Raw genomic sequence first — 141,900 nt, forward strand, 5'->3', positions numbered from 1 at the left:
CAGCGCCCAGCAGGGGCTTTAAGGGCTTGAGAGGGGATTGGCTATTCAACAACGCAAGTTCTCCCCACCCACCCCCTACCCTGCCACCCCAGGTTCCAGGTGATGATAGGTGAGCATCATTTGACTCACAGGTGGGCACAAAGGACTACATTGGTGGAGGAGATGTGGCTGACCCTGAACTGACTCCATATCAGGAATAGGAGCTGAGACCAGGACAGTTCAGTTGCTTTGCCCAAGTCCCTCCGCCAGATGCACTAACTCCAGGTTCCCTGCCAGACTGCCCGTCTCAGCTCTTCGTAGTGTGTCCTCGGACCAACAGAGGTGGCGGCGGCGTCAGCGTCATCCAGCGTCATTCAGGAGTCTATAACGTAATGTTCTTGGGCCGCCCCCAAGTCAGACTCTCATCTTCATCACCCTTAAATGGGTGCTTCAAGCTCCAGGCCTGGACGTGAGCACCTCCTTCTTTGGTAAGGATGTAAATCCCCCAAGCCAAGATCCCAAGATCCTCCCTGGGGACGGGATGTGGAGAAGCCAAAGGGAGTCACTAGGTTGGAGAGGGACACAGGGACTGCCGAGGTGGAGGGGGTGGGGAGAAAGGTGTGTGCATTTGGCATTGTGGAGCAAGGAATCCAGGACAAACTGCCCTGCATTCTGCCACATTGACCCTCCAACTCGGGGCCCCCGGGGGCCAGCGATGCCAAGTCTTTGTAGTGAGCTACCCATGCACAAGGATTGCCTCATGGAATCTGCTCCAGAACTTTATACCGTAGAGATAAAAATGATGCTTTGCTACTGAACAGAGCAGTGGAGTCCCTTGCCTAAGATCAGCAGCTGATAGGCGACGTTGGAACCCAAACCCAGCGTGAACTCTGTGTGTTGGGTACAGAGCTGCTGTACAGAGCTGGCACTCCTCTGACGGGGACAGCATTCAGCTGCAGGTGGATCAGCTCTTCCCTCCTCATCCCTGCCTCTCCCACTTCTCCATACCCCAGCCAGCCTCAAGGTAGGGGAGAGCCAGAAGGGGCTTACCACGTGGCGTCACAGCCGGGAGGGGCTTCAGAGGAGGGAGCTGGGGCTTCAGGTACTCCCAGGCCAAACCCACCCCTCCGGAATTTTCCATTTTTAGTGGATTCCATAGCAGTGGGGGGCAAAGCAGAGCCATCATAACCCATTGAGCGTGCACACAGCGACTTCATCAATCTGCAAATAATAACAGCCCGATTCAATTACCAAGCCCAGCAGATGTATCCTGTTAGCCTCGTCAAGACTTCAATCTCGCCTGCCGCCATCCCTGGGGGTCGGGGTGGGGATGGAGGCAAAAAGCAAATTGACAGGGAGAAGTGGGAAGGGGGTGATGGTACGGGGAGATGGCGGGTAAGGGGCATGACCGGGAGGGGGGGGCTGGGGAATCCAAGGCTTAGAATCGAGTCCTAAAAATTGGGTGACTTTGGACAAGTTGCTGGGCAGTGCATGCCCCTTCAAAAAGGAGGGGAGTTTTTAGTTTCTGAAGCTAAAATGGGAAGCCAAGTTCACACTCCCCAACCCGGTAGAGTCTGGTTTCCATTCTCCCCATCTCCCAGGGCCTCTGAGCAAGTTCCTTGTTCTGCTCTCCTGCACCAGGCTAACTACTTCCACCTGCCTCAGTATGGGACCAGGAAAGCCCTTGAGGCGGGGCCTGTCTCAAATATATTGGGGTAACTTGAGCCCTGGCTGTGTCAGCACCCTGCACCCCCTCCTAGTTCTCACCTACCCTGGGGGAACGGATACACTCAGAAGCGCCTGTTTGCATTCCAGCAGCTGCGATTTTTTTACTCTGCTTCTTGGAGAAGCACGTGGCAGAGTGGGGGTCCCAGAGAGTCTTGGATTCCTTCCCGCCTGTTCCCCAGCACGATCAAGGAGTTGGCCACTCCAACTGCTCAGAGACCCAGAGGGAGGCTTGGGTTTTCTTAGCATTGCACAGCAACTGGTGGCAGGGCTGGGGCTTCAGTCCTCTGCTCTGATTCCCAATCCAACAGTTGGAATGTGGGAATCCTAAGATTATGAGCTGAGAACTCAAACCAGTCAAGATTTAAACCTCACATGGGGTTCATTGTACCATGGCATAGTAGACTAAGCTTCTGGCTGCAAGGCCGACACCCCTATGAATCTTACATGCTCCGTTTCCAATCCAGTCCCCTGCTCATGTGCCTGGGAAAGCTACAGACGGTGGCCCAAGTGTTTGGGCCCGTGTCACCCATGCCACTCCTGGCTCCTGTCTGGCCCAGTCCTGGCTGTTGCAGCCATGTGGAGCAGTGAGCTGTGCATAGAAGATCGCTCTTGACCTCCTTCCTTCTCTTTCTCTGTTAACTCTGCACTTCAAAGAAATAAATCTCCAAGAATAAATATGTAACATTAAACTGTCGCAGAAGAGAACAAAAGGATTGAAGCTGTGTTCTCTCTCTGGCTCCCTCCGTGGTCTAGCTATTGAACACATGGAACACGCGGGGTACGGGACATACATGGGTCCACAGCAGGTGCTGATGCAATCAGGGTTGTCCGTATTTCCATTTCCTTACATTAGGTCTGTGAGCACCAGACACACTCCCCCGCACCCCTCCCCACCCTTAGCCTTGTTTATTCCCCAGATGCCCGCACCCGGTTGGAGCCAGGAGCCTGGCATCTAATCCAGCTTTCCCACCCGGGGATCAGCCATCGCCACGGTCCCCAAGGGTCTGGAACTAAGAGCACAGCCAGGTCTTGAGCCCAGGTGCTCTAAGTGGGGCGCAGGCCTCCTAATTTTAGCGGAGTGCTCACCCCGGGGGCCACGTTCTGAATGTGTGCTGGAGACTTGCCGACATCCAGGGATCTCTCATGAAAAGATCCTTCGGAGTTTCAGCCCCCACCTTTGTGAATCTACCCCCATCCAGCCCCCTGGAAACCCGGTCCTCCGGGACTGTGCTCTCGCCCACGTAGTCCTTGGCGTCAGCCAGAAAACCGGCTGGCCTCAGCAGACAGCCCCGGCCTCAGTGGGGAGGCTGGCCTCAGCCACGTGCGCCGGGGCCAGCTCCGCAGGCAGCGCCACATGGAGAAGCAGCACTCCTCGCTCCGGCTGGACTGGCCTTTCGCTGCCCTTTGGCGTCCTCCCGCCCCTTGTCCCTGGGTCACACCAGCCGGAATGCCTTCCTCCTCCCACTGGGCCAGCTCTTCCCAGCTGGACAGTAAATTCTCTGTCCCCCTCCTCAAGGTCCAAGATACTGACTCAAAGGAGGAAACCAAGAAGCACCGTGACTAAACCCATCCTGTTGCCAGAGCAGCTCATTTGATTTGTACTCAACTCTTTGATGTTCAAACAGAAGGACCGTGGAGGGTGAAACCGCCTTTTTTTTTTTTTCTGGTTCATTTTGACTCTTCTTAATGGGGGCGTGTCCAAGCAATCAGTAAGTGAATTGGGCTTTTGAAATCATTAACAAAGCTTTTAAGGAGCCCATGAACTTGCAAATAACAGCTACAGAAGGTTTTAATTAACACGAGCTGGGGTGAGGGGAGTCACTTGACCTCCATATGCCCTTCCTTAAAATGTGGGATTATGAGAGCGGCCACCTGCCTCGCATCCCTGCTGAGGGCCTGTGTGCCTTAATGAGACAGGGGGTGGCAAGGTGCTGGGGGCTCTGTGGATGGGAGCTGGTGAGGGGGGAGCTCTCCAGATACAAACTGCTTTTAGGAAACTTCCTGCTAAAGATCCCGAGTGAGCCGGCCACACTCCTGTATTTCCAGCGCTGTACCAGCTCGGTGTTACGGATTGGCATCAGGCACTGCAGATCCTAGAACGTTCTTCTCGTGGTAGGAGTGCTCCTGTCGCCTCGTTTTTCATCCCAGGCGTCCTTCTCACCTGGACATGGGCACTTGACTCTCATCCAGTTTTGCATCTGGGAGCCAAGGCTGGGGAATCTCCTCACGGGCACCCAGATCGTACATTGCCACTGTATGGAAACTGACAGTTCTGGCCTGGCTCAGAGAGACCTCTTTCCCAACCCCGCTGCTGTCCCAGCTGGACTCGGCCCAGATTCCCACTTTCTCTTCAGGTATTCAAGAATATAACCAGTGGGGCCCGATGTGGTGGCCTAAGGGCTAAAGTCCTTGCCTTGCACACACCGGGATCCCATATGGACATGTGTCCCGGCAGCCCAGCTTCCCATCCAGCGCCTGCCTGGCTTGTGGCCTGAGAAAGCAATAGAGCATGGTCCAAAGCTTTGGGACCCTGCATCCATGTGGGAGACCCAGAAGAAGCTCCTGGCTCCTGGCTTCGGATTGGCTCAGCTCTGGCTGTTGTGGCCACTTGGGGAGTGAGCCAGTGGATGGAAGATCTTCCTCTCTCTCTCTCTCTCTCTCTCTCTTCTCTATATATCTGACTTCACAATAAGAAAAGTAATAAATCTTAAAAAAAAAAAGTATACAACCAGTAGGCAGAGGTGAACAGAAGAGCAGGAATTACTGAAAGACAAAATGACCCCCCGCTCCTCGACCCTGTCTTCCAGCCTGGTCACTCCTGTGTATAGGGCAGGGCTGGTGCTCAAGGTAGAGCCTGCTGGGGGTTGAGGTGGGGGCTGCAGTGTGCCTGATGGGCTCCAGGAGATGACATGTGACAGACAGTGGGGCCTGAGTGGGTGTGCGGAGTTCTCAGCCACATGGAGTTGGCCTGGATGGGTTTGGGACAATGCACTTGGCTAGGGCACTGGCCACCCACAGCTCCTCATTCCTTCCTCCCCGACTCCGTGTCTCAACCACGTCGGAATATCGCCCAAGAGAGGACCCCCCTCCCAATACACACACACACACACTCACACACACACACACACACACACTCCCCGTGTCAGTCAGCATTCCTGGTTTGTAGAGGTCTGACGTATCTAATACCTTCCCAGCCTTTTGGCTGAGATCAAGTTTTGGGAAAGCAACTTCCCTCCGTGGGTGGTTCACTCTGCAGAAGAGGCTGGGAAGCGAAACTCACTCATTTCTCAAGAGTTCGTCTTTTTTTTTTTTAAGATTGATTTTTATTGGAAAGTCAGATATACAGAGAGGAGAAGAGACAGTGAGAAAGATCCTCCGTCCGATGATTCACTCCCCAAGTGAGTGCAATAGCTGATGCTATACCGATCTGAAGCCAGGAGACAGGAACTTCTTCCAGGTCTCCCATGCTGGTGCAGAGTCCCAGGGCATTTGGGCCGTCCTCCACTGCTTTCCCAGGCCACAAGCAGGGAGCTGGATGGGAAGTGGAGCTGCCGGGATTAGAACCAGCGTTCATATGGGATCCCGGTGCGTTCAAGGCGAGGACTTTAGCCGCTAGGCCATGCCGTCGGGCCCATCTCAAGACTTCTTGTAGCCAGCTTCTCTGGGTGCTTTTAGAGGTAGCTGATTGGAGAAGGGGAGAGCACGTGAGAGGTGAAGGTGAGGCAGAGGCCATGCTTCTACTGGGCCTCCCAAACTTCAAGAGTCTGTGTAGGGGCCCGGTTTGATAGCCTAGTGGCTAAAGTCCTCACCTTGTACACAGCTGGGATCCCAGATGGGTGCCGTTTCATGTTCTAACAGCTCCACTTTCCATCCAGCTCCCTGCTTGTGGCCTGAAAAAGCAGTGGAGGACGGCCCAAAGCCTTGGGACCCTGCACCTGCGTGGGAGACCCAGAAGAAGCTTCTGGCTCCTGGCTTCAGATCGGCTCAGCTCTGGCCATTGCAGCCACCTGGGGAGTGAATCATCAGATTGAAGATCTTCCTCTCTGTCTCTCCTCCTCTCTGTATTTCTTACTTTCCAATAAAAATAAATAAATAAAATCTAAAAAAATAAGTCTGTGCAGGCTTCGAGTGTCCACTGCGGATATTGGAGGAGCAGAAGGAGAGATGTTAAATGGCAATGGCAGTAGTCCTGCACAGGGCATGGGGCACGGGCGTACAGCCATGGTGGCAGAGTGCTGCTTGCCACGAGGTACTTACCAAGGGACTTGGTGACAAAGCAGCTAGCCCATCATGGCCTCCAGGAGTCACTCTTGCCACCTCCACGTGGAGCTAGCAGGGTTCCAGTGCTAGCCACTCCGCAGGTCCTTTCATGCCTGGCTTGTTGATCATTTTCCTGATTCAGTGAATTGGAACAGGTCTTCTCATTGCCCAAGCTCCCTGGCTAGTTAGGGAGATGCAAATGGCTGTGAGGGCCCCAGGGAGACAGTGTCCAGCGGAGCTGGCGGGAAGAGCTCCCAAAAGCACACAGAAAATCATCAAGGAAACTGCTGTGGATGTGATGGCCAGGAGGCCGTCCACCTGCTCCCTGCGATCCACCAGCTTTCTGGGCTCGCCAGAGATGCTTGTGCCAGGCCTCTTAATCCATCTTGAATGGAGACCACAGCACCTTTGCCCTGGCAGAATAAGGATCCCAATACAGAGGCAGGTTGGCTCTTAGAGAGCAGCATAGTTCTGTCTTTAAGAAGGGGGACGTGGAGTCTCCAGGTTAGAGCCCACACCCAGTGCCTCCCAGCCCCCAGCCCTTCCCCTTCTTCCCTCTCTGGACCTTGAGGGAGAGACCCCTGCATCCCTAGGGATGCCTGAACTACAGACACTCAGGGTCTTGGAATCTGCTGTTTTTCAACAGAGCTTGGGAAAACTGCCTCTGGTTGGGCTGACCTTGCCCAACCTGACCAGGCGTCACCTGCCTCCCTTGAGCAATGCTCTACAGCCTCTGGGAACTTTGCTGGTCTCTGGGGCAAAGTGGGTAGCCCTGGTGCCAGTGTCCACAGGATTCGACAAAGAAGGAACTGTGGCCAGTCCCTGAGGCTCACTAAGCTTCAGTGCATTCATTGATTTGAAAGACAGAATTAGAGAGAGAGAGAGTACGCACACATTCAGGGAGCTTCCATCCTCTGGTTCACTCCCCAAAAGGCCACAATCGCCAGGGCTGGACCAGGCTTGAGCCAGGAGCTTCTTCTGGGTCTCCCACACAGGTGCAGGGTCCTAAAGCTTTGGGCCATCTTATACTTCTAGGCACATTAGCAGGAAGCTGGATCAGAAGTGGAGCAGCTGGGCCATGAACCAGCACCCATCTGGGATGCCGGCACTCCAGGTGGCAGTTTAATTCATTGGTCTAGCCCTGGTCCAGCCCTGGCCTTTGCAGCCCTGGCCTTTGCAGCCATATGGGAAGATGAACCAGTAGATGGAAGATCTCTTGTTTTCTCTCTCTCTGACTGTCACTCTGCCTTTCAAACAAATAATTGAAACAAAGTAAAAAACTTGAGTGCTCCATCACTGAAGTCACAGAAGCCGTTGTGACCAGAATCCCGCTCACTGTGGGAGCTGCCCAGCAGGGTGCAGCAGCTGCTTGCTCTTCAGGCTTGCCTGCAGGGCGACTTGATTGATGTGGCTATTCTTTTTATTTATTTATTTTTATTTTTAAAGATTGACTTATTTTAATTGGAAAGTTAGATATACAGAGAGGAGGAGAGACAGAGAGGAAGATCTTCCGTCCGATGATTCACTCCCCAAGTGACTGCAATTGCCGTTGCTGTGCTGATCCGAAGCCAGAAGCCAGGAGCTCTTCCGGGTCTCCCATGTGGATAGAGTCCCAAAGCTTTGGGCCATCCTCGACTGCTTTCTCAGGCCACAAGCAAGGAGCTGGATGGGAAGTGGGGAGCTGCTGGGATTAGAACCGGCCCTCATATGGGATCCCAGCACGTTCAAGGTGAGGTCTTTAGCCACTAGGCCACTACACCAGGCCCTTATGTGGTTATTCACAGATATTTACTCGACAGACAATGGCTGCCCTAGGAGTTCCATGTGCAGATGCAGCAGCGAATGGAACCAGCGAGTCCTGGCCCCTGGGAGCCTAGCAGGAGCTGGGCAGCAGGCAGAGGAGCTGTAGGCACAGCATGCTACCAGGCACGAGCTTGGCTTGAAGTCAAGATGCAGATTTGCATACGTATGACCCACATGGGAGGACCCAGGCTTGATTCCAGGCCCTGGTACCCAGTTCCAGCTTCCTGCCAAGGTGGACCCTGGGAAGCAGCAGTGGGGCTTGAGGACTTAGGTCTCTCTCACCATGTGGGAGACCTGAATCAAGTTGCTGGCTCCTGGTCCCCGGTCACAACTTCTATTGTGGGAGGAGTGAGTCCGTATAATAGAAATTGATCCATTTGTGCCCTATCCCTCTAAGAAAACCAACCAAAGCGGTCCAGAGTGATGGCACAATTGGCTAATCTTCTCATTGCAAGTGCTGGGATCTCATATGGATGCTGATTCCTGTCCCAGCTGCTCCACTTCCCATCCAGCTCCTTGTTTGTGGCCTATCTGGAGGAAGAGCTGAAAATGGCCCAAGTCCTTGGGACCCTGAACCTGCGTGGGAGACCCAGAAGAAGTTCCTGGCTCCTGGCTTCGGATCATCTCAGCTCTGGCTGTTGCAGCCATTTGGGGAGTAAACGAGTGATGGAAGATCTTTCCTTCTCTCTGTAAAATCTGTCTTTCCAATTAAAATGAATAAACATTGAAAAAGAGAACCCTGCCCCTCTCAAACAAAACCGAAGAAAGATGCATGGCATGGGAAAAGCTGGGAAGTGCTGTGAAATAATACTGGTAATAATAGTAATACAAGTGTATTGATGGAGCTGAGCACACCCTGGCTACCAGGCCGTCAGGACAGGCCTCAGCAAACCTGTTATGGCAGACAGTGAAGAACGGGAAGGGGCAAGGTGTGGGTGGGGGTGTGGGTGGGGTCGTGTCCCAGGCAGAGAGACCTGTGAGCGCAGACTAGGGGGAAGTGCGAGGGGCGGTGGTTGCAGAAGGGATTTTAGCTTTGTCGTGGAGAGGGGAGCAGAGGTTGAGAGAATCCTTTGAGGGTGGGCAACCACGTGAGCTAGCCTAGGGGAATGGCTGCGTCGTAAAGGCCGTTTGCACATCTCCACTGTCGTGTTAAAAAATTCATCATTATTGCAGTGCTGCAGGAAGCGGCTGGAGTCCTCACGGGTTCCCCGCCCCGCGACGTTCCATTAACCGCTTTCTTTCATTGTCTGGTTAACACTCGCCGAGTGCAGAGCTTCCCGCTGCTGCCCCCCGGCGGCCACTCTGCCCAACAGCACCCTGCCCTAGTCTGACTTGGAAGATGCAAAGGAGCCTCGTCCAGGAGCTGGGACAGCTGAGAAAATGTTCTTTCCCCCCGCGGCGTCCCAGGCAGATGTTCAGTGCCCTGGCCTCCCTGGTTTTAGTTCACGGAGCCCTATCTCGGTGTTCTGATCTCCAGACTGGGATAGGACAATACATGGGGTGTGGTTTTTAAACTGCCAGGTTTGTGGTCAATTGCTGCAGCCCGGGTTGGGAATTAATATCACCACCTCCTGTGCACTTAGTTGGCGCTAAAGCACAAGTAGTCGGTGTTATTGTCCTCATGTTACAGTTGAAGTGATTGCAGCTTGGAGAAGCTAAATCACTAAAATTGCACAGCTGTTAAATGGCTGTCTCAAAAAAAAATCTTTTTAAAATCAGTATAAGCTGGTTGGGGTGACGGATGGTGTAGGACCCTGTACTGGCAAGCACACACAAGAATCAGGCCTGGGGCCAGGCGGCGTGGCCTAGCGGCTAAAGTCCTAGCCCTGAGCATGCCAGGATCCCATATGGGTGCTGGTTCTAATCCTGGCAACCCTGCTTCCCATCCAGCTTCCTGCTTGTGGCCTGGGAAAGCAGCGGAGGATGGCCCAAAGCCTTAAGTTCCTGCACCAGCATAGGAAACCTGGAAGAGGCTCCTGGCTCCTGGCTCCTGGCTTTGATCGGCACAGCATCGGCAGTTGCGCTCACTTGGGGAGTGAATCATCAGACTGAAGATCTTCCTCTCTGTCTCTTCTCCTCTCTGTGTATCTGACTTTGCGATAAAAATAAAATAAATCTTTAAGGAAAAAATAAGTAGGTCTGGGATCACCTCAGATGAAGTTTCTTTGGGGATCCCTCCAATTGAACTGCTGATCTCAGAACCCCAAACATGAAGAGACTATGTCAGCCAGTGGATTCTGAATAGATTTCATTGTGCTTGGAACAGTGAGATTGGCAGCAATTCAGAACAGTTTGAACTATCAAAACTGCTTGAGCAGGACCCTTGGAGCATGCCCCACATCGGGGACCTGAGATGGGTGGGAGGCTGGGTGAGGCTTCTCCTTTTGTTTCTCCCCTGACCCCAGACCTGGGGGTGGGGGGAAAATATTAGTGTGGAAACAGTGGTCTTACCCACTTTCCTGTATCCCTTGACCATTTTTACCCTATCAACTGTGTAAGATTATCCAATAAATAAATTAATTAATTATTTTTAAAAAAGATTTATTCATGGGCCTGGTGTAGTAGCCTAATGGCTTAAGTTCTCGCCTTGAACGTGCCGGGATCCTGTATAAGTGCCAGTTCTAATCCTAGCGGCCCCATTTCCATCCAGCTCCCTGCTTGTGGCCTGGGAAAGCAGTGGAGGACGGCCCAAGGCCTTGGGACCCTGCACCCATGTGGGAGACCTGGAAGAGGCTCCTGGCTCCTGGCTTCGGATTGGCTCAGCTCTAGCCGTTGCGGTCACTTGGGGGTAAATCATCAGATGGAAGATCTTCCTCTCTGTCTCTCCTCCTCTCTGTATATCTGACTTTGCAATAAAAATAAATCAACCTTAAACAAGAGATATATTTATCATTTGAAAGGCAGAGTTACAGAGAGAAAGAGAGAAAGGCATTTACCTGCTCGTTCTGTTGTGGAGTGTAAGAGAGATCATGCCAGGCAAGTCTAGGATGTGTTAAGGAGCCTTTATTAATCAAGCTTGGTGATGGCACGTCCCATTAAAAATTAGTAAATGAAGTCCACATGCAGTAAACCGGCGGAATCAAAATCCTGAGAACAAATGGTCATTACCATGAAATCCACTCGTTAAACTGGAGACCTATGCCCAGCTTCCCCAGTAATAGAAGTTATCCTAACAGTCACGCAGCAAGCAACCTGGACGCACTTGCAAAGCTGCAGGCATTCCCCTTTCCCCCACTTTTCTGTCCCTATTCCATTACTGCTAGGCCTCACCTCTCCGGAACTCTTGAAGGTACATGAACCAGAAACACAAAGTTCTTAGCATTAACATCTTCACTGACTTGCCCAAGCAGTGAACATAGGATGAAGAATACAGACATACAGGGACCATGATCAGAGCTACCTGTCCTCAGAGTCTGTCCGTGGGAAGCCAGAGAGCAAGCAGGTACTGGGGAGCCAGGAGTCGGAGTGCAAGAGCTATGGAAGCACACAACCAAGAGAGAGACAGCCCTTTGCTACCATGGACCTCTATGGGGTGTGTGGGGGGAGCGTTACCCAACACTGCAAAACCTTTCAGGTTCCAGGTGATGATAGGTGAGCATCACAGGTGGGCAGAAGGGACCATAGGTGGTGGTGGGGGGAGTGGCTTCCACGCTCGTGACCCTGAACTAGATGGCTAGGACCTCAACAACGTCCACAATACACAGAGATGAGATAAGAGCTTCTTTCTGGTCTCCCATGTGGTCCACTTGGGCCATCCACCACTGCTTTCCCGGGTGCACAGAGCTGGACTGGAAGTGCAACAGCTGGTAGATGAACTGGAGCCCTTACAAAATGCCAGCATCACAGGTGGAAACTTGAGCCACTGTGCCACAATGCCAGTTTCCATTACATTGTTTTGATGTAGATTACAAAAAAAAATTAAAAATTTTAAATGAAACCACGGATTGACTTGCGGTATTGCCAAAGACAAAATTACACCACATTTAGTGTATAGATGCAATTGATTCTTATTTGTGATTCTAGAATTTTGAGGCACCTCCTTCTTTAGAATAGAATGAGCTAGGTTGGGTATTTCCAGCTTGCTTTCCTTGGGAAGCTAAAGTGGAGAAGATTCTTTATCATGCTTGCTGAAACACGCCTGTTGGGAGATTTGCCTTGCTTTCTGCCCCCAATCCATGTTTTTATTTTATTTTTGAATGCCAGATAAACTCTTCCAGTTTTGGCTTCACGGAACAGGACTTTAGCATGAGTCACTGCATCTTGGTTTGGTCTGAGCAGAAGCTAAAGGGATGACAATCAGGCTGTGATCTCTCTAGCTTTCGTCCCTGTCTGTCACCAGGTTGGTTTGTTTCAGGTGTGATGTGCTGGATCGCACAGATTCCCCCACTGTGGTGGTAAAATGACTTCTGCACTCCTAGCTGTCACACCATCTTCCATAACTTTGGAAGACAGAAAAACTTCCTGCCCTCAGAAGTCCCAGCAACGCTTGCAATCTGTTGCTTCTATTTAAGGCATTGCCCCTGTTCCTGAGGTAACAGTGAGTCCCTTGGCGGACCCGTGAACGGAGGAGACTCAGGGCAGCTGAGGCAGGAGGACCAGGGACTGGACATCAGACGTCCGTGAAGGCTGCGAGGTCAAACCCTACCCCCTCCCAGGAGCATCCTTCTGCAGCTCCTCACAGACATGGCCATCTGCTTGTCCCTCTCTAGACACAAGGGTCGGCCCAGACCCTGCCCCTCAAGTTGCTTCTGCGGCCCCAGGTCCTGGCCCACATCAGCATGTCCAGCAGCAGGCGAATACTCACACCATTGCTCACGTCCACCTGTCTCCAAGGCTGGCAGGAAGCCACGCCGATGCCCACGCACTTGGCTCCCCGGCTGCTCCCGTGATGACCCGAGCGCTTCCGTTGGTGCAAGGGGTGGCTAACATTCATGCTGGTCTAAGCTGGTGATGATGGTTTCTTTACTGGGAACTGAAATCATGCCTTCCAGGGGGTATTTGCAGATTGCAATAAACTCATCCACATGAAGGACTTAACTAAGTGGAAGAGGTTCAGCCATCATTATTTCTATGACTACTTCTTTGGGTATTTTTTATGACCACATTATCTGTTTATGGGCAGACACCGCTCACCTCAGCAGTCAGGATTCTAATCCCAGAGAATGTTTCTGGGGTGATTGAAACAAAGCATTTGGGTCATGGCTTCACAGGAGTGAAGTTTCCATCAATTGTTTATTTATTTATTTATATTTATTTATTTATATTTGAAAGGTAGGTTTACATAGAGGAGAGATGAGAGAGAGAGACAAAGAGAGAGAGAGAATCTTTTATCCACTGGTTCATTTCCCAAATGGCTGCAGCGGCTGGAGCTGAGTTGATTCAAAGCCAGGAGCCAGGAGCTGCTTCCAGGTCTCCCATGCGGGTGCAGAGTCCCAAGGCTTTGGGCCATCCTCCACTGCCTTCCCAGGCCACAAGCAGGGAGCTGGATGGGAAGTAGAGAAGCCAGGATATGAACCGGTGTCCATATGGAATGCCAGCAGAGCAAAGTAGAGGATTAGCCCATGAGTTTTTTTTTTTTTTAATTTATTATTTTTATTGCAAAGTCAGATATACAGAGAGGAGGAGAGACAGAGAGGAAGATCTTCTACCCGATGATTCACCCCGCAAGTGACCGAAACAGCCGGAGCTGAACAGTTCTGAAGCCAGGAGCCCAGAGCCTCTTCTGGGTCTCCCACATGGGTGTAGGGTCCCAAGGCCTTGGGCCATCCTTGACTGCTTTCCCAGGCCACAGGCAGGGAGCTGGATGGGAAGTGGAGCAGCCGGGACTTTAAGCTGCACCCATATGTGATGCTCCTGCCACAAGTGGAGGCTTAGCCTAAACAATGGTGATGTACCCCCTTTGCTTTTATTTTTATTTATTTATTCTTGCTGATTTTATAAATGTATTGGCTATGTACAGTAAGTTCAACACAATTCTATTCATTCAGATACAATAAAGATATTGATGAACCAAACAAGCAAACAAACCCTAGCCTCATCTGACTTATATTTAACTAAGATATAACTACATGCTTGACAATCTAAAAAAACAACGAAATGCAATGTATAAGTATGTTACATGGGGATGGAACCTAATTTTACAAAGTGAAGGGGAGCAGAGCAAGAGAGCTCAGGCGTGCAGGGTTGGGGAGGGGCCAGTTATAATTTTATATTTGCTTTAATTTTTAAAATTTGATACCTCAAAAAAGAACAAAGAATAAGCTGTACATCCATTTTACACTATAAATACTTGTACTAAAAAAAGAATTAATTGATACCTAACATTTGCACATATCTGTAGGGTACAGCATGATAGAAACTTTGAAATCTTTGTTCCTATGTCATTTTACTGATGACAGTTCTGTCTTTTCCCTTAAGAGGGGGACAACTGCCTGCAGAACAAGGGTCTTTCTATAAATATAAAATTTTTGCATGGTCCAAGGACGGGGTTCTGTGGGGCAGGGCTGCATCAGGACACTTCACCACCTGCTGGCCACCGGTGGCAGTGTCCGACTTACCTGTATTCCTACGGACTTCATGGGCACAACACCTTGGGGTACCTGCCTTGGGTGAACAAAGGCTCCTTTGATTTCCTATTCTGAGTGCTGGCGGCTCTCTAGCCTTATCTTAGGTCCAGCAGGGACTTGTTTGTGAAGGTTTAAGATAGGCTGTTTATTTGGGAACTCTCCCTAACCCGACAAAGGGTTTTCTCTGCTGTGGAAGGACACAGCAGCGCCCAGGGCCAGGGCTACCGGGAAGCCACGTGACCTCACCCCTGGAAGGAACGGAGCCTACCTCTACCTGCCCAGCGGTAGACATGGCTGAAGACACGGCTCTGGAGTCCCATAGACCCCATAGACCTGAACTTCCATTTTTGCTGATTTGGGGTTAAGACAGGGCTCAGTTTACCAAAACAGGACCTAAGTGATCTCTGGTGACTCCTGATGACGCATGCTCACGAGGATGCCGCTTCTATTACCGAGCATTCCTGCCCCAAGTGCAGGAATTGAGTCACGAGCAAGCAACTAAGCAAACCTAAGGTAAAGTACATTTGGATGGGACAAGCAAACCAGACTCCTCAAAACTGTCCATGCTGGACACATGAGAGGCTAAGGAGTGGTTCCAGATGACTGGAGGAAAAACAGATGTGGAAACGTAATGCTTGTCCCAACTCAATTGGTTCGAAGGTTGGAAAGAAAATTTCTAGAAAGGACAATCTTGGGACAAGGGGCAAAGTTTAAGTATGGATTAATTTTAATTAAATTAATTTTAATTTATAAGAAAGAGAGAGCGAGAAGGGGCTGGTGCAATGGCTCAACTGGATCCCATATGTGCATTGGTTTATGTCCTGGTTGCTCTTCTTCCAATCCAGCTCCCTGCTGATGTGCATGGAAAGCAACAGAAGATATCCCAAGTGCATTGGAGACCACAAGGATCCCAGCTTTGGACTGGTCCAGCTCTGGCTGTTGCAGCCACTTGGGCAGTGAACCAACAAATGGAATCTCCCTGTCTCTCTCCTCTCTGTAAATTTACCTTTCAAATAAAAATAAATAAATCTAAAAAAAAATAAAGGGGGAGGGGGGAAGGTGATGTGGTGCAATGGGTTGAGCCACTGCCTAAAACACTCACATCCCATGTTGGAGTGTCTAGCTTTGGGTCTTTCCACCCCCGCATCCAGCTTTCTGCAGATCCAGCTTTCCGCATCCAGCTTTCTGCACCCTGGGACACAGCAGATGATGGCTGAAGTATCTGGGTCCCTGCCACCTACCTGGGTCTGGGGGGGTCCCTCTAATGTGGACCAGGATTTGAAGTGTGATGTGCACGCCGAGAAGAAATTTGGGACACAGGGGATGCACAGGTGAGACGAGCCAACGCACACTTTATTGAATTTTTCTGGGGGCCATTGATGCCAATTTTTTGCAAAGCAAGCAGGCTGGTAAAAGTTACAAGTTAACTAAACGGTAGCACAGAAGCTGCTTCTAATGACAGATCACAAGGGATTGGGGGGAACAGTCACCAGGCTCCAGAGGCTGTGTTGAGCAAACATGAGTTACAGGAATCAACACCAGCAAGCAAACAGATCTAACTAGAAAGGGAATCTTACAGAACTATGTACTCGGATAGTTCAGGCTACAATAGAGAGGTGCTAGTGACAACATCTCACACCTCCCAGGCACAAGAAGTGTCAACAAGGTGGCCTACTCTCTCAGCAGGAAGTCTGCCTCCTGTCACATTCTTAGTCTGCAGAACCTTGAGCTTGGGGTCCCTGGGACATTCAGTGGGCTGGTTCAGGGGACAAATTTCCGCAATTAATAAACCTCCACACATTTCTGGCTCCTGGCTTCAGCCTGGTCCAGCCTTAGCTGTGTGGGCATTTGGGGAGCAAACCAGCTGATGAAAGATCTCTATCTCTCCTTTCTCTCTCTCTCTCTCTCTCTCACTGCAGTGCTGCCTTTTAAATAAAAATACACATTAAGCAATCCTATCAATCTTGGCAATATTTCTAATAGTTGAGTCAACACGACAGATTTTTATAATCTCCATCTAAGCTGTCCATTCATGATATATATGTTATATATATGCACATCTATTACATATTTGCATAGATAAGATGTATTTATCCATGTGGTCTATCCATGTAGCCTGCATTTTTTTTTAAGATTTATTTATTTTTATTGCAAAGTTAGATATACAGAGAGGAGGAGAGACAGAGAGGAAGATCTTCTGTCTGATGATTCACTCCCAAGTGACTGCAACAGCTGATGCTGAGCCAATCCGAAGCCAGGAGCCAGGAACTTCTTTTGGGTCTCCCACATGGGTGTAGGGTCCCAAGGCTTTGGGCTGTCCTGGACTGCTTTCCCAGGCCATAAGCAAGGAGCTGGATCAGGGAAGTGGAGCAGCCGGGATTAGAACCGGCTCCCATATGGGATCCTGGCGTGTGCAAGGTGAGGACTTTAGCCACTAGGCCACCATGCTGGGCCCATAGCCTGCATTTTGAAGGAACAAATATAAGCACAGCATGGAGCATGGTCAGTTGAATATTTTCCTATTCTGTAAAGCCCAACTTAGTCTATGTGGATGCAGGCATCTGATTGCCCCATATCACTCACTGCGCTTGTGCCAGTACATATTGTAAGATGCCATTTTTTAGTACTTTCTTCTTTTCTTTATATTCTAGCTCAGAGTTTAATGGATGGTTGTATGGTGGAGTGTAGATAATATTTCTTGTGCATATCAGAAAAATAAAGGAGAGATATTACATGATACCTGTCTTAAAAAGTAATATTGGAAGCTGGCATTATTGTGCAGTGGGTCAAGCGGCTACTTGTGATGCTGGCATCCCTTAAGAGTCCTGGTTCAAGTCCCAGCTGTTCCACTTCCAATCCAGCTCCCTGCTAAAGGCCTGGGGAGACAGCGCAATGACCTGATTGCATTAACTGCTGACGCTCATGTTGGAGAGACCTGAATGGTGTTCTAGGCTCCTGGCTTTGAGTTGACCCAGCCCTGGTCCTTCAGGGGTCTCTCTCTGCTCTGTCTTTTTAAATAAACACCTTTGAACTTGTAGGATGACATCATGGCACAAGCATCTTGTAACCACGTGCCAGCAAGTCATCGGAGCAAACCCAGTGCTGCTGAGATAAAGCAGCAGCCTGGGGCTTTGTTGGTTTGGTTGCTTTGTTGTGGCCACTGGGGGGACAGTCTACAGTGGACTCTGTGACTTGAGCTAATTACAGGTCTGCGATGTGCATGCTGCTGCCGTTAGCTGTGAGGCTCAAGGCATGTCACCAAGTCACATGAGCTACGGTCAACGGACATTCACACTCAGGGGTCAAACCACTGAAACACAGCACGTGAGGGAAGCATTTCATCAGGTTCCCAACCCAGATGGGGAAACAGTGAAGTCTTCCTGTAGAAAATGCCCATCTACGCACTAGAGACCCCAAGCATGACCTCACTGATGGTCTTCCCCATCTGGGTTGGGAATTGGGAGTTAGGTTAGAGCTTGGACCAATGAAGAGGGTGAAGAAGCTTAGGGGATACACGTGTGGGGTTTCTAGCTCGGACAAACGCAGCCGCGGTGGCCCTATTCACCCACGGAGTCTTAAAAAATTCATTTACTCCCTCTGCAATCAGCTGAGAGCCTACAACGTGGCTCTCGCGTGGGCTGCCCACGTCACACGAGTTGGAGAAAGCGGTTCCTAAGCTGTTTATGCCCAGGAGTTCCGCTTCCCACTCCAGTTTCCCAGAGTCGCCCAGCCAGAACCTTCCCCGTGACCCCTTCAGACACCTGCAGCCACTGTGAGGGCCACGCTGCGGGCGCCGACCTCGGAGCTCGCTCTGCGGCTGCGCCGCGTAGCCCCGCCCCCTTCCCAGTCTTTGTTCCCCTCCCCGCCCCCACCCCCGGAGGTTTCTGGAGATCTCGCGGGAGTTCGGCGCCAGCTGGGGCGACTCTCGCGGTGTTTGCGCGAGACCGCTTCCTTCCTTCCTCCCAGGCCGGTCCTGTCTTCCTCACCGCTCCTCCCTCCTCGCCCGGCCTCCCCTCACCTCACCTCGCCGGCCCCCCGTACTCCCCGCCGGGGGAGAATATGGTCTCCGGCGATGGAGGCCCCCAGCGCAGGTCAGTTCCGGGCCGCGGGACTCGGGGGTGCGGGGTGGTCTGGCTGCTGCTGTTGTCCCTCGCTCCTGGCCGCCTGTGCGGTGGCCCGGCCGGCGCCCGAGGAGCTTCGGGGGTTCGGGGGTTCGGCTTCTGCTGTCGCCACCCCCACACACCCCACCCCACACCCCGGGGCCTTGCGCTGCTTGCTGCCCGCGGCCTGCGTCCGGGCCCTGGCCGGGCACTCCACCGGGGCTCGATCCCGTGCTGTCGGGGGGTTCTGTGTTCTCTGCGCCTGGGCAGCTGGGAGGAGACGGAGGGTGGGGGAGCGCTCAGGGTTGAGTTATTCCTCCCCCCCCACAACCTCCTTTATAATAAGAGGAGAGACACTGTCCCTTCTGCAAGTGGGTTGTGCTCAGCGCATTGGGGAGGGTCGTGCCCAGCCAGCCAGCCGCCGTCCGTGAATAGGCACAATAGAGCCGTGCTTTCCGACCTCGAGGCCACAACCCCCACCTCCCGGCACCCCCGGAATGTTAGGAACTGCACCCCCAGGTTATTAGGGACTACACCCTCAGAATGTTAGGAACCGCACACTTGGAATGTTAGGAACCTCACTCCTGGACTGTTAGGGACCGCACCCCCAGAATCTTAGCCACCGCAACCCCAGAATGTTAGGGACCTCACCCCTCGACTGTTAGGAACTGCACCCCTGGATTGTTGGGAACCGCATTCCCAGAATGTTAGGGACCGCAACCCCAGAATGTTAGGAACTGCACCCCCAGAATGTTAGAAACAGCACCCCTGGAATGTTATGGACTGCACCCCAAAATGTTAGGGACTGCACCTCAGAATGTTAGGAGCTGCACCCCCAGGTTGTTAGGTACCGTACTCCCAGGTTGTTAGGGGCTGCACCCCTGGAATGTTAGAAACCGCACCCCTGGAATGTTACGGACTACACTCCAGAATGTTAGGAGCCACACCCCCAAATTGTTAGAAACCGTACCCCCAGGTTGTTAGGGACTACGCCCCCTCAATGTTAGGAACCTCAAGGGACCCTGGCGGTGGAGGTGAGCGTCAGCAAGGACTGGCCTTGTAAGGGGGAGAGCAGGACAGCGCACGTGGGGAGTTTGTTCCTCCAATGTAATGAAGTCTTACCTGAGAAGAATTTTGTATGTTGTGTTTTTGTTTTTGTTTTTGTTTGGCTTTTTGGTTTTTGAATCCTGGGGAACTGGCTTCTGGATTTTTCTAATAGAATTGTAGAGTTGTCAGATTTCTCTGCCTTGCTGTCCTGAGGAAATTCTCAGGACATGTCCATCCCCAAACTCACCCCTAACTGCAGTCCTTTGAACGGTCCTTTTGCAGATACTTGAGGCATTTGAGATGAGTGATCTTGACAGATTTTTTTTTTTTTTTTTTGCTGGACAAGTGTCCCAACTTATACTGTCCAGCTGTGGTGAGCAGTAGTGAGCTGTCTGCTTAATTAAAAGAAAATAAAGCTAATTCACTACATTTCCAGTGCTAAATATTCCTGTGTGGCTAATGGCCCCCTTCCTGGACAGATACAAATGCCAGCATATCTAATTCTCTTGGTCAAAGGTGTTTTTTTTAATTTTTTTCCTTGTTTTTATTTTTGATGCTACTTTTACTTTAAATAAAATACTTGGTAGCTGTGTTACATGAGAAATTGTTGAAAATGAAAATTATTATTTTTTGTAGGATCTGCCTTTGAGTACCTTATTGAAACTTTAAGTGATGGTTCACAGAAGTTCTTCAACATCCCTAAACTCGGAGGCACCAAGTATGGTAATGTTGCTTTAGATGTTCTGGGGTTGATTTGTTTTCTGATCATTAGGATACCATTTGTGAAGGCAAGCTGAAGAAATTTTAAATTTATTTGCATCCTGTTGTAAGAGGTACACCCACGTTTATCTTTGTTGGGAAAGTTCTTCTTGGGGCAGTTTTTGTAGGAGGAAGAAGTTGGTAACTTATGGCCCAGATAGCTCATTAAGGAGTAGTTGCAGTTCTGTTCTGTTTTGTTTTCCTTTTTAAAGTTTTATTTGTTTGAAAGGCAGAGAGGCAAACACAAGGAGAGGTGGAGCTCTCATTCCCCCGATGCCTGTGGCAGCTGGGGCTGGGCGGCCAGGAGCCAAGACTTCAGTCAAGTTCTCAGTGTGTCTCCCACACGGGTGACAGGTTCCCAGCTGCTTAGGCCATCCCCTGCCGCCTGCCGGGGTGTGCGTCGGCAGGAAGGCAGAATCAGAGCAGAGCTGGGACTCCTCCGGTCAGTCTTGAACTGCTACACCCACCAGTCCTCCACAGCAGCTCACAGGGCCTGCCCTGCCACCTGACCAGTGCCCACCTGACCCCACCTGCCGTTCTCTGCATTGCAGTCAGGCACCCGCTCCCCTCTTCCAGCGCACCTGGTGGCTGTGGTCTCAGAACAGGCGGACCTCAGCTGACCTTGCCCCCTCTTCCCACCCTGGAGTCTTGATTGTACTGGAAGCAGAGTGCCTGTCTCCAGAAGGGGTTATTTTTCTGCAGAGAGAGATGCCTGCAAGCTATTGCAGCCTGTTTTAGAGGGAGCTTGTTTTTAGTCTGGCCTTTTATTCTCCTTGCATTTGTCAGTGGAATTGTTGCAGTGTTGCTGTGGTTTGTGAGTTTGACCCAACCCCTTGACCGTCTCTGCTGGATTGGGAGCAGAGTAGCCAGCACTCACCCAGCACTCCAGTACAGGATGCGGCCGTCACAAGTGGCAGCTTACTGTGCCATACCAAAATACCCCTTCATAACTTTTCCCCTCTTTTAAATATTTATTTATTTGGGGCCCATCCTGGTAGACTTGTGGCTAAATCCTTGCCTTGCATGTGTCAGGGTCCCATATGGCTGCTGGCTTGTATCCCAGCTACTCCACTTCCCTTCTAGCTCACTGCTTGTAAATCTGACTTTACGGAGAAGTAAATATTTTCTTTTCTTTTTTTAACATTTTATTTTCATTATAAAGTCAGATATACAGAGAGGAGAAGAGACAGAGAGGAAGATCTTCCGTCCGATGATTCACTCCCCAAGTGAGCGCAAAAGCTGATGCTGAGCCAATCCAAAGCCAGGAGCCAGGAACTTCTTCCAGGTCTCCCACATGGGTGCAGGATCCCAAGGCTTTGGGCCGTCCTCCACTGCTTTCCCAGGCCACAGACAGGGAGCTGGATGGGAAGTGGAGCTGCCGGGATTAGAACTGGCACACATATGGGATCCCGGCGTGTTCAAGGCGAGGACTTTAGCTGCTAGGCCACGCTGCCAGGCCCTCTTTTTTTTTTTTTAGATGTTTTTTTTTTTTTTTTTAATTGGAATGTCAGATGTACAGAGAGGAGGAGAGAGAGAGGAAGATCTTCCATCCACTGATTCACTTCCCAGGCAGCCACAGTGGCTGGAGCTGAGCTGATCCAAAGCCAGGAGCCAGGAACTTCCTCTGGGTCTCCCACGTGGGTGCAGGGTCCCAAGGCTTTGGGCCGTCCTCTGCTGCTTTCCCAGGCCACAAGCAGGGAGTTGGATGGGAAGCGGGGCTGGGGTTAGAACCAATGTAGCTGTATGGAATCCTGGCACGTACAAGGCAAGGACGTTAGCCTCTAGGCTATCATGCTGGGTCCAGGAAAGTAAGCTCTTAAAAAGACAAACAAACAAAAAAACCCAAAAACGATTTATTTATTTGAAGCCAGAGTGACAAAATTGTTAACTACTGGCTCATCCCCTAAGTGTGTTCAATAGCCAGGACTGGCTAGACCAAAGCCAGGAGTCGGGAACTCCATCTGGGGTGTTGCACATGGGTGGCAGGACCCAAGGACCTGGGCTATCACCTGTTCCTCCCAGGTACATTGGCTGGAGTACATTGGCTGGAAACTGTCGGAAGCACCTGGAGACCAGCGTGTGAACCAGGCATCGCAGTATGAGATGTGGACATCCCGTAAGGCGCTGTGACACTGCTGACCTGTGTGACTTCACAGCGTACGACTGTAGGAAACCTCAATTCTGGAGTTACTAGAGTTTTTGCAAGCCTGCAGGATAGAATGATAGGCTTGTAAGTTTAAATGCCTTGAAGACAGAAATGTGGTTTTTATTTCTGTGAGATCAGTGTTTTTTAATAGAATGTTTATTATGAGAGGCTTTTGGGGGAAATTGCCTTAGTAATTTGGTAAAAGGGGGAAAAAGTTCAGAGAGCAGACTTTATTAGAAAGGAGCAGCTTGGGTTCAGAGTGCTTTGTTGAGCTTGTTGCCTTTTTGGAGAGACCAGGGCGAGTGGCCTCTTGGGCTTTTGCACAGGAGGAGAAGTGGCTTTGGCAGTCAACAGGGTTCAGGGCCACCGTCTTTTCCACCTCTTGCGGAGGCATGCCCACTGGAGAATCATGAGTAATAATTACTCATCACTTTATTGGTTGAGTAATTAATGAAGGAAGGTTTATATTGGGGGGACGGAAAGACCGTTAAGGAGCACGGATGTTAACTGTAACAGGAGTGCCTCCAGCTGCAAGGAATTAGAAGCATCCTGCATGGTGGCTTTAACATGCTCACAGGAAGTTGTTTTTCTGATAAAGCAAGAAGTCTGGAAGTGGTCAGACTGGGTCTGTGGAGTGCTGTCATGCCCGGAATCCAGCTTCCCCTTTCCATTTGGCTTGTCTGTCTGTCTCTCTCACTTTTTTAAAAAAAGTTTATTTACTTATTTGAAAGGCAGAGTTAATAGAGGAAGATCTTCCATCTCCTGGTTGACACCTCAAATGGCTGCAACAGCGGGAGCTGAAGAGTCAGTCTGAAGCCGTGAACCTGGGACTGTATCCAGGTCTCGCATGTGGATGCACTTGGGCCGCCTTCTGCTGCTTTCCCACGTGCATTAGCAGGGAGCTGGATTGGAAGTGGAGCAGCCAAGATTTGAACCCATGTGCTATGCTGGCATTACAGCAGAGGTGTAATGTGCTACACAACACCTCCAGGCATTGTCCTTGTTCTGAGGAGCTGCAAGGCGGAACAAAAAGAAAAGTCCTCCCAGAGGTATTTCTGTATGTGGCCAAAATGTGAGGAGCCACTCTTAGCTTAAGGAAACCCCAATTAAGAAGAGGCAAGGGCAAAGAGAAGTGTCTGTGCCCTGCTGGTGAGCGAGCCAGCCGGGGCAGCTTGCCTGGTTAAGCCCCTGCACTTTGTTGCTGCCCTTATCTACAGAGTGCAAGGCAAGGGTTTTGGTTGCTGCTTCTCACTACCGCTTCTCTCTCTGCTTCCCAGGATCTGCACTCGGCTACCTTGGTAGACGCAGGCACACAGTCACTTGTTGGTGTTTTGCTCTTTGGCAATCCCGCTGCCAGGGTGGTTCTGGATACCCAGGCTACTGATTAGAAACTGAGAACCTGGGAGTGACTCGCTGAAGCAGGTCTGCATGTGGAAGTACACCTGCTTGCAGGAAGGGGAGACCTCACCATGGGCTGGTGTAGACAGAGACTGCGGAGACTTGAAATGTGTCGGATAGGGGCATGATGGCAGCCAGGCGGCACTGGGGACTTGAGTGCACCTGTGAGTGAAGAGGTCGAATGTGGAGGCCTGGCCTGGTGGGAAGGAAGTGTTGGTTTCAGACTGGGCCCTTCATCGTGGGTCCTCTCACGCACACTTTCTTGTTCACTTCTCGACTGCTCGCTTTTGTAGTCGCTGAACCACTCAGTGTTAAAATAGAGCCAGGGCTTGGTGTGCAGATTCTACCTGGTAGTCGGAAAGACAATCTGGATGTAAGTTACTAAGGAGCTTGTCTTGTTTGTAAGAATCACAAAAGGTCAGTAGCATCACAGACGCCAGAATGCCTCATTTTTATTTGTATATACAAATGCACATAGATGCACTTGCAGCAGAAATGTAGCGCATGTTGTTTGTAGCCTTTCTTCCCATGTACTGTATCATGCGCATCTTTCCATGTCACTAAATACGGGTATCCCTTGCTATCAGCCTCTGCTTGGTTTCTGAGCAAGGGCGGGCGTGTGCTCCGGTGGAAAGGGACACCGTGCTGCTGGGCAGTGGCTCATGGCTGCATGGCGTTGTTGGCAGGAATGCGTCATGGCTTAGTTACCAGACCTGTGAACAGTGAGGTGATCTTATTTGTAAATAAAGCAACTATATATGTGAGGATATTTTTGGTTTAAGTTCATGATTATAAAATTGTGGGATTGAAAGTGTGCTGTCCCTACTACCTCCATCACACTTTCTTTCTCTCTTTAATTTTATTTTTATTTTTTCTGTATTATTACTTAGAGACATAGCAAGCTTGCTTCCCCGGGGTTTACTCCCCAGATGTTCCTAGTGGCTGGGGATGTGCCAGGAGCCAGGAGCTCTGTGCTGGGGATCCAGTTACCTGAGCCATCGCTGCCATCTCCCTGGGCCTGTGTAGATGGGCATTGAGCTGAACCCTGGGAGCTGAGCTTCAGATTTTGGTGAGAAAAAATTTTTAAATCAATACCTATGAGAAGTCTTCAAACACTTTGTGAAAATGCATAGTATGAGAAAATGTGCATAGTTTTGAAAAGTTTTTGAGCCAAAATCAGCTTAGCTTTTTTCTGTGAAGAGATCTTTTCACCTTTAATTTTTGCTTATTTATTTTCTTCTTACTTGAAAGAGAACTACAGACAGGGAGCTCTTCCATGTGCTGATTCACGTGACAGCTGTCATGATGGCCAGAACTGGACCAGGGTTTGAAACGATGTGTCCAGAATTCAGTCGTGGACCTGGCATGATAAGCTAGTGGCTGAATCCTCACCTTGCAACTTCCAGGATCCCATTTGGGCACCGTTTTGTGTCCTGGCTGCCATACTTCCCATCCAGCTCCCTGCTTGTGGCCTAGGAAAGCAGCGGAGGATGGCCTAAAGACCTGGGACCTGTACCCATGTGGGAGACCTAGAAAAGCTCCTGGCTCCTGGCTTTGGAGCGGCTTAACTCCGGCCGTTGTGTCCACTTGGGGAGTGAAACAATGAATGGTTCCAATAAAAATAAATAAATCTTAAAAAAAATTTGGTTGTCATCTTTCGCATGCGTTGCATGGACCCATGTATTAAATTATCTGCTGCCTTTCAGGGTGCATATTAGCAGGAAGTTGGGAGCTGGTGCCGTGGCCTGTGGTGCTGACATCCCATAGGGGTTCCAGTTCCACTTCCGGTCCGGCTCCCTGCCAGTGTGCCTGAGAAAGGAGTGGAGGATGGATGGTCTAAGTTCTCGGACTTTTGCACCCACATAGGAGCCTGGGAAGAAGCTCCTGGCCTTGCACCTGTCCAGCTACAGCTGTTGTGGTCATTTGAGAAGTGAACCAGCAGATGGCAGTCCTGTGTCTGTGTCGCTCCTTCTCTCTCTAACTCTGCTTTTCAAATAAAAATGAATAAATTTTAAAAGCAGACAGGAGCCAGTGCAATAGCTCAGTTGGCTCATGTTCAGCCTGCAAGCATTGACATCTCATGTGGGCACCAGTTCATGTCCTGACTGCTCCACTTCCCATCCATCTCCCTGCTTGTATCCTGGGAAAGCAGCAGAGGATGCCTCAAGTGTTTGGGACCCTGCACCTGTGAGGGAGACCCGGAAGAAGCAGTCATTTGAGGAGTGAATCAGTGGGTGGAAGATCTTTCTCTTTCTCTCCTTCTCTTTAAGTCTGTGTTTCCAGTAAAAATAAATAAATCTTTAAAAAACAAATAGGAAGCTGTATTGGAAATAAAGCAGCAGGGACATCAACCAGGCATTCTGTATAGGATGTGGGCATCTTTTCTTCTTCTTCTTCTTCTTTTTTTTTAAGTTTATTTTTTTTGGAAAGTCAGATAGGTAGGTAGGAGAGATAAAGATCTTCAGTCCACTGATTCATTCCCCAAGTGGCTGCAATGGCCAGAGCTGAGCTGTGATGTGAAGCCAGGATCTTCTGGGTCTCCTAGGCAGGTCCCAAGGCTTTGGGCCGTCCTCGACTGCTTTCCCAGGCTACAACCAGGGAGCTGGGTGGGAAGTGGGGCAGCCAGGACACGAACCAGCGCCTATATGGGAACTGAAAGTACAGCATCTGGGAGTTGAACTAGGGCTCACACAGAATGCCGCTATGCCACAATGCCAGCCCCAGCAGTCTTCCTAGGACAGGTAGCTCGTCTCTCTCTGGGTCTCTGGTCTTGAGCAGGGCTTTCAGGTTTGCCCTGCAGCCACTGTCTGTTGCTCACGTTGGCTCTAGCCCCCTCTTCCCAGGATGGACTCCTAGGAGCGCCGACTCTGGATGGGCAGGCCTCGTGCTCCAGGCCGCCAGTCAGGCTGTGGTTCTTCTGTCTTAGTGTTATCTGGAGCTTGCTAGCTGATTGTTCCTGTTGATACTCCTCATGGAGTGATTTTATGTGTTTAAACTTGGAATTTTCCCTTTTGATAAAAATACAGAACTTTTTTTTTTGAAAGATTTATTTATTTTTATTTCAAAGTCAGATGTACAGAGAGGAGGAGAGACAGAGAGGAAGATCTTCCGTCCAATGATTCACTCCCCAAGTGAGCACAACAGCTGGTACTGCGCCGATCCAAAGCCGGGAGCCAGGAACCTCTTCTGGGTCTCCCATGTGGGTGCAGGGTTCCACGGTTTTGGGCCGTCCTCGACTGCTTTCCCAGGCCACAAGCAGGGAGCTAGATGGGAAGTGGAGCTGCTGGGATTAGAACTGGCACTCATATGGGATCCCGGTGCGTTCAAGGTGAGGACTTTAGCTGCTAGGCCACGCTGCCGGGCCCAGAACTTTTTTTTTACTAAAGTACATTGCTTTTTTGGTAAGCAGGGAAGATTTTTTTTTTTTTTACTGTTTTTGTTTTAAAAATAATTATTTGTATTTGAAAGAGTTATAGAGGGAGAAGGAGAGACGGAGAAAGAAATTATTCATTCACTGGTTCATTCCCCAAGTGATTGCAGTGGCTGGAACTGGGCTGGTCCAGAGCTAGGATCTGGGTCCTGGCAAATTCTTTGGGATTTCCCATGTGGGTTTGGGGCCTAAGGACTTGGACCCTCCTCCACTGCTTTCCCAAGCCTTAAGCAGGAAGCTGGATTGGATATGGAGCTGTTGGGACTCAAACCATTATCCATATGAGATACTGGAACCACAGGCCCTGGCCCCAGTCCTGGAAGATATGTATGTATGTATGTATATAGAGAAAAATGAGAATATAAGCTTAAGTAATATGCCCAAGGTTAAGACATTAAAAATTATTTTTATTGGAAAGGCAGATTTACAGAGAGATGGAGAAACAGAAGGATCTTCCATCCACTGGTTCCCTCTTCAGATGACCTCAGTGAGTGGAGCTGAGCTAATCTGAAGCCAGGAGCCTGGAGCTTCTTCCAGGTCTCCCATGTGAGTGCAGGGTCCCAAGGTTTTGGACCGTCCTCAACTGCTTTCCCAGGCCACAAGCAGGGAGCTGGATGGGAAATGGAGCAGCCAAGACACAAACCAGTACCCATATGAGATGCTAACACCTGCAGGTGGAGGATTAGCTAATTGAGTCAATGCGCCACCCCTAAGACATACCTTTGAAGTGAAGAAATAGTCTTAAATCTGTCTTCTGTTTTTAACCCCACTGCCCTGCCATACTCTTCTATTTCCCAGCTTATTGACAATAATAAAGCCCTTGGTATTTATTTAGTATTTATTATATCCAGTTCTAAGTACTGGTATTGTCTACCTGACCTAGATCCTACTGCTGAGTACTAGTAACTAGTGGAAGAGAAATGGGAACAGAGATTGATTTCACAGCCCCTGCTTGTTAAAGCCTGTCCGTGCAGTGGTTGCAAGCTGGTGCCTGCAGAGCCAGAGGAAGCACGAGCGAGTGGAGGGCCTGGTGGGGGTTGTGGGATGGTGGCGGTGAGGACACATGCTCTCTCCAAAAGAGGAGTGCTGCATTCCTTTCTCAAGTTGCACAGAGCACCCACCATTAGGCACCCGGTGCTTCTGGACAGGCAGTGGGCACGTCTGTCTGGGCCCCAGAGGGAGGCATTGTCTTCCCCAAAGGCTGGGACGAAGGAATGCGTTGCGTCTGTTCTCAGGTCACACAGAAATGGGAGATGGGAGACAGGGGATATTGCTTTCCAAATGCTGTGGAAGCCAGGAGAGCCTGTTTCAGGAAGGCCACTGTTGGAGGGGATAGCTAGCCTCTGTTGGTTGGAGAATAGGGGGTTGCTTAGGGGCTGACCCCAGGGTGATTGCTGAGGGCAAGTTGAGGTAGGAATGTTGTAGGGTGTCGGGGAAGTACACAGTTAAGAGAAACCAAGGGACGGTGTTGGGCGAACAGTGAAGACCCCACATACATTCTGTGGGTGTGTTGGTACCAGCTGCCCTGTTTCAGAGTTTGTGTCTTTCTCTTCCTTTACACACTACCAACACTAAAGCCACAGAGAACTACACGAGGACTAGAGTGGATGTGCGAGGAAAGACAGATCGCAAATGTTAGGCAGCAGTGGAGAGATGGGAACCTCACACATTGGTGGTAGGAGTGTAGAATGGGCTGAGGAAATGGTTTGAGTCCTGTCTGCTCTACTTCTGATGTAGCTCTCAGCAATGGCCTGGAAGAAGCAGTGGAGGACAGTTCAGGTTTTGGGCCTCTGCACCCTGTGAGAGATGGAAGAAGCTCCTGACTTTGGGTCAGCTCATCTCTGGCTGTTGCGGACATTTGGGGAATGAACCAGCGGAAAGAAGACCTCATTGTCTCTCATCCTGTTTTGTAAAATAGCTCTTTAATATAAGAAAAAAATATATATATGTATATGTAAAATGGTGCCAATTTGAAAAACAGGCAGTTTCCTTTTTTCCAAAAGATTTATTTGAAATCTTCTATCTGCTGGTACACTCCCCAAATGACCACAGTGGTCATGTGAAGTTGGGAGCCAGAAGCTTCTTCTGGGTTCCCATGTGGGTGCAGGGGCCCAAGAATTTATTCTCTCCTCCACTACTTTGCCAGGCCATAAACGGAGAACTGGATCAGAAATGGAGCAACCAGGGTATGAATTGATACCCGTGTGGAATACCACGTCACTGCACTGGCCACAATAGGCAGTTTCTTACTGAACATAGATTTACCATATTACTCAAACAAATGAAAACATGTGGAAATCACCACAAAGAGCTGCACACAGGTACCTTCGCAGCATCATTCAAAATAGCTGAAATTGGAAGCAACCTGAATGTACTCCAGAGGGTAACTGGAGAGGCAGAATGTGGCACACCATGGCAGACTGCTGAGCGATAAAGAGAAGCTAGCTGTGGAGAGGCTGCGGAGCGTGCTCAGTGGGAAGAGCCCCTCGCACGGAGACTTCATCATGTGACACCGTCAGATGTCCAGGAGGGGCAGGAGTCAGCAGAAAGGGGCACGAGCGTTGTCTGTGGGTGACAAGAATGTTCTCAAACTGGTTGCGTAACTCAGCTAACTAAACTACCGTTCACTAAATTATACACTTGGAAGGGGTGAGTTATAAGATAAGCAAAATGTTATACAGTTTTTTTTTTTTTTAAGGAAGAACTGTTTTTTGTTTTTGTTTTTTAATGAACAGCAGGATCAGGGTTTTCTCAGGCAATTAGGGTGAAAAACTAGATGGGGGAGAGATTAAACCGTGTGGAGACTGCGTTAAGTAGGGAATGTGTGGAAGGCGGGTGAGGGAGAAAGTAAGTGGCTGTGGTAAGAAGGACCTGGACGGTAAGGTGGGCATCAGAGAGCTCTGGAAGGGGGGCGGAGCCTGATACATGCCAGTGGAGTGGGAGCATGACGCTGCTGAGGCCGAGCTGTGAGCCAGAGGGAGAAAGGAGCTGCTGTGCCGAAATAGCGGAACAAACCGAGTGCCCTGGCCCGCTTTCCACACTGGCCAGCCTGCCGTCTAACCTGTCAGTCCTCCAGTATTTGTGGGTCTGCTTTAGGGACTAAATGAGATAATGTATGTAAAACACCTCCAAGTCAGGAACCCAGTGCTCTGTCTGGATTGCCCATCTGGGTGACAAGAATCCAGGTGCCTAGGCCATCTTCACTGCCTTCCCAGGTGTGTCCACAGGGAGTTAGAGTGGCAGGGAAGATGGCAGTCCAACGTGGGCTGCTGGCCTGTGTTCTCAATTTCTAATGCTCCTGAAAAATCCTAGAACATTTCAGTTCTTCCTTTTTGTGTCAGGCACTTAAGTTTCAGTTCCTGCTACCCTGCTGTGCTCACTCCATTAGCATTTGTCTATGTACTTTCTATTTCTCCCAAAGTTTTCCTGGTTTTGCATCTGCTTGTGGGTTTATAATGTCATCACAGTGGGATTCAGGAGGTAGTAGAGATAAGTGCTGATATTTATCATGTTTAACTAGAAATCTAATGAAATTCTTAAAAAAAAAAATCTGTTTTTTTTCCAGAATAATTAACCAGATTAAAAGATTAACCTTGTGCATTACCATCTCTGTTAATTCTTTCTGTCTTATTATTTCCATGTATTAATTAGATATTTTTTCTCCTGGGGGGGCAACCTGGGCATGTGACTCGGGCATCCTGTATGAACTCTGGTTCAAGTCCTTGCTGCTCCATTTCTACTCCAGCTCGCTGCCGGTAGGCTTGGGACAGCAGTGGAGGATGACGTGAGGGCTTGGGCCCTCTACACCCACCTGGGAGACCCTATTGAAGTTCCTGGCTCCTGACTTTGACCTGATCCAACCTTAGCTGTTTGGCACATTTTGGGGGGTAAACCAGTTAATAGAAGACTGTTGTTCTCTGTCTCAGTCTCTCAGTGAGTATGCATCCAAATGCCTTTCAGATAAATAAATCTTCAAAACAGAACAGGTCATCCCTTGTGCTTCCCCTTGATGTGCGCACTTTAATAATGTTTGAGATTGAGTTGAGGATGGTGCCTGTTGTGGATCGTAATTTGTCTCATTGTATGTGTCCTAGATAGATCACATCTCAGGTAGGTGGCTGGCATTCATTCCCATTTTTGAATGAGAAAGGGCATCAACTTACTTTGCAAAGACCATACCTGCTGTGTACAGCCACAGGCTTTTGGTCTAGTGTTTCTGATTCTGTAGTCTAGTGGACCCCCTGCTGGAGAGCATTGGTGGTCTTCCGTGGGGCCAGAGAGCAGGTGGGCGCTGCAAACTTTACAGTTTTGCTGGGCACCAGCTGAACCCAACACTGTTGTTGAAGGTTTCTGTTTTAATTTACATATACATACATATATATATGATGATTACATGGTTGATCAAGGTGTAAGAAATTGAGGCTCAAGGAAAAGTAGGTGTGGTCATTGTTTCCAAGCTTTCCTTTTCTTTTTCCTGTCTCTGGGGGGAGAGAGGAGACCAGGGGAGAAGCCACACCCAGCCTTCCAATTGCCCCAATACCCAGGGATGGGGAACAGCCACCCAGCATCAACCCAGGGTCCTGATGTGTCATAAGCTCCAAGGGTTCTACCCAGATGGTTTTGATAGTACTAGAATGTTGTCGATCTCGCTCATCCAAGGATGAGGGAACACTTTCAATGCCCATTGACTGACATAGTTCACCTTAGAGTCTCCATTCACCCAGATGTTTGCTGTCATATTTGGGCTGGGGCAGTTGTTCAATCTGTTCTGTTCTCCTTTGTTTGCTGTGGTAACAGATGTCTTCTGGAGGCCTGAGTGGGCTGCCATATCCTCTGTGTGGATCTGGGCCAGCCATCCACTACACCGTCTTTTCCACAGAGGAGGAGCAGTTCTCATAGGTGGGCCGAAGTACTGGGCCAGGTGACCCAGGCCCCACTGGACAAACCTCCCTACCCCTGGCCCCCAGGGCTCACGGACCTGGTACCCACCACACAGGTGGGCTCACAGACCCAGGGCAGGCAAACTGGGGTTCCTGCACTTACTGCCCCCAGGGCTCAGGGTCCCAGCACCTACCGCTCCCAGACAGCCATGGCTTGCCTCACCTCAGCATTGACTTTTCCTTTTTGAAAAAGGCCATCACGCTTTCTCATACATTCCTTCTCTGCTGACCACATCCAAGGAAGTCCATGTTACCTTTTGCTGAATCCTGCTCCCTTCCCTTGTGGTGCCTGCTAATGTTTGTAAACTTTAGCTTATGTCTTTCCTGCTCATTCTTGTAAATATTGTTATATGTATGTCTATATGAATGAAAGGACTGAAAAAAAGGCAGTGTTGTTATTGTATTTAACCAAAGAATTTCTTAATATAAAACCTATTCCAATTATTAATTTCTCTGTCTCAAAAATACAATTATTGGGTGTGTTCAGCCACGTATAGCATTTGTTTTATGTCTGAGGTCTCTTAATCTCTTCCCCCACTCCTTTCCATGATGTTTCATGTTGAAGAGGCAGGATGCTGTGTCCTGCAGCACCTTTTGCATCCTGCAGGGTGCTTCTCTGGTTTCACTTTACTGTTCCACTGTCTCCTTTGTCCTGGTCATTGAAAGGTAAAGCTCGAGGTTTGATTAGATTCTGGTCACTTATACAACTTGTGTACAGAATTTATTTACTTTTGCAAGAATGTGGTTTGATTCAAGGGTGAGGAATGTATGTGGCCCTCCCAAGGCAACTGCAGGTGGGATTCAGAAGTCAATGAATCTACAGCAGGTTAGAAGTGAGTTGGCTAATTTGTAGGGCCTGTGAATGATGTCATCTGTGTCCCGACTTCTGCTGTGGTTTTATCAGGAGACAGATGGAACAAATGGAGTATATGAAGTCTCACTGTAGGATGGTGAGTGAGTGCTTGTTCTCAGCCTGATAGCCACCTCACGTATCCCCATGATGATCATTGTCTAGAGCCATCGTTGCGCACTGGTGATTTTTCTAATGGTATCATCTAAGTTTGTTAGCTGTGGCTCTTCTATAACAAAGAGCTTTGAGGTACTTGGTGACCCTGAAGCAGGAGAATAATGATTGATGTTTTTTCTCTGTCACTTTTCAGAGTAATGAGTTGATGCACTAGCAACTTCATTGGTGATCATTGAAGGGGTTAAGAGTCATTATGAACCAAGGGCTATTTATGCATTTCATTGGTTTCAGTGAATTACAGTCATTATTCACTTTGATGCTTGGATTGATCCATTAGTGTTCCCATTAGTCTTTGGTTTCTGACACAGGATGTTCTGGGCTCATTTTGTGTATCACCTTAGCATGACATAGACAGGTCATTTCTCCCTCAAGAGAGGGAGTTTTTTGACCTTTTTAGATGAGAAATACTATTTGCAAACAGTAATCAGATTTGTCGAGTTTGTTATTGTTCTGAGTATCTTCAGCAGATGGAGCTAGGAAATACTTGTGTTTTTAGAAAGAGAAAAACAGATCATGAGTTCATACCCATATTTTCAATTGAATGTTAGGGTTTTTAGCTTAGCTACTCTGGTTTGTACATATATGTCATTACTGAAGAAAACCATAGTAACAAAAATAACAAAAGTGTTTATTTGCTTTCTTATGATACATATCACATGAATAGTGCTAGAGTCCAAATATAATTGTTTTCACTGTGATTTTTTTTTTAGTTTATATATCACTAAGGAGATATATAAGACACATGCTGAGTTCCTCAGGCCAGCCTTGCATTGTTCTTGGGAAAAAATACTATATACTATTTTTATAATTGTTAATATGTATTTTAAGTTTATTTTGCTGACTCTATGCCAACAGCTTCTTCTGGATCTCCCACGTGGGTGCAGGGTCCCAAGGCTCTGAATCTCCCTCTGCTGCTTTCCTAGGCCACAAGCTGTGAGCTGGATGGGAAGTGGAGAAGCCAGGACACAAACCAGTGCCCATATGGGATCCCATCACTTGCAGACAGAGGATTAGTGTGCTGTGGCTCTGTGTTGCCCCTTTACCTTTATTAAGGAATGGTAGTCTGCTGTAAACATGGCTTAGACTGCTTTTGTGCTTTAGGACATATACTGGTTATTGTAACTGATCCTTGTCAGTCTATGAAACCTTTTTATTCCTTCAAGGGCTGCAGAGTAATCCATTGTGTGAACTACTGCAATTTATTCACTCGGGCGTGTGTGTGTGTGTGTGTTTTAATCAGGGAAGGAAGGAAACACTGACAAAATCTGATGTGAGAATTTAACTTAAAATTTGTAAAACTTTTTCTCCTTGACAGCCACTCCCATTGGAAAGAGTGAGTTGGGATGGGGGCAGACCAGACCAGTCAGGACTGCAACACTTGTGGGCCTCATGTGAGCTAGATCAGGGAAAAGCCAGGCCTGGCTAACTGTTCCTACTGGTGCATGCATAAATCAGAGTGGGTGAGAGTTGGTTGGGTTTTGCTGCAGCATCAGCTGGCAGATGGTGGCACTGGAGGCTAATTCTGTCAAGTTAAACTGCAGAACCACCTGGAGAGTGCAAGATCCGGGAGTGGGAGTGGCCTAGGAGAGAAATTGTGGGCACCTCCCTCTTGGATTACCTCTGTCACTGGAGAGCATGGAAACCAGGACAGGGGCATGGGTGGCTAGACAGAAAGGCACCTGCCAGTATGTGTGTGGACTACATAGTAGGGCAGGTTGGGTTGAACTAGGCTTCAGTGCCCATTGACATGTATGAGAGCTAAATGGGATGTGGGACAGACTGAAGAAGTCTGCGGTACATACTGGCATGCATGGGAACCAGGAAAGGGGCAGGTCTGGTGGGGGTTATGGGGAGTCACCCCGACTAGGCTGCAGTTCCCACTGGTTTGCGTGAGGGCTGAATATGAAGTAGGCAGGATCAGGCTGAACTACAACACCCATTGGTTCGCGTGAAAGACAGGGCTGGAAACAGAACAGACCCAGCAAATGTGCATAAGCTGATTGGGGTGATGGACTGTGCCAGACCCCGTACTGGCAAGCACACACAAGAATCAGGTCTGGGATCACCTCAGATGAAGTATCTTTGGGAATCCCTCCAACTGAACTGCTGATCTCAGAATCCCCAGTCATGAAGAAACTATGTCAGCCAGTGGATTCTGAATAGATTGCATCATGCATGCAGTGGTAAGATTGGCAGCAATTCAGAACAGTTTGAACTATCAAAACTGCTTGAGCAGGACCCTCGGAGCGAGCCCCACATCGGGGACCTGAGATGGGTGGGAGGCTGGGTGAGGCTTCTTCCTTTGTTTCTCCCCTGACCCCAGATACAGGGGGAAAAATGATGATATTAGTGTGGAAACAATGGTCTTACCTAGTTTCCTGTATCCCCTGACCCTTTGTACCATAATCAGTTATGTAAGATTATCAAAATAAAAAATTATTAGAATTAAAAAAGGAAAAAAATCTCTTTCTCCTTTATACTCTTCAACTTGTAATTGAGAGTGAATAATTTTTTCTGAAATGAATTCTAATCACCGAAACAACCTGATTTGAGTTTACACCATATAACCTTTTTTCCTCCCACGCTCGGAGGTTTGTTACTGTACTTTTTCGTCTTCTGTGTCTGATGTCAGGTGTGTATTTGTCTTGATCATAGGCTGATAGGCTCTCATCAGGGCATCCCTTATGTGGAGATTTTCTTCTCTGCTTTTTGTGTGACCTTGGGCTTATGTGTAATACAGTTGAAGTTACATGATGTTAACATTGAGTGGTGTCATACTTCGGATTTACTCGTCTGAGCAGTAAATTTTTAAAATTGAAACTGCACTTTTTTTTCTTTTTACTCTTGTGATTTGGGGGATCTGTAGATCTGACTATTCCATTGTTAATGATCGTTTTTTCTCTTGAATTAGATGTTCTGCCTTACTCAATACGGGTCCTTTTGGAAGCTGCTGTACGAAATTGTGATGGCTTCTTAATGAAGAAAGAAGATGTTATGAACATTTTAGACTGGAAAACCAAACAAAGCAATGTTGAAGTGCCCTTCTTCCCTGCTCGTGTTCTCCTTCAAGATTTTACGTAAGTTGTAGTTTTATTTTGCCTAGTAAGTTTTCAGTGTTCCCTTCTTAAAAATTGGACTCCCTTGATGGGTGTTTGTTTTTCAATTGTGAAGGTTGGTTTATGCATTTTAAAGATTTCCCTTTCTAAGATGAAACAATTTCAACAAAAGCTAGAGATCTCTGAAACCATTTATTCATATGCTCTGTTTGCTTGATTACCTGCTTGTTATCTCTACATTACTGGAAGGTTTCTCACGTTACATGTCCCCAGTAATTGACTTCTTGTTTGCCTACCTGATGTCACCTGTTCAGTCTTTGTCCTGGTAAATGGCACCATAACCTCCCATTGGTTTGTGCCAAAAATCTAGGAGTTAGGCTTGTTTCTTTTTTTGCTTAATGGCCTATATTTTGTCAGCACTACCTAGTGAAATACATATGTGTCCCAATGTTTGCTTGTTTGTTTCTTTCTTTCTTTTCTTCTTTTTATTTACTTTTATTGGAAAGATATACAGAGAGCAGGAGAGACAGAGAGGAAGATCTTCTGTCCATTGATTCACTCCCCCAAGCAACCTCAGTGGCCAGAGCTCAGCAGATCTGGAGTGTTCTCTGGGTCTCTCACGGGGGTGCAGGATCCCAAGGAATTGGGCCGTCCTCAACTGCTTTCCCAGGCCACAAGCAGAGAGCTGGATGGAAGTGGGGCTGCCAGGATTAGAACCGGCACCCATATGGGGTCCCAGCATGTTTAAGGTGAAGGCTTTAGTTGCTATGCTACTGTGCTGGGCCCCCAGTGTTTCTTATCTCTACCATTGTCACCCCAGTTCTAACCACCTCTCTCTTACCTGGGTTATAGCTGTAGTGGCCTCTTAACTTGTATTCTTGCTTGCATGCTTGCAGTTCATGATCTGCTCATATCTATGCAGTAGCTGGAGAGACTTGGTTATTTAATCAGATTATATCATTCTTCCATGCACCAGTTGACTTCTGCCAGACTTAGAATAAAACCGCAAGTGTTTGCAGTAGCCTGCAGGACTGCCTGGTCTGGATGTCCTGGGATTACTGATCAGAAGAGTTCACGCTGGGCTCAGTTTGAAGGGGTCCCAGAAGTTAGCTAAGCATAGCCTTGCCCTGCCCGCCCGAATCTGACTCTGTGTGCCTGCTCTGTGTCCCACCATCATAGCCCTGAGAGGCTGTTCTGTGAGCCTGGCATCGCTGTGCCTTTCCTTCCAATGCCGTTAGAGCCTGAGCCCTGTGTTACTGGGCCTTATACCACTGGTGCATAGCTCAGTGAAGACATTTGGTAAATACTTGTTACAAAACAAACGTGTATGCTGTTTGTTTTTTGTCAACGTAATATGATAGGGAATTGAAGCCATAATTAGGATTTGATTTTTTTTTTTTTTTTGTCTTCTGTAGTGGAATACCAGCTCTGGTGGACCTTGCTGCTATGAGGGAGGCGGTGAAGGCGCTCGGAGGCGACCCTAACAAAGTCCATCCTGCCTGTCCAACTGATCTCACAGTTGACCATTCGTTACAGATCGACTTCAGTAAATGGTACGGCCTGACTGTCCTCCACGTTAACTGCAAGTGTACAGTGTAGAGGGCATTTGTGTCAGAGAAGAATATGCTGCATTTAGTGTTGGCCATCATATAAACGAAAAAAAAAATCAATGAATTAACCAGGGTGTTTTTGTTTTGTTTTGTTTTGTTTTGTTTTGCAGATTTTGAGTTTAAAGTTGTTTTCCTTTTGGATATTTTTGCTGCCATTTATAAACTTTTTGGAGTGATTATCTGAATTCAGTTTTGTTTCCTTTTTGTTTTTTTGATCTACTTACCTTTCAGAGGATTAATATTAGAATTCTAGAATTAGAATGTTTTTAATTCATTGTTGATTAAAAACACTGAGCTCGGGCCCGGCGCGGTGGCGCAGTGGTTAAGGTCCTCACTTTGCACGCCCGGGATCCCATATGGGCGCCGGTTCTATCCCAGCGAGTCCCGCTTCCCTTCCAGCTCCCTGCCTGTGGCCCAGGAAAGCAGTCAAGGACGGCCCAAAGCTTTGGGACCCTGCACCCGCGTGGGAGACCCAGAAGAGGCTCCTGGCTTTGGATCGGCATAGCATCAGCCGTTGCGCTCACTTGGGGAGTGAATCATCGGACGGAAGATCTTCCTCATCTTCCTCTCTGTCTCTCCTCTCTGTATATCCGCCTTTCCAATAAAAAAATAATAAAAATAAATCTTAAAAAAAAAAAACACTGAGCTCACTGAAACTTTATTTTCCTTTCACCAAGAAAAGTCTCTAAGCCTCTTTGGCAAACAGCAAACTAGAGAAGATGCGTTTCTGTGGCCAGTTATCAGTATGTTGCACTCCCTGGAGTGGCTACTTAGGAACTCCAGTCTGTTAACACACAACATGTGGAGGTTCTGCCCTGTGTTTCAAACTGTGTACCTGTGAGCTCTCTGAAGTTGTTGGAAGGGAAAAAAAAAATTTTTTTTTTTAATTTGAAAGGCAGATTTATAGAGTGAAAGAGAGAAAGATCATGTGTCCACTTGCCCCCTTGCCAAGTGGCCGCAATGGCCAGAACTGAGCCAATCTGAAGCCAGGAGCCTCCTCCAGGTCTCCCACACGGGTGTAGGGTTCCAAGACTTTGGGCCATCCTCAGCTACCTTGCCAGGCCACAAGCAGGATTCTGGAAGGGAAGTAGAACAGCCGGTGCATGGACTGGTACTCATATGGGATCCCGGCATTTGCAAGGCGAAGACTTGAGCCACTAGGCTTCCATGCCGAGCCTGAAAATAACTTGTATTTCAAAGATCTTGCTAAAAGTCATTTAAATTGGTATAAAGTACATGAGAATAATTTTATTGCATGCCTAGATTTATGCTTTTATCTGCTGTTTTAACCTGCTGTTTGCCTTGGTTAAGTGAGGGATTAGCCCTCAAACATAGCCAGTTACTCCAGGTAACATTGCATGTGTGTTATTTGAAGAGCTAACTGTGTCACTTGAAATGCTTCAGTTTTGTTTCCTTTTGGCCTGCAGTGCAATACAGAACGCTCCGAATCCTGGAGGTGGTGACCTGCAGAAAGTAGGCAAGCTCTCCCCACTTCGAGTGCAACCCAAGAAGTCTGCCTGCCGAGGCCAGCCTGCCTGCCGAGGGGCGTGTGACTCCGGGGACCCTGGCCGGCAGCCGGGCACGTTTGCCTCGCAGATTGAGAACACGCCCATCCTGTGTCCTTTCCACTTGCAGCCAGTGCCTGAGTATGTCACTTACTATGTTTGTGCACGGTCTTACCAGGGGGCTTTTCACTCAAGGAGTCCACATTGCTTCTTCTTCCTGCATCCTCTTCCATTGCCCTTGAAACTGATCCTGGTCATTGTATTTCCTATTTTAAAAGCAAAATTAAATCCAGGGTTGGTGTCTGTCATTCTCTATTTCTACTCCTTATGAAGCAGACCTTCCTTGAGATTTGTCTGTAAATGTATTTCATTTCCATGACTAATGTTGGCAGAAAATGGGATCCCATATTGGATTTTTTATTTTAGTGCTTGTCCTCCAGCTGGATGTCCCTTGTGAGTGTCAGATCAACAAGTGTTTGAGCCATCATTTGCTGCTTCCCAGGGTGCATGTCAACAGGAAGCCAGGGTAGGAAACAGAACTGTACCCTGAACCCAGGCACCCCAGTGCTGGGTGTAGGTGCCTCAAGTGGTGTCGTCCTTACCGTGCCACATGCCCTTCCCTCGCTGCTGTATGAAGCCTCTTGTTACAAGGAGCTAGCTCATGCACACTTCCTTTCTTGGAGTTCAGTATAATCTGGCTGTCAGATTGTGACAGGTTTATGGTGGTCACTGCTGCTTCCTGCTTCCACTATTGGCAGCACCTTGACTTTTGAGGTTAACGTCTTGTCTTTGGGGATTTATTCTAGGAAAGAAAGCTATATTGATCTTAAATCATTGGGTTTTTTAGTTGCCTTTTTGTAACTTGACAGTGTAACTTATTGTATATCTTCGTTTCTAAAAGTTCTATGAAGTTTCCCCTCAATTTTTACTCTAAATGATGCGGTATTATAGTCCTTGGCTGTGTGGCAGTCATAGCTCTGTTCTTTAATGCATCCATGAAATATTAGTTATAGGCTTAAACAGGAAATTGAGGGCTCACACAGGAAGAACACGGCATCTGACACTTGAAGTCAGCCTGACTTGGAGGCGAGTTGGGTGGCTGCCTAGCACTGGCATGGCACTTCCCAGCTGTTGTGCAGCGGAAAGGTGAGCCACTGTGGTGAATCCAGAAAGCAGTGTCCCCTGAATCCTAAGAAAGCTGCCCTATGAGCATGCTGCGGCTTCAGCTACTCACACCACCCTGAATTATCCAAATTGGCTTTGTTCTTTTAAAAACAAATTGACAACGGAACAGCTCTCTGGACCTTGGAAGACCTGTATAATTCAAATTATATTGATGTTCTAGTTGGTGCCTAATCTGCAGCTGGCAGGTGAAGTAAGTAACTAAATGCTGTTTGAAATGATTTTTTGGAAGTATCTATTAGGTGAAATTAGTTTCCTCCAAATGGGACCGTGTTTACTGCCTTGCCGTAAAGTATTACCTCTTAGTTTAAACAATTCACAGTGAAATGTAGTTATGATCCATGTAAAAAAAAAACTACTTAGCATTAAAAAGAACCCTCCATTTTGGGTATGATGAATAAAAGAATTTTACCAAAAACTCTTCCTAAGCCTTAAAATTTGTTCAGATAAGGCTGCTGCGTGTTGGTAGTCTGCACCCAGCTCTGAGAGCCGCTGCACAGGCGCTTACTGTTGAATGAGTGTGGCCCTCCTTTTTTATTTCAGTGGAAACCTGATCATAGCAGGTCTCCTGATAAGGCATTGTGAGTGTAGATGTGGACACTGGTGTAGGCAGTCTCCTTTCTGTGCCCATTTAGGGTGTTATTAAAAGTACAAACTTCCTTGCTGGAAACAAAATCTGAGAAATCTAGTAAATTGTTCTAAGGATTTAAAAAATATATGTATAGGTAATGTGGAGAAGAAAGAAAACTTAGAAACAAGGCTTTAAGATATATGTTTAACAACCACTCTTTTTTTTTTTTTTTTTTTTTCCAGACCTGAAACAGTGTTGAAAAATCAAGAAGTAGAATTTGGTAGAAATCGGGAGAGGCTTCAGTTTTTCAAGGTATACATGATTTAGGGAAGTTTTTGGTATTGATTTGTAAAGCATTGATAGGTACACTTCTTTGGGGCCTTTAGTGGTTTTTAGGTCTGTAAAGCTGTGTGGCAATAGAACGCTTCTTCAGATAAAGGCAGCACTGGAAACCCCAGTGGGAGAAGTGACTCGCGAGAGCTCAGAGGGCTTTGCATTTGAGGAGGCCTTCCTGCCTCCTCACCTCTGAGAATCCTTGAAACCCAGAAGGATCCATTTACCAGAACTATTTGGACATCTCTTTGATCCAATCTGGCTTTATTTTAATTACTTGGATAACAAATATGTTATGTTCAATATCTGCATATTTGTTTCTAAGGATGTACTGTAAACTGGGAACTGACTATATTGGGCACTTTGTTTTTGGTAAGATTTATTTATTTTAATTGGAAACTCAAATATACAGAGGGAGAAGGACAGAAAGATCTTCCATCTGCTGGTTCGCTCCCCAAGTAGCTGCAATGGCCGGAGCTGATCTGATCTGATCCAGTTAGATCCAAAGCCAGGAGCTTTTTCTGGTTCACACAGGTGCAGGGTCCCAAGGACTTGGGCCATCCTTAACTACTTTCCCAGGCCATAAGCAGGGAGCTGGAAGGGAGGTGGACCAGCTGGGATGTGAACCAGTGCCTATGTGGGATCCTGGTGCGTGTAAGCTGGGCTGGGCCCAGCACTTGTTGTTTCTAGGTGTCAGTGTTTATGTTTCAGTTGTGAATACAATCATATTGTAATACTAACACTTGTTTTTCTTTAAACAAAATATAGTGGAGTTCACGAGTTTTCAAAAATGTGGCCGTAATCCCTCCTGGAACTGGAATGGCTCATCAAGTAAACTTGGAGTATTTGTCAAGAGTAGTTTCTGAAGAAAAGAACCTCCTCTTCCCGGACAGTGTGGTGGGCACGGACTCTCACATAACCATGGGGAATGGTTTGGGGATTCTAGGCTGGGGTAAGTCTGTCAGAAACATAGCTTGTGGGACCAGAGCTTCTTGGGGACTCAGGTTTTCATCCATCATCGTGGCAACACCAAAAATAGAATCTTTTATTTATTTATTTTTTTTTTTAAGATTTACTTATATTTTTGCTTTGAAAGGCAGATTTACAAAGAGAAGGAGAGGCAGGGAAAGATCTTCATCCACTGGTTCACTCCTCAAATAGCTGCAGTGGCAAGAGCTGAGTTGGTCCAAAGCCAGGAGCTTCTTCTGGGTCTCCCAAGTGGGTACAGAGACCCAAGCACTTGGTCCATCCTCTGCTGCTTTTCCAGGCACATAAGCAGCTAGCTGCATTTGAAGTGGACCAGCCAGGACTCAAACTGGTGTCCTATGAGATATCAGTGCCACAAGTGGAGGCTTAATCTACTATGTCCTGGTACCAGCCCCATTCCCTTTTCTTTATTGAACTTTTCTCTCCTTTTTTGGATTTATTTATTTTTAATTTAAAAGTCAGATTTACGGAGAGAAGCAGAGACATAGAAAAGGATATTCTATCCTCTGGTTCACTCTGTGTGACCACAACGGCTGGAGTTAAGCCGATCTGAAGCCAGAAGCAGGAGCTTCTTCTGGGTCTCCCACATGGGTGTATAGTTGTTCTCAGCTGCTTTCCCAGGGCACGAGCAGGGAGATAGAAGGGAAGTGAAACAGCTGGGATACAAACCGCTGCCTATATGGGATCCTGGCGGTTGCAAGGGGAGAACTTAAGCTACTAGACTATAACACTGGGCCCTGTTGAACTTCTTGAGGTTGTTAGAGGCTAAGCTGTATTCATACTTGTGTTTTAGTACCATTTCGTGCCCAACATAATGCTCAATTAATGCTGATTAAATGTACCATGTAAATGAGGTAGTTCTTTGAGAAGGGCTAGTTTTGGTGTCTACAGCAATAACAAGTAGCAGATCTATGTATAGGATGAGCTTATGAAACACCTTGAGACAAATTGCCTGTGTGCTTTGCTGGCCTACCTGTCCTTGTTCCTTTAGGGGTTGGCGGCATTGAGACGGAAGCTGTGATGCTCGGCCTGCCCGTTTCTCTTACTTTACCAGAGGTGGTTGGATGTGAGCTGACTGGGTCGTCCAACCCCTTTGTTACATCCATTGATGTTGTTCTTGGCATTACAAAGGTAAGTTTAAGTTGTTGTATCTGTGTGACTTAGTGCACAGCAATTTCATATTTGGGATTAGAGATTTTGATTCATTCATCCCTCCTTGGGACTGTCACATTAGTGATATAATTATCATCACAGCAATAATAGCAAAGATGTGTAATAATTTGTCATTGTTCACTTAACTTGTTAATTTATTTGCTCATTAAAAGCCTGTGAGAATAGATACTGATAGAGTCAGCATTTAATCCTGAGAAAGCTGAAGTTTAAAGACTTAGCAAGGGGTCATAGGGCTGAATCGTAAGTGGTTAAACAAGATTTGTAAGCCCTGCAGGTCAGGTGCTTGAGTCTGGAGGGTTACCATCACGTCATTGCCTGTTACCTTCTGACTGCATGGAATTTAGAAATACCATATGTGATAAAAGTTTGATTGTATCTCCATTTACTGTAACATTATTGGGTAATATTTTCAAAAATGCAGATAGTAGATGTAATGGTATAAATGTTTCTATTGGCTGCTTTCATAGCTTTCATATAGATTTGAAAAATCCTGGCTGTGCTTTTAACATTTACCCGTAAATTACTTAGTGATCAATTCGTGGTCACCACTCTCAACTTCTGATTCCCACTGATTTTATTTAGTGCTTGGGTTGGGTAGGCACCTGGTTGGTAGGTTCAGTGGTTAAGGTAGTGCTTGGGGTGTCTGCATCCCTGGTGAGTCCTGGTCCTGCTTCCCATCCAGGCTGCTGCTGATGTTGAGGGTATTGGAGGAGTAAAAGAGCGATGGGCATGGTCTCTCTGCCTTTTCAGTGAAATGTAAAGAACTAATCTTTGAAGACCCTTTTAAAAAACACTAAAAATGTGCCCTGTGTAATTCCCGCGTGGAGCCTAGTGCCTCAGCATTTTTAGTAGGTTCCATCTAGAGGCTCTCGGGGTTGTCCACGGAGTGAGAGACCACTAATGCCTCCTCCTCAGCCCCTGGTGCTGCTGCTGCTTGCCTGTCTGGGGTGTGTGGCCTAGGGAAATGATTGAGTGGTCCTTCGCACCTCTGCAATGCTGGGGTGGGCCTTAGGCAGGGGTTGGCGGTTCCTTTGGGCCGGGCTCTTCCTGTACCAATCAGACAGTTTTACAGTTTAGGAAAGAAGTGTAGCTGTTCTTGGTAGTAATTAAGAAAAATTATTTTAGGGGCAGGTGTTTGAGCTACTCATTAAGATGCTGCCTGAAACACCCAGAGCTTTTATCAGAGTGCCTGGGTTTAAGGCTAACCTCCATTTTCAGTTGTAGCAGGAGGAAGCTGGTGATAGCTTATGTACGTGGGGCCGTGCTGCCCACCTGTGAGTCCTGAGTGTTTTGTTTTTGTTTATTTGAAAGAAACAGGGTCAGAGAGAGATCCTCCATCTGCTGATTGATTCCCTACCTGCCTACTGCAGCTGGGTGTAGGCTAAGCCTAGGGCAGGAGCCCAGCATTTCATCCAGATCACCCAGGAAGGGAGCAGGGACCTAAGAACTTGAACTCCAGCACCTAGGACATGGAATGTGGTTGTCCAAAGCATAAATTTAACCTGTGACAGAACCCACACCTCTCTGTCTCAGCCTTTTAAGCAAAATAAATAGAAATTTTTTAAAATTTTTGAGGGTCCGACACAGTGGCCCAGTTGGCTAATCCTTCCGTTTCAAGAGTCAGAATCCCATATTGGCACCAGTTCGTAATCTGGCTGCTATACTTCTTATCCAGCTGCCTGCTTATGACCTGGGAAAGCGGCAGAGGAGGATGGCCCAGGTACTTGGGACCCTGCACCTGCATGGGAGACCAGGAAAAACCTCCTGGTGCTCCTGGCTTCAGATCGGCGCAGCTTTGGCCATTGTGGACATTTAGGGAGTGAACCAGCAATGGAAGATCTTTCTTTCTCTCTTCTCTCTGTAAATATGCCTTCCCAGTGAAAATAATTTGTTTTTTTTTTTTTTAAAGTGCTAAGTTGAAGAAAAAATCTTTTAGAGGAGAAATTAAGTTTGAAGCCATATATTGCATTAAATCCTATCACAGTTGAACTTATCTGTGATTAATAACATTGCAAGCATTTGAGCTGGTAGCTGTAATTTGGAGCATTTTTGTGGCTGGTATATCGTTTTTATTTAACTATACAACTCATTGCCATGTTAGCATTCTGTTAAATCTGAGATGTTTTCAGTGGTGAAAGCCCTGTTTTCATTTATGTAGGGAGGAAAAGGACTGCCTGCTAAAAAAAAGCCAGAGGTATCTAAGGCGTGCCAAGTTCATAGGGGTACTGCAGTATAAACTTCGTTGGCTACTGTGTAGGGACTTATAAGAATTGCAAAACCAGTGTGAGTTGATATTTCCTATGATCAGTGGAAGACCTCACTCCTTCATTGTTGCAGATATTGATGTAAAAATTTGATTTCATACTTTCCAGGGAATCCGTGCTAATCTTTCATTGCAGTTTTGTGCATATATCTGTGTATTCCTCCTTTATTTAGCACCTCAGGCAAGCAGGAGTCTCTGGGAAGTTTGTTGAGTTTTTTGGAAGTGGAGTTTCACAGTTGTCTATTGCTGATCGAACTACAATAGCGAACATGTGTCCAGAATATGGTGCTATCCTCAGCTTCTTTCCCGTTGACAATGTGACATTAGAACATTTAGAACACACAGGTAAGAAGATATGTGACCATTGGACTAAAATGTGTCTGGCAATATTTTACAGATCACTGCCTTGGCTGTGTTGTTTAATATTCATGACCTTGTCCTATTTTGACATAGTGGCTCAGACTGCATAGGGGTTCTCTGAAGAGTGTGTCCTCAAAATCTGGTCTGCTGTGACTGCTGACAGCGATGTGAAGGGCTGACTCGCCCTACTGGCCCTCACCTCCCCGTCTCCCGTCGCTGTGCCCAGGGCGCACAGGTTGCATCTTGCTCAATCAGCCTCTTGCACATTCACAGCTGTCCTCTCTGTACCAGGGGCAAAGCAGCCCTGAAGCCTGCAGTGAGTGCCCTTTCTAGATAGCAAGTTTGAAAAGTAGTCAGGGTTGCAAGTATTTTTTAAAATATTTATTTATTTATTATTGGAAAGTCAGACATACCAAGAAAAGGAAAGACAGGAATATCTTTTGTCTGTTGGTTCACTTCTCAAGTAACCAGAACGGCTAGAACTGAGCTGATCTAAAGCCAGGAGCTTAGAGCCTCTTCCGGGTCTCCCACATGGGTGCAGGGTCCCAAGGCTTTGGGCCATCCTCTGCAGCTTTCCCAGGCCACAAGCAGGGAGCTGGATGGGAAGTGAAGCAGCTGCGATGAGAACCCGTGCCCATATGGGATCCTGACAAGTACAAGGCTTTAGCTGCTAGGCTATCGCACCAGTATTTTTATAATCTAATTAGGATCTTTGCTGTTAATACTGACTCTTTAAGCTTTATTTATCTTTTTAAAGATATATTTTTTTATTTCTTTGTAGGGGTGACAGAGGCAGAGATAGAAAGATCTTGCATTTTTTCTCTCCAAAGTGACTGCAACACTTATGACTGGGATAGGCAGAAGCTGGGATCCCTCTAGGTTCCCAGAGGGGGCAGGGATCCAAAGTTTGCACCATCTCTGCTGCATCCTAGGGACATCAGCAAGGAACAGGATCTGAAGCCTAGCAACGAGGCCTGGAGCCACACTCCAGTATGTGATCCCATGTCACAGGTAGCTGCCCTATCCACAAAGCTGGCCCTGTTTTAGTTATTGGAAGGGCAGAGAAAACACCCATCTACTGATTCACTCCCTAGTGACTGCAATGACCGGGGCTGGGTCAGGCCAAGGCCGGGGCGTGGAGCTGCATCTGGATTTCCCACGTCGGTGACAGGGGTCCTAGTATTTGGACCATTCTCTGCTGCATTCCCAGATGTGTTATCAGAAAACTATGGGATGGGCGCCGGTTCTATCCTGGCAGCCCTGCTTCCCATCCAGCTCCCTGCCTGTGGCCCGGGAAAGCAGTTGAGGACGGCCCAAAGCTTTGGGACCCTGCACCCGCGTGGGAGACCCAGAAGAGGCTCCTGGCTTCGGATCGGCATAGTATCGACCATTGCGCTCACTTGGGGAGTGAATTATCGGACGGAAGATCTTCCTCTCTGTCTCTCCTCTCTGTATATCTGCCTTTCCAATAAAAATAAAAAAAATAAATCTTTTTAAAAAAAAGAAAACTGTATGGGAAATGGAGTAGCTGCATCTCAAAACTGCCATCCCCATGGGACGTCAGTATCACTGCAGCAGCTTAGCCTGTCTTGGCCCCTGTTGATTGTTTCATTTAAAATTGACAGTAACTGTGAAGCCGGAAGGTATTGGTATCGTATAAGGCCACTGTTCTTTAATCTCTTTTTTCCTCTACCCATCATTATGTGAGGAGGTTAGTGCTAGGCTATTCATCTTAGATATAATTGGGGAATGTATTCCATACTCTTCAGCTTGGGTGCAGATTAAGATAAATTAGTGAGACACAAAATGGATGACAGTATGGAAACTGGGTGGGGTGTTCTCATCAAATTGGAAACTTCATTGTGTCTGGACTTTGGTTGCCAAGGGATTCAGGGGAGAAATGGTTAGAGGCACTTTATTATTTAGGCATCAGTTTGATTATTAGTGATCTGCTACTATGTTAGAAAGTTTCCTAAAGCTTAGTGGCTTAAAACAGCAGTGATCCCACACAGCCTCCTGGTTTCAGTGGTCAGTCAGTCAGACAGAGCAGTGGGGACATCTTCTACTTCATGGCCTCTTGAGTCTCAGCTTTGAAGATCTGATAGTGAGGGCCTGGAATCTTGTTCACTTGTTCATTTCACAGGTCACTGTGAGCTGGGACTCAGAGCCAACAACCACACACTTGCACATGGTGTCACTCCGAGGTCTGGCCTTCTCACCTGAGGGGTGTGAAACAGATGAGCTACGCCCATTGCTGCATTTCAGAATTCCTTAACAGATGCTGTTGCTCTTGTTCATCCTTTAGGTTTTGACAAAGCCAAACTCAAGTCAATGGAATCATACCTTAAAGCTGTGAAATTGTTTAGAACTGACCAGGATGCTGGAGGACCTGACTACTCCCAGGTATGGACAGATCATCCACCTACTGCTAAGTAAGGAAACCCATTCTGCTTTGAGTCCCAGCTTTCTGACTTGCTAGCTGTCTTAACCTGGGGTAATTTATTTACTCTTTCCGCTTCAGTTTCCTCATCTCTAAAATATGATCATCCCTGCAACTTAGGGTTCTTAGACTGAATACAAATTCACAGAATTGTCACAGGCATAAAATAAGTTAATAAGTGGTAATTGTTTTTTAAAAGCTTTTGTGACTCAGTACTTTGATTTTGTTCATTGATTTTACCTAGGTTTCTGTTACAATGAATTTGGTAACACATATTCTGGTCTCTCTTGGTATTTTTGAAAAGGTTGGTTATATTTGAAAGGCAAAATTACAGAGAGGAGGTAATTCTTTTGTTGTTTTGTGTTTGAGATTTATTCATTAGTTTGAAAGGCTGAGTTACAGTGACTGGCTGTTCCTCCTGGCTTTCCATGTGGGTATAGAGGCCCAAGCACTTTGGCCACCCTCACTGCTTTCCCAAGCACATTTGCAGGTTTGAGCAACTGGTACTCGGAATGCCAGTGCTGCAGCTGGAATCTTAAGCTACTTTGCTACGCACTGACCCCAAGAATATGATTTCTTCTCTTTAAAAAAATATATATTTATTATATTACTATTTATTGGAAAGGCAGATACACAGAGAAAAGGAGAGAGAAAAATCTTGCACCTGCTGGTTCACTTCACAACAGCTGGAATCTGAAGCCAGGAGCTTCTTCTGGGTCTCCTATGTGAATGCAGGGTCCCAAGGCTTTGGGCTGTCCTCCACTGCTTTCCCAGGCCACAAACAGCTGGAAGGGAAGTGGAGCAGCTGGAATATGAACCAGCACTCATATGGAATCCCAGTGCCTGCAAGACAAGGATTTAATCACTAAGCTATCATGCCAGGCCCAGTATATGATTTCTTAACAAAGAATAAAAGCCTAGGCAGCGAGACCATCTGGGACCTTCCTCTGCTGTGAGGCTGTAGCACCCTCTGTTGATCAGGCTTCTCGGGAGAAAAACTTGATATTAATTTCCTCAGTCAGCAGAGCCAGCCAAGGGGGCGTTTGGAGCTCAGACAGTGACTTGGTTGTTGGTGCTGGCATCTGTGCTGTCAGCAGGCAGTGTTACAACAAGTTTATATGGAGAGGACATGGGATCCATATGTTTTTTACAGCTAAATCAGTTAGTGTTGTGGTAGTTTGATTGCCTACTGTTTGGCTAACCTTGCCGCCAGGAAATGTTTATAAATTTCACAAATTTAAATGGATTGCTTTTTAGATTTTTATCTCTGTGGGTTGTGTTTTACTATTAAATCAATTCAGTGTTAAGAAATGTGCATGCACTGATTCTCTAGAAAGTAATACTAGAATTGGAATCTGTGCTTTAGGAATTGTAATTCTTTCTCTTCATTGTTTCCCAGGTCATCCAGATCAACCTGAATTCAATAGTTGCGTCTGTCAGTGGTCCAAAAAGGCCTCAGGATAGAGTTGCTGTGGCAGACATGAAAAGTGACTTCCAGGCTTGCTTAAATGAAAAGGTCAGTTACTTTTGCTGTCACCTGCCTGTGTGCTCAATAGTAAAGAACCGGCAAAGTTTCATGTTCACCCAGTGCCCAGCTATATGTTTATATAGAATTGCGCACATCAGCAGCCTCCCATTTACTCCTTCCATCTAACATGCAAGTCAGTTTTGATCCCACTATTGGGAGCAGAGTTGATTATGCCCATTTAAATTCAAACTTAAGTTAATTAAATACAGCTTAAAGTTGAATTTGTCACAATAGCCTCCTTTGGATAAGCTGGATAAGCTATATACATATTCAGTATTTGTGGGAAAATACAGTTAAAAGTTTAGGTGTATTTAAGACTTTGTGTGGTTTTTTCATAATGCACATTTCACAAGCATCTTGTGAAAGAAGAATTTTTGCACCAAAACAAGCTTGTACTTTGAATTCTGCTTTTTTGCGCATTTGTTTAGCACAGATAGAGCATGCTTATGTCATCACTGAGCTTTGCTCTGCACTTCGCGACCTCTCAGGCCTGGAGAAATCCACCACTCTGTAACTGTTCTAACAAAATCTGGGAAAATGGAGTAAAGACAAGTGGCTTGAGTTTGTGGGCTTGTATATTCTGAGAATCACGGCTTCCATCTGATAGCTAGTAATAGGCTTTCTTTGTAGAGCTTTTTAATGATTTCCTGACTTTTTGTTTGGAAAATGTGTGCCCGTGACCTCATGTCAGCAGTTCACCAATTTACAGTCAAGCCTGTTGGTTCTTGACTCACATACTTTGGAACATTTTGGAAAGTAGCTTCTGGACATTTTTTAACTAAGTGAAGGCTGGCACCATTTCTTGCGCTCAGGTGTAAACATGGTACAACAGCCAAATAAATTCTGGATGTTGGTTAGCTGGCTGGATTCCCTCCCTAGATGACGTCTTGCTTGTGAGCACACCGGACCTCCTATTGTGACAGTTGCCAGCGCAACTAAAGTGAAGCCCCATCAGCCTCCCTCACACATCGTCAGAACTCTTGTCAAATCACCTGGCATTGAGTCTGCCAAGTTTGCTGCTAGTGTCCTTTTTCTACATACCCATAATCGTTAGTTTTTATTTATGTGCAAATTTGCATAGGTTGGATTTAAAGGCTTCCAAATAGCAGCTGAAAGACAGAAGGATACTGTCTCTCTCCATTATGAAGGAAGTGAATATGAATTATCTCACGGGTCCGTGGTCATTGCCGCAGTGATTAGCTGCACCAATAATTGCAACCCTTCTGTCATGCTCACTGCAGGTAGGTGGTACTTGGCTGATTTTATCTCTCCTTTTTTTTTTATTGAGGATGTATATTTCATTTATTTGTTTGGCAGTGTAACAGAAAGGGAGAGACAGATAATTCATTGACCACAGTAACTGGAGAACCAGGAGCCCAGGCCTCCATCCAGGTCTCCCACATGGGTGGAGGGGACCCATGAGTACTTGATGCATCTTCCTCTGCTTTCTCAGCATGCTAGTAGAGACATGGATTGGAAGCAGAGCAGCTGGGACTTGAGCCCATGCCACAGTATGGGATGCGAGCATTGAAGGAGGTTGCTTAACTTCCTAAGCCACAGTACTGGCCCCTCCTGTTTTTATTATGTTTGCTTTGCTTTTTATATTGTACCTGAATCATTGTCTGTGTTTGATTTTGAGAGACTTTCTAAGGAATCTTACCAGATTATAAAGATTGTTGATAAGGGTTGTAAATGAAATCAAATTATATAAACATTGGAGAAATTTGTTAATGATATAAACCATTAGTAAATGTTAAATTGTCCCGCGTTATGATTGTAGCATATAAAAATGGTTCAGATAATGACATCAGTTACAGAGATCTTCAGAAAGTTTGCGGAAAACGCGAGAAAGTTTCTCTTTGTGCCAGAGAAAACCTCTTCCATCTTCCATGATTTTTCTGTGTTCCCTTTCTCCATGCACATTTTTCTGTTTTCTTGATGCCATGGTTTTGTCCTGTACCTTAATAACTTACAACATGGGGGCTTCTGTATCTGCTGCAGTTTTGAAATTTGTTTTGAAGGATGCAGACTGATAGAATAAAACATGAACAAAATGATGGTAGTAAATGTATGATGTGGAGTCTCACTCTACTCTGAGCTAATCTGTTAAAGACTCCCTTGCTTGCTTCCTGCTGTAATGTGAATGAAAGAGGGAGCGGTGTGCCGGCCTCACGTGTCATTGCTTGTTGACTGTACAGGTCTTTTGGCTAAAAAGGCTGTTGAAGCTGGTCTTCGAGTTAAACCTTACATAAGAACAAGCTTGTCTCCGGGCAGTGGGATGGTTACACATTACCTCAGTTCAAGTGGCGTGTTACCATATCTCAGTAGGCTTGGGTAAGTAGCAGTCACCACTGTGGGTACTGGTGTTGGAACTCAGCAGGTGCTGGAGCAGCCACCTCTTACTTACAGCCTTTCATGTAAAAGGAGAAGGCAGAACATGCGTGCTGTAGTTGTTGCTCAGCCAGCACTGATCAGACGTATCTGTTGAACGAGAGATTGTGTGTTGGGTGCTGCAAGGTGGGAGGCCTAATATCTCCCTTCAGGAGCTTAACAAGTGAACACACACTACTGCAACTGCTGTAGTAGTGATGTAGTACTTTTTTTTTTTTTAATTTAAGGTTTATTTGAAAGGTGGAGTTACACAGAAAGGGTGAGACAGGGAGAGAAAGAGATGTTCTATTTGCTGGTTCACTCCCTAGATGGCAGAAATGGCTGGGCTGGACACAGTGAAACAGGTGAAGGGTGGGTTATGTGTGCTGGGAGATTTCTTTGCAGGTGTAGAAGTGAGAGCTTAAGCTTGTACTTTTCTTTACAAACTGATATGCTATCCAATCACGTTTGTTTTCTGAAATACAGGTTTGAAATAGTTGGCTATGGATGTTCAACATGTGTGGGGAACACAGCACCCTTATCAGAAGCTGTTCTAAGTGCAGTAAGACAGGTAAGATGTATTGATTGGTGAGATTTAGCAGTGGGTTTTCTTCACTACATTCTCTTATTGAAGCCTAGAAAATACATGCTGTTACATTTAATTCTGTAGTCTTTGTACCTCGGAGGAAGAACCAGTGAGAATGACAGTGATTCAGCACATCATTTCTAGAGCTTAGAAATGCTTTTTTAATAATGGCATGGTTACTTACCCTGAAGGATTGATAATTGTGTGCCTGAACTTCATTGCTGGGTTGTTTCATTGTCTTGCCTTCAATGCTGTGATGTTTGAGATTGCGTTTGTGTGATGATGCAGATTTGTTCCATTATTTGAATATATTTATATGTATATGTTTGTTTTGTCTTTTTTTTTTCAGGGTGATTTGGTTACTTGTGGAATTTTATCTGGAAACAAAAATTTTGAAGGTCGTCTTTGTGATTGTGTTCGTGCCAATTATCTTGCCTCTCCGCCCTTAGTGGTGGCTTACGCCATAGCGGGCACAGTGAATATAGATTTCCTGACGGAGCCTTTAGGTATCTTTCCTATTATATGTATATATCTGTACATACCTTTTTTCATAAAAATTATAGCATTTTTGAAATGCTTCTTGGACCACCATCCACTTTATAATTTATTTTAGAAAAAAAAATTTTGTGGTAGGTATTACATAGTAATTTCTGTATTTATAAGAATAATTTTTTAATGTAATAATTCTTTCAACTGCTTAAACGGCCTGTTGAATGATTTACTTGATTTCTTTTTTGTTTTTGTTTTTATTGTTACTATATTTTAACAGTCTTTACATAGCTAATTAGGGTAAAAAAGTTCAAGGGCTGCAGGAGAGTGAATAAGATTTACTTGATTTCTATGCTGTGTCTTTAAAAAGGTATGAACAGTGTGAGGGGTTGTTTTTCACAGTGACTATGTTAAACTCTTTCCATCAGGGACTGACCCCACTGGCAAGAATGTTTACCTGTGTGATATTTGGCCTACTCGAGAAGAAGTGCATCAGATTGAGGAAGGACATGTTATTTCAACCATGTTCAAAACACTAAAGGAAAAGATGGAGGTAAGGGACACGTTTGTTTCATGAATAGTGTTCTTTTCTGCAACTTGCTTTCTGAATATAGTAAAAATGATACTGCTTATAGTCCCTGGTTTTTGCAGTAGTCATTTTACATCTGGAATCACTGATTATAAAGAAAAAAATCAGCTTGGAGTTTTAGAATTTGTTTGTTTACTGAAACTGTATGGCATCTATGTAATACTTAGTACTGCGTAAGTTCAGTCCAGCGTCTGGCAGCCTGAATGCAGGTGCGCTTCACAGAAATGGTCCTTGCTTCTCCGTGCATTCAGCTGCTTCAGAAAGATGCCCGGGAGCCTCCTGGGAAACATTGGGAGTCCCTGTGTGATGGCTCAGGTCAGTGGGCTCCAGGCTACAGCCCCAGACTCACGAGTCCTGCTGTTAGGGACATTTGGAGAGTGCTCCAGTAGATGCCAGATCTCTCGATCCTTCTGCCTTTCAAGTAACTTTTTTTTTAAATTGCACTCTAACCGGTTCCCTAGCCATTTAAACTTATTTTCAGAGACTTTTACAAGTATCGATTGATTGATTTGAAATGCGGAGAGAAACAACCCCCCTCTGTTGGTTCTCTCCACATGCCTTAGAGCAGCTAGAGCTGCGGCTTCGTCCAGTCCTGCCGTGTGGGTGACAGGGCTCCAGCTACCAAACGGCCATCTGTTGCCTCCCAGAGTGCTCCTTAGTAGGAGCCAGGCCCGCACCCAGGCACTTCAGGTGGGCCTCCGGTCTGCCAGATGACCTCTTCACCATCATGCTAAATGCCTCCTCTCCAGAAATGGTTTCATTTCTTTGTTTGCTTTGGTTTTTTAAGAGTGATTGATTGACTGCTTTGAAAGAGTTTCACAAAGTGAGGAGGAAAGAGAGATCATCATCTGGTTCATTCCCCAAGTGGTTAAATAGCCAGGGCTCAGTCAGGCCTAAGCCAGAAGCCTCATCCTCATCTCCCACATAGGTGGCAAGGGCCCATGCACTTGGCCCATCTTCAGCTGCTTTTGCTAGGCCATTAGTAGAGAGCTGGATTGAAGATGGAGCAACTGAGACACAAGCCAATGCCCGTAAAGGAAGCTGGAGTCACAAGCAGTAACTTTACTTCCTATGCCATAGTGCTGATACCCAGGAATGTTTTTGTATATGTACATAAATGCAGTTTTTGGTTTTGATATAGACATCTTAAATACCTTCTGATTGCTTTTGTCTTTCTTTTACCTATCATCACAGATTGGAAATAAACGATGGAATTCCCTAGAAGCGCCTGAGTCAGTTTTGTTTCCATGGGACTTAAAGTCCACTTATATCAGATGCCCTACATTTTTTGATAAGCTTGTGAGTACTGTTTTGCTCTTTAAAGAATGTTGTTATAAGCCCAAAGTCCTTGTGAAGAGCTCAGTGCCTTGGACTTGTACCTTTTAGACCAAAGAGCCAGTTGCACTGCAGCCCATTGAGAACGCCCACGTCTTGCTGCACCTGGGGGATGCGGTCACCACCGATCACATCTCGCCTGCGGGGAGCATCGCTCGGAGTAGTGCTGCCGCCAAGTACTTGACACATAGAGGGTAGGTCCCGCAGCTCTGGTGGGTTGCTGTCTTGCTGGTAAAGAAGCTTCTCCTGGTCCTGTCCCCTGTCTGGTGGTCATGTGCTTGTAGCAGGAACACGGAGGAGCATCTCCTGCAATGGGCTCTGCCTGTCACTGTAGGAATCAGAAATGCTGCTTTAGATGGAGACCTGAGAGTGTTAACAGCCCATTGGAAAACAGCCAGCTTCCTTTTATAGGAATGCAGTGAGGGGGATTATATAGGTTATAACATGTGCTTAATACGAGGCTAGTGAATTACTGCTTAACAGTCTGCATTTAACAATAAACACAAATGTAAGGGGCTTTTTGTGTAGGAGATTAGAAACCCAACGTGCTGGAGACTTAAATTTCCCCATGATTAATCAATGTAGAGTTGCTCTGTTATTGAAGAATTGTTTTGACACCAGAAACAAAGTTTTGTTAAAAAGCAGAAATCTCAGCGCTAATACCTGACTAACTATTAAATGCTTATTGATTAATGCTTTTTAAGCCTGAGCAATTCAGATGGCAAATTTGTCATTGAAATATCTTGTCAGGGCTATGTGACTTGAATTGACAAGAAATAATATTGCATAACTTTTATCAGAGTGGTAAGAAATAAAATAAATGTTCTCATTTTTTGGTTTTGATTTCAATATTGGTGATAATTATGTTTCCATTAAAAAAAGCTAGTCACCATTTCTCTCCTTAGGATTTTCAAATATATATATTATTTTATAGTTTTTGATTTGAATTTCTTGGTACATTTAATCCAGTCATTCTTGTTGGTTTGAATTTTCTAAAAATAAAGATGCTTAAACTCCTGACCATTATGGTCTTGAAGTAAGAAATTTACATATATACCTTTCGAGTATTGTTGCCTGTGCATGAAAGACCAAATTAGAAGCTGGTGAGAGTTGGTTGTTGAGATTAGCATGTGGCCCGAAGGGTTTAGCTCCCTCCTGTGCCACTGGCACCAACTCAAGTCCAAGCTACTTGCTGCTGATGCACCCAGGAAATCTGCAGAAGTCAGCCTGAATGCGTGGGCCAGATAGGGAACCCCAGTGGGATTCCAGGCTCCTGGCTTGAGCCTGACACACTGTCAACTGATGCATCCCTTTGCAGAGTAAAGCAGCAAATTGAAAAATCTATGTCTTCTGCCTCTTTCACTCTTTTTTTATTTAAGATTTATTTATTTTTATTGCAAAGTCAGATTATATAGAGAGGAGGAGAGACAGAGAGGAAGGACGATCTTCCATCTGATGATTCACTCCCCAAGTGACCACAATGGCCAGAGCTTAGCTGACCTGAGGTCAGGAGCCTCTTCTGGGTCTCCCACACGGGTGCAGGGTCCCAAGGCTTTGGGCCACCCTCGACTGCTTTCCCAGGCCACAAGCAGGGAGCTGGATGGGAAGCAGGGCTGCCAGGATTAGAACCAGTGCCGACATGGGATCCCAATGTGTACAAGGCAAGGACTTTAGCCACTAGGCCACTGTGCCGGGCCCATCCACCTCTTCAACTCTTAACTTTTCTTATCAATTAACTAATTAAAATGAAATTGGTTGTTGATTGCTGAGATTAATTTAATTATTTATTGTTCCTAAAAAGTCATATTTTTTTAATAATCTTTACATAGTTAATTAGGGCACAAAGGTTCAAGGGCTGCAGGAAAGTGGACTATTATTTCCATATTTTTTTTCCTGTGTCTAGGGTAAAGGGGGAGATAAAGGGAGAAGCCCCACTCAGTTTCCCACCCATCTCGGGTCCCTGATGTGGGGCATGCCTGCTCAAGAGGTTTTGGTAGTTCAACAGTTATGAATTACTGCCAGTCTCGCCATTCCAAGCATGATTAGGTCGCTGCAGAATCCACTGATTGACAGTCCACCTTAGAATCTCCGTTTGCCCAGGTGTTCACTGCCAACACATGGCTGGGGTAGATGATTGATTTGTTCTGGCCTCTGTTGTGGTGCCAGGTGTCCTCTGCAGGTTCCAATGGACTGCCATATTCTCCCATGTGCACCTGTTTATGCTCTCCACTGCTCTGTCTGAGCCTTTGAGGAGGCTCGGCTCTAGCACTTGCACTCCATGGCAGACCATGGAACCTGCACTTCTCTTCATGGTTAGGGTTCTGAGTCCGGCAATACGACTGGGGAGATCCCCAAAGAAACTTTGTCTGAGGTGATCCCAGATCAGATTCTTGTGTGTACTTGCAAGCACAGAAGCACAGTGCCTGGCACAGTCCATCGCCCCAGTTAGCTGGTGGTTGCAATTGCTGGGTTGGTTCTGTTTTCAGCCCTGTCTTTCACTGTAAAAAGTCATTTCTATACTTATGACTCATTAGCAATGAGTACCCCAGTACCCATGTTGTGGTGGTCAGTGATTGCTCTCTCTCTGTCTTTAAGCTTTGCTTATTTTTGAAAGACACAGATCTTCTTGTCTACTGGGTCTCTCTACAGCTGTGCAGGTCACTGACATGGGTGGGTCGCAGAGGCCCAAGTACTTGACCCATCTTCTGCTTTCCCAGGTGTGTTAGCAGGGAGCTGGACCAGAAGCAGAGCAGCCAGGACTCTAACCCATTCTCTGATGTTGCTTAACTCTCTGTGCTGTACACCCTACCGTCAGCAACCTCCACCCTAGCCAGAAGTGTGGGAGTTGTCTCAGGTTGCGAGGCTTCTGGGAGAAGATTTTCAGGGCTGATGTCCAAGCATAGTGGGCTAAACCTCTGCCTGGAGCATCAGTATGCCATATGGGTGCTGGGTTGTGCCCCAGACGCTCCGCCTCCCATTCCTCTTCATGTCCTGGAGCAGCAGAGCATGGCTCAAGTCCTTGGGCTCCTGTACCCCTGTGGGAGACCTGAGAGAAGCTCCTGGCTCCTGACTTTGGATTGGCTCAAGTCTGGACATTGAGGGAGGCCATTTGAGAAGTGAACCAAGAGATGAAAGAGCTTTCTGTTTTTCTTTCTCTAACTCTGTTTTCAAATAAAAAATAAATAATTTGCTAAGAGCAGCTCTTCTCCCAGAGCAGTGGCCCATGCACTGGATGGAGTGTAACTTCTACAGATGAAATAATCATCAACTGTGATTTCTAAAAATAAAACTTTTCCCGTCTTTTTTTTTTTTTTTTAAAGATTTGTGTATTTTTATTGCAAAGTTAGATACACAGAGAGGAGGAGAGGTAGAGAGGAAGATCTTCTGTCCGATGATTCACTCCCCAAGTGACCGCAACAGCCGGTGCTGTGCCGATCCAAAGCCAGGAGCCAGGAACTTCCTCCAAGTCTCCCACACGGGTGCAGGGTCCCAAAGCATTGGGCCATTCTCGACTGCTTTCCCAGGCCACAGTCAGGGAGCTGGATGGGAATAGGAGCTGCCCGGATCAGAACCGGTGCCCATATGGGATCCTGGCATGTTCAAGGTGAGGACTTTAGCTGCTAGGCTATGCCACCAGGCCCTTTCTCATTTTTTTTTTTTTAAAGTTACCTTTCTTTTTTAAAGGTAGCCATTTCGGTTACCTTTAATTCATCACTGCTCAAAAATAGGACATAATGAGTATAGATGAGAGTAATAACTAAAATGGCTTAAAATATAGGAATATGGTTTTTTTTAATTTTTTTTTAAAGATTTATTTTTATTATTTTTTCATTGGAAAGGCGGATATACAGAGAGGAGAGACAGAGAGGAAGATCTTCCGTCCGATGATTCACTCCCCAAGTGAGCGCAACGGCCAATACTATGCCGATCCGAAGCCAGGAGCCTCTTCCGGGTCTCCCACGCGGGTGCAGGGTCCCAAAGCTTTGGGCCGTCCTCGACTGCTTTCCCAGGCCACAGGCAGGGAGCTGGATGGGAAGCAGGGCTGCCGAGATTAGAACCGGCGCCCATATGGGATCCCGGGCGTGCTAGGCGAGGACCTTTAACCACTTGCGCCACCGCGCCGGGCCCAGGAATATGTTTTAATCCATGAGTTCATAATCATTCTAAAAGACAAAAGTTAGTTACCTTTAAAACATATTGAGAAGCAACTCAAATTTCATTTATTTATTTATATGTTTTTACAGATTGGAAGAAGCAGAATTCATGAATTGATAGTCATATTTTGGGGTATATATATGTGCATTTTAAACATAGATAGATCTAATTATTTTTATTGGAAAGGCAGATTTACAGAGAAGGAGAAACAGAGAAAGATCTTCATCTGCTAGTTCTCTCCCCACATGCTGCAATAGCCAGAGCTGAAGCAATCCAAAGCCTCTTTTGGGTCCCAAGGCTTTGGGCCATCCTCTGCTGCCTTCCCAGGCCACAAGCAGGGAGCTGGATGGAAAGTGGAGAAGCTAGAACACGAACCAGCACCTATATGGGATCCCAGCACTTGCAGGTGGCAGGTGGAGTATAATGCAGTTGAGCCTTCATATTGGCCCCATTTTTTCTTCTGTTCTTGAAATTTTCCACAGTTTAAAAAAAAAAAAAGAAAAAGGTATATGCATAAGTTTTAGCAGTTCACCAGTATATATATATGTATATATATATATATTACATATATATATATGTAAATATTTGGAGTGAAAAATGACTTTGAGCATTTTCTTGTAGCCTTACCCCTCGTGAATTCAACTCGTATGGAGCTCGCAGAGGCAATGATGCTGTGATGACAAGAGGCACGTTTGCAAATATCAAACTTTTTAACAAGTTTATTGGGAAGCCAGCTCCCAAGACCATCCATTTCCCTTCAGGACAGACGGTAAGGCAGCACCGCAAGCACGGAACCTGGGGGCCTGGGTCAGAGTGCGTGCTCATGGTGTTTGTGCTTGTCTGACCCACAGCTGGATGTCTTCGAAGCTGCAGAGCTGTACCAGAAGGAAGGCATCCCACTGATCATATTAGCCGGAAAGAAATACGGCTCTGGAAACTCGAGGGACTGGGCTGCCAAAGGACCCTACTTACTGGTATTGGTTCTTAACACTTAGCTTTTCAGCTTCAAAGAGTGTTTGTCAGAAACATCCTGTCAGAATCCAGTTGGCCTACTTGAGTTTTAGTGTTTTGTTTTTAATGGTTTTTTGGACCTGATTGTAAAGTAAGTCATTAAGTTTGAGGAAAATAGAATTAAAAAATTTTATTTTTGGCACAAATAGTTTGAAATCCAAGCACAGCTTCTGAACACACATACTCTGTGAACTTTATTTTAAGACCCCTTATATTGGTATGGGTTTTTCTGATTGGTTTTAGAGAATATTTTATATTGATCTAGCTGCATTTTAAAATCTGCATTTGATTAAACATTTTCTTAGGTGGCAAAGTCAATATGGTAGAGGGAAAACAGATTCTATTCTAAACTATGGCTTTATAATAACCACTGTAGCCATTGATTGTTTATTGGCTGATCATCTTACTATCTCCAGTTTGCTCCATGTGGGCCTAAGAGGCTCAGGGGTAGTAGGCCAACTTTCACTTTTTCCCCTCTACTACCCAGAGATGATGAGGTGATGCCTGGCTGTGTGCCAGGAAAGCAGTTGCCCCAAGACTGTTTCTTCATTGCAGAACAAATAGGCAGTCTGCTGAGAGGGCAGTCACATGACCTGCTTCTCTTGGAAGCTGGAGTTGTAGGAAGGCTGCCCAGACACACCCTACAGCTCGTTCTTAATTTCCCTATTCTGTTGCTTCCTCCAGATGTGGATACTGTGAGGAGTTGTAGAAGTAAACCAGATTTACCAATATTTCTCAGACACTAATTATAAGTGTTACAAATACTGATAGATACTGATTCCTTGTACTCTAAACATTTTTTCATTATTTGAAAGGCAAGATTACAGAGAGAAAGGGAGACATATCCTTCATCCACTGGTTTATTCCCCCAAATGGTTGCAGACGCTTGGAAACTGCGTGGAAGCCAGGACCCAGCGCCCTTCATCTGGGTCTCCCACACAGATGCAGAAGTCACTTGGGTCGTCTTCTGCTGCTTTCTCAGGCACATTTATAGAGAGCTGGATCGGAAATGACGCAGCTGGGGCTTAATCCTGTGCCCATGTGAGATCCCAGTATCTTAACCTACTGTACCACAACAGCATCCCCCCATTTTTGTTTGTTAGAGTGGGGAGCTTTGGCTAGTCTCCTCGTTAGCCATGAAAAGCTGATTACAAGCCCAGCTGAGGGCTGCCTTTTGTTGGGTCTGAGCCTTCCTGTTAGGTGTTGGGGGCTAAGCCCCATTTGTCATGCCTGTGAGGAGCTCCTGTGATGCAGAGAAGTAACCTGTAAGGTCTTTGTAAATACTGAATACAACACTGAGCTTGGTGTGGGGCATGAAAGATCATAGCAAGTCTAACCTCTGTGAATGCTCAAGAAATCATCTTCCAATAAAATGATTAGAGGTAATATTCACTTTTTACAGGGTGTGAAAGCTGTTTTAGCTGAAAGTTATGAAAAGATACACAAAGATCATTTGATTGGAATTGGCATCATTCCACTTCAGTTTCTCCCAGGAGAAAACGCAGAGTCCTTAGGCATCTCCGGCAGAGAAACATTTTCTTTAACTTTTCCTGAAGAACTGTCTCCTGGGATTACATTAAGTATAAAGGTATTGTGCAAATTCTCAAGTCTCTGATCACTTGCCTGCGTGGTCATAAAGTGAATAAGACAGATTGCAGCAAGTCATGTGCAGATGTCTGTCAGGGCCAGCGGTCAGGTCTAGGCCGAGTGAGACAGCGCTGGTTCCTGTTCATGTTCTTGCGGGGAAGTAGAGAGCCTACAGACATGGAGAATACTCTGACTTCATGTGTGCACTCTGGTTTGTACTTTGCAGCTCTTCTTGTGTTGATGTGATTTGAACTCGGCATGCGCTTCACTTCAAACAGAAGACCAAGTTGAGCATTTAGGATTAGAGGTGACTTAAGCAAGGGAAAAAGAAGCAGACACTGTGCACTGAATAGTTAGAGTAAACTGAATAAGTTTCACGAACGTAATATCCCCAGACCATTAGTCAAAATCTAAGTCTCTTGAAGGCCTGTTCTGTTTCATCTAATACTTGTTCTTTAGGATCAGGAATGAAACACCCATTTTCTTACTTAGCTGTGAAGGTCTTAAGTTCAATATCTCAATTTTTTTGAGTAGCAGAACTGTTCCCAGGAATCGGAGTGTCTGAAGTTAGAACCAGGTAAGACAGATAAGTTAGGTGGCAGGTGTTAGTCATTGGCTGTGAAAACACAAGGAACACTGAGGGTTTTACCACTCATGTTTATTTTCTTTTTTCAAGACAAGTTCTGGTAAAGTATTCAGCGTGATTGCTTCATTTGAGAATGATGTGGAAGTCACCTTGTACAGACATGGAGGATTATTGAACTTCGTGGCACGAAAATTCTCCTAGTATCTGCTTGCCAGGGAGACCACTCCTGACCAGTGACCGTCGCGCCCTTGTGCTGGATGGAGCCAGGGACCCCGCCTGCAACTGCAGATCGTCCCTGGACCCTCAGTGTTCTGGTCCATGGATGTAACGATCACGAATCAATGTGGTAACTGAGATGAAATCTTCTTGATTTTAAATCATATACGAATGGTGCTATTAACATTGCTAAAATCAACGTGTGGCGTGTGGCGTGTGTTGTGGAAGCCTGTAAGTATGGGGGGAGGTATTTGATCAAACCATTTGTAAATAAAGGCAGAATTTGAACTTGTTGAAGATCCCTGTATGAGTAAACTCTGGAGCTGTCTGTGCAGCTTTGCACCTGAAACTGTACTACTGTTTGTTGGTTTAAGACCAGCAGATGGGAAGAGCAAGAGGCTAGACTCTCAGACTATGGAAGTTGGAAAATGATTTGTAAGTGGACTTTGAAGTATAATAATTCTTTTTTCACCGTTGTGCTGGACTGTAGACTCAGTCTGTAAGGATGAACTTGTCCCACATCACAATCCTCTGTCCCCACCAAGCTGAGCGGAGCGTGTGGTGCTGGGCGGCAGCAGCCAGCGCATGCCTCCTGGGACACAGCCCTTAGATTCCAGGAGTGTGCTGGGCTGAGCCTCAGGCAAGCCTCATGGGGCACGCTGGTCATTTGAATCCATGACTTTGCTCTCCTCATCTGATGTTGTAAGTTCCTATAACCTTATTCAGTACCAAAATTCCACACTTTTAAGTTGCTGAAGAGAAATTTAGTCATTAAGCTCTACACTGGCTTCCTCTAGACTTTTAAATTATTCACCCTAAATTACATGGGGCCCAGCCCTAGGCATCTTTAAGTATTCTTTCTTTTTTTTTTTTTTAATGTTATTTCTTAATTATTTAAGTTCATTTTGTATCTGTTAAAATGAAAGCTGACCGTAAGGATAAAACACTTCAGTTAAAGCCGAGTACCATGTATTCCCAGTACACGTTCTGTCCACTCTGTCACGGGCCCTGCCAAGCAGCTGTCTGCTAAAATGTTGGGGTGATTAATTTTTGGTGGCTGTATGCCTTTTTAAATTAAGAAATTAAGCCTAGCATGTAAAAGATTGTAGTAGGTTTTTTACATGAAGATTTGCATATAACCTAGTTAAGTTGCTACAGTTCAGAATTAACTCATACAGCTCAGAGTAACGGATTACTGTAAGCCGAAATGCTGAAATTACCAGATCAGTGGACAAAGACCACTGAGAACTTTGCACATAAATCAATCATGGTATCTTGAAAATATTTTGCAAATATATATTTAAACAGGAAGATGGGTAAGAATTTACCAAGACAATTTCCCTTCTTTATTTAAAATGTTCATAAGTATTTTCTTTGGTACTTTGAAATCATACTTTGTTCTTCATATATACTGTGTTATCTGTCAGTGCATGTATGTTTCATTTCCATGATAACATGAGTTAGGGGTGGAGAATGTACAAGCTATACGTTAAAATGCCTGTTACATGCTTCGACGAACTGGTCATTCCAAAGTGGATGTGTGGGAGGAAGGGTTGTCTATATTTGGAAGGTGTACTTGATCCATAGTCTGTAGGCACAGGCGTAGCATCGCCAGCAGGAAGGTGGTGCCAGCTAGCTGTGAAGGTGATGTCCAGGGCCGAGGCAAGCACATCTTAGATTTCAGGAACAGAAGCAAAATTCCCTTAATCACTTGCTTGTATATGTCGAAGCCAAAAGTTTAGTAAGTGTGGTCTACAATTGGGAGAGCCATTGCTGTAGGCCCCAGTGTGTATACCTGATAATTCTTTCTCTAGCCAAATGCTTTGTTTACCAAAAAAAAAAAAAAAAAGAAGAAGAAGAAGAAAAAGGCATCTGCTGGTTTTTATTGCTTTACTTAACCTCTTTTGTTGATTGTACCTGGCTAATTTAATGTTACAAAAATTAAGGGGAAAAAACCCATAATTGTTAAAGGAAATATAAGGACAGCACACACACACAAATCAGTGTTGTGAACTTAAAGTACAATTTCAAAGGTCATTACCAACTGCAGCATTTTTGGTCTTGGGAAGAACACATACATACCAGTGCCCTTTTTTACATTTGAGTTGTGCTACTCCTATGAAACAAAATCAGTGAAAATGTCATCCTGCCCCTGGAATTGCCATTTTTTTTAAGATTTATTAATTTTTATTGAAAGATATGCAGAGAGAAGGAGAGACAGAGAGGAAGATATTTCATCCGAAGATTCACTGCCCAAGTGGCCGCGACGGCTGGAACTACACCCGATCCGAAGCCAGGAGCCAGGAGCTTCTTCTGGGTCTCCCACGCAGGTGCAGGGTCCCAAGGCTTTGGGCCGTCCTTGACTGCTTTCCCAGACCACAAGCAGGAGCTGGATGGGAAACAGGGCTGCCAGAACACAAACCAGAGCCCATATGGGTTCCTGGCATGTGCAAGGTGAGGACTTTACCACTCAGTTACCACACCCAGACCTGGAATTGCCATTATTAACCCCTAGAAATGCCATCTTGGAAACTCTGTCTCCAAGATAACAGTTACATCCAGCTGTCTGTCACCACTGGCACTTGAATGAGAGCTGTCAGAAACCCATCAGGCTGCGTCATTGTTTCATTGGCGTCAAACTACAGCTGGACTGAAAGTAAACCGGTAAAGCTAGACCCTCAGCCGAGTGACCTAGCTGTTCGCACAGGTGGGTGGAAAGGTGGAGTGTGTCCCCTTCTCCATGCTGTGTTGCCAGAGGACGTGTGACTTAACTGACATTTGTCTAGGATTGAGTTAAGGCACCTCCATTTTGCCTTGAGACTTGGAAGACTAGAATACTGGCTGTTGACCCAATCTTAGTCTGACTTGGTGTGATGAAAGTGAGGGGAAGGGGACAGACATTAGCATTGCAGTGGGTTTTTTTACCCTGGTGGGTAACAGTGCCGCCATGTCTATCAGTTTTGCACATACTGTGTGGCGATAAGACCATGTATCTCACCGAAGTAATTTAAAGCCAACAAAACAGTGTAACAGTCTTGAGTTTAATAATGTTAAGTATTGTATAGAAATACATTGGCAGCGGAGTCCAGTTGATGACATTTGTGTATATGTTACTGATGCTGTAAATTATTTTTAATAAAGAAAATTGTATTACACTTGACTCTTGTTATAAACTATTTTGTGGCAATTGAAAATAAAACACTATGGCTTATCAGGTTACCATCGATATATTTTTCTTCAAACTGTTGAATTGTGTGATTGCCAAAATGTCGACCATAGTCATTTTCTTCCTCATATTCCATTTCCTTTCTATTTTTACTCGAAAGGCAGAGATTCCATCCGCTGGTTCGCTCCCCAAATGGCTACACAGCTGGAGCTGGACCTGTTTGAAGCCAGGAGCTTCATCTGGATCTCCCAGGGGGTTGCAGGGGCTCAGGCACTTGGGCTATCTGCTGCTGCTTTAGCTAGAGTTGCATTCACAGGAAGCTGGGTAGGAAATGGAGCAGCCAGGACCCAAAAAGGCATCCATATGGGATGTCAGCGCTGCTGGTGATGCCTTTTTGTCTGCAGGCCACAGCACTGTCCCTGTTTCTTTTCTGCCTTTGGCTGATGAGAATGAAATTAGGCTGAATGTGATTCCAGGATTCAATGAGTATTCATGGGATTATATTTTGGAGTTAAAAACCTGTTCTCCAAAGCAGACTTGAGGGGCTGTATATTTTTCAATTGTTTTAAAATTTACTGAGACCAATAGCTTTCATCTGCTGATTGACTCCAAATGCCAGAAACAGCCAGGAACCCAGTTACTGCAATCCAGGTCTTTCCTGTGAGTGACAGGGACTCAGCTGTTTGAGCCATCTGCTCCCCGGGGTCAGTGTTGGCAGGAAGCTGGAATCAGGAGCTGGACAGGGAATTGACCCAAGTGCCTAACTCCTAACTCTAGGAGCAGGGACGTCCTTCTCAGCGTCTCCACCACCAGGCCGAGCCACAGATCTGCCTTGGTTCACTCCCCCAAGGAGCTGCAGCATCCAGGACTGGGCTGAGAACTCCCCTTGGAGTGTCTGTAGGTGGCAGTGCAGCACTTGGACCGCCTTCCATTTCCCAGATGTGTTGGCAGGGAGCTAGAGCTGCGGGGAGTCTGCTGCAAGCACAGGCTTCTGGCTTGTCAACACCAATCTCTGCTTTTTTTTTTTTTTTTTTAAGCCCTGGTGCTGGAGCATTACCTCATGTTACCTCCTGTCCTTCAGGAACCAAGACCACTACATGATGTAATAGTCAGCACCTCACTTATTTAAAAAGGTGGTTCTCCCACTCAGTAGCAAACTGTGTGGTTATGGTTTAGTTATTAAAAACTGGTGTTTAGGGCCTGATGCAATGGCTCAATTGGCTAATCCTCTCCTACCAGCACCTGTAGCCCATATTGGGTGTTGGTTCATGTCCTGGCTGCTCCACCTCCTTCCGCTCCCTGTTTGTGGCCTGGGAAAGCAGTCCAGGACAGCCCAAAGTCCTGGGACCCTGCACTCATGTGGAAACCCAGAAGAGGCTCCTGGCTCCTTGTCAGCTCAGCTCTGGCCACTGTGGCCACTTAGGGAGTGAACCAGTGGATGGAAGATTTGTTTCTCCACTATCTGCCTTTCTGAGTCTGTATTAACAGGAAACTGATGATGGGAACTGAACCTAAGCGCTCCAAGGGTGCGATACAAGCAATAACTTAGAGTTCCGGAATATAACCGGTGTTGGTGCGACTGAGCCCAGGCGCGCTTGTGCAGGGTGTATTAAAAGCCTTAATAGGAGACTGTAAGCAATTTGTCTTACAAGATTTAAAATGCACAACACATATATGAAGATAGTCCTTAAAAAAATTTTTTTTTAAAAAGGCAAATCCACTCAAGGGGAAAGAGGAAGACACCGCGAGATGTTGCATTCACTGATTTCACTCCCCAGGTGGTCACAACAGCCCGGGCTGGGCCAGCAGGGAACCGAGGACCTACAACCTGGCCCCTCAGGTGGGTGGCAGGGTCCCAAGAACTTGGGTGTCCTCTCCCTTCTTAGGCGCGTGCTGGCCAGCGCATGCAATGCCCGGACGGGGTGGAGAGGGTCGCCGCCGCCTAGGGCAGGGCACGGCGCTGCCAGCGTGGCCAGTCCTCAGCTACCAGCTGTTAATGATGAACCACCGGCCGCCATCTGAGTCACGAGGATCCTGACCGGTGACCGCGCTGCCCCCTCCCCTCGGGCTCCAACGCCACACGCAGCAGGAGGGGACGGGGACGGAAGAAAAGCGGCACGTGCGACCCGGGCGCTTCCCACCCCGGGAGCCGGCGGCCACCGCCTGACAGGACGCGGATCGGCTGCGAGTCGTGCCGCTCGAGGTTCGAGAACCCGCTGAGGTAGACCGCTTCGGAGCGGCGTGCCCGTCAGCAGAAGGCGGGAGCAGGACTGAAGACAGCCAATCAGAAGCCGGAGCTCTAGGCGTGGCCGAGAAGGGGGACGGGCCGAGCCGAGCCGAGCTTCCAATAGACTGTGCTGACTGGGCAGCGGGCGTTTGGAGTAGCCAATCAGAAGGTATGACTCACAGGGCGCGGTGGAGGGGCGGAGCCCGCGGCTGCGACGCGCGATTGCGGGGACAGAGTGCCCGAGTGCGGGTGGGCAGCGGACTCCGGATGCCCGGTCGCAGCGAGGGAACCGAGGTGGGGACCGCAGAGGCGAGCACGGGTGCTCCTGAGGGGGGAGACGCGGCGGGCAGTCCAGCCTGGGCCTCGGGGCTCGCTGCGTGTGCGTATGGGGGCAGATCTCGCCCGGCGTGCGGGGGCTCCCCACGCCGGGACCCCAGAGGGCAGGCCCGGAGGCCGAGAAGCCGGCGGGTCCGTGCATCTCTGCGTGGAGCTGGCAGAGGCCACTTCACCGACACAGTCCCATGCGTGACCCCGCGTCGTGCACACCGACCCCCTGGCCTGCTGCAGCCCGGGGTTCTGGGGCCTGGTGCATGCATTCTTGTCGTTCTGGCATACATCCCACCCCCTGCCCCCTGGGATGGAGTTTATAGTCGAGTTGGCGATGGTTTGGGGAATGAGGCAGACATCTGCTGTTTGTCTGGTCAACTTGGCACAAAGTTCAGTTCAAGGCTCTTCCTCTTTCCTCCCTCTGCCGCGGCGCAGAAGCCTTCCAGGGGTAAGAAGTGGAGGAACAAAGGTCAGGAGAGGCTGGTGAAGACCCTTGTCCTGAGAACTTTAGCAAGAGCTGAGTGGAGTACTTTCTAGCTGGCAGAAATACACCTGCTGGGTTAGGGCTTGTGTGAGCCCAGGAAGGGAGCCTGTCATGTCAGAGCTGGGCGGGACTTCTAGGATCTCTCTCTTTCTCTCTCTGTCAGATTTTACAGATTCTAACTCAGTTTTATTGATAGTCTCCTGCAAATCTTGCCCAGTTTGACATAGCTGCCTGCAGTCCAAGCCCCAGTTCATCCTGAGTCTGGCACCATGCAGGCAACATGGAAGTCATAAAGAGTTTGTTGTGAGGCAGGGCAGCCAGGGAGCGGGGCAGCCAGAGAGCACGGCAGCCGGGGAGCACGGCAGCCGGGGACCGGGGCAGCCAGGGAGCACGGCATCGGGGGAGCATGGCAGCCAGGGAGCGGGGCAGCCGGGGATCAGGGCCTACCTACCCGTTTGTACATATGAGTGAAGGAGGCATGAGAATCCTGCAGTTAAACACAACGGGATCGACTCAGCTGCCCCGAGTCGGGTGTTTTTTCTCAGTTATTTGAAAGGCAGAGTGACAGAGAGAAGCGAGAAAGAAGAGATCTTTCATTTGCTGGTTTGTTCCCCAAATGGCTGCAATGGCAGATATGGGCTTGTCTGAAGCCGGGAGCTTCTTCCAGATTTCCCATGCAGGTGCAGGGTCCCAAGGATTGAGCCATCCTCTGCTGCTTTCCCAGGCCACAAGCAGGGAGCTGGTTGGGAAGTAGAACAGCCGGAACATGAACCAGTGCTCATATGGGATCCCAGCACGTGCAATGCGAGGACCTTAGCCACTAGGCTACCATGCCAGACCCAGTTTTCCTAACTTGAAGAATGGCTAACTCGGCAGCAGACTAGCCGCGGCTCAGAATGCTTCCCAGCTCTGCTCCTGATTGCAGCTTCATGCTGATGCGCACCCTGGGAGGCAGTGGGTGATGACAGGCATTTGGGTCCCAGCTCCCACAGGGTAGACCTGGATGGAGTTCCTGGCTACTGGCTTCAGCCCCGACTTTGCAGGCCTTTGGGGAGGTGAACCAAATGGATCTCTGTCTATCTTGCTCTCTCTATCTTGCACATTTTAAAAAAAGGAAAACATGTCTTTCCAGTCAAAATAATTTGCAGTTCATTTGAAGTTCAGAATTGTGGTGACATCATTAAACTTGTTAGTGTTTTTAAAAAAACTTTTCATGTTTTTCATGTTTCAGTGTGATTGCATTCTGAGTGCTGACCTTGAAGCCGTATTAACATCCCTGGTAGCATCCACAGCACACACCCCACAACAGAAGGCAGGACAACTTCCGGTTCTCCCAAGTGTCTGGTGTGAAACCTGTTGGGAAGCTGTGTTGGGGCCTTGTTGTGGCGCCATTAGAGCGGCTTACCTTGCTTCTGAGCGTGGAGGCTGTGGCAGCAGTGTGACAGCAGCTCTTGGGGGTGGAGACATGCCAGTGGCACCGAGGGTTGCAAGGGAAGGGGCGGGGATTGCAGGCGAAGGGTTGGCATCTGAAGTGTAGCCCCTCGTGGCCGCAGGAATGGGCCTTCCAGCAGAGCCTGTGTCCTGCCCCCTCGGCTGCTGCGGGGATGAACCCTAACAACTTAGAGAGAGGGAACCAGGTTCCTCCTTCCACTCTTGTCTCAGCCTGTTTCTCACAAAGCCTGTTCTAACCTACAAGCTGAACCTTGCATTCAGTGACAATCACACATCTCCATTTACTTAGGGTTTTTAAAAGTATTTATTTTGTAAAGATGTATTTATTTTTATTGGAAAGGTAGATCTACAGGAGATACAGAGAAAAAGATCTTGTATTCATTGGTTTGGCCAGAGTTGAGCTGATCTGAAACCAGGAGCCAGGAGCTTCTTCTGGGTTTCCCACATGAGTGCAGGGTCCCAAGGTTTTGGGCTGTCCTTAACTGCTTTCCCAGGCCACAAGCAGGGAGCTGGAGGGGAAGTAGAGCAGCCGGGATAAAACTGGCACCCATATGGGATCCTGGGTATGCAGGGCAAGGATTTAGCCACTAGGTTATGGCACTGGTCCCTTAAATTATTTTTAATGTTACATAGTTAGAGGGATGCATGTGTAAGTGAGTCTTCGATTAGGGTGGAGGAAGGTGGGTGGGTAGAACAAATGTTTCAGATTTTGTTTTTTTGGTTTTTTTTTTTCCTTTTTTTTCTCCTGTAGAAAGGGAAGAGGAGGGCCCACTCTTCACCATTAAATTACATCAGTACCTGGGAATAGGGGTGATCATTTTGTTTAAGATTTACTTTTATTGTAAAGGCAGATCTACAAAGAGACGAAGAAAAAGAAAGATCTTCCTTCCAGCTTCTGGTTTACTCCCCAAGTAACCACAACAGCCAGAACTGAACCAATCAAGTGCCAGGAGCTTCTTCCTGGTCTTCCACATGCGTGCGGGGTCCCAAGGCTTTGGGCCATCCTCTTCTGCTGCTTTCCCAGGCCATGAGCAGGGAACTGAATGGGAAGTGGAGCAGCCAGGACATGAACCAGCGCCTATATGGGATCCTGATGGTTGAAGAGGGACAATTACCCAATTGAGCCATTGCACCGGGCCCAGGATGGTCAGTCATTTGGTGACAACTTAGAGACACCAATGTAGGGAAGAGTATTCCAAGGGTATTGCTTGAGTGATTTGATAGTTCTGAGATGTCATCAACTTTGTTACAGCAGGGTTGAGAAAAGCTTTCCAAGGTCTGTTGGTTGACAAAGTCCACCTTAGTGCATCCATAGACCCAGGGAAGTGGTTGAACCTGTACTGCTTTTCATCCTTTGATGAGGCACTTAGCATCCTCTACTGGTTATGATGTCCACTGTGTACATCTGGGTACACCGTACACTGCACAGGCTGCAGCAAATAAAGAGGCCCAGTCCTGACACATGTACCTCCAAGGTCATCCCACACATCCTGTGACCGGTGTCTGAGTCCAGTGGTCCACTGGGGGAGTCCTCCCGGAAGCCTTGTCTGGGGTGATCTCACACTAGACTCTAGTGTGCACCAGCCAGTGCGGGGTCAGGTTTAGTTCACCAACTGTAGCAGCCAGCCCACATACTGGTGGATGCAGCTGTCTGGTTATTTCTGTCTCCAGCCCCTTCTCTCATGCAAACTGATGGGTGCTGCAGCCTAGCCCCACCCAACCCACCACAGCCCCAATCTTCATTCACACCAGCAGCCTAGGTGAGGTGACCCCCAATAATCCCTACCAGGCCCAACCCAAGCTTTGGTTTTTGCAAGTACTGGCATGTACCACAGCCTAGCCCTGTGTATCCCAAATCCCGTGTGGTTCATGTGCATATCCATGGGTGCTACAACTCAACTCAGCCCAGTCCACCCCCAGACCCAGCCCACATGTATGCTGATGGCCTAGCCCGCCCTCAGCCTTGATTTGTGCTCAGCAGTGGGAGCTGCAGCCTCAGCAGGAGAGTGCCTACAATGCCCCTACCAGGCCCCTTCTTAGCTACGGATCCTGTGCCTGCTGGGGGGTATTGCAGTCCAGGCCTGACATGATTCACATGTAGTCTCAAATTTTGCCAGTGGGTGCAACAGCTTAGCCTGGCTGGCCCATACCCATTCTTGTGCACACCAGGAGGTACCGCAGTCTATGCCAGACATGGGCCCACTCCCATGCCCAGCTCCCACACTTACCAGTGGAAGCAGCAGCCCAGCAAGGGAGTGCCTGAAGTTTCCCCCTACCAGGCTAACTCCAGCCTTGCGTCCTGCACACACTGGCAGGCACTGTGGTCCAATCTGAGATGGCCCACTCCCAGTCTCAACATTCGCCAGTTATTGTTAGAGCCTGGTTCAGCCCGACGTGCTGCCAGTCTTAGCTCTTGCCACTGGGTGCAGCAGCCTAACTGAGCCAGGCCCATTTCTTGCCCTCATGTGAACTGGTGGGTATTGCAGTCCAGCCTGGCCTGGCTTGTACCCGATTCTGGCTCTCACTCATGCTAACATGTGCTGAAGCTTGACCAGCCCAGCCAACCCCCATTCTCTGTTCACACATATGGCAAAGGGTGCTGCAGTCCTGCCTGGTCTAGCCTGTTCGCAACCCCAGCTCTCGCACCCACCAGCAGGAGCTTCGGCTTAGCTGCAGCCGAGCAGTCCCCAAGTTACCATGCCTGCTCCCAGGGATGGAGCTCATGTATGCCTAGCTCAGCCCAACCCAGCCCCAGTGCCAGCTTTTAGGTTAGCAGCTCAGCCCACTCTGGTTCACCCCCAGCCTTCATGTGAACTGGCTGGCGTTGCAGTCCTGCTTGGCTAGGTCTGCACCCTGTCCTGGCTCGTTTGTGTCAGTGTGTGCTGTGGATTGGCCCAGCCTGGAATGCCCCCAGAAAACAATTTTTTAAAAATATTTAGTTATTTTTTATTGGAAAGTCAGATAGAGGAGGAGAGGCAGAGAGGAAGATCTTCTGTCCAAGTGGCTGCAATGGTTGGAGCTAAGACCATCTAAAGTCAAGAGACAGGAACTTTTTTCAGGTCTCCCAAGCAGGTGCAGGATCTCAAGGTTTTGGACCATTCTCTGCTGCTTTCCCAGGCCACAGGCAAGGAGCTGCATGGGAAGTAGGGTCACTGTGATTAGAACCAGCATCCATATGGGATCCCGGTGGTTGCAAGGCAAGGACTTTAGCTACTAGGCTACAGTGTCAGGCCCTCTGGTTGGTTTTTGTTTTGTTTTGTTTTTTGTTTTTTAAGACTTATTTACTAGGCTTGGCTCAATTGCTGAATTGGTTCATCCTCCCACTTCAAGCACCAGGATCCCATATGGGTACTGGTTTGTGTCCTGGCTTCTCTACTTCCCATCCAGCTCCCTGCTTGTGGCCTGGGAAAGCAGTAGAGGATGGACCAAAACCTTGGGACCCTGCACCTGTGTGGGAGACCTGGAGGAAGCTCCTGACTCCTGGCTTTGGATTTGCTCAACTTTGTTGGGGCCACTTAGGAACTGGACTAATGGACAGAAGATCTTTCTTTCTCTCTCTTCTCTTTGTAGATCTGCCTCTACCATAAAATAATTTTTTTTAAGGAAAGTTTTTTTTAAGATTTGTTTTTTATTTTTTTTTCATTGGAAAGGCGAATATACAGAGAGGAGAGACAGAGAGGAAGATCTTCCATCCGATGATTCACTCCCCAAGTGAGCGCAACGGCCGATGCTATGCCAATCCGAAGCCAGGATCCAGGAACTTCTTCTGGGTCTCCCACACAGGTGCAGGGTCCCAAAGCTTTGGGCCGTCCTCCACTGCTTTCCCGGGCCCCAAGCAGGGAGCTGGATGGGAAGCGGGGCTGCCAGGATTAGAACCGGTGCCCATATGGGATCCTGGGGCGTGCAAGGTGAGGACCTTAACCACTGCGCCACCACGCCAGGCCCTAAAATAAATATTTTAAAAAATGTATGTATATGTTTATTTATTTGAAAGATAGAGACAGAAAGAATCTTCCATGCACCTGTTTGTTCTTCAAATGGACATAACAGCTAGGACTAGGCAGCAGCCAGGAGCTTTATCCTGGTCTCTTCCATGAGTGGGTGCAGAGGCCGGCCTCTGCTGCTTTCCCAGGTAGCTGGATCAGAAGTAGAATAGCCAAGATCCAAAGTAGCACCCACATTAGTGCTAACACTGAACCTGCTGTGCTACGGTTCTGGTCCATATTGTTTTTAAGATTTATTTATCTTTTTAATTGGAAATGCAGATTTACAGAAAGAAAGATTTTGCATCCACTCATTCACTCCGCAAGTGGCCGCAATGGTGAGAACTGAGCTGACCCGAAGCCAGGAGCCAGGAGCTTCTTCCAGTCTCCCACACAGGTGCAGCGTCCCAAGGTTTTGGTCCATCCTTTACTGTTTTCCCAGGCCACAAGCAGGGAGCTGGATGGGGAGTGAAACAACTGGGACACTAACTGGCACCCATTTGGGACCCTGGTGTGTGCAAGGCGGGAATATGGCCACTCAGCTATTGTGCCAGGTCCCCCATACGACAACTTAAAAAATGATTTATTCATTTGAGAGTGTGACAAAGAGGGAAAGACAGGCAGAAATCTTCCACCCACTGCTTCAGTCCCAGTGTGGCACTCCCTTGTGGATGACAGCATCTCAAGCTGTGACTTAATCCCTGTATCATACCGCCAGCCTTTAAGCTCAGTGTGCACAGCTGTGTAACCTGAGCCCAATCAGGATGCAGAACATTTCCTCTTATTCCCTCCTGCTCCTTCCTACCAGAAGGCACAGCTGCTCTGATTCCTTGTTCAGGTGCAAGACAAAACTGTGATGGACATTGCTCAGTCCGTTGTGTCTAATCCAAAGGCTAAAGGCCACAATGGACCGTGGTAGAAATATAAAACAAAGTAGATCCCGAAATAAACCAAAATAAATGTTTCATCTTCTAGTTTTTATTTTTATATTTTTTTCTTTGCTTCTCTTATATCTCCTGGGACAATTTCATGGCTTCCTTTAATTATTTCACCAGCTCAGTCAAGCCCTGGCTCAAAAAGGTTTATCCAGGCCTGGCGCGATAGCTTAGTGACTAAATCCTCACCTTACATATGCCAGAATCACCTATGGGCGCCATTTCATATCCTGGTTTCTCCACTTCCCATCCAGCTCCCTGCCTGTGGCCTGGAAAAGCAGTCGAGCACAGACCAAAGCCTTGGGACCGTGCACCCACATGGGAGACGTGGAGGAAGATCCTGGCTCCTGGCTTCAGATTGGCACAGCTCTGGTTGTTGTGGTCACTAAGGGAGTGAACCAGCAGACAGAAGATATTCTTTCTATCTCTGTTTCTATCTGTAATTCTGCCTTTCTAATAAAAATAAATCTTTTTAAAAGATTTATTTGTTTGAAATGGCAGAGTTACAAAGAAATAAGGCAAGACAGAAGGATCTTCTATCTGCTTCCCTAAATGGCTGCAATGACCCGGGCTGGACTTATCTGAAGCCAGGAGTCAAGTGCTTCTTCCAGGTCTCCCACAAGGGTGCAGGAGCCCTAACACTTGGGCCATCCTCTGGGAGCTGGATGAGAAGTGGAGCAGCCAGGGCTTGAACTGGTGCCCATATGGAGGGTGGAGCTGAAGGCAGCATCTTAGCCCTGTCTCATAAAACCTTCATGCTTCTGTCCTTGCAGCCTGCCTGGCTTTGTAGCCGACAGAGCCCCAGTATCCATGTGAAACCCCTGGTGAATCAGTCCTACAGGATTCTGCACCATCACATCCCCTGTAAGCCCATAGCAGGGAACTGCAGCCCAAGTATGACAGCACTTTGGAGCCAGTGGGTCTGCAGGACACTGGAGTAGAACTTGATAGCCAGGGTCACATCTGACATCAGAAGCTTCTTTTCTTGCAATGCCCACTGAAGAACAGACACCTGCTACTGCTATGCCAGTGTGCAGATCAACCTGAAAGAGTTGTGTGTTAGACCCTTCTTTATCAAGCTTAGAAAGGGCTAACTTGTCTACCCCAATGCCATCTTTCTATCTGACTCCTAGAACTGGGCTGCCACTGTCCCCGGCCTATATAACATCTTCCTCTGGGAAAACCTCCAATCCTTATGGAGCAAATGTGGGGGCTGATGGGTCCTACTCAGAGCTGATCAAGCTCATCATGTTAAAACCATGGGGACACCGAGGGCTCCCAGGCCCAAAGCATGCCCAGTGTGGTGGCATGAATCTAATATGGAATGCAGCTGTCACGAGTGATGGCTTACCCCCACCACACACACACACACACATAGTGCTGGTACCCTCCTCCATTTCAGTTTGGCAGGTGTTAGTTTCATAACTTACACACTCAGGTGTAACTTTGCTTTCAGTAGCTGACTTAAATTTTTCACTCCATGGCTCTATACCTCTTAGTATTAGAAAGCATATTCTTTTCATATTTTTTAAGGTAAATTGAGCATCCAGCACCATGTTATACCGGGTTAAGCTTCTACTCATGGTGCCAGCATCCCATATGGGAGCTGGTTAGAGTTCAAGCTTCCCGATTTCCAACCTAACTCCCTGCTAATGTGCCTGGGAAAGTATCTGAAAGCAGCCCAAGTTCTTGGGCCCCTCCACCCATGTGGGAGACCTGAAAGAAGCTTCTGGCTTCAGCTTGGCTCAGCCCCAGCCATTGCGGGCATTTGGGGAGTGAACCAGTGGATGGGAGATCTCTCTCTGTCTCTCCTTCTCTCTCTGTAAATCTGCCTTTCAAATAAAAATACATAAAAATTTTAAAAGATTGTATTTTATTATTGGAAAGGCAGATATACAGAGAGGAGGAGAGACAAAGAAGAAGATCTTCTGTCTGATGGTTCACTCCCCAAGTGACCACAATGACTAGAGCTGAGCCAATCTGAAGCCAGGAGCCAGGAGCTTCCTCCAGGTCTCCCACACAGGTGCAAGATCCCAAGGCTTTGGGCCGTCCTCGACTGCTTTTCCAGGCCACAAGCAGGGAGCTGGATGGGAAGTGAAACTGCCAGGATTAGAACTGGCGCCCATACAGGATCCCAGTGCGATCAAGGCAAAAACTTTAACTACTGTGTTATCACGTCAGACCTAACATATAAATCTGAAAAAAGTCCATGGCAGGTTCGTCTTTAGTAAATTCAGGATTTCCTCTGGTATTTTTTTAGTCTGCTGCTTTGCTGTCCTCTAAGTTGTTTTGAACTATTTATGAAGTTTTGTTATTTCGGGGTGTGGGCCTGGGTAGAACTTTCCAGATGTTACAGAGCGCTCCAACCTCAGTTCCCATGATGCTTTCTGTAAGTCCTTGTGTTTTCCTGCCTGGGGTCATATTTCAGAGACTTGTGTCAGGAGGAGGCAGTGTTAGAGTACAGGGGATTCTGCCACCTGTGATACGGGCACCCCATATCACAGTGCCCGCCTGAGTCTCCCACTGCCCAGCTTCTAGCCCTGCTCCCTGCTAATGTGCCTGGCAAGGCAGCAGAGGATGGCTCAAGTGCTTCAGCCCCTGCTGCCCACGTGAGAGACCCCAATGAGACTCCTGACTCTGACCTGGCCCACATCCCACATTTGTCTGTTGCAGCTATTTGGGCATTGACCCAAAGAATGGAGGATTTCTCTGTCTGTCTCTCTGCCTCTCTGTCTCTCTCTGTGTGTCTTTCAGATAAATACATACTTTTTAAAATAAAGATGCATTTATTTTTATTGGAAAGGCAGATCAGATTCACAGAGAGAAGGAAAGATACAGACAGATCTTCCACCTACTGGTTCACTCCCCAAGTGGTTGCAATGACCAGAGCTGACCTGATCTGAAGCCAGGAGCCTCTTCTGGGTCTCCCATGCAGGTGCAGGGTCCCAAGGTTTTGGGCTGTCCTCAACTACTTTCCCAGGCCACAAGCAGTGAGCTGGATGGGAAGTGGAGCAGCTGGGACACAAACCAACACCAATATGGGATCCCAGTGCTTGAAAGTGGAGGATTAGCCAATTGAGCCATTGTGCTGGTCCCAACAAAAAAGTGTGGGGTAAGCTGGACGACATGCTGATAATTGAACAGAACTGTGGCTAGAAAAGATCCCCATGTGAATCTATCTTCTGATCCAAACCTGACAATAAGAAATCAAAAGGGCACAACTTTTCTGTATTTTAAAGATTTACTTGTTGTTACTTGAAAAGCAGAGCTGCAGAGAGAGAGAGAGGGAGAGACAAAGAGAGAGAGATGTTCCATCCACTGTTCATTCTCTTCATGGTCACAGTGGCTGGAGCTGGGCTGGTCCAAAGTCAGGAGCTTTTTCTGGGTCCTCTACATGGGTGCAGAGGCCCAAGTACTTGGGCCACTCTCTGCGTCCTCCAGAAGCTAAGTCAGAAGCTGAGCAGTGGAAACTTAGACTAACACCCATTTGTATTGCTGGCACCACAGGCAAAGGTAACAGGCTATGCCACAGCACCAGCCCCGGCTGGGTTGTTAGTGTCGCTTGAAACATGACATCACCTTTGAGGACACAAACTTCCCTTGTGGATGAGGGGACCCTGGAGCGCTCTCCTGGCCTGTGTTCTGTCCCTGGGAGTAACCCTCATTATTTATGTATGTATTTATTTATTAATGGAAAGTCAGATATACAGAGAGAAGGAGCGACAGAGTATAATATCTTCTGAATGTTGATTCACTCCTCAAGTGGCCAGAACGGCTAGAGCTGAGCTGATCCAAAGCCAGGAGCTAGGAGCCTCTTTCAGGTCTCCCACATGGTGCAGGGTCCCCAGGCTTTGGGCCGTCCTTGACTGTTTTCCCAGGCCACAAGCAGGGAGCTGGATGGGAAGCGGGGCCACTAGGATTAGAACCAGCACCCATATGGGATCCCGGGCATGTGCAAGGCGAGGACTCTAGCCGCTAGGCTACCATACTGGGTGTACAGCCTTCATTTTGACAAAGAATGTTGAAAATCATTTACGGTACAAGGACTTTTATTCACCTGTCATTCACGGATTTGATGGGTTTTTTTTTAATCATAGACATAAAAATACATAATGAAGCATAGAAGTGTTTGCCTTCCCTTTCTGGTTTCTATCCCTTTCTCTTCCCTCCCCGACAGTCCCCTGACATGATGTCCAGCGGAGAGCAGTCACGGTCCTGGGCGCTGGCCAAGCCTGCTTTCACTGAGGCACAAGCATCTGCTTTGCTGGAATCCGTCTTTGGGCTCAGAGTGACTAAGATCCGGCCTCTGCCCAGCTACGACGACCAGAACTTCTATGTGGATGCTTCGGGGGCAGAGGAGACATCCGATGGCCCTGCCCAGTACGTCCTGAAGATCAGCAACGCAGAGGCCAGCAAAAACCCGGACCTGATCGAGGTGCAAACTCAGATCATCACGTTCCTGAAGGCCGCAGGCTTTCCCACTGCCTCCGTGTGCCGCAGCAAGACAGGGAGCACCACCTCCACAGTGGACGTGGGTAAGAGGCAGCCAGCCCACCCCTACATCCTGACCACGCCTGAGGTCGTGATTCCCGAAGGCTGGAAGCCACAGCATCACCCAAGTGTGAGATTGGGGTGTGTTTAACCAAGAAAATAATGCATTTCATAAACTGGTGGTACATTCTGGTGCTAAGGTCAGAAAGAACACAAGGCCAGAAGGAAGGGCCTGGTGGTAGCCTAGTGGCTAAAATCCTCACCTTGCATCCACTAGGATCCCATCTGGATGCTGGTTGGTGTTCTGGCTGCTCCACTTCCCTTCCAGCTCCCTGCCTGTGACCTAGGAAAACAGCAGAGGGTGGCCCAAAACCTTGGAATCCTGTACCCACGTGGGAGACCCAGAAGAAGCTCCTGGCTCCTGACTTTGGATCGGCTCAGCATTGGCCATTGCAGCCACTTGGGGAGTGAACCAACAGATGCAAAATTTTTCTCTCTATCTCCTTCTCCCTATAAATCTAACTTTCCAATAAAAATAGATAAATCTTAAAAAAAAAAAAAAAACAGAAGGGAGAAAATGTGGTTCCCAGCCCCACCCTTGTGCTGTCTGGGTGACCTGGGACGTACTCTGCATCCCCAAAGACCCAAGTTGTCCCTGATGCAGGGTCCCTGTCACTGCTAAGTCACCTCATTCAGTGCTCCAGGCAGCAGCTCGAGATCAGGTCCTTCCCCCTCTATTCACGTTCATTCTGTCTTAAAAAATATTTACTTTGAAAGGTGTCGCGCCCACGTGTCTTACCGCCCAGCAGTAAGAGGCAGACGCGAGTGAAGCCTTCTGCGGTAAAGTTTATTGCGCGCACAAAGATGAGGAAGAGGAAAGGGGCGGACCCCGGCAGTCTTTCTGCTCTTATGTGCTGACTGGCCCCGCCTCCGCCGATGATAGGTCGGCGTCATGATCACGCAGGGTCCTGGGCGACTGGATTCGTCAGTCCCCAGTGTTCACGTGCCGGCCACGCCGCAGCTCACTGCGCATGCGCTAGGCTACGTGACACGCACGAAGGTGTGGCTTCTCCGGCCGGCGCCATTTTAGGCACAGCATGTGGCCAGTGCATACAGATGCGGCTTGCAACATCTCTCCCCTTCTTACACAATAGAAAAAATAAGCTGGTATGGGCCTGTCTTAGGTTGTAGACTCAAGGCGCACGATCCGTCATAGGGAGGCTGCGTAGCTTGACGTAGTCCCTGTCTTAGACCGATAATTGTCTGGGTCTATCTTACCCGTCATGGGCTACAACCGCGGTGGTTGTAAAGAGCAATGTCTCGACAAGGCAGTTATAAGAGTGACTACCCTCTCGCGTGCAATGGATAAGTCCTGCGAGGTGCAAGGGCTAGTCAGGTGTGCATCATGCTCGAACTCAGTGCAATGCCATAATGGCCTGAGGTGCAGGAGCCATGATGTCCATGCTCTTAACTAAACCCGTTGAAGCATGCTCAACCATACCATGGGGGAGTCACCATACTGCATGGCTAGTAGGGCTTGATGTATTACCACACGATCTCGCTGAGCGCGGTGTCTCAGATGACACAGGCAAAAAAGGCATAAGGCACAGCCTGCACACAAGAGCAGAATCAGCACAACCACTCCCACCCATTCCTTAATATGGGAAGTGATGTTCCAAATCCAAGTGGCCAGGGTTTCAGCAACAACAGGATCCACCCATGTAGAATTAATCTGGACAATGGCAATTCTCAACTCCGACTGTAAAATATCAAATTCTCTCGTCCAATTTCCTAAAAGATAAGAAGAAAGCTGGCAAGAAAGATTAGCAGCCGTTGAAACATTTTGAAAAGGAATAACACATAAACCTTGACACTAAAATTCTCAGGAAATGCTTGAAAACAAAGCGTGTCCTGTAGGGGGAATAAAAAATTACTCACATTCTCCTTAATATCATCATAAGGGAGAAAAGGCAAATCCAAAGAAGAAAAAATCAAGGAAACACTCGGGCTGAGTGGGCGACCGGTAAGGGTCGTGGAAAAACACTCAAAACTCCTCATCGTGGCTCAGCAATCACGGTCCTCACAAGCGCCATACAGACCATTAGTTGCACCATCAGCTGTGTTTGCACTGGGCGGGGCACCATTGTCCTGTGGGATTGTAGGAGGAGTTTCTGATTGCGGGGTTGCATGAATCTTCCCCAAGTCAGATCCTCGTGCAAGCGCTCCAGCGGTTGCAGAAACGTCAGAAGGCGGTGATGGACAGGAACGAGTCAATCGAGCTGGAACCCAAACCGGAACTGGGGCGTCCTGTGGAAACACACAAATGGCTCCTCGAGCCTGCCTAATAACTGGGTCTGGGCCCTTCCATTTGGACTCCAGAACATCCTTCCACTTGACCCAAGATTGCTCTTGCGCCGTGTTAAGGGAATGACGATCTGCAGCACTAAGGCCTTGCTCATCCAGCTGTAAAAAATTGATGGTGAAGAGAGCCAGGGCTAGAGTGGCCCGAGGGCTCTGACTGGCGAGGCCAAGTGATTCCCAGGTGGTTTTTTGTTTTTGTAACAATTCCTTAATAGAGCGATGAGCACGTTCGATTATCCCCTGACCTTGTGGATTATAAGGGATGCCAGTCACTAATTTGACGCCCATCTTCATGCAAAAATCACGAAATTTGGCTGAAGTATAGGCGGGACCATTATCAGTCTTAATACATTCAGGTTTACCCCATGCGGCCCATGCTTCTAAGCAATGCTGGATTACATGGATGGCCTTCTCCCCAGTTAGAACTGATGCAAAGAGCACACCAGAAAAGGAGTCCACGGATACATGAACAAATTGGTTCCTCCCAAAGGATGGGACGTGTGTCACATCCATCTGCCACAATTGATTGGGTCTCAATCCCCTAGGATTGACCCCCTCATGTGAAGCAGGTCTAAATTCGCAGCAGGCAGGGCAATCAAGAACTATCTGGCGCGCTTCCTTTCTAGTGATCCCAAATCGGAGTCTGAGGGTCTGGGCTGAAACATGAAATTGTGAATGAAACTGGCGGGCTCTCTCCCCTGAGGATGGTGGAGACACCATCATAATCATGATTTGGGTTCTGGTGGCGGCATCGGCAAGAGCATTCCCTCGAGCTAATGGCCCTGGTAAACCTGAATGAGCTCGGATATGGGTTATATAAAAGGGGTGGCTTCTATGCCATATGGCCTGTTGAATTTGTTTAAAGAGATCCGCCACCGGGCCGGACCCTGAAATAGAGCCAGCGGCCTCCAAAACATTCACTGCATTAACAACATATTGAGAATCAGAAACAATATTTAAAGGTTCTAGAAAGGTTTGTAAGGCAAAAAGCACCATATGGCATTCTACCCTCTGAGGAGAAACCGTCGCAAAGGTCTTTTTTATTACAGTATCTCCGGCAACTAAGGCTCCGGCTCCTGTCGAGGAACCGTCAGTAAAAATTGTAAGAGCACCAGGGAGAGGACAGGCACTGGTTCTTATCGGAAAAACCACAGGATGTCGCTGTAAAAATTGTAGTAATGGATGCCTTGGAAAATGATTATCAAAAGTTCCCTGATAGACAAACATTAAGATGGACCACTCATTGCTACACCCACTCAGCACTTGTAATTGCTGGACAGTATAGGGGACTATTATGCGGTCTGGATGACGCCCAAAATGAATTAAGGCTAATTTTAATCCTTTAAACACTATTGATGCGACTGCAGATGGATACCACTGAATAGACTTAATCTGAGAAACCTGAGAATGAATCCAAAGTAACGGGCCCTGTTGCCATAATACAGCAGTGGGGAAAACTTCTGTAGGCAATACACATAGCTCAAAAGGCTGATTTTGATCTAGGCGTACTAATTGAGCCTTTTCAATAGCTTCCTGGACTTTTATTATGACCTGTTGTGCCTCAGGGGTGAGGGTTCGCCTGGAAGTGAGATCAGAATCGCCTTCAAGCAGAGCAAACAAAGGCCGTAACTCTTGAGAAGAGATCTTAAGGAAAGGTCGCAACCAATTAATATCCCCCACTAATTTCTGAAAATCATTCAAAGTTCGCAAATGAGAAATCTTGAGGCTTATCTTTTGAGGCTTAATATATGTTTCTGTAATTAAAGACCCTAAGAAGGCTTTCACCTGCTGTATTTGAACCTTCTCGGATGAAATCATAAGGCCATAATCCTGTAGAGCCCGCTTCAGATCAACGTAAATCTGCAACAACTGATCTTGCTCTTGAGTACAAATTAAAATATCGTCCATATAATGGACGATGCGGGCCGCTGGAAAACGATCTCGCAGTGGTTGTAACACTTGGGCAACATAAAGTTGACACATGGTAGGACTGTTAGCCATCCCCTGGGGCAAAACTTTCCATTGATATCGTTTATCCGGCTCTTCATGATTAATGGAGGGAATAGTAAAAGCAAACCTCTCCCTATCCTTCAATGCTAATGGTATAGAAAAAAAGCAATCCTTCAAATCAATCACTAATAACGGCCATTGCTTAGGGAGGGATGACAAAACTGGAAGGCCACGTTGAACGGGGCCAAAGTACTGCATCTGTGCATTTACAGCTCTTAAATCATGTAGGAGGCGCCACTTTCCTGATTTCTTTCTGATAACAAAGATAGGAGTATTCCAAGGAGAAACAGAGGGCTCCAGATGTCCCAAATGTAGCTGTTCCTGAACTAATTGTTGAGCAGCTTGGCATTTTTCAAGAGAAAGCGGCCATTGGGGAACCCAAACCGGCTCCGCTGTTTTCCAGGGTATGGGCAGCTGCACGCCAATGGCCGCTACTAAAAACCCAGACCTTTACGGCCTGGATTTCCCCGGGGTTCAATTGGCTGGACAATACCTTGACTCTGTTTACCTAAACCTTTTCCTTGAATATAGCCCATTTTATCCATCAACTTTTGAGAGACTTCAGAATAACCAGAGGCATTGGAGACTAGTCGTATCCCCATCTGTTGAAGAATATCTCTTCCCCAAAGGCAAACCGGTAGGTTCAGGACATATGGTGTGACTGTCCCGCAATTGCCTTCCTTATCCTTCCATTGTAGGGCTCTGGCACTTTGGGATGGAGCTTGTTCAAACCCCAGACCGCGTAGGCTATGAGAAGTTTGAATCAAAGGCCAATCACGCGGCCAATACTTGGAGGTTATGATGCTCTTATCAGCTCCTGTGTCTAAAAGTCCCATAAACGGTCTATTCTCTATTTGCAACTCAAGTATGGGTCTATCGACCATATCCATCATTAAATTTATATAAGGAACCTCTACTCGGGTCTGAACAGTCTTATCTGCACTAATTAAAGCTGGTAAAAATATGAGTTGGGCTATAGGATCACCTGGCGCAACAGCAAAAGCACCTCGTGCAACTGAGCACAGCACTGAAAAGGAGCTAGCTTCCGGATGTAAAATTCCAGGTGTTACAATAAAACCTTGAGAGCTCAAGGCTGCTCGGCCTATCACAAGCCCGACCGCACCAGGTGGTACCGTGTCTGTTAAGATGACCGGTACCGGCGTAATGCCGTCCTCTGGTTTTAAGAGGACTCCGGTGGTGGCACAGAGGTCCAGGCTTGCAGGGTGTCGCTCCTGGCAGGGTCCCCTCGTGCATGACGGAAGAGTGCCCGGTCGGTCAAGGGGACCTGGGCCTTCGGTCCCCATCTCCCGTTTTTTGACTCCTGGCTCGAGAGAGGGCGTCCTTCTATGTCCTTCACTGACTTGCACTCATTGGCCCAATGTCTACCTTTGCGGCACCGTGGGCACATCCCAGGAGGCTTATTGCTAGGCCCTGCACGGCATTCCCTTTTCATATGTCCTGGTTTTCCACACTGAAAGCACACAGGTGATATTCTCTCCCTATGATTAGACCTCAAAATGGCGGCTGCTAGTCCATGAGCTGTTAAGGGGCCTCCTGTATCCCTACAAACCTTTAGCCAATCTGAAATTCCCTTGGACTTACGATCCTTGAGTAGGGCTCTACATTCTGCATTACACTGCTCCCAAACTATCTGCTCTACCATTCTAGTGTTCTGATCTCCCTCTCCAAAGGTCCTTTCCACGGCCTGCATTACGCGTGCCACAAAATCAGCAAAGGGCTCATCCGGCTCCTGCTTAACCTGTGTAATGCCCAGTTTCTCTTGCCCTTTAAGTGAAAGGGCCTTCCAAGCCTTTATAGCTGCAGTAGAAATTTGAGTATAAACTGGCCATGGATATCTCTTTTGATCATCAGAGTATTGGCCTTGTCCAGAAAGCATATTATAAGTCCAGGTCAAAGCATCACCGCCGCGCTGTTGGTTTGCCCGGGCGGTCTCAGCCAAAAGCTCTTGCCATAGGCTCTTCCAATTTAGATATGATCCGATATTAGGGAGAACAGCCTTCACCACAAATTGCCAATCAGAGGGAGTCATATTCATTCCCCCCATACGTTCTAACAGGGACAAAGTGTAATTGGCATGAAGACCATATTGCTTTACAGACATGGCCAATTCTCGCACTAATGCTGCATCTACCTGTCTGTAAACTCTTTCCCTTTCTTCTTCTAAGACGGGGAACATATCTTGAAGTTCCCGGCGCGCGGCTGCATCGATGAAGGAGGAGCCGGCGCCACAACTCATGGGCGGGGCAGATGGCTTCACAGCAGGAGGAGCCATTAGTGTAATGGCTCCAGAGCCCTGAGGCCATGGGCCGCTCCTGGCCGGCGCAGTAGCACCGCCATTCTCTTTCTTCTCCTTTTCTGATCCTCCTCTGATTCCTGCGGGTTGTTTGCGTCCTAAGCGCCTATGCCGCTTGTACCCTTCCTCCGCGTCGGACGTCTCCGAACTTGATGAGGAAGATACTGCTTTCAATTTCACCTCTATTTTTTGCTTCAAACCGGTTCTCCTCTCCCGCTCTGTTTCTGAGAGACTATCCTGGGCAGACTGAAGGGCTTTGTCACTCTCTCTGACCGCTCCCTTACGGAGGGCATAAACCCTCTGCAAAAATTTCACCAGAGAGAACCGTGCGCCCATGTCTATAACCAGAAGCGGTGGTTCCTATACCTCCGATTTATGCTCCTAGTCACCCGAAAGTTCTCCCTCTCAGAGCTCCTTACCTGTCTTTTGGCCGCAGTTCTGACTTCCACCCGTTCGAAACGGGAGGCCCCCTCCAGGTCCCGGGTTCCCGGCACCAGTTGTCGCGCCCACGTGTCTTACCGCCCAGCAGTAAGAGGCAGACGCGAGTGAAGCCTTCTGCGGTAAAGTTTATTGCGCGCACAAAGATGAGGAAGAGGAAAGGGGCGGACCCCGGCAGTCTTTCTGCTCTTATGTGCTGACTGGCCCCGCCTCCGCCGATGATAGGTCGGCGTCATGATCACGCAGGGTCCTGGGCGACTGGATTCGTCAGTCCCCAGTGTTCACGTGCCGGCCACGCCGCAGCTCACTGCGCATGCGCTAGGCTACGTGACACGCACGAAGGTGTGGCTTCTCCGGCCGGCGCCATTTTAGGCACAGCATGTGGCCAGTGCATACAGATGCGGCTTGCAACAGAAAGGCAAAAATTACAGACAAAGCACAAGACAGAGATAGAGATAAAAAGAGAGATCTCCTCTCTGCTGGTTCACTCCCCAAATGGCTGCAAATAGCCAGCTCTGGCCCAGGGGGAAGCCAGGAGCTTCTTCCAGGTCTCCTACGTGGGTGTGGGGATCCAAGCTCTTGGATCATCCTCTATTGCTTTCCCAGGCATGTTAGCAGGGAGCTGGATTGGAGGTGGAGCAGCTGGAACTTGAACTGGTGTCCATATGGGATGCAAGTGCTGCAGGCAGTGTCTTATGCCTGATGCCACAACACTGGCCTAAATGCTAAAGTTTTTTTTTTAAAAGAGGCTGTCTTTTTCTCTCTCCACTGTTTATCCATTCTTTTTCATTTGTATTGCTTCAAACAACCAAGGCCCAGATGTGGCCCCAGAGGAAGAGGTGGTATCCTGGTTAAAAAAACAGTCTGTGCCTCAGTTTACTCTAGAGAAGTTAGTGATGGCACAGCAGTCATTTCTTCATACCTCATTTTTCTCAAATGCAGACTGCCAGAGAGGGTGGATTTTAAAAAATATTTTAAAGATTTATATATTCTTTTTTTAAATTTATTTACTTATTTTCACTATATTCTTTTTTTTTTTAAGATTTATTTTATTTTTATTGGAAAGGCGGATATACAGAGAGGAGGAGAGACAGAGAGGAAGATCTTCCATCCGATGATTCACTCTCCAAGTGAGTGCAACGGCCGATGCTATGCCGATCCAAAGCCAGGAGCCTCTTCCGGGTCTCCCACATGGGTGCAGGGTCCCAAAGCTTTGGGCCGTCCTCGACTGCTTTCCCGGGCCACAGGCAGGGAGCTGGATGGGAAGCGGGGCTGCCAGGATTAGAACCGGCACCCATATGGGATCCTGGGGCGTGCAAGGCGAGGACCTTAACCACTGCACCATCGCACCGGGCCCAAGATTTATATATTCTTTATTAGAAAGTCAGATAAACAGAGAGGAGAAGAGACAGAGAGAAAGATCTTCCATCCTATGATTCACTCTCCAAGCAGCCACAACAGCTGGAGCTAAGCCGATCTGAAGCCAGGAGCCTGGTGCCTCTCCTAGGTCTCCCTGATGGTTGCAGGGTTCCAAGGCTTTGGGCCGTCCTCAACTGCCTTCCCAGGTCACAAGCAGGGAGCTGGATGAGAAGTGGGGCCTCTGGGATTAGAATTGGTGTTCATAAGGGACCCTGCTGTGTGTAAGGGGAGGACTTCAGCTACTAGGCTACAGCGTTGGTCCTAGAGAGTGGGTTTTAACCGTTTGTTTACTGCAATGATGGTTTTTGTTGGGAGCCAAGACCAGCAGAGCTAGACTGCAATTTGGTGGTATCTAAATGGCCAATTTTGACTTTAAAAAATTTTTAAGTTTTATTTATTGGAAAGACACAGAAAGATCTGTCTGTTGGTTCACACCCCCAAATGGCCACAATAGCTGGCGCTGCACCAGGTCTAAGGCAGTAGCTGGCTACTTCATCTGGTCGCCCATTTGGGTGGCAGGTGGCCCAAGCACCTAAGCCTCCCAGGGTGGGCATTAGCAGGAAGCTGGAATCAGAAGCAGAGCTGGGACTCGAACCCAGGGACTCCCATGTGGATGGGGCCATTCTTAGCCACCTCTTAACTGCTTTATTAGATGCCCGCTTCCAGGGTCAGTAACATTGTCCTAGCTGTACATTTCATCCATGTAGCCCTGTGACCTCGAATCTGCTAAGTTGTTTTAGGATAGTACTTTTTTTTTCTTTTCTTTTCTTTTCTTTTTTTTTTTTTTTTTGGTCTTCAATGATTTTTATTCTTTTCATTAGTAATTGCAAAGACAAAATAGAGGCTTTTTATTTTTTTTCAAGAACAGTTGATAAGCCAATGCTGCTGCCTGAGATGCTGGCGTCCGCTATGGGCGCTGGTTCAAGTCTCAGCTGCTCTGTTTCTGATCCAGCTCCCGGCTAGTGCACATGAGAAGGCAATGGACAAAATAGTCCAAGTTTTTGGGCTCCTGCCTCCCACGTGGGAAACCTGGATGGAGCTCCTGGCTTTGGTCTGGCCCAGCCCTGGCTGTTGTGGCCACTTGGAAAATGAAGTACTGTATTCTGTGTCTGGCTGCCCTTTGAATAAATAGTTCATACGGAGGTTGTGTTATTTATTACATGATGGATTGGGCTGCCACCTGCAACACTGGCATCTCATGTGGGAGTCAGTTCCAGTCCCAGCTGCTCTGTTTGTGATCCAGCCCTCTGTTAATATGCCTGGGAAAGCAGCAGAGGCTGGCCCAAGTGCTTAGGCCCCTGCAGCCTCATGGGAGACCTGAATGAAACTCCTGGCTCTTGGCTTTGGACCAATCCAGCTCCAGCTGTTACAGCTGTTTGGAGAGCAAATCAATGGATGGAACATTTCTCTCTGTGTTTTTAAAATAAGCATGTATACAAAGAAAGTGCTGCATTGCTAGCTGTGCTTTTTCTTCCTGTAGACAGCGGTTCCAGCACCAGCAGCTACGTGGTGCGGCTGCTCACCTACCTTCCCGGCAGACCCGTCGCTGAGCTGCCAGTCAGCTCCCAGCTGCTCTACGACATCGGGAGGCTGGCGGCCAGACTGGACAAGACGCTGGAGGTGCGATTGGGAGGGGCTTGTCCATTTGTTTATTTTTAAAGATTTGTTTGTATGTGAAAGAGTTGGAACAGAGAAATCAAGCATCTGCTGGTTTACTCCCCACATGGCCACAATGGTCAGGGCTGGGCCAGGCTGAAGCCAGGAGCCAGGAGCTTCATTTGGGTCTCCTACAGGGGTGCAGGGGCCCAAAGACGTGGGCCATCTTCTGTTCCTTTCCCAGGCACATGAGCAGAGAGCTGGATAGGAAGGGGCATGGCCCAATGCTTCAATGGAAAGCTGAGTTGCAGGGGTTGGCTTTAACCACCATGCCAACATGTTGGCCCCCATTTGCTTCTTTTGCAAATAGACTCTGCTTCCCCCAGTGTGTTTGAAGGGAGCGGGGTGCTAGGTGTGTGAATTCCCAGGCAGGCTATCTTAAGCCCAGGTCTATGCTTTAGGGACCGTGTGGTGTGTACTGGAAGTTGATGTCTGTGTGGTCCGCAGATGGACTTGAAGTCCAGTTCAAGGTTAAGTGTGAGTAAGATGAGGCTGTCTCTCAGGCTCATGAGTGAGCTTTGTAGCTGAGGAAGTGGAGTGCTTGGGAAATGGAAGCTAAGGTGTCGGGCCAGCATGGGGAAGCTATGGAGGTGGGCTGGGCTAGACTCACACACCATGAGGAGCTCAGAGAAGTCAGCTCTTATACACAGCTCATGCTCCATGGCTGTGACGAGACAAGATCCTTGGTTCATCTGGTGGCAAAGCCCAAGTGACCGGAAGGCTAGGTCGAGATCTTAAAAAAATAATAATTATTAAAACCTACAGGCCATCCCAATTTCAGAATGTCTTTTCCGTGGAACAGCTGCGTATTCAGTAGGGGACTGAGTGGTCCCTTCTGAAAAGGCACCATTCTAGGTGTGAGGCCACCATGGTGAATGGCAAAGGGCTCCCTGCCCCACAAGGAGCTTAAATGCTGGTGAGGAAGGGCAGGGAGCTGTGGAAGTAGATGATGGGGTGAATGTTAGACCATGATAAGTGCTAAGAAGAAAAAGATAGGCAGAGGAAAGGGTTGCAAAATGTTGGGATGAGAAGGGTGAATGGTTTAGACGGCATGGTCAGGAAGGTGGTTTTGGGATGGTAGGATGAAGGCGCTACCATGTGACTGAGTGGGCAGGGCAGCCCAGGGCGAGAGTGCTGGGAGATGCCAGGCATGGTTGCTGAGCAGCCTTAGAGTGAGCAGAAGCTGTGGACAGAGAGGCGATGGGGCCTGGGAGAGGGAGCCGTTCTTCAGAGCTGCCTCCATCCGTTTTGTGAGCTCTGCCGTGTGTAGGACAGGGGCCAGGTGCAGTGGCTACGGCACTGCTCGGGGCTTTGCGTCTTGTATCTAGTATCTGAGTGCCTGCCTCCAGTCCTGACTCCCTCCTGTCATGTGCATCCTGGGAGGCGCTGGGTGATGTCTCAAACACTTGGGTCCCTGCCATCCCTGCAGGATGCCCAGATGGAGCTCCTGGCTTCAACCTGGCCCAACCTCAGTTCTTTGTCAGCATTTGGGTAGTGAACTAACAGATGGAAGATCTTTCTCTCTGCCTTTCAAATAAAATACAAAAGAAATAAATGAACACATTTATTTTAAAGTACCTGTCGACACACAAGGGAAAGTGGGAGTGTGCTCCAAAGCCAGCAGACCCTGTAATGCTCCGGGCGGGTGGGTACCACACTGCTCATAGATGCTGTGAGGCAGTGACCATGAGAGGGCACCAAGTGTCCACCACTGCCACCCGTGCAACCGGGGCCACTGCCGTGGGTCAAGCATCATCTCTCCCATTCCATAGGAATTCCGTCACCCCAAGTTGAGCTGCCTCCATCGGGAGGGCTTCATCTGGAATCTGAAGAATGTACCACTGCTGGACCAGTATGTGGGAGCCTTAGGCCAGAATCACAGCCGACAGACAGTGAAGCGGGTCATCCAGCTGTTCAAACAGCAGGTAGCAGGCAAGCTGAATCACTTCCGGGAATGTGAGTATTCTCCACCATACTAGCGTCTCAGGATCTTCACATCAGACAGGTGTGGAGCTCAGCTGCCTCAGATCCCCAAGCCGGGCTAGGCATTGGCATCGTGGGTTACGTCACCGCCTGTGTTGGAGCACCCGGTTCAAGTCCTGGTTACTCTGCTTCCAGTCCAGGTCCCTGCTCATGCACCTGGGAAGGGTGGCCAAGTGCTTGAGCCCCTGTACCCACAGAGGAGACCCATATGGAGTTCCAGGCTGCCGGGTTTGCCCTGACCCAGCCCTGGCTGTTACAGGCATTTGGAATAAACCAGCAGCTAGGAAATCTCTTTTTTTTTTTTTTAAGATTTATTTTATTTTTATTACAAAGTCAGATATACAGAGAGGAGGAGAGATAGAGAGGAAATGGAGCTGCTGGGATTAGAACCGGCGACATGGGATCCCGGTGCATTCAAGGCGAGGCCCTTAGCCACTAGGCCACGCCGCCAGGCCCAAAATCTCTTTTTCTATATACCTTTCAAATAACTAAATCTTTTAAAAATTTTATTAAGATAAAACTTCAGCCCTTACCATATTAGCTCCTATTGCCTTTTAGTTTTGTTTTTATTTTTTAAGATTTATTTATTTTTATTGTAAAGTCAGATATACAGAGAGGAGGAGAGACAGAGAGGAAGATCTTCCATCCTATGTTTCACTCCCCAAGTGACTGCAACGGCCTGTGCTATGCCAGTCTGAAGCCAGGAGCTGGGAGCCTCTTCCGGGTCACCCATATTTGTATAGGATCCCAAGGCTTTGGGCCATCCTCAACTGCTTTCCCAGACTACAAGCAGGGAGCTGGATGGGAAGTGGGGCTGCCGGGATTAGAACCGGCCCTCATATGGGATCCCGGGTGTGCAAGGCGAGGACCTTTAACCACTTGCGCCACCGCGCCGGGCCCGGGACCTTTTATTTTTTAAGGAATTATTTTATTTTTATTGGAAAGTCAGATCTACAGAGAGGAAAGAGAGGCAGATCTTCTGTCTGCTGATTCACTCCCCAAGTGGCTACACTAGCCAGAGCTGAGCTGAGCCAAAGCCAAGAGCTTCTTCCAGGTCTCCCATGTGGGTATGGGGTTCCAAGGCTTTGGGCCGTCCTCAACTGCTTTTCCAGGCCACAAGCAGGGCCTGAATGGGAAGCGGAACAGCCAGAACACAAACCAACACCCACATGGGATCCTGGAGTGTGCAAAGGAAGGACTTTAGCTACTAGGCTACTGTGCCAGGCCCCCAACATAGTGTTTCTATTGTTTTGGAAGTGGCTGGATTTGAAGCCCCCAACCAAACCTCACAAGAGCCCACTTGTTTGTTGCCTGCTAAGTGGGCAGACAACAAATGTGTAATTTGTGGCAGCATTTGGTCCACAACCTACTTTTCAAATTCCATGTGGTTTTCAGAATAATCCGTATTGATATATGTAAGCTTAGTTTATTTGGCTTATTAGTTTTTTGTCTGCTGAATAATACTCTGTAAGCATGACTATACCATAATCTGTTTGAATTTATCATAATTTTTTCTCTGTGTTCTTGTGAATGGAATTGTAGCTTCTCTCTCTCTCTCTTTCTCTCGCTCTCTCTCACTCTCACTCACTCTTTGTCAACACTCAGGGCCGTGTCTGCTGGCCTTTGCACCCAGCATCGGCTACAGGGACCTCAGGTGCATTTCCAGCTGGGCCCAGTGCAATCACTCTGTCTGTCTCTTGCCTTTTGCTTAGTTTGTGTAAACATGTGTGGAGTTGAAGCATAAAAACCAACTTGGTTTCTTAGCCCCTTCAAAATTTATTTCCACACTCTTCCTCCCTTATACCCCAGGGCCTGGCACAATGGTTTAAAGGCTAAATTCTTGCCTTGCAAGCACTGGGATCCCATATGAGTGCCAGCTTTATCCCGGTGGCCCCGCTTCCTATCCAGCTCCCTGTCTGTGGCCTGGGAAAACAGTCAAGAACAGCCCAAAGCCTTGGGACCCTGCTCCCACGTGGAGGACCCGGAAGAAGCTCCTGGCTCCTGGCTTCAGATTGGTGCAGTTCCGGCCAATGTGGCCACTTGGGGAGTGAATCAACAGATGGAAAATCTTCCTCTCTGTCTCTCCTTTTCTCTGTAGATCTTATCTGCCTTTCAAATAAAAATAAATCTTTTTTTAAAAAGAAAAAAATTTATTTCCCCCCTCCCGCCCCCAGTCCTCATCTCATTAAGAAATGTTCCCTTTCACGTGGCTGATCTAAGCCAAAAATATCCAAGCATCCTCGGCCTTGACTTTGCTCTTTCTCTCACATCCCACATCCAGTTCTGTCTGTTCTAACTTCAGAAGCTACCCCAGTTGACATTTGGCTTAGCAGCTCAGACTTCCGGGGACACCCACATCCTATATTGGAATGCCTGGGTTTGAGTCCTGGATGTGCTTCCCGATTCTGGCTTCCTGCTGAGACACCCTGGCAGGCAGCAGGTGATGGCTCACGCACTGAGCCCCTGCCCCCGCATGGGAGACCTGCACAGTGTTCCTGGCTCCTGACTTTGCCATGACTTTAGGCATTTGGAGAATGAACCATTGTTTGAGAAGCTCTGCTGTCTCTCACCCTCTTCTCCTCCTCACTCTGCCTTTGAAATCTTTATAAAGAAAAGATGGGCCTGGCACAGGTAGCCTAGTGGCTAAAATCCTCGCTTTGCGCACGCTGGGATCCCATATGGGTGCCGGTTCTAATCCTGGCACCTGGCTCTTGGCTCTAGATTGGCGCAGCTCCAGGCATTACAGCCATTTGGGGTGTGAATCATCAGACAGAAGATCTTCTTCTCTGTCTCTCCTCCTCTCTGTGTATCTGCCTTTCCAATCAAAATAAGTAAATCTTTAAAAAAAAAAAAAAAGGAGAGAAGATGTCCTCCGTTAGCCACTTCTTCCACCTTTAGCACTGCAGCCTGATCCCGGACACCTCCATTTGTCACCAGACCAGGGCAGCAGTCTGCTGTTTAGTCTCTGCTCCTGCTCCTCCCTCATCTTCATTTGTGACGTCCCTTTTTGTTCTTGGTTTGTTTTGCTTTGTTTTGCTTTTTGTTTTTCAACATTGCTTTTGAAAGATTCTCCATGCTATTGTGTGTCGGTATAACAAACTTTTATTACTGTGTTTGATTAAAAATCTTTTTAAAGATTTATGTATTTTACTTGAAAGTCAGAATTACAGAGAGAGAAAGAAAGACAGAGAGATCTTCCATGTGCTGCTTCACTCTCCAGATGGCTACGACAGGCAGAGCTGGGCCAGTCCAAAACCAGGAGTCAGGAGCTTCCTATGTGTCTCCCGTGTGGGCGCAGGGATCCAAGGCCTTGTGCCATCCTCTAGTGCTTTCCCAGCAAGCTAGATAGAAAGAGGAGCAGCTGGGCCATGAGCCAGTGCCTCTAAAGAACGCAAGGGCCACAGGATTCGCCTGCTAGGTTGCATGCCAACCACATACCACACGTTATTCTACTCTTGAGATATATTTGGACTATTTCCCAAGAACCATGCTGTGGTAAACTTTGTGTGTTGTGTGTGTTTCCTTTTTCTTTTTAACTTAGCTGCTTCTCCGTGTATGTGTGTTTAAGATTCATTCATTTTTATTGGAAAGTTAGATGTATAGAGAGAAGGAGAGACAGAGAGAAAGTTCTTCCTTCTGCTGGTTCACTCCCCACGCAGCCATTATGGCTGCAGCCAAGCCTATCTGGAGATTTTTCCAGGTTTCCCACACAGGTGCAGGGTCCCAAAGCTTTGGGCCATCCTCTACTGCTTTCCCAGGCCACAAGCAGGGAGCTGGATGGGAAGTGGAACAGATGGGACATGAATCAGTGCCCATATGGGATACTGGTGGATGTAAGCCACTAGACTACCATGCCAGGCCCTTATTTTCATTTATTTGAAAGGCAGACAGAAACAAAGAGGGAGAGAGATCTTCTGGCTCCTGGTTTACTCCATAAATGCCCAGGACAGTCAGAGCTGAGCCAGAATGAACCCAGGAGCCAAGGGCTTCATCCTGGTCTTCCCTCTGGGTGGCAGGTACCTGAGCCATCGCCTGCTGCCTCCCAGGGTGGGCATTCGCAGGAAGCTGGATAGGAAGCAGAGTAGGAAGGACTGAAACTCAAGCACTCTGAGATGGGGAGATGGTGTTCTAAGCCTTATCCTCCATGATTTTTCTTTTTCTTTTTTTTTTTTCCTTTTTTTTAATTGTGTCAGTGGCACCTGTATTGTTCTCGCACATGGCTTTTTTAAAATTAATGAATTTATATATTTATTTACTTATTGGAAAGGCAGATAAGCAGAGAGGAGCAGAGACAGATAGAAAGATCATCATCCATTGATTCACTCCGCAAGTAACTGCAACTGCAGGAGCTGAGCTGATCAGAAGCCAGGAGCCAGGAGCTTCTTCCAGGTCTCCCATGTGGGTGCAGGGTCCCAAGGTTTGGGGCCATCCTTGACTGATTTCTCAGGCCACAGATAGGGAGCTGGATGGGAAGTGGGGCCACCGGGATATGAACTGGCGCCCATATGGGATCTTAGTGTGTGTAAGGCAAGAACTTTTCCCACTGGACTACCACAATGTTGCATAGATGTCTCCATTGGTTGGCCCCCTTGGTATGTCAAGCTGTAACGTTTTGCCTCATCTGAAATGGGCTTACTGATTTCTCCTTGTGGCTGCAGGGTCCATTGCCCTACTCGCTGACCATTTGTGAAGTGCCCATTCATGTCTCTTGCCATTTTTCTGTTGGAATCTTTTTGGTTTTTTTGTGGGTTTTTTTTTTTGTAGGCATAGATTACTAGAAGTTCTAAATATATTCTGCATAGGAGCTCTTTGTTCATTATATGCATTACTAGTATTCCATCCAGTTTCATGTTTGTATTTTTCGCTGTAGGGTGCGTTTTGATAAATCTTTGTTTGTTGGTGGGAATTTTTCCCAATCCTTATTGTCAGGATCATTATCTTATTTGTTCTTCCTAAAGTTTCATCTGAGATCTACAGCCTCTCTGGAATCTATTTTTATGTCTATTAATTTTTTCCTTACAAGTTATACATTTTCTCACCACTGTTCATGCAAACAGCCCCCCTCCCCCCCTTGGCTTATGGTCCCTTCTGTGGTATAAATCGTTCATGTTTCCCTGTGCTTTCTGTTTTTCTCCTCTGGTTTCTCTGCAGCCAGGTGAGGGGTGCGGCACTGGCAGGTCACCCTTGCTCCCCAGGGACCACCTGGCACAGGCTCCATGCTAGCTCCAGCTGCACACCACTCGGGGATTGCCCATGCTGTGTCCTACCCGATCTCACCCTGGAATGCAGGCCAGTAGGACTTTGACCCACCTACATCTGGCCATGGCAGGGGAAAGAGAAGGCAGCCCACTGTATGCTGGCGTGAAGGCTTCTGCCCCAAAAGGATGTCACTCCTGTCCATGTGTCAGTGGCCACCAGGCAGGTCATGTGAGCACAAATGACTACCTGAGGAGTTGGACTTTTACAACCCAGCATGTTCCTGGAAGCCAGCTACCTGGAAAATTTGTGTGTATCTCGCAAGTTGACCATACTGTGTTAATGTCTCTCTCTCTCTCTTTTAATTTATTTATAAACTTAGCGTGGTAGTGTTGTGGCTAAAGTCCTCACTTTGCATGCACTGGGATCCCATGTAAGTGCAGGTTCATGTCCTGGCAGCCCCGCTTCCCATCCAGCTCCCTGCTTGTGGCCTGGGAAAGCAGTTGAGGATGGCCCAAAGCTTTGGGACCCTGCACCCACGTGTGGGAGACTTGGAAGAAGCTGCAGATAGGCTCCTGGCTTCAGATCAGCTCAACTCTGACCATTGTGGCCACTTGTGGAGTAAGTCAGAGTTTGGAAGATTTTTCTCTGTCTCTCCTTCTCCCTGTAAATCTGACTTTCCAATAAAAATAAATATTTTTTTAAGGTATATTTATTTACTTTTTTTTTGAAAGGCAGATTTTGCAGAGAGAGAGAGAAGTGACAGAGAAAGATCTCCCATCTACTGATTGACTCCCTGAAAGATCATAATGACTGGAGCCGAGCCAGTCCAAAACCAGCAGCCAGGAGCTTCCTCCTGGTCTCCCAAGTGGGTGCAAGGTCCCAAGGCCTTAGGCCATCCTTTGCTGTTTTCCCAGGCCATAAGCAGAGAGTTGGACTGAAATGGAGAATCCAGGACTATGAACTAGTGCCCATTTGGGATGCTGGTGCTAGCAGATGGAGAATTAGCTTACTATGCTACTGCACTTGCCTCCTATTGATGCTTTTTAAGGTTTCATATATGGTAGATTCTGTCTTCCTGCCTTCTTATTTTTCTACAAGAGGGTTCAGTACTTTTGGTTTCATACCGTATTTATCATCAGTTTTACCTGTTTTCTTTAAAATCTATTTAGCTTTACATTGGAATTGGATTGAGTCTGTAGATAAATTTGGAGAAAAAGGAAGCACTCTGAATGTAGTGCTTCCGTCTGCTTCAGAATCTACCCATGTACGTGAGCAGACAGATTTAATAGGTATATACTAAGCTTTCTGCATTGCCCAAAGGAAAGGCAGATTTACAGAGAGAAGGAGAGACAGAGAGACAGAGAGAGGGGTCTTCCAACCACTGGTTTACTCCCCAGATTGCTGCAACAGCCTGAGCTGAGCCAATCTGAAGCCAGAGTTCTTCCTGGTCTCCCGTGTTTGCAGGGTCCCAAGGCTTTGGGCCATCTATTACTGCTTTCCCAGGCCACAAGCAGGGAACCGGGTAGGAAGTGGAGCAGCCTAGACTAGACTGGCGCTCATGAGGGATGCTGGTGCTGCAAGGTAGAAAATCAGCTTTTGAGCCATTGCACCGACCTTCTAGGTGCTTGGTATTCTAAAATGCAAATGTGTCATTCCACATTTCACCTTTTGTTGCTGGAATCTAGAAACAGCCCTTGGTGGTATCAACTGCAATACCTTACGTTGGATGCTTCAGGAGACCCACATGATTCGTGTCCTCTCCACATCATTATGATTTCATGGAGGAAAAACAGTCCTCTCATTTCCTTTGTCCTCTGTCCTTGAGTGTCCCTGTGTGCCTTGCTCCACACTCCTGCACTCCAGGGAAACACTTTCACTGTTCAACTTTGACTATGATGATGACTGTAGGACTTTGGTCAGCTCTTTTTTTAAGCGTAAGGAAGCTCTCCTGGGTGAGAGTTCACCATGGCGGGTAAGGCCCTGCTTAGGACACCTGCATCCCACACAGGGAGTACCTCAGTTCAGCCTTGGCTCACTCCTGACTCCAGTTTCCTGCTGAGGCATACCCTGGGAGGCAGCAGGCTGAGGATCAAGTGGCTGGGTAACCTGCCCCCAAAATAAATAAATTAATAAAACTTAAAATGGAAGAAGTCCCCTTTTATTCCTGATTTGGTAAAAATTTATATCATGAATAAATGTTGACTCTTACCAGGTCTTTTTTTTTTTGTATTTAAAAACACTTTTTATTTTTGATGATGTTTACATAGTTGAGAAGGATACATACCTGTCTGTGTGGACCACTGATTGGGATGAGAAGGGTCGAGGAATAGCGGAAAGTGGATGAGACCATTGTCTCCATTTTTTTTCTTCTATCTGGGAGAAGAGGAGATGGAAAGGGATAAGCCACACTCAGCATCCCAATGCGTCAGTACCCTGGGATGGGGGATGGCTACCCAGTGCCATCCAAGGCAGAGTCCCTGATGTGAAACATATTTTAATGCAGATCTACTGAGCTGGTTATATTATTTTTCTCATTGATATAATGAATTACATTAGTTGTTTGAAAGACAGAAAAAGATGGAGACACAGAGAGAAAGACACACAGATGTCTCTCATCTTCTGGCTCACTCCTCAAATGGCTGCAACAGCCAGGACTGAGGACAGGGTTAAGTCAGGAGCCTGGAACTCCATCCTGCTCTCCCACCTGGATGGGAGGATTAGGACCATCTTCCTCTGCTTTCCCAGACGTATTAGCAGGGTGCTGCACCAGAAGTGGAGCAGCCAGAACTTGTGGGATGCTGGCATTGCAGGCAATAGCTTAAGCCCCCAGCACAACAGTGGCCTCTGACCCTTCTACTGGTGACTACTAATCAAATTATCTTAATGGCTTTGCGTAAGAACGTGGACTGGACAGAGCATGTACAGGGCTATGAAATAACCATCTTGATGTGGTTTTTTTTTTCTCCTTTCAGGTATCAATCATGGAGATTTTAATGACCATAATATTTTGGTACAATCCAGCCAGTCAGCTTCTGGAGATAATGTGGACCAAGTATCTGGGATTTTGGATTTTGATGATATGAGCTATGGTTACTACGTGTTTGAAGTGGCCATCACCATCATGTACATGATGATTGAGAGCAAGGATCCCATGCACGTTGGGGGTCATGTCCTGGCAGGGTTTGAAAGTGTCATCCCATTGACGGCCGTGGAGAGGAGTGCCTTGTTCCTGCTTGTGTGTGCTCGGTTCTGCCAGTCGCTGGTCATGGCTGCGTACTCTTGCCAGCTGCACCCAGAGAATAGAGAGTATCTCATGATTACCGCCAAGACCGGCTGGAAGCACCTGCAGCAGATGTTTGACCTAGGTCAGGCAGTTGTAGAAAAAATCTGGTTTGAAACTGCCAGGACCTATGAACCCAGGATATCTCTGCATGACTAGACCAAAGCTCAATCATTAAAACCAAATAGGACCAATAGGACCAATAGGACCAAACAGGACCAAATTGGCTGTGTGTGTGTGTATGTACATGCATACACACAAGATTTTCTTAAGTAGCTAAACTTGAATTGATACAAAAGATTAGTTCTAAATGTGACAAAACATATAAAACCGCTTGAGGTTTTCAAGCAATTTGATGACCAATTGTTTTTAAACTTAAAGTTTTACAGGAGTGGATGTTATAGTGCAATGTGTTAAGACATAGAGGCAGGACCTGGAATAATGGGTCAGTGACTAAATCCTCAGTTGCAAGTGCTGGGATCCCATATAGGCACTGGCTCATGTCCTAGCTGCCCCACTTTCTATCTAGCTCCCTGCTTGTGGCCTGGGAGAACAGCAAAGGACAGCCCAAAGCCTTGGGACCCTGCACTCATGGGAGACCGAGAAAAAGCTCCTGGCTTTGAATCAGCTCAGCTCCAGCCATTGCAGCCATTTGGGGAAAGAACCAGCAAATGGAAGATCTTTTTGTTTCTCTTTCTGTCTGCAAATCTGATGTGCCTTTATAATAATAATAACAACAACAACAACAACATAGCTGGAACACCTGCATTCCATTGCAGAGTGCCTAAGTTGGAGTTCAGCCTCTGTTTTCAATCCAGCTTCCTGCTCCACATCCTGCAGACAGACCAGTAGGTGATGGCAAGAGCATGCCAGTTCCTGCCACTTAGTGTGGGAGACTGGGATGGAGCTCCTGGCTCCTGACTTCAGCTTCACTCAACCCCAGCTGTTATGAGCATTTGGGGGAGTGGACCAAATGGTGGAAGATTGATCTCTTTCTGTGCATTTCTAGCCAGTAAAGAAAACATTAAAAATATATTAGGGTAAAGGAGAGATTCATGAGGAAACATGTTATTCTGTGGTCCTCTTTGCCTTGGGTCCAGAAGATGCATGATGAATTTGGGATCAGATCATTGGCTTAGTTCTATTCCAGCCTTGAACTCAAGGACTTTGTTATACTCTAAAAGGGATTGACAGAGGTGAACTATTGACCTATTTATAACTGGGCTTGTGCAGAGCTAGCTAGCACTGCCCCAATTCTGTAAGATCTCCTTTCGTTCCTCACTCCATCCTTGGCAGCCTGTTGTGTTCAGCATAGTTCATGGCACCTGGCTTTGTACGAGGGGTCGTGGCTCTGCAAACAGCAGCCCTTCTCCCTCCTCCCCTCTGCAAGAAGAACTTCCTAAGATGCTTGGAGAGTGGTTGTATGGGAGGAGAAAGGCTGACTGGTGAGCAGAACACACACTAAAGTGCGCAGTAGGTGTGGATGACACAAAAGTGTGAAGAGAACAGCTCCCCTGTTTGGCAGGGCCCACAGGAGCTTCCAGCTGTTTGGCAGGACCCGGAGGATTTCTCTCTGACCACCTTGATGTGATCTCACCCCTTGGTTGCCTGGACACTCAACCACCCCACTAAGAATTCTGTAATCTATTGAGGCATTGTTGTTTGCCCCTGTGAGATGGCTTTTGCAACCGATGTGAACTTGAGAGTTAATGTCACTGATAAAGTCTTGGTGAGTGGGTCTTTGACAATTTACACACAGGAGCACAATCAAGCCCATGCCATTTCTGGACACCTTATTGGGTACTTAACCATTGCCTCAGAATTTGGCCCTGACATGTAGCACACCTCCTGGGAAGGGGCTTGAAAGTATCCTAAATATGAATGCAAGTGATGGGAGTGAGAGCTGAAACTGCTATGGCAATAAATATAGTCATTGCCATCTCAAAGGCTAGCCTGTCTTTGCAATTTTTTTTGGAGCATAGAAAATGTAACTGTTTTAGCTGCTTTTATAATTTTTAGCTAGAGGAATTAAGAATGCTTTTATCAAGGAAAAATGCTTTGAATTATTGTTTCATTGTTTATGGGGTTGTAGAGCCGATAGTTGTAGGGGGATTTAACATTTGAATCTTCTGTTTTAGATTTTATGTTTTTTCCCTTGTAACCTATTTTCTCATTAATTAGTCAGTAAATTGTAGAAATAGAGATGTGGTAGGAATGTACTGCTGATTAGCAGGTAATCGCATGTGCCTTGGCCTTGAAGTCCTGGCTGTCGCTCCTTGGCTACTGTTGAAGAATGAATAATGGTTTGCTTTGACGAATATGAATACAGTATTTTGCAGAATTATCTTTAGGGGCACCTGCTTAGCCTTGAAGTGCAGACGGAATGACCAAATGTCTGTACATGCCCCCTTAGTCTTGAAGTAAAAATAGAACAATTAGTTGTGAGGTGTCTGAGTAAATAAAAAGGACAGCTTTTTCTTGACCTGTTGTGAGAGCACATGAAGTGACAGTGTCCGTGTCTTTACTGCCGACTCCATGCACCCTTCTTGAGCTCCGAATTTGACTGGAGCTGGACTCCAGGAAAGGTGCACCTGGCAGAGAATCCCAGATGACATTTAGACCAGAAGATGTTGTTTGAGGGAGAGGGTGGCTGACACTGGCCCTGCCAGCAAGCAGATCAAGACATTCAGGCGAGCCCGCCAACCCTGAACCCCAAAACACAGCAAGTGGCTTTCAGACCCCTAGCTGTAGTGAGGTCCCCAGGCAGACAGGGAGGGCTGTTGTATAATTTGTAGTTCTGTATGGATGTGTGGCAGATTGGATAAACTGAACTTGCTGTAGACTAACTGTAATTGCTTTGTTCCATTTTCTTCATGTCTCCTGTAGTGGTTTTACCTGTCTCAGGATCATTCAAATGTGTATCTGTCTTGTGCATGAACAGGCATTGATTTTATGTTTAACTACCTACCTAACTAGACTTCCCAAAGTAAGTGTGTCTCTGAATGTTCTAACATCTATTTTTTAAGGATGTGCTTATTTATTCCTTTGAAAGGTGGAGAGAGAGAGAGAGAGAGAGAGAGAGATCTCCCAGAGGCCAGGATCATGGAACCCTCTCCTGGATCTTGCTAAGTGCTCAGGCCATCATCTGCTGCCCTCCCAGGTGCACTGGCAGGAACCTGGAAACAGAGCAGCTGGGATGTTGATGATGCAAGCAGTGTCTTAGCCCATGACATCACAACACCAGCCTTTGCATCATTTGTTTCTTTACTTCATGGTACCTCAATTTCTGTATCTGTAGAATTGGAGTCACGGTAATACCTACCTCACAGAATGAGTTGTTTCATCAGACAGTAACATTCAGTGCTTGGCACCTAGCTGGATAACTATTTGCTAAACAGGTTATCTAAACTCAAAATATTGGAAAGCCTTTGGCTTACCTGTCTCATACTTAACTGATAAGTCCTATTTGTTTCTTAGAATCAAGAATTTAATATTTTTTTAAATTTATTTTTTATTTGAAAGAGTTAAGAGAGAGGGGAGGATGACAGGGAGATCTTCCACCCACTGGTTCGCTCTCCAAATGGCTCCAATAGCCAGATCAGGGCTGGTCCAAAGCCAGGAGCCAGGAACTTCTTCCAAGTCTCCCACGTGAGTGCAGAATCCCCAGGCTTTCGGCCGTCCTCTGCTGTTTTCCCACAGCTAATCCAGGGAACTGGGTCAGAAGTGGAGCAGCTGGTACTCAAATTGGTACCAATATGGGATGCTAGGAGGAGCCATGGGATTTTAGGAGCAACAGCCCTCCCTGTCTTATTTTTAACAATATGTAATAAAAGCTGACAATTACTGGACACTAAGTATCTTACATGCATTGTCTCATGTCATCTTCACAAGGAACCCACAAGGAAGTAACAGCTCATTTTCAGAGGCAAAGGTTGAACTCAATGGGTCACCAAGAGCAAGGGTTTATATCGGTTCTTTCTGTCCCACCAGCAGTGGCAGGGAACATCTAGCCCATGCCAGGCATTGGCAGGTCGCACTTGGACTTCAGTAGACCTATAGCAGGTTCATTTTTAAGTTGATCTGTCGGTGATCTGGGGTAATGAGGTTAAACCACTGAGTTCTGTGATGCCAGTATCCAATATGGGTGCCAGTTCAAGTCCTGGCAGCTCCAATTCTGATCCAGCTCCCTGCTCAGGGCCTGGGATAACAGTGGAGGATGGCTCAAGGTATTGGGCCACTGCACCCATGTGGGAAACTAGAAGCTCCTGGCTTCAGGCTGGCTCAGCAACAGCCATTTCAACCATTTGGGGAAGTGAAGCAGGGATTGGAAACCCTCTCTGGAATTTCAGGTTTCAAATAAGCTAAGCTTCCCTCTGGCCCAGATCTGGTGGTTGTGGTCATCTGGAGTGTGATCCAGGAGATGGAAGATCGATCTCTCGTCCTCTGTAAAATCTGCCTTTCAAATAAAAATACACCTTGAAAAAATAAAATTATATTTAAGTTTTCTTAGCAGAAAAGTTTCCCAACTTCTACCAAGGTCCCTCCTTCCTTCTGCCCTTCTGTCAGAATTTTTTAATTAAACACACACACGCCTTTTTAAACAACTCATTCTAAATCTATCTCCTTTTGAAAACCCATCGAGATCCAAATAATTTTCAAGACCCTGACTGGCTGCGACTTGAGGAAAGACTGTGAGCAACCTTTTTTTTTTTTTAAGATTTATTTATTAAAGAGATGTAAAGATCTTCCTTTTGATGGTTTACTCCCCAAGTGGCCACAATGGCCGAGCTGAACTGATCAAAGCCGGGAAGCCCAGAGCCTCTTCCAGGTTTCCTATGCGGGTACAGGGTCCCAAGGCTTTGGGCTGTCCTCACTGCTTTCCCAGGCCACAAGCAGGGAGCTGGCTGGGAAGTGGGGCAGCAGGGACACGAACCAGTGCCGTTTTGGGATCCAGCGCTTGCAGGAAAATTAACCATTTGAGCCATTGCGCCAAGCCCAAGGCCTTATCTTTCTAGAATACATTTCTCAGCAGCAAAAGGGGGAAGCGAAAGAAAACGTTGAGGCCGGGCACTGTGGGGCACCGCAAGGGATGAACGGCTTCCTCTTTGGCCGGCGTCGGGCCCGCTTCTCGCCTTCTTGGACTGCACAGCCCAACCCCAGTTCGCCCCGCCAGGCCCCTCACGCGGGTGCCCAGCCCGGCCCGGCTCCTCCATGCCCTACAGGATGAGCACCCCAATCCCAGTCCGGCCCACCAGCCCCTCACTCGGGCAGTCCCGCTCGCCCCGGCTTCCCCACCCCAATCTCAGCCGGCCCCCAGGCCCCTCACGCGGGCAGTCCCGCTCGGCCCCTCAGGCCCCTCACTCGGGTGCCCTGCTCGCCCCGGTTTCCCCACCCGAATCCCAGCCCGGCCCCAGGTCCCTGACGCGGGAAGCCCCGCTCGCTCGGCTCCCACGCGGACGCCCTGCACCTGCCCCGCCCCGCTCCGGCCACTTCCGCGTGCTCGCCCCGCCCTCGGGCGGCTGTGCGCACGCGCGGGGGCCATATTAGCGGCGCGTCCTCCCGGCCGTGGCGGTGGATTTCCTCCCGTTGGAGTTGAGCTCTCTGTTCTTCAGGGACTTCCCTCGGGTGAGCCTGCGCCCCTGTGGAGGGGACGGCGCGGGAGCTCGGCTGCTCTCCGTGTGGTCGCAGGTCTTCAGTCTCCGGGCAGCCGGTCCCCCGGCCTGCCGGGGCGCGATGACTCTGCACCCGGCGTCCTCGGCGACGGCCTTGGCCCCTGCCGGCCACCGTCGGGCTGCTCGGGGGAACGGGAACGGGGCCGGACGGAGGAGCCTGGGGCGAGCGCTGCTGGGGGGCACCGCGGGACCCCCGGCTCGTGGTGTGCAGCGCCAGCAAGTTGTGTGTCCCGCGTCCGTGGCCCGCCGGCCATCCGCGCCTGGGCGTCCTTCCCTTGGCACCTGCCCGCTCTCGTGCTTTCGGCCTCTCAGGATTCCCGAGCGAGCTGTAAACCTGCCGATCGCTTCCTGGGACCCCGCTCGCTGGAGCTTCCACACACCCCCGCCCCACATCGACTAAGAATTCAGTTCTTATCCCCGGCCCTTGGTGTGCTTGTCCAGTCTGGAGCGCCCGTGTCGCGGGCAGCGGACACCCATGGGGTTTGGCATCACACTGGGGCCTCAAGGCTGCCATCCCCGCCTCTTAGGTTCAGGACCACCTTCCCCCCAGCCCCCCGCACTTTCTCTCAGCTCTCTGACTTCCCCATCACCCTTCCTTGAACTCCAGCCCACCTCCCCTTCTACCTGAGGGATTCTTACTAGTTTGCCAAGTCACTTTCAATTTCTGTTTCACTTTCTCAGGAGTGCTTTATTCCTCTCCCACGCTCCCTCTTTGCACATTGCTTTTCCTTTCCACTTTTTTTTTTTTTAAAGATTCCCTTTGTTTTTATTTGATAGGCAGATTCACAGAGAGGAGAGACAGCTTCCATCTGCTGGGTCACTCCCTAAATGGCTGCAGTGACCAGAGCCGAGCCAGCGCAAAGCCAGGAGCCTCTTCCTGGTCTCATATGCATGCAAGGTTCCCAGGCCTTAAACAGGGGCACAGCAAGCCTTAGCTAAGTGGATAAAGCAAGTATTTTTTTTTTCTTTTTAAGTTGTGTGTTTTATTTTTTAATTTTTATTTCTTTTTATTGTAAAATCAAATATACAGAGAGGAGGGGAGACAGAGAGGAAGATCTTCCGTCCGCTGATGATTCATCCCCCGAGTGGCCGCAACGGCCAGAGCTGAGCTGATCCAAAGCCAGGAGCCCAGAGCCTCTTCCAGGTCTCCCACATGGGTGCAGGGTCCCAAGGCTTTGGGCTGTTCTTGACTGCCTTCCCAGGCTACAAGCAGATTGCTGGACAGGAAGAGGGGCCACCGGGATTAGAACTGGTACCCATACGGAACCCTGACAAGTGCAAGACGAGGACTTTAGCTATTAGGCTACTTACTGCTCCAGACCTTGTATGTTTTATTTTAATGGTGATCCTCTTTTCTGTTTTACAGAGCGTCTTATAACGTGCAGGAAACATGGTGAGTAGACACATACAGGCCTGGTATGGCAGGCAGCTTGGTACACTAGTTAGTGGCTCACTGGCGAAAGCTGGAATGGGAGGGGAGAAAGGAGGGGGTCGCTGTCCGTGCACATGGAGTTGTGTACTGGCATGGAAGTTGTGTAGGAAGAGTTGTGAACCGGAGGAACTGGTTTGCTGGCAAACCATGGGAATCACGTGTGTTTTTCTTTTGCAGTCTCGGAGATATGATTCCAGGACCACAATATTTTCCCCAGAAGGTAAAGTACAGATCATCCTCAGGTTCAGCCAGCATTTAAGTGTTGTCCCGGACGGGCTTGGAGTGGTGGTGATTCCTGACTTGTTTTTGTAGTGTGGGTGGCTTGGCTTTTCACGGCTTATGTTTTGTAGGTCGCCTGTACCAGGTGGAATATGCCATGGAAGCTATTGGACACGCAGGCACCTGCTTGGGAATTTTGGCCAACGACGGTGTTCTGCTGGCAGCCGAGCGACGCAACATCCACAAGCTCCTGGATGAAGTCTTCTTTTCCGAAAAGATTTATAAACTCAACGAGTAAGTCAGCTCTGCGGGAGAGCTGGCAGGCTCTCGCCCTGGCAGGCCAGTGGGGTCGGTCCGTGCAGACCCTCCTCTGGGGCTCGATAGGATTGAACCGAGTGTGTTTTTCAGTGAACTTTGCTTGGAGCCTCCTCTAGGTCCAGGACATGTGTTCATTCCTTTTAGGTGTGGGGCCACGTCCTTAGTGGAGAAGCAGCATTGCATGGTCATGTAAATACAGAGCGGAGTAGGCACAGACACAGTAGTTTGGGTTCAATCCCAGAGTCCACTGTGTGTTATGCATCACTTATTTAACCTCTTTTATCTGAGATCCTGCTAGAATGATTGTGGCAGCTTAATGAAATGAGACACAATGACTGGCGTCTGGCTACTCGTAGTGTTGAAAGATTTATTTATTTGGAAGGAGTTACAGGGATGAGAGACTTTCCATCTGCTGGCTTGTTCTGTGAAAAGCTACAGCAGCTGAAGCTATGGCCAGTCCAAAGTCTGGTCGTTCATCTGGGTCCCCCATGTGGATGTGCGGCCCCAGGGAGTTTGGCCATCTTCCACCGCTTTCCCAGGTGCACTAGCAGGGAGCTGGAGTGAAAATGGAGCAGCTGGAACTCAAACCTGCACCTAGACTGGATGCTGGCATTGCATGTGGTGGCTTAACCCACTGTGCTGCTGTGCTGGCCCCAGGTTTCTCAGTTTTCAGAAGGCGACTCAGGAATTTGGTTGAATTACACTGAATCTTTACAAAGAAGAGGTCTCGGTGGGACAGGGTCGCCAGGCCCCATGTGCTGTGTGGCATTTCTGTTACCTGAGGTACAGCTGGTGCAGAGCTGGCCGTGCTCGTGCAGAAACTCTCTGTTGAGGGGTGGGCCTGATGCCCTTGTCTGGGGAGTGACAGCCCACCCAGCAGCTTCCCTGGCCACAGTGATGGAGGCTGTGAGGCTGGCTGGAGGAGGGCCTGAGCAGCCCTCTGCTGACATGAAGAGAAAAAGGGCACTGTGCCTCTATAGGCACCCAGCAGGCTTCAACCCTACCCTTGTGCCCCTCACCCACAGTCACCACCTGCCAGACCTCCGAGTTGGGGGAGAACTCCCCAGCAGTATTATTGGCCTTCCTGTCTGCCACTGGCCAAGCCTTTTTCTGGGTTGCTGAGTCTTCTGGGCTTTGGTTTAGCTGCTGAGTGTTCATTTCCTTGCCCTGTTTCAAATGTCGAGGATGAGCCTGTTGGAAAACCTGGGGGCGTGTTTCTTTGTTGAACATGTCAAGGGACTGTCCCTCCAAAGGTAAAAGGTGGGGAGATTTTGCCTGAAAGGTGAAGCGAGCAGAGAGCTTTGTGCTTGGGGACGTTAGCCACCTCTCCTTGCTGACAGCCCCATCTCTCTCCTTCCAGGGACATGGCCTGCAGCGTGGCCGGAATCACTTCTGACGCCAACGTTCTCACTAATGAGCTGAGGCTCATAGCCCAGAGGTACGGCCCTGAGTGACTGAGCTGAGCAAACTGGTAGACAGCCTAGAAGTTTCTGAGGTCAGCTCACTTTCACAGAGTTACCAAACCAGTATTTAAAGAGTAGGTGTTTTTGTTTTTAAATTAAATTTATAAAGTATAACTTACCCTAAGTGTATTCAGATATCGACATCTTCCTGACCCACTTTTCAGATTACAAGCTCCGTGTCCCCTTGGCCTGGTTTTGTCCTCAAGGGGTGCTTCCTGGGTGGGGGGGGTGATTTACACCACTCTCTCTGTCCCAGGTATCTACTACAGTATCAGGAACCAATCCCCTGTGAGCAGTTGGTGACTGCACTGTGCGACATCAAGCAAGCCTACACACAGTTTGGAGGTACTGAGTTTTAGAAATTTTATTCCCCAAATTTTAAATGGTTCATGAGTAACAACCTTTTTGTGATGGTAAGAAAAAAAAGAAAGTGGGAATTTACTAGAATTTACTAAACACATTGTACTTTTCTGTCTCGTGAGCAAATCTGCCTCTGCCGTGTTGATTGGCCTGTCTGGTGAGGAGGATGTTAGAAGGCCAGAGTCAGATTTTCACATCTGGAAACAAATCGCCTTGTTACATAATAATGAGATTCGGCATTGGCCCTCTTTATCTCGACTTGTGGCTGCATTCACTTCCTAGAAACAAAGGCGGCATCTGTGCCAGGGCTTATCTGTGCTGGCCAGTAGGCACGGTGCTTGGGAGCGCTGAGCCTCACTGAGCCCGGGAGGTGTGGTGATGCAAGCTTAGGCGGTCATTCTTCCCCTTCCTTGAAGGCAAGCGTCCCTTTGGTGTCTCCTTGCTCTACATTGGCTGGGACAAGCACTACGGCTTCCAGCTCTATCAGAGTGATCCCAGCGGGAACTATGGGGGATGGAAAGCCACATGCATCGGCAACAACAGCGCTGTGAGTATCCTTGCGGTGAGCTAGGCTGTAGCTGAAGGTCAAACACCTAATGTAATTTTGTTCTGAGAAATGTAAGCAATGTTTTATTTCTTGAATTAATTGTTTAATGTACTTGAAAAAACAAAGGCAAAAGACCTTTCATTTGCCCACAGTAGCCAGGGCTGGGCTCATCCAAAGCCAAGAGCCAGGAGTGCCTCTGGGTCTCCCATGTGGGTGGCAGAGACCCAGCACCTCTGCCTCGCGTGGTGCTCATTAGCAGGAGGCTGAGACTGTAAACGGAGCTGGGACTTAAGCCCAAGCACTACACTGCAGTGGTGTTTTAGGATGGCTCCCGTGACTGCTGTTAGTGACAAAGTCACGGGGAATGGTAATATGATGGGGTTTGTTGTCTGCATGTGGAATTAAAGACCAGTCTTCATTAGATGTTGTGAAACTGGAAGGATCGTTTCTCTTCTTGGCTTTACACTCTGGTTTCTTTGACATATCCCTTGGGAGACTGCAGGTCCCGGCTCGAGCGTCAGCGGGCTCTGCTCCCCCATCCTCCCCATCCCGCCTCCCTGTAGTCAGACTCTTTATCCTGGTGGCAGTGCTGGTAACAATGCAGGCATTACCCTGCTAGACCAATCCATTTTCCTTAGAAACACACAAACTTCAAGCACGCTGTTTCTCATGTCTTACAGGCAGCTGTGTCCATGTTGAAACAAGACTACAAGGAGGGCGAGATGACCCTGAAGTCGGCGCTGGCTTTAGCTATCAAGGTGCTAAATAAGACCATGGACGTTAGCAAACTGTCAGCTGAGAAAGGTAATCCCTGCATCCCTCTCCTTTGTCAGATGGACAGGCGTGCCTCATGTGCTGGGCCTCGTCCTGGTCACCTTCGTTCCCCCAACAGTGGCTTCACGCGTCAGGTGGCCTTACACATTCTTGCACAGTGAGAACACCGGGGCTAAAGAAGTGGGGAGCACGGTCCCACGGGACGTTCTAGGCTCAGGGCTTGAGCCCGACGGTCCTCCTGCTCTGAGTTAGGCAGTCCTAAACTGTGTTGCTTTGGTTAAGAGGGGTCAGCACTTCTCACTGAGGGGCGTGTGCGTGTGTGATGACGCATCTGCATCAGGTCACGTGTGAATAAGAGGGACTTTGTCAGAGACAAAGCATTTAGGCTCAGCAATTTCAGCCCCTTCTCCAGCCTCCTCAGCTGTGTGGTTATCTAAAACATTTTTCAGTGATGGTTTCCAAACACCAGGGAGAGTTTGGGGTACCTTGGCTGCTGGCATTCAGTAGAAAATGTCATTGATTTGAACTTTGCTGCCTTGTCAAGGGGCACTGCTCTGTTGCCCCCACGTAAAGCGTCCCACCCACTCAGGTGTCTGGCTGCTTTGCTCGTGTATAGCCACGGAAGCTGCTTTCCATGCCTGTATTTTGAAGAGAGACGTGAAACATAAATAGGTGTCATTTCTAGTTGAAAAAGCTGGCTGAGCCTATGGAGCTTTCAGCAAGGAATTTGGGATTTCCTTGGCAGCCCAGCTGCTGGTGGCCGAGTAAGAGCCATGGGCTGCTTTGGTGTTTCCTAAGGGCGTAGCAGGGTGGCTGTCAGGACAGCTGGGGCAGGCGTGGGGAAGGGTGTGCACGTGGCTGTCAGAACAGTTCAAGAGCCAAGTGTCCACGAGTCGCCGTGCTGGCCGAGCTGCCTGCTCTTAACCCCCGTGTGTCTGTTTGCAGTGGAAATTGCCACGCTCACGAGGGAGAACGGCAAGACGGTCATCCGAGTTCTCAAACAGAAAGAAGTAGAGCAGCTGATCAAAAAGCACGAGGAAGAGGAAGCGAAAGCCGAGCGGGAGAAGAAGGAGAAAGAACAGAAGGAGAAGGATAAATAGAACACACGCTCGGGGGTCTCCGCATCCACCTGGGGCGCCACGTCGGTGTAACGCCGTCCTCTTCCCCATCTGGGAGGCTCTGACTGCCCCGCCGAGTGCCGTGGCAAGCAGGACTCGAGACGCGGACGTGGGTCCCTGGCGTTGAGTACTTTATAGTAATGATGGTGATTACACTTCACGGACATCTTTTCATCTTTTCCCCTCCTGTTTTTTGGAATAAAACTTGGAAAGAGTGGAAATGGTGAAAGAAAAATTCTCCATAGCAATTGTGCAAGGTGCCAGGGCTGACGGGCTGCTGCTGTCTCCTGTGCCATGTGTGTGCTGTGGCCTTGGCCCCCTGGCTGGGGCAGGTGTCCTAGCAGGACCAAGGCTGCTGCCATGGCAGCCACAGCCCGTTGGGAGATGGTGTGGAGACGTGCACACCAAGTGAGAACAGCTCTGTGTTGACTGAGGGAGCTCCATGGCTGGGCTCGGTCCCACCGAAGCTCACCTGGGAGCAGATGGCAGAGTGGCAGGAATGATAGCAGCATGGCTGCTCCAGGGTAGCCTGTGGACTGGCAACTTGGGTACCTGCGGGGGGACTGCCAGAGTACAGATTCTGGCATCTCTTCTCAGCCTAGAGGACAGAGTCCCAGGGTGGAGTCCAGAACCCTGTCCACGAGCTTGTTACACAGGCCCAAGTCTGTGGAATGTTTCTTATGCTAGAATCACCTAAGTTGCTCCTAAGATGTTCTCATTTATTTGAACAAGATCTTCCAACCCTTGATTCACTCCCCCAGTTCCCATAGCAGTGGGGCCTGGACAACACCAAAGCCAGGAGCCTAGAATTAAAGTCAAAGAGACCCAGAGACTTGAACCCTCGTCTGCTGCTCCCCAGGGTGCACACTATCAGAGAGCTGAATCTGAAGCAAGAGGGGCCAGGACTCCCACCTGGGCATTCTGCTGAGGGATGTGGGGGTCCCACGTCAGGGATTAACTACCGTGCCACATTGCCTGTCTTGGAGGTGCTTTTTAAAATTCTTGTTGGGTCAGTATTGTGACACAGCAGGTTAAGCCACTGCTGGCATTCCTGTTTAGAAGGGTTTAAAGGCACTTAATATGTGCCGATTTGTTAACCAAAAGCAGCCTTCTGGTGCACAGACACCTCGAACGGCCCTGAAGCACTAGGGGGCCATTTAAAACAGCGAAATCCCAAACAAAAAGCAAGAGAGGCAACATGTGCGACAACATGGACCCTGAGAAGAGATGCATACAGTACCAGGGAGGCAGGAAAGGCCTTAGCTAGCTAACACTGAGAAACTGCCAGCCACATCCAAAGAAGTTACGTGACTGGCTAACCCCAACAGACTGCCAGACACCAGCTCCGCCCAGCTGCCAGGAGGCTTCCGGGACAGGTGTCCTCTGGCTCAGTCCTTGTGTAGTGCTCACCCAGCTGAATGTGTCACCTGGTTCCAGGTCAGCTGGGAATGGACGTCTCAGGCCACTCCAATGTCACTGCTCTTGGGGGTCATTGGGACGCAGCAAGGTGAGTAGCCTCTTGGGTTGGAACCCCAGTTCACCCGCCCTGATCCAGCTTCCTGCCAGTGCACCGGAAGGCAGCAGATAGCCCAGGTTCTTGGGTCCCCACCACACATGCGGGAGACCCAGATGAAGTTCCTGGCTTTGACCTGTTAACAGTCCTGGTTATGGGTGTTTGGGAAGTGAGCCAGCTGATGGGAGATCTTGCTATTTCTGCATTTCCAGTAAATAAGAAAAAAATTCTTTTTTAAAAAAATTCACTGTATATGTCTCCTAAGGGCTGCAAGTACCTCAAGTACCAATTTCAGGCTTTCAAGTAGGTTGTAGCAAGTTAGCAAATTCAAAAATAGCGGAGTTTTCCAATAGTAAAGACGAACTGTCTGCCCAAACCTTCTTTCAGTCTGGGTGCACTGGCAGTAGGCAGACAGAAAAATGAACCAAAGACCCATGGATTCTGTCTCCAGCGTGAAGCCAGATTCCAGCCCCTCTCTCACGGCCCATGGCACTCCAGGCCCCAGCCCTGTTCTCTGTCAGCAGCCTCCTAGCAGGCGCCCTATCTCCAGGTCCTCGCCTACAGTCCACTAGCAGAGGGCCTTTCAGAAGGCAGACGCTGCTACTGTCACTCCCCCTAAAGACATGGCAGCAGTGCTAGGATGTTGAAGCAGGCTCCTGGTTGGCAAATCAACATCTCAACCTCCTAGAGGGCAGGGGGGTGGCAGCCCCAGCAGTCCTGGGAATGTGCCAACAGGGATACCGGGAGGAAATGCTCCAAGTGGGAGGAATCTGTGGTTTCCTGGAAAGGGGGTGGCATATTCCTGGGAACTGGGGAGTCACCTTCCTTTTGCCCTTCTGTGGTCTCTTGTGGATGTCATGGAGAACCTCAACCATCCTTGGCACTGGTGGGGGTGTCATTTACCACAGTAGTGAGATCTGGGGTCTTCTGCTTGCTTCTGACCAGTCCCAGCTGGCTAGCCTGAGAGCGTGACTTCAAGGCATCCCATTTCCAACAAGCACTGATGTTGGGGTGGGATTAGGAACTTCCCTGGGTGTTGTAGGCGTTGCTCTAGGTAGCACTACAGCTTGACTCCGCACGCTCCCGCGGCTTCCTGTGATGCCCCGTAAAAGTCACAACCTTCACACTGGCTGGGGAGACAGCTGCTCTTCCTGTGAGTTCCTCCTCCCCTCCTTCCTCTCTGCTCACCAAGCCCGCCTTCTGTCACTCCTCAAACACACTGTATACGGAACCTGAGGTCAGGCACTCGTCCTGAGAAGCCAAAGACTCGGGGCAAGGATTTGAGGCAGAGAGTTTATGGTGCTAGCAACCAGGGAGGTGGCACGCTGATCCCCATCACCCGGCCTCTCCCTCCAAGGGAAGCAGGTCAGGGTTTTTTATGGGAAAACGCAATTTTACCTACGTGACTGCAGCTGTGTAAGAGGTGTGTCGAAAGAGAGATTTCCTGAATGTCCCATTTTGTGACTGTCGGGTCAGAGCCCAGCCCGCAAGGAAATACAAATTCATCAATTGAGGTAGGAAGGGGGTCCCGGCTAAGACCCACGGGACTTACAGTGGAGCGATGTCAGCCTCTGTTGTGGCACCAGCCAGCCCCCTGCCACTGCCTCGCTTTGCTCTGTGCTTGCCAGTGCCTGTGCCTTTGGCAACACTCTCCCTCCAGGGCTCTGTGTGAAAGTCACCGCGATGAAACAGCCACTCTGGGCCCTCCCATTCTCTGTCCCTTTTGTCCGGCTAACAGTTTCTCTGAAGCACTTACCACTAACCAGCTGGCCTGTCTGCCTAGTGTGTGTCCCTCCCACTGCAGTAGAAACTTCCAGAGCAGGGACTTTGGAATTCAATAACTGTGGCAGTGCTGGGGCAGAAGCCAGGATATAGTGGGCAATACATGAATAATGATGAGTACATAAGCAATGCCCATTCATATGCAGGGGTGAAATTTATTTTTTTAAGATTTATTATTTTTGGGCCCAGCACATAATCTAGTGGCTAAAGTTCTCACTTTGCATGTGCCAGTATCCCATACGGGTTCCGGTTCATATCCCACCTGTTCCACTTCCCATCCAGCTCCCTGCTTGTGGCCTGGGAAAGCAGTCTAGGACGGGCCAAAACCTTGGGACCCTGCACCCACGTGGGAGACCCAGAAGAAGCTCCTGGCTCCTGGCTTTGGATTGGCTCAGCTCTGGCCATTGTAGCCACTTGGGGAGTGAACCAGAGGATGAAAGATCTTTCTCTCTGTAGCTCCTTTACTCTGTAAATCTAACTTTCCAACTAAAAATAAATAAATCTTTTTTTAACAAGTCATGTAGGAGGATTTAAGAAAAAGGTTTATTTATTTATTGAAAGGCAGAGGAGGAAAAGAGAGGGGTCTTCCATCTGCGGATTCACTCCTCACGTGGCCACAGCTGCCAGGGCTGGGTCAGGCTGAAGCCAGGAGTTTCTTCCAGGTCTCCTACATAGGTGTAGGAGCCCAAGCATTTGGGCCAATTTCCACCGCTTTTTTCAGGTGCATTAGCAGGGTGCTGGAACACGAGTAGAGTAGCCAGGACTCAAACTGGCCCCCACATGGGATTTCGGTGCGAGGTGGTATCATAAAACATGCCACAGGGGCCCAGCGTGCTGGCCTAGCAGCTAAAGTCCTCGCCTTGAACACGCCGGGATCCCATATAGGAGCCAGTTCTAATCCCGGCAGCTCTACTTCCCATCCAACTCCCTGCTTGTGGCCTGGGAAAGCAGGGGAGGACGGCCCAAAGCCTTGGGACCCTGCACCCGTGTGGGAGACCTAACGGAAGTTCCTGGCTCCTGGCTTCGGATTGGCGCAGCACTGGCTGTTGCAGTCACTTGGGGAGTAAATCATCGGATGGAAGATCTTCCTCTCTGTCTCTCCTCCTCTCTGTGTATCTGATTTTGCAATAAAAAAATAAAAATTTAAAACAAACGAACAAAAACCATGCCATAATGCTGGTCCCCGGAGTGAAATTGTAAACATTTCTGGATTGGACATTTGGCCAACTTCAGGTGCTTGCCACCTTGGGTTTCAGTCCCAGCTCTGCTCCTGGTGCCAGCTGCCTGCTGATCACATCCTGGGGGACAGCAGGTGATGGGCACCTAACATGGGAGACCTGGAGTGAGCTCCCAGCTTTCTGCCAGGAGGACCGCTGCAGACATTGTGGGGAGTAAACCAGTTGATGGGAACTTGTTCTGTTTCTTCAGTTTTTTGTTTGTTTGTTTGTTTGTTTAAAATTTACTTATTTATTTGAAAGGTAGTTACATAGAGACAGAGAAAGAAGCCTTCCATGTGTTGACTGATTCCCCAGATGGCCACAGTGAACGAGGCTGAGCTCAACTAAAGCCGGAAGCCAAAAACTCCATTCATGTCTCCCGGTGAGCATCTTCCAGTGCCTTCCCAAGTGCATTAGCAGGAAGCTGGATTGGAAGTAAAGTGGCTGGGACTCAAATGTTCCTATAGATGTTAGCATTGCAAGCATGACTTAACCTGTTCTGCCGCAATATCTCCAATGACTTTAAAAAAAAAAATTTTTTTTAAAAAGCAACCAACAACCCCTTTTCTATCCAGATCAGTAGAACTGGTGAGTTTTCTATATCCTAAATACCATGTCTCTTTAAAGGCTACAGTAGACAAAAAAAAGCTTGGCACAAAAGTATGTTGCCACCATGTTCAAAGTCTAAAGAACTTCACCCTAACAATGAGCAGATTTAAATGTATTCATGCTTTTGTTGAAATAGATTCATGGTGGAGAAAAAGAGGGAGGGTGGGACTCCTGCAAGACTGTGGCTCCTTTCCTTGCTCTAGGGTGGGGCCCAGGGTCTGACCCTCAGTCCTGGTCTGCTCTGTGGTTTGCTTTCACTCCAGGTTTCAGAGCTCTCTGGTTTCCAGGGTGTCGCCTGGTGCATCCAGAAAGTCACCTTAGCCATCTGTTAACAACAGCCAGTCCTGCCTTCTCTCACCTGGACAGATGCACCATGAGCCAGAGCCGAACGCACGCTCTTCCTCAAGCCCAAACCTGAAAATCAAGACCTCAGGAGGAGTTTATCTTGCGGAGTTTCAAATGATGCTTTTAAAAATAAACTGTGTGAGAAGAACCCGGGTTCGTATGAATAATCTTACTGCTGGTGTTTTTCTTCACCAGAAAATAAGTAAGACTGACATTTCTGTAGTCTAGCACTTGAGAAGTGCCGTGAAAGTATTTGTTTTAGCAGTGCAAAAATATTCTACGTTCAAAAAACAACCACCTAGGAAGTAAATGAATTTCTCTGTTGAGTTCCACGTTCTTGGTTTCTCAGGGATAGGGATACAAAATGAGGAAGATTCTGAGTTTGGTAGTTCAGTGGCTAAATCCTCACCTTGTAAGCAAGGGATCCCATATGGCTGCCATATGGGATACGTATGTATCCTGGCTGCTCCACTTCCCTTCCAACTCCCTGCTTGTGGCCTTGGAAGGCAGTTGAGGACGGACCAGAGCCTTGGAACCCTGCACCTGCATGGGAGTTCCAGAAGAAGCTCCTGGCTCCTGATTTTGGATTAGTTCAGCTCTGGCTATTCTGGCCACTTGGAGAGTAAACCAGAAGACAGAAGATCTTTTTTTCTCTGCAGCTCTTTCTCTCTATAAATCTTTCCAATAAAAATAAACAAATATTAAAGAGACAGAGAAAGATCCTGAGCTTCTTTCAGTCTTGCAGAAAAAGGCATGATGATAGTCACCATTGCTTTAAAAAAATGTTTTAGGCACTGGGGCAGTCATGCAGCAGGCTAAGCCTCAGTCTATGATACTGGCATTCCATACGAGTGCCAGTTCAAATCCCAGCTGCTTCACTCCTGATCCGGCTTCTTCCCTGTGGCTCCTGGTTTCATACTAGCTCAGCTCTTGTTCCCCATCTGGCGAATGAACCAGTGGTAGAGGTAGGTCTCCTCTCCCCAAAGCCCTCTTTCTTTTTCTCTCTCTCTGTGTAACTCTTTTAAGTAAAATAAATCTTAATTTTTTTAATTTAATTTTTATTCTATTTGAAAGGCAGAAACAAAGAAAGAGGAGAAAACTTGGGAGAGATCTTCCATCTGTTGGTTCACTCTCCCTCCAGGCACCTTCAGTGACCACCAGGGGGCCAAGCTGGGAGCCTAGAGCTCAGTGCTGGTCTTCGTTGAAGATGGCAAGACCCGGAGGACACAGCTGTCACCACTGCCTCCTCGGGCCTGCACTAGCAGGAGGCTTCGGAAAGGAGCCGGTGCTGGGGACCGAACTCAGGTACTATCATCAGGTACCTACCTGACATTGCAGGTATCTCAAGTCCTAGGCCAAACCCCAACCCCTATTTTTAACATGTCCTTCTAGTATATTCACATTCGTTTTAAAATCAGAAGTTAGAAAGTTATTTATTTCAAGGCAGAGTGACAGAGAAAGGGGAAAGAGACAGAGCTTTCATCTGCTGATTCAACCCAAATGGAGCCAGGCCAGCCTGGAGCCAGGGACCAGAAACTGCAACCAATCTCCCACATGGGCATCAGGGATTCAAGCGTGTGGGCCATCTGTTGTTGCCTTCTAGGCACATTAGCAGGGAGCTAGATCAGAGCCCATGAGGGGCTGGGACTTGATCCAGGCACTCTGCTAGGGGAAATGGGCATCCCATGCAGCGGTTTAACCTCTTGTGCCATAACACCTGCCCCCGGGATCCTGACTTTGAAAGGAGTGTCTTCTCTCCCGCATTCTCCTCTAACAGCCCACTGAAAGTCAGAGATGGTTATCTGACCCCTGGAGTACATGCACAAAATTGGCTGTTGCTGAGAGAGAGGTCTCCAACAGGACTTGGGGTTCCTTCAATCTTGGCAGGAAGAGTCTTCCCTGAGTCCCTTTATATCAAACACCGGAAGAAGCCAAGTCTTTGGTTCTGTGCCTAAGAGCCTATGTAACATGTTTTGTGCAGAAGTCAGCGTCACACTGAATGGGAGACCAAGGTGGATTGCCCTCAAGTCCTGACGAATCTGACGCCTTTGCTGATGCTGGCGCTAAGACACGGGTGTTTGGGGAAACACGCTGAGAGCAATAAATCGCCGTTCCCGTCTGTGAGATGTCAATACTGTTACAGTGTCCCACTGGCCCAGGCTGGGTGCTGGGAAGTGTGTGGGTGACCTGCAGCCGATCAACAGGTTAGTAGCTTTCCAAACAGTAGTAGAGGAGAAATGAAAATGGAATTTGTCCTTCTCATGGCTTTCCCGAAACCATGGCCATTCCCTGTCTAGCCTGCTACCACCCCTCCAACTCTTGCCACCTCCAGCCTGTTCTGCCCTTCAGCTGGCAGTGGGCCCTTCTTGATCCATGAGTCACAGCGCATGTGCACAGTGACTTCCTTTGGTTTCCCACCAGCCAGAGAATCCTGTGCGTTTACCATGAAACTGGTGAAACATCAGCTTCCAGGCCCTGAGAAGGATCCTGAGTGACGTTGCACTCTTAGGCCTTTTTTTTTTTTTTCACTTTTTTTGTTTTGTTTTGTTCTGTTTGGTTTTTTTTTTAAGATTTATATATTTTTATTGCAAAGTCAGATATACAGAGAGGAAGAGAGACAGAGGAAGATCCTCCATCCATCCAATGATTCACTCCCTAAGTGACCACAATGGCCGGTACTGCCAGGAGCCAGGAGCCAGGAACTTCCTCCAGGTCTCCCATGTGGGTGCAGGATCCCAAGGTTTTAGGCCATCTTCTATTGCTTTCCCAGGCCACAGGCAAGGAGCTGGATGGGAAGTAGAGCTGCCAGGTTTAGAACTGGCGCCCATATGGGATCCTGGCGCGTTAAAGGCGAGAACTTCAATGAGGCTATCTTGCCAGGCCCTGTTCTGTTTTTCACTTTAAAGTCAGGGTGAGAGAGAGAGAGAGATCTTCCATCTGCTAGTTCACTGCTCAAATGACTACAATGGTTGGTCCCAAACTGGTATCCAGGAGCTTGCTCTGGGTCTCCCACATGGGTTTAGGGACTCAAGCACTTGAGATACCCTCTGTAGTTTTTCCAGGTGCATTAGCAGGGAGCTGGATCAGAAGTGGAGCAGCCAAGACTAGAACCAGTGCCAAATAGGATGCCAGCACTGCAGGCAGAGGATTAACCTCATATGCCACCACACTGCCACAGGCCAAGGCTTTTTGGTAAAACTGCAATGTAGGATCTTTCCCTTGTAGTTGGTGGTTGCTACTGTGCGTTTCTGTGCAAACTTCCCTTCCCATGGAAGACACTCCAATGTCCATGATGTGACTGTCACCCTCAGGCCTGGTGAGGTTGTGGACGCCTCCTGCCATCTCTTGTGCCACCTCACCCATCCCCAAGACCATGGGGTGTTGGGCCAGAAGCGGGGTCTTCTGTGGCACCTGCAGGAAGCTTGTGGAGAGTGGAAGAGGAACGAGTCAGAGGGCAGGCTGCAATCCCTCCTGTCTCCAGTGTGAGCAGCTACAAGCTGACAATTCCATTTTTATCAATAACAAAGAAAGTAGGGGGGAAAAAGACTGTAACATGCCAGGCCATTAATCAAACAATATTTTCTAGATACTGTGAAAATGTTCCTCCTTTTAAAAAGATGTCATGGGTTGAGATTTGTTTTCCATTCTAAAAAGCTTTTGGGGGAAAAAAAGTTTATTTTAGGGGCTGGGGTTGCGTCACTGCCTACCACGTGGGCATCCCACATGAGTGCTGGTTTCAGAACTCGTTACTGCACTTTCAGTTCGGCTCCCTGCTAATGTGCCTGGGAGGGCAGCAGGGGCTGGCCCAAGTGCTTGATCCCCTGCTATCCGTGGTGGGGACACATGGAGCTCCTGGCTCCTGGCTTCAGGTTGACACACCTGCCTGTTGTGGCCATGAGGGAGCGAACCAACAAATGGAAGACATTTTTTCCTCCTCACTTTTTCCCCTCTCTGTCTGTAACTCTTTCAGGTAACTAAATCCAAATCTTTTTTTCTTTCTAAAGTTTATTCTGGTGCAAGGAAAATCTGAAATCAGCTCATACGATCTTCAAAAAGTGTAGGAAAAAGTATGTATTATGAACAAAACTAAGTAGTAGTTTCAAAATTGTTTTGCACCAAAATAAGCTTACATTTTCATTCCATTTACTAGTATTTGTGGTGTCATTTTCTTTCGCTAAAGTAGACTCCCCTGCCCCTGTAACCGACAGCTTAGTCTCTGTCCCTGGTGCCAAGTCAAACTAGCAAAGACTAGGTCTGAAGCTAAAGGAAACAGAAAGTATTATCCATCGATAGATGAGGACACAGCAGACGGCCGGCTCTGGAACCACAGTCCTGGGCTCTTCAGGAGTGCTGTGCCAGAGTCCCTTGCAGGTCTGAGAATGGAACCTCCTGCGCCAGCGCAGATCCTCAGGCAGCCTGCTTGATGGTGCAGCTTCGTCAGGAGGACGTCAGGAGGACGGGATGGCAGGAATAAGGCCGGAGGGAGGAACAAAGGATGTGGCCACTGCATGGTGGCCTGGGGCCTGGCGGTAAAGGGCAGGGTGGAATCCAGCGGCTGCCTTCCTCCTGCTGCCTGCACAACCCTCTGGTCCTGCTGCCCCAGCCAGGGAAGGCCAGATGGCTTTGCAGCTTGAGCTGCCTCTCCAGGGCCAGACTCTGGAATTCTTAGCAAGCCAGATTTATCTGTTGAAGTGAACAGACGACACGCTGACTGGTCACAGGCTTGGTTTTTTGCTTTTGCTTGTCAGAACATGGAATGGGAAAGACACGCTTGGTCCGATGATACGGCCGCTGGAGCAGTATTCTCTCCAACACACACCTGGGTCAGTTCTGCCTTCCTTTGTCCTTGGGATAAAAATCAGTGATGCTCTGGACCCAGTTCCTCCCTGTCCCTCACTGGCACTGGGCTCCATACCCAGCTCATGCTCTCCCCCTGCCCTTTGCATGTATGGCACTTTCCCCATCTCTGCTGTGCCCCCCAAGTTGGTCACCTTGTGAGAAAGGCGTCAGACCACCCAGCGTAAAGCAGGAGACCACCACCATCGCCGCTCTCACACTTCCCTTTCTGTTGATTTCCCCCCTTTCTTGCCTCTCTGCCTTCCCCACTCCCCAGGGAGAGAATGTCCTTATGGAATGAATGGGCGTGTAAATAGTGGGGAAGTGAACTGAACAGGCATTCAGGCTCCTGTTTTATGTCCTCCCAAGCCAAGAATGTTGTCTGTTTCCAGTCTGTCAGCCCTCGGAGGACTGGAGAGAGTGTGTGCGTGCGTTAGAAACAGGCAGTTTCCTGGCACGATAGCTCAGTGGCTTAATCCTCATCTTGCACACATCAGGATCCTATGTGGGTGCCAGCTTATGTCCTGGCTGCCCCTCTTCCCATCCAGCTCCTTGCCTGTGGCTTGAGAAAGCAATAGAGGATGGACCAGAGCCTTGGGACCCTGCACACCCATGGAAGACATGGAAGATGCTCCTGGCTTTGCAGCTCTGGCTGTTGCAGCCATTTGGGAAGTGAACCAGCAGATGGAGGTTCTTTTTGTCTCTCCTTCTCTCTGTAAATCTGTCTTTCCAATAAAAATAAGTAAAATCTTAAAAAAAAATAAAGAAAAGAAAAAGAAAAGAAATGCAGGTAATCTTAACTCTGGCTCACAAGTGACAGAAAACCAGATACCATCAAGGATCAAACATCCTTGCCCTGGCAGATAACTTCAGTTTAAAATAACAATAACAGTAAAACCCAACAGAACCCACCTAGAATTCATGAAACGTATTCCCAGAGAGAAAGGAAAGCTCACTGGCTCTTGTGTGTGACAGCTGTGGGACTGTAATCACCAAACGATTGCCAGTCGGAAGAGATTTGGATCAGGTGGCTTGGAATCCAGTTAAAGATAATCGATTCTCTGGGACAATCTACGCCAGACGTGACCCCAGCCATTGCAGCAGCCCTCTGTGCTGCTATGCCATTGCTCATCCAGTCCTCCCCCATCCGTGTCAATCAATAATCCCCCGAGGGAGGGAGCTCCATGCGAAAGCAAACTGTGGCTGAATACATTAGAAGACTGGGTAATTAGAGCGGAGATTCCAAACCCAATCAGGGAAGCAGCTCCATTTGGGCTTGATGGGAGCCTGCCTCCCCTGAAATCATTATGTGGAAGATTACAAATGACACGTGAAAACAGAACATAGTCCACTTAGGCATTTTTGTGCTTTTTGAGGAAGAGAATCCTGTAATTCCTACCCTGACTTGGGAATGATTACATGGAAAACCCATAAATTAAATGCTAAGATGGGAGTTCTCCTGAGTAAAACCACAAACATCCAGGTCACTGCGGCCTGCACCTGCTGGAGAATTGGTGCTTTTGGTATGTGCAGCTGTGAACATCCTGCAAGCTGAGAGCAGAAAGCCTGTGGTCCCATAGAAGCAAGTCCACGCTTCCCCCCAGGCACAGTTCTCTCATGTTCTGATGGATGAGGATGCCCAGCCTAATGTGGCCCACCTTCTACTCTGACACTTGTGGTGGGTACTATGGCCTAACCCAGCCAGGCATGTCCTCCATCTCTAACTTTTGTCCCCCATCCTTTTTATGTATACCAGTGGCCAGTGTCAATGCTGTTTAGCCCAGCCTAGGTCTCACACCTGACCTGACCCAGAGATGCTCTTCAGTTTCCACCCTCTAAACCACTTAGCTCACCTCCTTCACCCACCTGCAAGTGCAGTGGCCTAATCTGTGGAAGCCCCATAAACCATTCTTCCCGTCAAACCTACCCTCAGCTGCTCCCGCTCTAATATGTCCCAGACCTCCTTCCCCAGGCAATCTGCAGCCCCTGCCTGGGGGCCTGGGATGATGTGTCACAGTTCAACTTTTCCTGCCTTCCTCAAAAAGGCCCCACGTGATGGTTTAATTGCCTCATCCTCTACCCTTTTTTAAAAAAACATTTATTTTTTAATGGAAAGTCAGATATACAGAGAGGAGGAGAGACAGAGAGGAAGATCTTCCATCTGATGGTTCACTCCCCAAGTGGCCACAATGGCTGGAGCTGTGCCAATCCAAAGCCAGGAGCCAGGAGCCTCCTCCAGGTCTCCCACACAGGTACAGGTTCCCAAGTCCTTGGGCCATCCTCGACTGCTTTCCCAGGCCACAAGCAAGGAGCTGAACAGGAAGTAGAGCTGCCAGGATTAGAACTGGTGCCCATATGGGATCTTGGCGCGTTCAAGGTGAGGACTTTGGCAGCTACGCTACTGCGCTGGGCCCTCATCCTCTACTTCTAAACATTGGGATCCCATATGAATGCTGGTTCATGTCCCAACTGCTCCACTTCCCATCCAGCTCCCTGCTTGTGGCTCGGGAAGGCTGCAATGGACGGCCCCAAACCTTGGGATCCCGCACCCATGTGGGAGACCCAGTAGAAGCTCCTGATTTTTGGGTTTGGATCAGCTCAGCTCGAGCCATTGTGGCCATTTGGGGTGAAAACCAGTGGATAGAAGATTTTTGTCTCTCCTTTTCTCCATTAATCTGCCTTTCCAATAAAAATAAATATAAAAATGGCATAAGCAACTATGCTTGCATACTGTGATAATTAACACAAATTTGGCATTAATAAGGCCCGGAATGCCCACCAGCCATTGGCTGCATTTCTCCCAGCTGTGTAACACTTGCCGAGGTACAAGGCAACCGAGGCAGTGGCCTACAGTTGGGGAAGACAAATATTTCTCATAATGTAACTCATTACTCCCACACTGAAATAGCTTTTAAAATCTAAGTGGTCATGAAATATCACGTTCCTAAGGTGGAAACAATATTCTCCTTTCTTTTATTGTTTTAAGATATGTAGTTATTTGTTTGAAAGGCACAATGACAGAGAGAGGGAGAAACTGAGAAATCTTTCATCTGTTGGTTTATTCCCCAGTGGCTGCACCAGCCAGGGCTGGCTCAAGCTGAAGGCAGGAGCTAAGATCTTCACAGGCCTCCCACCTCGTGGCAGGGGTCATCTGCTGCTTTGCCAGGCACATTAGCAAGAAGCTGGAGCAGAAGCTGAACAGCTGGACTTGAACTCACGCTCTGATGTGGGATTGCAGGTATAACCCTGGCATCACCATGCCAGCCTCTGTATCCTCATTGCTTAATAAGACCTGCTTTTCATCCAGCAGACTTCTGCCCTGCCCTGACCCCCATCCAGGACACATTGTAAATGAGCATGTTTTATAGCTCAATTATCATTCCTTATTGGCTTATTTTGCTACTGGTAATTGATTCTGTGACATTATGATGTATATATTTGCTGTTAATAAATCCTGTTAGGACAAATGAATCTTACACATGACTGATAATTTTGTGTTTGTGCCATGTGATGTTCTGTATTATTATTTAGTTATTACACTCTACCTAATATATAACCAGGGCCTGGCACAGTAGCTTAGCAGCTAAAGTCCTCACCTTGCACGCACCAGGATCCCATATGGGAGCCAGTTCAAATCCCGGCAGCTCGCATCCCATCCAGCTCCCTGCTTATGGCCTGGGAAAGCAGTCGAGGACAGCCCAAAACCTTTGAACCCTGTGCCCGTGTGGGAGACCTGGAAGAGGTTCGGGCTCTTGACTTTGGATTGGCGCAGCTCTGGCTATTGCGGCTGCTTGGAGAGTGAATCAACAGACAGAAGATCTTCCTCTCCTCTTCTCTGTATATCTGACTTTCAAATAAAAATAAATAAATCTTAAAAGAAACATACAGCCAATGAAGTTTTGTACATTAAAGTATGTTTGCACTTTTACATCTTGATTGCAGTCCTGGAAACAGCCCTTGATTCTTCCTTAGCTGCTGAACATTCCTTCCGAAGGATTGGATTGTAACATGCGATCAATGCCAACTTTTTCTTCCTCTAATTTCTCAAATGTACTTGATTTCAGCAGTTAAACTGACAGCATCCATTTTTATCTTTAATTAACTTTTCAGTTGGGCTTTCATCTTGAAGGCTCGCAGCAGAATTTATCTCCCGGCCACTATGGAAGTATTGAATGGAAGATTCCCGGAGACGCCACCCGGCTCTGCATTTAGCCCGGCTGACCCCATTCGAAGAAAGAGAAGTCAGGCAGCATAGACATGAAGGATAGCCCATTAGAGCACAGCATGGGCACCGAACGGTTTTTGTTGCTGATTGTGGCCGTTTATCTGGCCTCCCAATTCCCTACCCAGACAATCTCTCTTAACTGACAAGTCCCCACTATCCTTTGCTTATGGGTTTCTTAAGGACAAAATCACTTCTCATAACAAAATTATACCCATCCTCTCCAGCCGTCGGTCATTGCTCTCTCGGGTGCATGGGAAGCTCCTGGGCCATCAGTCACTGCTTTCCCAGGTGCAGGCAAGAGCGGGAAGCTGGCTTGCAAGCACAGCACTCAGTACTCAAACCAGCACCCTTATGGGACGCTGGAGGTGGCAACACTGGGCTTCCAAGAGTGGGTAAATTAAGGTGAAGGAGGAGTGGTTTCAATCTGGAAACCAGGTCACCTGGGTTGAGTCCCTTCCTTTTCTACTTCATTGGCTCTGAGATCTTGGGCAAACCACTCTGACATTCATTTGTCCCAATATTTTGAATGTCTGCTCTGTGTTCAACATGAGAGGAACTTCAGAAAGGTAGAACAAAACAAAAAGACATTTAATTTGGTGCAAAATGCTTTCTTTAAAAAAAAAAGTTTTGTTTTTTTTTTTTTTAATTGGAAAGGCAGATTTACAGAGAGAAGAGAAAGAATTTGCATCTGCTGGTTCACCCAAGTCAGGAGCTTCTTCTGGGTCTCCCATGCGGGTGCAGGGTTCCAAGGCTTTGGGCCATCTTCTGCTGCTTTCCCAGGCCACAAGCAGGGAGCTGGATGGGACATGTAGCAGCATCCATATGGGATGGCAGCACCTTTAGGTGGAGGATTAGCCACTTGATCTATTGTGCTGGTCCTCAAAATACATTTTAAATATAAGAAAGGGAAAAATATGCATTGTGGAAAAAACTATGCATGGACTTTAAAAATTGCACCAAAATAAGTATCTCTTATGTGTCTCTCCTTCTCTTTCTCTTTTTTTTAAGTGAGAGGTTTTTGTTTAAGAGAGAGGGAGAAACAGAGCGATCTTCCACCCCTGGTTCACTCACATGGCCACACCAGCCAGGGCTGCGCCAGGTGGGAGTGGCAGGGGCCTGAGCACTAGGGCCATCGTCTGCTGTTTTCCCTGGCCACCAGCAGGGAGCTGGGTCAGAGCAGAGCAGCTGGGACACCAACCAGTGCCCATATGGGATACTAGCGCTGCCGGCGGTAGCTTTACCCATTATGCCACATTGCTGGCCCCAGGTATATCTTCTAATGGCATTTTGCCACAAAATTTGTGAAGTTCCCTCAAACTTTCTGAGCATATACTGGTGAGTAACACAAGGATAAGTGCTGGGGACTGAGACTCATTAAAACATCAAAGAGGGTGGAGTTATGAATTACAGCAAACGTGAGGGGAGGGAGCAGCGAGGAGGTGGCCAATGCACAGCCCAACTTAGGTTTGTTTGTCACTCAAGGGGGGACAGAGAAGCCCAAGACAGAAGAACCAGGGGTCAGGTGGAAGGAAGGGAAAAACAGTCCAGGTAGAGGAGAGAGCATGTGGGAAGGCTTTGGGGCAGGATTGGGCATGGTGGTTCTGGGGCCTGAAAGTGTAAGTGTCCACTTTGTGTAAGCAAGAAGAAGGACGCATCCTGGACTGAGTGAGGGCAGCGAAGTCCCTCCAAGAATCAGGGCAAGGGCTTGGGATGTGGGGCTTGGGGCTGGCTGCTGGCTGCAGAACGGGAGGAAAAGCAGGAGGCTGAGCTGGACTTGAATGTGAGCAGAGCTGGAGGAGCAGATTTGAGCATTAGGGGGCTTCAAGGTGGACAGCACTGGGAGAGGGGTGAGCCAGAGGAAGGGACCGAGGAGGACATTGGGTGCTGAGCCTGAGTCTGATTGACAGAGGAAGACTGAGAGGCTAAAACAGATCGGGACCTACCAAGTGACATGGCTTGGCAGTGATGCCAAGTATAGGGCTATATGTAAATGGGAGCTACCTGAGCATTGTCACGACCAGCATACAGATTGCACTGAAAGCCAGGAAAACCTACCCCATCACTGGGCAAGACAAGGGAATAGGTCCCAGGTGGAGCTCCCAACATGGAGAGCCAGAGTGGAAGAGGAGGAATCTGCCAGGAGGACTTTGGCCACAACAAAGGTAAGAAAATACTGCTCTTATAAGACTGAACTAGCTAATATGCTAGCAGGCACTCACCGTATAATACTCATGACCTCCCGGGGTTAACACGGTAATCACCAAATCCTACTTGCTGAGGCAAGGTGCGAAGTGGGGTGTGTTTCCAGAAGCTGCTGGGGATCCCCCATCCCATGTGACACCATCTGGATTCAAGGTCCATATCCACTCCTGTGAGGCGGCTGATAAAGCCTCGAGTCACAGGGTTCCAAGCACTTACCTTGGACACCCAGATTCAGTTCCCGGTTTCTGGCTTTGATCCAGCCCAGCCTTGACTGCGGTGGAGGGTGGACATTTAGGGAGTGGATTATTGATCGGAAGATCTCTTCTCTCTTTGCTTTTTGAGGGAAAAACAAAAACCAGCCTGGAAAAAGTTATGATATACTAAAAGCTGTTAAGATTTATGGAGGAATAAGTGAAGTGAGAGTATTTGACATGGGTCTTGAAGAAGGGGTGAGTTTGGAATATTCATATAAAAAAATAGAAGGAGGAGGAAAAATGTGGTAGAAAAAAAAATCTCACAGCTTCAGAGGAAAGCGTAGCGCTGGGAGGCAAGGGCTGTGCGCCAGTCCCCCAGTGACAGCTTAGGAAATCGGTGCGACTTTAGGGAACGTTTGCATATGGGGTGTTGGCTGAGCCAACAGCAGCATTGTCCTCTGGTCAGTCAGTGTCTCCTAGCAAGGTGTCGCATCAGAGCAGGTGCGGCCACCGCATCCAACAACCTTGCATAATTGGTGTATCCTTCTAGAGAAAGTCACGCGAGGCGCCACACATTCGATTCTGTGATTCGGATTTTCAAGTGCCCAACAAATTACACACTTCGCCTTCCACTTAAAAAACAGTGACAACGACACATTGCCTTCAGCACAGGTGATGCACAGAGCTGCAAATCTCGTGGTTATTGATATGACGTTCTTGGGGGAGAGCCAGACGTTCCAAAGATGCCTGCTGTGGCCGAGCTAACAAGCATGTCATTCCAATTTTGCAGAGGTGTAACTAATGGCCAGCCTGGGGAATCATCCCGTACAAGCCCTGTCCTGCGGCTCTGGCTTGATCGGAGACTCCTTCCACTGGATACGGCTTCCCTTTTGCTGGGTGCACTCAGACGTTCAGACGTTCAGACGTTCAGACGTTCAGACGTGGGGGGTTGGGGGAATATAATTCTCCCTGATTAAATTGGTTTTTTTTTTTTTTTTTTGCTATTTAGAGTCCTTGCAACCAGGTGGTTTAGATTCTAACAGATTTACCGAGTTTGGAGGTTGGAATGAAATATCTGCTCAACGAGGTGTCTTAAAGCTCCCTCAAGCTTTGTCTAAGGAGACAGTGGCACGCCTTGCTGGGGAAGTCGGGGAGGTTATTTTGCCTGCGTCCCTTCAGCCAAACGAAGCTCTCTGGCCAGAAAGAGAAAGCAGGATCTTGAGGGATTTGCGGCAGGATTCCAACAATCAGCACCCGTCCCATGGGAAGCACCAACTTTGCACACGTTAAGTAACAGCAGCGCGGAGGACACTGTTCTCCCAAATCGTGTCCACAGGTGACTGGTCAATTCTTCGGGTAAGCAGCTAGCCTTGCTTCTGGGGGCCGGGCCAACGTGGTGGGGCGGGGCCTGCACTCGGGAGGGGCGGGGCCAGGAGCCAGGGGCGGGGCTTGCGTTGTAATGGGGCGGGGCCAGAAGAGATGGAGCGTTGCGCTCTGGTGGGGCAGGGGCGGGGGCGGGGCGGGGGCTCTGGCGGGGGCGGGGCTGGGGCTCTGGCGGGGAGTGACCACGAGAGAGGGCGAAATGCGCTCTGGGGGGGCGGGGTCTGGGCGGGGCCGGGGCGGGGCCGGTGTCCGGAACGAGCCGCGCAGGGGGCGTGGCGGGGCCGGGGCCGGGGCGTGGCGGGGGCGGGGCCGGAGGCGCGGCGCGCTCTGATGTGGGCGCGGCGGCCAGAGCCGAGGAGCCGCGGCCGAGCTGAGGGGCTGCGGCGCCGGAGCGTCGGTGTGGGGCGCCCGTCCTCGCTTGCGCCGCTCCTCGCTCCAGCCCACCCCCGGGAGCCGCGGAGTTACCGCGTGCGGCCGCCTGGGACGATGGCGGCGTGGCGGTCGTGGCCCCGCGCGCTGCTCCTGCCGCTGCTGGCCCAGCTGGTGTCGGGGCGCAGGACTTTGGGGGACGCCAGGGCCGGCGCGCCGCGAGGTGAGCCTGGGGACGCCGAGGACACGGGTGCCCGGGGGAGGGGGCCCGCTGGCTTTACTGCCTTTGTCCCGGCCCGACCGAGCGCCTGCAGCTGTGGGCGCGGAGGCAGTGGGGAGAGCCGCGTTTTGACTCCCCGAGGGGCTTCGGGGGTACTTGGGGAGGACTGGCCTCCGCACTGCCCTGTCCGCTGAGAGGCTGTCCAGCGGGGGCCGTGCCTGCAGCTCCTGGGGTCGCGTCGGCGGCAGGGCAAGGCTGCGGGTCTTTGGAGGGGGTTCGAGTCGCTCCCGCACCTGTGCTGGGAGCTCACCTGCCGGCAGGTGGGCGAGGGGCTTCCGCAGGAGGAAGCGTTTGTTGCAGCTTGTTCTTTCTTTGGTTTTTTAGACTGTGAAGCTATAGCTTTGGAGGCTAGAGTTTATGGCTTGCAGGATGCTCGGCGGAGATTTCACAAAGTTCATGGATAACAAAATGAAAACTGACAGTTGTTTGGGTGCAAAGAAGTTTTTGAAATCCTTGTATAGTTTTATCATAAGGCTCATTTTTCACGGATGTTTTAAAGACGCTTCATGCACATGGGTTTAATTTTAGTATTAAACATATCATTTTAAAAAATCATTGATTTTGCTTGAAACAGCGGAGCACTTAATGAGCCACCTTGGGACACTGCATCCCCTAATTAAACTGCCTGCGTTCAAGGTCTGGTTCAGCAACTGATTCCAGTTAACAGCCAGTGCACATCGGAGGGTGGGGCGTGGGGGGACGGTGGAGATGCCTGGAGCATTTGAGTCCCTGGCCCCTGTGAGAGACCAGATCAAAGTAAGTCTGACTTGGACTTGGCCCTGGCTCAGCCCTTGCTGTTGGGGCATTGGTGAGTGAGCAGGAGGATGGGAGACATTCTCTCTCTCTCACACACACACACATCCTGTATTTACCTTCCAAATAAATACAGAAAAATAACCTTAGAGAAAGCAAACAATAAAATGAAAAGCATGAGAGAAAAAAGCCAGAATGGTTGGTCCCTTCTCTCCTGGTCTACCCTCCAGATGTGCACAGCAGCCAGGGCTGGGCTAGGCCAAGGCAGACCCCCGGAGCTCAGCCCAGGTGGGCCATGTGGGTGACTGGGACCCCAGCCCTCAGCTGCCTCTCTGTGTGTGCCGGCACAAGCTGGAACTTGAATGCAGTCGCTCCCATTTGGGGTGTGGCTACTCCAAACCTGCACTCCAAGCACTGTGCCACACATCCATCCCTAAACCTACCTTTAATTCCATTTTTCCACTGAATTTCTAAAAAAAAGAATAAATTTTAACACTAATAATATTATTACTATCTGCCTTGCTGGAAACGCAGAGAGGTGCAGACACTTGCTCATCTTCCTTCCACTGGTTCACTCCCCACATGCCCCTAACAGCCACAGCTGGACCACACCAGCTCTGGGCCTCGGAACTCATTCTGGGGCTCACTTGGATGTGGCAGGGCTCCCTGTGTGGCTTCCCAGGCATTAGCAGGAAGCTGGAATCGGGAGCTAAGCTAGGGCTTGAATCCAGTCGCTCCAGTATTGGATGTGGGAGCCCATTCCAAGAGATTTCCTAACTGTTGTGCCAAACACCTACCTCTCTGCAAACTTTTCAGCTTTCTCTTTCATTTTTCATGTGGAGCGTTCAGAAATAAGGTGTGTGTGTGTGTGTGTGTGTGTGTGTGTGTGTGTGTGTGTAGTGGGTGATTTAAACCAATCCTGTGTAGAGAGGTGCAGTGCAATAGGAAGGAGTATGATATCAGAACCAGGAAAACCATGGATTTGAATTATAGTTCCAGTGTGTCCCGACTGGGGGACAAAGGTTCTCTCCGCCAGCTTCCTTGGGACAATGAGGATGGAACCAGGTATCCTCTGACGAAATGCTGACTGTAAGATCCTGGGCGCAGTGCCTGGAAACTAGAAAATGGATAGTTCCCTACACCCTTTGGTGTAACTGGAACTTTCCACGTTCTTCCTCCGTTCCGTGTAAAGCTCTCTGGGCAAGCCCTAAAAGGTGCAGGTCCCACAAACAGAAGGAATGTTGAGCAGAGGGAATGCGGCTGCAGCTTCCGCCCCCACATCACTAGTGAAGGCTCCTTTGATTGTATCACATTTGAATTTCTTTCCTCTTCCGTCTCCACAGAGCTCCCGTAACCCCTGTGCGTGTCTTGTCGTGGTATGCTAAGACCCGGCAGGAAGCCGGTAAATGTTTGTGGACTGGATGAACGCCACAGCAGTGAGCTCTCGCCCTTTCCTCACGGCTTCCCATGCCTTCCCAGCTGTAAAAGGCTGAGGTTCTAAGTGTGTTCTAAGGAAGCGATGAGGCTGGAGGTACAGGGGCAGCTCAGTGGCCGAGGGGTTCCGGCTCTTACCCCTGCCTGTTCTTGAGCGTTTGTGCACAGCTGCCCCTGAAGGCAGGTTGGCTGAGCAGACGTTGTGAGCTGGGGGCGTTTACCAACCTTCTTGAAGCTCTATTTTTCCTTCTTTAAAATAAGAGGATGGTAGGTTTTTTTTTTTAAGGTGCTTGAAACTGTACTTACTTTGTGTTTCCATTTTCTTGTTTTCGTATTCACCTCAAAATTTGTTACAATGTGTATTTCTTTGGAAGACAATTGCAGAGAAAGAGTTACATCTTCAATCCACTGGTTCACCCCCCAAATAACTGCAGCAGCTGGGACCAGGCCAGGATTCAGCCAGGGGCGGGCAGCTCTCATCTGAGTCCTCCACGTGGCTGGCAGGGGCTTAAGTGTGAGGCCAGGTGGATTTAATTGGGAGTTGCATTGAAAGTGCAGCAGTCAGCGTCGAACCTGTGCCTGTGGGGGATGCGGGCACTGCGGGTGTCTTCTTGACCCACTGTACTGCCATGTGGACCCCTCATCTTCGACTCTTACTAATTTCTCCACTAGGGTTTTCTGGGAGCTTATCCCCAGGAGAGAGACTGCTTGGTCAACCAGCAGCCGAGCCTGTTGGGCTAATGGAAGGTCACCGACCGTGAAGAGTGGCCCCGAAGCCCACATTGTCTGTATCAAGGTGTAATTTACTAGTGCCTTAAGCTAACACGAGCCTTTGAAACAAGCCTGTGACTGGAACAATGACTACATGGAAATTAGATGGTCATCAACTGGTGATATTTCTTTGCTGTGTGGCATTTTAAATGTAACTTCATTTTTAGTATATGGAGTGGCTGAGTTCTTCACTCCTAGGCAGATACAGTAATTCATCCAACATTAAAGCAATGGAAGATTTTTTTTCTTCTCACTTCACTCATATTTTTTTCAGATTTATTTTTAATTTTTTTAATTGCAAAGCCAGATATACAGAGAAGAGAGACCAAGAGGAAGATCTTCTGTCTGCTGATTCACTCCCCAAGCGGCTGCAATGGCCGGAACTGCTCTGATCCAGTGCCAGGAACCAGAAGCCTCTTCCGTGTCTCCCATGCAGGTGCAGGGTCCCAAGGCTTTGGGCTGTCCTTGACTGCTTTCCCAGGCCACAGGCAGGGAGCTGGAGGGGAAGCAGGGCTGCTGGGATTAGAACTGGTGCCCATGTGAGATCCTGGTGCATGCAAGATGTGAACGTTAGCTGCTAGGCTACAGTGCCGGGCCCTAGTAATATATATATTCTATATAATATATGTAATATAATATATATTACTAGTATATATAATTATATATAAATATTATACTAGTAGTAGTATATAGTAGTATAATATATAATATATATATATTACTAGTAATATATATATAAAGTTTTAAATTATTTTACTTTGAAAAAGAGACAGAGGGATGGAGACAGAGAAAGAATGTTAGTTTGTTCTCGCATGTGTGCTTCCTGAATAAACACAGCTGTGAGGGGTGGCCAGGCGCTGGGACTCCATCTGGATCCCCCCTTGTGGGTGGCAAAGATCCTGATGCTTGAGGGTCATCTCCTGCTGTCCCCCCAGCTGTACATGAGCAGGAAGCTGCAGTCAAAAGAGGAGCTGGGCTCAATTCCTGGACACTCCCGTCTGGGCTGGGGGACCTCAAGTAACGTCTGACCCACCATGCCCGGTGCCCCCCTCTGGTCATCCTCATGGTCATTTTCAGAAGCTAACAGCAGTAAGCACACGCCAGTGACTATTTACTCTATTTTTATCAGCGTGCATGTCCTTAGATAAACTGTTCAGGCAATTTAGTTTCAAATGGAAAACTGTGTTTGAACTCCTGATACAGTAACTCAGCTCTTAGGCAAGACACTGAGCGCTGGGCAGAAGGGTTCCTGGTGTCTTGCCAATGTGCTGGCGACTCATAGATTTCCTAGTCACTTATCAGAGGTCCAGTGTTTCTTCAGCTTAAAATTTACAGATTCGTTGTAACAAGAACTCTTCTTGGGGTTAGGTTTTTTTTAAAGATTTATTTTTTATTACAAAGTCAGATACACAGAGAGGAGGAGAGACAGAGAGGAAGATCTTCTGTCCGATGATTTACTAACCAAGTGGCCACAACAGCCAGAGCTGAGCTGATCCGAAGCCAGGAGCCAGGAACTTCCATTAGGTCTCCCACACGGGTGCAGGATCCCAAGGCTTTGGGCCGTCCTCAACTATTTTCCCAGGCCACAAGCAGGGAGCTGGATGGGAAGTGGAGCTGCCAGGATTAGAACCGGCGCCCATTTGGGATCCTGGCGTGTTCAAGGCGAGGACTTTAGCCGCTAGGCCACAGTGCCGGGCACAGTATTAGTTTCTTATACTAACATTATATTTTCTCCAGTAGGAATTGCAAGTTGATGATTTCAGATTTTTGAAATTTTTGCTATTAAACAAGAATATCAATAGTAGGAGTTGTTAAGGGTTGGCATAGTTCACGAGAGAGAACTTTTGAATTTGTTCCTTTAGGAATCTACTCTCCAGAACAGCATCAGTGTGGCTTGCTTTCTTTAAGTATTTATTTTTATTAAAAAGGCAGATTTTTACAAAGAGAGGTCTTTCATTTGTTGGTTCACTCCACACATGGCTGCAATGGCCAGAGCTGAACTGACTGAGCTGAGATTGATCCAGCTTCCTCTAGGGCTTCCACGTGGGTGCAGGAGCCCAAGGACTTGAACCATCCTCTGCTGCTTTCCCTGCTCATAAGCAGGTGGCCAGATCAGAAGTGGAGCAACTGAGACTAGAATCGGCAGCCATGTGGATTGCCAGCACTTGCAGGTAGAGGATTACCTGGCTGTGCCACCATGCTGGCCCCCAGCGTGGTCTTCTAATGACAATATAATAGAAAATATTTTAAAATTTAAATTGTTACTTATTTATGAGCCAGAGCTAGAAACAGACAGCACTCATGTGTGCGTGTTCCCTCCCAGAGCTGGAAGCTGGAAACACGTTTGGGTCTCCCACTTACGGGGTGGGGACCCCAAGTACTTGAGCTATCACCATTGCCTGCTATTGTAACTATTGGGGAAAAAGCTAGAGTGTGGAGCAGAACTGGAATTCCACCCCGGGCACTCTGATGTGGGTGTGGGCTGCCCAAGTGCTGTCTTAGCCAGTGAGCTGAACGTGTGCCCCGAAAGGCTTGTTTTTAATGGTTTTTTTCTGTTTTGTGATGAACATTTTAATTTGAATGTTTTGTTCTCAACTTGAACAAGCATATTATTTCTTTTGTGTTTAATTTAGTGACCTCATGTTCTTTTCAAGTCTAATTATAAAACACAACTTTTTTTTTTTAAAACCAGGAAAATTAGCAGTGAAGGAGGAATATTTGAATCCTAATAAACAAAACAATGGGAACTTTGGGGTTTTATTTTGATCTTGTCTTATTTTTAGTTCTTTTTATTTTACAAGCAACAGCATATATGAAATTGGGCAAAACTGACTTTCCCTTATGACAGGGCTTTCCCAGGCACTGGGCTATGGGCTGAGAGAATCATTGTTGAGGAAGAGGGTGCACCCTGGCAAGCAGGATGTTTATCAGCATCCCTGGTCCCTTCCGGGAGAGACCACGGTCGCACATACTGGTAAATAGCTCGACGGGCCCCGCGCGGTGTCCTATTGGTTAAAGTCCTCACCTTGCATGTGCCAGGATCCCATTGGGCGCCAATTCTAATCCCAGTGGCCCTGCTTCCCTTCCAGCTCCCTGCTTGTGGCTTGGGAAAGCAATGGAGGACAGTCCAAGGACTTGGGATCCTGCACCCACGTGGGAATCTCGAAAGAGGCTCCAGGCATTGGATTGGCTTGGTTCTGGCCATTGCAGTCACTCGGGAGTGAATCAGCACATGGAAGATCTTCCTCTCTGTCTCTCCTCTTATGTCTATATTTGACTTTCCAATAAGAATAAATAAATCTTAGAAAAGAAAATAACTCTAGACATGATCAGAGGAGCCTATGGACAAAAGTATATTCTCCAGGGCCAGAGCTGAACCCATTGGAAGCCAGGAGCCTCTTCCGGGTCTCCCACGTGGGTGCAGGGTCCCAAGACTTTGGGCTGTCCTTGACTGATTTCCCAGGCCACAAGCAGGGAGCTGGGAAGTGAGGCTGTCAGGATATGAACTGGCACCATATGGGATTCCAGTGCATGCAAGTCAAGGACCTCAGCCACTATGCTGCCGTGCTTGGCCCCTTAACTAGGTAATTTTAAGAAGGTCACTCAGGTTAGAGTAAGCAAGATTCTGTGCCTCTAGGTGTTTCATTTCCTGGTAGTATAGACAGATGAGCTTGTGATCCATATTTAATGCTTCTTGAGAGAGAGATTTACAGTCCCCGATTAAAACAGTGAACTCTGCATTTGCTTGATTTGATGATGATCGGACATTCTCTCGTCCTTGAGAACTATCGACGGGACCTAAATTTACCACTGCCGACGGTCATTTTCTCACGGCACACGTTCGGAGAGTCAGGACGAGATGTTAAATGTCTTAAGTTCTACCAGAGAGTATTGGTTCCAGCGAAACTGTATCCGATAGTTCAGTGATAGAAATCAATGCAAAATCTAATGAAAATCCTGATTCAAAAAAAGCCCTCTGCATTCCTCATCTTACCAGCAACCCTTAGAATAGCAACTGGGAAAGCACACTGGGCTACGGCATTGGAAGGGTTGGGGTTAGCACCCACATTCCCCCGTTGGCAGCGTGGTAGGCTGGGGTATCTGCTTCATCTCGCCTATTGCTTGAGATGTGCCGGAGTCCAGCTCCAGCCGAGTTCGGAGCTCAGGAAGGGTGCATGGAGTCGGCAGTAAAGACACGGACACTGTCACTTCAAGCGCTCTCACAACAGCTCAACTCTGGCTGTCCTTTTTATTTACTCAGACACCTCACAAGCTTCTACACAAACAACTAATTATTCTATTTTTACTTCAAGACTAAGGGTCATTCCGTCTGCACTTCAGGGCTAAGCAGGTGCCCCTAAAGATAATTCTGCAAAATACTGTATTCATATTCGTCAAAGCAAACCAGTATTCATTCTTCAACAGTAGCCATGGAGTGACAGCCAGGACTCCAAGGCCAAGGCACATGTGATTACCTGCTAATCAGTAGTACATTCCTACCACATCTCTATTTCTACAATTCACTGATTAATTAATGAGAAAATAGGTTAAAAGAGAAAATACAAAATCTAAAACAGAAGATTCAAATGTTAAATCCCCCTACAACTATCGGCTCTACAACCCCATAAACAATGAAACAATAATCAGAAGCATATTTCTTTAATAAAAGCATCCTTAATTCCTCTAGCTAAAAATTATAAAAGTGTAAAAAAAAAAAAGAAAAAAAATTATAAAAGTGGCTAAAACAGTTACATTTTCTATGCTCCAAAAAATTGCAAAGACAGGCTAGCCTTTGAGATGGCAATGACTATATTTATTGCCATAGCAGTTTCAGCTCTCACTCCCATCACTTGCATTCATGTTTAGGATACTTTCAAGCCCCTTCCCAGGAGGTGTGCTACATGTCAGGGCCAAATTCTGAGGCAATGGTTAAGTACCCAATAAGGTGTCCAGAAATGGCATGGGCTTGATTGTGCTCCTGTGTGTAAATTGTCAAAGACCCACTCACCAAGACTTTATCAGTGACATTAACTCTCAAGCTCACATCGGTTGTAAAAGCCATCTCACAGGGGCAAACAACAATGCCTCAATAGATTACAGATTTCTTAGTGGGATACTTGAGTGTCCATGCAAACAGGGGGTGAGACTGCGTCAAGGTGGTCAGAGAGAAATTCTCTGGGTCCTGCCAAACAGCTGGAAGCTCCTGTGGGCCCTGCCAAGCAGGGAGCTGTTCTCTTCACACCTTCGTGTCATCCACACCTACTGCATGGACCCCAGCAGAGATAGCCTTGTGGGATGCTGCCTGGAATATGCTCCAACAGCAGTACCAATCTAAAAATGATACAGCAGGGCGACTTATCCAAAAAAGCCCTGATGCTGAAAAGGGGGGTGGGTGGGTATCTATAATTCACATCAGCTTCATAGCCATTTCTAAATATCTTAACCTAGTTCCTGCCCATGACAGTCCTACAAAGAAGGGACAGCTACTTTTAGTCCACAACAACATGTAACGTGCCTGGCCTCCATGGAGCAGTTCCACTGCTAAGATTAGAATTGGCAACACTGAAGACCTTAGGAATGCCCTCCCCTGGCTCACACTCACAAGCAGCATGACCATCCCCCTTAACTTGATGCCATTTGGGGTTGTGCTGAACAAGTCCTGGCCTAAGGCAATGTCTTACAGTCTCCCCAGTGTTTTCCTCCAGCAGTTGGATGATATCAGGTCACAGAATTAGATTCTTGGCCCATTTTTGAGTCGATTTTTGTGCAAGGTGTAAAGAAGGGGTCTTATTTCATATTTCTGTACATGTGGGTACAGTTTCTCCAGCACTGTTTGTCAAGGTTTATTCCAGGTTTCTGCTCGTTTGTCAAAGATGAATGAATTAGTTGTAGATGCATGAAGAAGTTTCTGGGTTTTCTCTTCTGTTTCATTGGTCTTCATGTTTACAACCAGGCTGTTTTGACTATAACTACTCTGTAGTGTGCCTACAAGTCTGGTATTGTGGTGCCTCCAGCTTTGTTTTTGTTGTTTAAAATTGCTTTAGCTATTCAGGGTCTCTTGTGTTTCCATGTGAATTTTACAATTGTTTTTTTCTGGGCCCAGCACGGTAGCCTAGTGGCTGAAAGTTCTCACCTTGTACCTCTGGGATCCCATATGGGTACTTGTTCATATCCCAGCAGCTCCACTTCCCATCCAGCTCCCTGCCTGTGGCCTGGGAAAGCAGTCAAGGACGGCCCAAAGCCTTGGGACCCTGTACCCATGTGGGAGACCTGGAGGAAACTCCTGGCTCCTGGCTTTGGATCGGCTCGGTTCTGGCCTTTGCAGCCAGTTATGGAGTGAACCAATGGGTGAAAGATCTTTCTGTATCTCCTTATCTCTATAAATTTGTCTTTCAAATAAAAATAAATAAAATCCTTTTTTTAAGATTAAAAAAAAAATCTTTTTCTTTAAAGATTTTAAAAATCTTCTGACCATTGCATTTTGGTTAGGAAAGATGCATAGTATTATTTCAGTTTTTTAAAAATTTGCTGAGACTTTATGGCCTCATAGAGTTTATACTAGAGTAAGTTCCATGTGGTGATGGAAAGAATGTGTATTCTGCAACTGTGAATAAATGTCCCTTTGGTCCATAATGTAGGTTAGCTCTATTGTATCTTTGTTAATTTCATGTCTGATTGATATGTCCATTGATTAAAGTGGGGTGTTGAAGTCCCGCGTTATTGTGATATTGGAGTTTATATCTCCATTTAGACCTTTAAATAATTGTTTTAAATAGTCAGTGCCCTGGCAATGGGTACATGAAAGTTTATTGTAGTCACATCTTCCTGTTGAATTTATCACTGAATCATTATGTAACACCCTTATACAACTCTTTTTTTAAAAAAAAGATTTATTTTTATTATTTTTTTTTATTGGAAAGGCAGATATACAGAGAGGAGAGGCAGATATACAGAGAGGAGAGACAGAGAGGAAGATCTTCCGTCCGATGCTTCATTCCCCAAGTGAGCGCAACGGCCGATGCTATGCTGGTCCGAAGCCAGGAGCCTCTTCCGGGTCTCCCACGTGGGTGCAGGGTCCCAAAGCTTTGGGCCGTCCTCGACTGCTTTCCCAGGCCACAGGCAGGGAGCTGGAAGGGAAGTGGGGATGTCGGGATTAGAACCGGCGCCCAGATGGGATCCCGGGCGTACAAGGCGAGGACCTTAACCACTGTGCCACCGTGCAGGGCCCTATACAGCTCTTTTAA

At 48.0% G+C, this 141,900-nt stretch overlaps 3 protein-coding genes across 3 annotated transcripts; all 3 read left to right on the plus strand.

Annotated features, from left to right (window-relative positions):
- Positions 1–18,309: 18,309 nt before the first annotated feature.
- On the plus strand, positions 18,310–64,940 carry IREB2 (iron responsive element binding protein 2). The gene is made up of 22 exons (XM_040968335.1): positions 18,310–18,427; positions 20,120–20,206; positions 36,095–36,260; positions 37,655–37,792; positions 39,277–39,495; positions 41,350–41,419; positions 42,209–42,392; positions 43,419–43,558; positions 46,037–46,208; positions 48,529–48,626; positions 50,063–50,179; positions 51,273–51,432; positions 52,390–52,525; positions 53,048–53,132; positions 53,497–53,653; positions 54,065–54,189; positions 55,420–55,524; positions 55,612–55,754; positions 60,337–60,484; positions 60,567–60,689; positions 62,129–62,314; positions 62,990–64,940. Exons 1-22 carry the CDS (start codon positions 18,409–18,411, stop codon positions 63,098–63,100), a joined length of 2,889 nt encoding a protein of 962 aa, XP_040824269.1. The 5' UTR covers positions 18,310–18,408; the 3' UTR covers positions 63,101–64,940.
- A 14,938-nt stretch (positions 64,941–79,878) lies between these two features.
- HYKK (hydroxylysine kinase) lies at positions 79,879–101,028 on the plus strand. The gene is made up of 4 exons (XM_040969532.1): positions 79,879–80,224; positions 90,203–90,342; positions 92,151–92,334; positions 100,533–101,028. Exons 1-4 carry the CDS (start codon positions 79,879–79,881, stop codon positions 100,997–100,999), a joined length of 1,137 nt encoding a protein of 378 aa, XP_040825466.1. The 3' UTR covers positions 101,000–101,028.
- Positions 101,029–106,353: 5,325 nt separating this feature from the next.
- PSMA4 (proteasome 20S subunit alpha 4) lies at positions 106,354–112,964 on the plus strand. Its single transcript, XM_040969333.1, has 9 exons — positions 106,354–106,465; positions 107,879–107,905; positions 108,122–108,164; positions 108,295–108,457; positions 109,842–109,919; positions 110,201–110,289; positions 110,721–110,851; positions 111,532–111,655; positions 112,571–112,964. Exons 2-9 carry the CDS (start codon positions 107,903–107,905, stop codon positions 112,723–112,725), a joined length of 786 nt encoding a protein of 261 aa, XP_040825267.1. The 5' UTR covers positions 106,354–106,465; positions 107,879–107,902; the 3' UTR covers positions 112,726–112,964.
- The last annotated feature ends 28,936 nt before the right edge of the window (positions 112,965–141,900 follow it).

Source organism: Ochotona curzoniae, unplaced genomic scaffold, assembly GCF_017591425.1.
Source record: "Ochotona curzoniae isolate NIBS_2020 unplaced genomic scaffold, NIBS_Ocur_1.0 scaffold_4701, whole genome shotgun sequence".
NCBI classification, from domain to species: domain Eukaryota; kingdom Metazoa; phylum Chordata; class Mammalia; order Lagomorpha; family Ochotonidae; genus Ochotona; species Ochotona curzoniae.

What these genes read in the sequence shown, in the direction of transcription:
- PSMA4 (XM_040969333.1), top strand. An exon ending in CTGAGGCTCATAGCCCAGAG is followed by an intron (nt 109,920 to 110,200) that starts GTACGGCCCTGA and finishes TCTCTGTCCCAG; the next exon opens with GTATCTACTACAGTATCAGG. An exon ending in GCATCGGCAACAACAGCGCT is followed by an intron (nt 110,852 to 111,531) that starts GTGAGTATCCTT and finishes CATGTCTTACAG; the next exon opens with GCAGCTGTGTCCATGTTGAA.
- IREB2 (XM_040968335.1), top strand. An exon ending in TTCTAAGTGCAGTAAGACAG is followed by an intron (nt 53,133 to 53,496) that starts GTAAGATGTATT and finishes TTTTTTTTTCAG; the next exon opens with GGTGATTTGGTTACTTGTGG. An exon ending in CCAAAGGACCCTACTTACTG is followed by an intron (nt 60,690 to 62,128) that starts GTATTGGTTCTT and finishes CACTTTTTACAG; the next exon opens with GGTGTGAAAGCTGTTTTAGC.
- HYKK (XM_040969532.1), top strand. Translation starts at nt 79,879, where the DNA reads ATGTCCAGCGGAGAGCAGTCACGGTCCTGGGCGCTGGCCAAGCCTGCT. An exon ending in GACTGGACAAGACGCTGGAG is followed by an intron (nt 90,343 to 92,150) that starts GTGCGATTGGGA and finishes CCCATTCCATAG; the next exon opens with GAATTCCGTCACCCCAAGTT. An exon ending in GCTGAATCACTTCCGGGAAT is followed by an intron (nt 92,335 to 100,532) that starts GTGAGTATTCTC and finishes TTCTCCTTTCAG; the next exon opens with GTATCAATCATGGAGATTTT.